This window comes from Microtus pennsylvanicus, chromosome 1, assembly GCF_037038515.1.
Source record: "Microtus pennsylvanicus isolate mMicPen1 chromosome 1, mMicPen1.hap1, whole genome shotgun sequence".
NCBI lineage: Eukaryota > Metazoa > Chordata > Mammalia > Rodentia > Cricetidae > Microtus > Microtus pennsylvanicus.
In genome coordinates, this window is record NC_134579.1 from 103,055,991 (window position 1) to 103,170,170 (window position 114,180).

Consider the following 114,180-nt stretch of genomic DNA (forward strand, 5'->3'; position numbering starts at 1 on the left):
CACATTCCTTTAACACTATCACTTGGGAAGCAGAGACAGGCGACCTCTGTGAGTTCAAGGCCAGCCTAGACTACAGAGCAAGTTCCAGGACAGCCAAGGCTGTTTGTTACACAGTGAAACGATGTCTCAGAGAGAGAGCGAGAGCGAAAGAGAGAGAGAGAGAGAGAGAGAGAGAGAGAGGAAAGACATGGCCACTGAGCTCTGACTCTTACGAAGGTGCAAACACACACACACACACACACACACACACACACACATACACACACGCAGCACAAATCTCTGAGTTTGAGGCCAACTGGGTCTACAGAGTGAGTTCCAGGACAGCCAGGATAAAACAGAAACCCTGTCTCAATAGGAAAAAGGAAAAACAAAAGAAAGAAAATAGCGCCTGGTGGTGGTGGCGCACACCTTTAATCCCAGCACTCGGGAGGCAGAGGCAGGCGGATCTTTATGAGTTCAAGGCCAGCCTGGTTTACAAGAACTAGTTCCAGGACAGGCTCCAAAAACCACAGAGAAACCCTGTCTCGAAAAACAAAAACAACAACAACAAAAAAAGAACTAGTTCCAGGACAGCCAAAGCTACACAGAGCAGAAAGAAAAAGAAATAAACAGGGCAGCATGCCGGAGAAAGGAAAACAGGGGACAAACCCCATCAGTTCCAAAGCGTGAAACACTCCCACTTGGTAAAAATCATCCACAGCTTGCTTCGTTGTATTCAATGGGGCAACAAATGCTGCTTTCCAGTAGTCGTGTTAGGAACTGACTTTTTAACTTAGAAATGACCTGGGAAATCCAGGCGGTGGGGGCGCAGGTTGTTAATCCTAGCACTTGGGAGGCAGAAGTAGCTGGACCTGAGTTCGAGGCCAGCCTGGTCTGTAGAGTGAGTTCCAGGACTCTGCCTCCCAAGTGTGTAATGGAAGGCGTGCTCCACCAATGTCCAGCCAGTTTTTCTTTCTACATTCATTTATGTATCAGCCGAAAATCATTATTCAACAGCGCGTGTATTTTTGCGTGTGCACTTGCATGCCTTTGTGGCTGTGCATGTCACATGCGTGTAGAGGCCAGAACTGGATCCCTCTTCCCACCATGTGGGCTCCAGGTGCTGGACCTAAGGTCACCAGGCTTGGCAGCAAGCGCCTTTACCCACTGAGCCGTGTCTCCCGCTCCTGTGTCTATTCTCTCCAGATTGATACTCGACTCAGCTTACACTGGGAGGAAACCAATCAACAAATGGCCAGCCTTACCCGACTGTGACAGAGAACAGGACACAGAGTGGGCGGTCCTGACACAAGAGAAGGGCTTCCGCCTGGGAGGCCAGGGCTGGGAGGATTAAGCACCTCAGGCCCCCCCATATCCCTCCCCTCTTCTGTCTAGCTAAGGTCGTAGCCTTAATTCTCTAAGCAATTTTGTTTTGTAACAAGGTCTTCTAGAGCCTGGAATGACCTTAAACTTCTGATCCTCCTGAATCCATCTCCTGAGTGCTGGGATGACAGACTTGTACAAGCAAGCCTAGCTCTGTTTCTTTGTGTGTGTGTGTGTGTGTGTGTGTGTGTGTGTGTGTGTGTGTGTGTACGAGCGTGCACAAGCACTCGGCAAAGTGAAGGTCAAAGGAGTCAATTGCAAGAGTCAGTTTTTTCCTACGGTGGGCTCTAAGGCTCAAACTCATATTCTCAGGCTTTTACGGCAAGCACCTTCGCTGGATGAACCCTCTCACCTGCTTGGGATTGCTGTTTGAGATCAGATCACACTGTGTGTAGCCCAGGCTAGTCTGGAACTCCCTGTGTAGCCCAGGCTAGTCTGGAACTCACTGTGTAGCCCAGGCTAGTCTGGAACTCACTGTGTAGCCCAGGCTAGTCTGGAACTCACTGTGTAGCCCAGGCTAGTCTGGAACTCACTGTGTAGCCCAGGCTAGGACTGGCCTTAAACACACGCAATCCTCTTGCTTCAAACTCGGCTGTTAGGTTTCATTAAGATTCTGTAGTAGCCAGGTGGTGGCACACCTTTAATCCCAGCATTTGCGAGACGGGGTGGGGAGTGGGGGTGGATGACCTCTGTGAGATCAAGGTCAGTCTGGTCTCAAAAAACCATAAAGGGAAAAGATCCCATGATAAATTTACATTTTTTTGAAATTATGTTCATGGGACTGGAGAGATGGCTCAGAGGTTAAGAGCATTGCCTGCTCTTCCAAAGGTCCTGAGTTCAATTCCCAGCAACCACACGGTGGCTCACAACCATCTGTAATGAGGTCTGGTGCCCTCTTCTGGCCTGCAGGCATACACATAGACAGAATATTGTATACATAATAAATAAATAAATATTTTTTTAAAAATTATGTTCATTTACGGAGAGAGGTCCACATTCACTGGTGTGGAGGCCAGAGGGCAACCTGTCGGAGTCACTCTTTTTCCACCATATGGGGTGTGGGGCTTGAACTCGGGTCCTCGGCCTTGACCGCGAGCACTTTCACCAGACGAACCATCTCACTGGCCCCACGGCAGCACTTTAACCACCCTCTGCGGGATGATTCGGCATTGAAAGTGTTTGCTGGTGCCCTGCAGTTTGCTAGGTCTTTCTTTAATTGAATATAATTATGACTCTCTCCACCCCCTACCCCAAGATTCATGCCCCTCTGACTGAACTCAGCGAAGTCACTCCTCAAATACGTGACTGTTTCCTCCCATGTCCCTTTGGGGTCTCTTCCCTAAAATGCTGCCTAAATACGATTACATTCAGGGTAGTTGGTGTTTTACTTCATTGTTATTGCTCTTGTTGTTCTTTTGTTTTCCGGACAGGGTTTCTCTGGCTGTCCTGGAATTCACTCTATTATCCAGGCTAGCCTCGAACTCAAAGATCTGCCTGCCTCTGCCTACTGAGTGCTGGGATGAAAGGTATGTGCTGTGACTCCCAGGCCACTTAACTGCTCTTACAGAGGACCTAGGTTTAGTCTAGCACCTGCACGACCGCTCACAGCCATCTGTAACTCTAGTTCCAGGTGCTCTGATGGCCTCTTCCGTCCCCTGAGGACACCAGGCATGCGTGTGGTACACAGACATACATGCAGGCAAACATTCTTATACATTTTGAAAAAAATAAAAATAAACCCAAAAAGTCAGGCGAGGGCCTTGCTGCCAAGTCTGACTGGAATCACATTCCTGGGACTTAAATGGTGGAAAGAGAGAACCAACTCCTAAAAATCATCCTCTGATATACACACACAAACACACACACACACATACACACATCCCTGTGAGTTTGAGGCCAACCTGGCCTACAAGAGCTAGTTCCAGGACAGGCTCCAAAGCTACAAAGAAACACTGTCTCGAAAAACCACACACACACACACACACACACACACACACACAAAGAAAGACATAGACACATACACTCAGACACACAGTCACACACTCTCACACACACACACACTCACACAACATAATTTTTTAAATAATTTACTTATTTCATTTCGTGTACATTGGTGTTTTTCCTGCATGTATGTCTATGTAAGGGTATTCAGTCCCCTGGAACTGGAGCTACAGACAGTTGTGAGTGCTGGGACTTGAACCTGGTTCCTCTGGAAGAGCAGCCAGGGCTCTGTTGCTGAGCCATCTCTCCAACCCCCCACAGTGAAATTTCTTAAAATCAAAATAAACAAAAGACTCTCTGTTTGAACTGGTGTGTACCCACAGAGAGGTTTCTCACAACACAACGCCAAGCTGAAACCGGACACGAAACCAGACATAAAAGAACACAGCGGGGAGCTGGGTGGGTCTTAGCAGCGTGCCTGCCGAGCACACACAGACTTGAGGTTCATCCCCAGCACTGCACAGCAAAACAAAGAAAGCCCAGCATTTTGGAGATCAAAACCTTGGCGCAGGTGTGGGAGGAGGCCCCAGGGCTCAGTGCTGGGGCCTGGGAAAACTCACAAAGAAGATTCTGGTTCTGCCAGTTTACCTAAGAGGGGTTTGTCTCAGCCCGCCTCTGTAATGCTATCCTCGCCTCCCATGCCAAGTTGGCAAAGGGTCAAAAAAGGTTAGTTAGATCTGGAAGGAACCAGAGAGCAGGTGCCCTTGGGAACAGCAATAGAAGTCAGCAAAAGGAACTATACATCGCACCTTCCATGTTGGAGACCACTCTGATTTTCGCCTCCTCCTCCTCCTCTTCCTCCTCTTCCTCCTCCTCCTCCTCCTCTTCCTCTTCCTCCTCCTCCTCCTTGTCCTCCTCCTCCTCTGGAACACACAGATATTCTCCTGCCACTGCCTCTGGAGTGCTGGGATTAAAGGTGTGCACCATCAGATTAGACCACCCCCCCACCTTTTTTTGAAGATAGGATCTCATGTAGCCCAGGCTGGTCTTAAACTCAAACTTGCTATGTAGCCAGAGAAGACCTTAAATTTCTGATCCTCCTACCTCTACTTCCTGAGTCCTGGCATTGTTGGCTTGCATCACCCACATCTGGTTTTTGCAGTGCTGGGATTTGAACTCAGTACTTCCTCCATGGCAGGTAAATACTCTACCTACATGCCCAGACCCCATTGTGTTCTTGTTCTAGACATTTGAAAATGGTTTTTACTCAAAAGCTAACTAATCAAGGAATGTCTGTCTAAAATAAAACAAACTAACAAACAAACAAAAATAGAGATACCTGTTGGGCAGCAGTGGTGGATGCCTTTCATCCCAACACTCGGGAGGCAGAGGCAGACAGATCTCTGAGTTCGAGGTCAGCCTGGTTTATAGAGTTCCTGGACAACTAGGACTGTTTCACAGAGAAACTCTGTCTTGAAAGATGAAACAAAACAAAACAGCAACAACAACAAACCCAAAACAGGGACATCTAGGGACAGTGAGCTGGCTCAATAGGTTAAGGTGCTTGCTGCCAAGCTTGAAGATCTCAGTTCAATCCCTGGGACTCACACAGTGGAAGGAAAGAACTAACCCTTCCAAGGTGTCCTCTGACTTCCACACATAAGCTGGGGCATGTGTATGGCCTCACATGTTAAATAAATATGTGTAGTAATAAAACACACACACAGGGCTGGAGAGATGGCTCAGAGGTTAAGAGCATTGCCTGCTCTTCCGGAGGTCCTGAGTTCAATTCCCAGCAACCACATGGTGGCTCACAACCATCTGTAATGGGGTCTGGTGCCCTCTTCTGGCCTGCAGGCATATAGACAGAATATTGTATACATAATAAATAAATATTTTTAAAAAATTAAAAAAAAAATAAATAAAACACACACACATATATATGCGTGCATGAGTGCGCGCGCACACACACACACTGGGCACCTCACCATCTCACTTTAAAACTAAAGTCACAGAGATGAGTGAGTAAAGTGGCTTTCTGTCTGTTTTGTTTTCTTCTTTCTGAGACAAGGTTTTCCACGTAGCTCAGGCTGGCCTCCAGCTTGCACCAGTCTTTCCCTTTCTGGCATTGGTGCACCTCCATACCTGACTACTACTGACTCTCAGTTCTTGCAGCATCTGTGTCCAAAACCCCCAAAGGCACCCCATGTTCCTATTACATGGTCTTGTGTCCCAGGAACAGCAAAACCTCACTAAGATCTCATCCGGTGATGAAATCACCCCCAAGAAGAAGTAGTCGCTGCGTGGGAACAGGCTTGTCCCCTTGAGCCATAGAGACGTCTTCAAAAACCTTGCAGAATGAGAGCTGAGACAACAATCATGAAGATCTCACCTGGCCCATGACTGCCTAATCACACATGGCTCTCGCCCCATTCTTCCTCCTTTTAAATCTAAAGCTTATCTCAGTAGGCCAAAGATGGATCTGGGGGCCGCTGGCCCCTTTGCCTATACTTTCCAATATGGAATCTCTTTTCTCTGATTTTCACAAATTTTCCCTTTCTTCCTCCTCCTCTTTCCTTTTCCTCTGTGTTTTTTCCTTTATCTGTGTGTGTGTGTGGTGTGTGTGTGCGCGCGCACAAGTATCACCGTGCTTAAGTGGTGCTCAGAGGACAACACACAGGACTTGGTTCTCTCCTTTTACCCTGTGGGTCCCAGGGATTGAACACAAGCTGTCTGTCCTGATGGCAAGCTCCTTTGCTCACTGGGCCAACCTGATGGTTCTTGTTTTGATTTTTGAGACAGGGTTTCCTGTAGCCCAGGTTAGCCTAGAACTTGTGGCTAAGGCTTACCCTTGAATTTTTTTAAAAGGTTTATTTAATGTACATTGGGGTTTTGGCTGCATGTATGTCTGTGTGAGGGTGTCTGATCCCCTGGAACTGGAGTTACAGATAGTTGTGAACTGCCATATGGGTGCTGGGAATTGAACCTGGGTCCTTTGGAAGAACAGCAAATGCTCCCAGCTGCTGAGTTATCTCTCTAGCTCTGACCCTTGAATCTTTTTAAATATAATTTATTTAATTTCATTTTATGTGCGTTGGTGTAAGGGTGTCAGATTCCCTGGAACTGAGTTACAGATTAGTGTGAGCTGCCGTGTGGGTGCTGGGAATTGAGCCCAGGTCCTGTGGAAGGGCTCTAACCACTGAGCCATCTCTCCCACCCAACTCTTGGATTTTTAATCATCCTGCTACTACCTCCATGAGTGCTGGGACTACAGGTATGAGCTGCCTCTCTCCATTTATGTGTTGCTGAGACTGGAACCCAAGATATTGTATGAGCTAGGCAAGTACTTCGACATTTTGTTTTCTTTCGGTGGATTCTTATGTAGCCCAGGCTGGTCTTGAACACACCTGATCAGTCTGTCTTCAGCTCCTAAGCACTGGGATTACAGATGTGTGACTTACTTGTCTCTGTAATAAGCGTATTGGGACAAGTAGTCAAGCCTAATATATCAGAAATGGGACTTCAGTCCTAAAACTCCAGCTGCATTCTGTCTTTCTGTCTGTCTGTCTCTTTTTCAGATAGGGTTTTGGTTTTTGTTTTCAAAACAGAGTTTCTCTGTAGTTTTGGGGACTGTCCTGGAACTAGCTCTTGTAGACCAGGCTAGACTCGAACTCACAGAGATCCACCTGCCTCTGCCTCCTGAGTGCTGGGATTAAAGGCGTGTGCCACCATTGCCTAGCTGAGAAAGGGTTTCTCTATATAGCCCTGGATGTCCTAGAACTCACTATGTATACCAGGCTAGCCTCTGACTTGGAGATCTGCCTGCCTCTGCCTCTCCAGTGCTGGGATCGAAGGTGTGCACCACCACTGCCCAGTTCCAGGTACGTTCTTATGCTTTGTAAACTTAACTCTTGGGTAGAGGTCATGGCTAGCTGCCCAGCTGGTGGCAGAGCCAGTGTGGGGACAACTGTTAGTCAGCAACCTGGGCTTCCTGGACTGCTCAGGGACACCTGCAACTGGGATCTGACCTGACACTACTTTATGGACTATCCCTGATTTTTATATCATTTTTATGATTTGACAACAGGAATCTAGGTGGGACACCTCAGGCTGGTCACTCTTTCGGCTTTTCTGTTCTTTCCTTGCTATGCGATTGAACTGGATAATTTGACTCAATAAGCCAGGGCTGGAGTTGTAGCTCAGCTGGTAGAACACTGAGCAAGCATGCATGAAGCCCTGGGTTCAGGTACCAGCATTGCATAAACCTGCTGTGGTGGTACATGCCTGCAACGCTAACACCAAGAGGTGTAGAGGCAGGAGGATGGGAAATTCAAAGTCAGGGTTACTTAGCAAGATTGAGGACAGACTAGGCTATGCGAGACACTGTAATGGATTGCTAATTGTCAGTTTGATGGAATCTGGAGTCACCTGGGAAAGACTAGAGTCACCTAGAAAATGTGTCTCCGGGCATCATCTTGATTTAATATAATCATCCTGATTATATTAAAGGGTCTCACTGTGTAGCCCTGTCTGAGCTTGGAACTCTCATATGGAGCTCTCCTGCCTGTGCTTCTGGACTTCTGGGATGAATTCATGCACCCACAAGGGAAGAGCCATTTTCCCTGTGGGCGGGACCAGGGCAGCAGACCCTGGGCTGTAGAAGAGAAGCAAGACTACTGGGTAGCAACATCAGTCTCTCTTTGTTTCCTGCTTACAGATGTGCTGTATTAACGCTTCAAGATTCTCATATCTTCACTTCCGCACCATGCATGTCTGTTTTTTTTTTTAATTTTATTTAACTTTATTTTATGTGCATTGGTGTGAAGGTGTCAGGTCACCGGGAACTAGATCTTCAGACAGTTGTGACCTGCCGTGTGGGTGCTGGGAATTGAACCTTTGGAAGAGCAGTCAGTGCTCTTAACCACTGAGCCATCTCTCTAGCCCCTTTTTAATTTTTTTAAATTTATTCTGTATACAATATTCTATCTGCATGTATGCCTACAGGCCAGAAGGCACCAGATCTCATTACAGATGGTTGTGAGCCACGATGTGGTTGCTGGGAATTGAACTCAGGACCTTTGGAAGAGCAGGCAGTGCTCTTAACCGCTGAGCCATTTTTCCAGCCCCCACTATGCATATCTGTATGAGTGTCGGATCCCCAAGAACTGGAGTTACAGACATCTGTGAGCTGCCTTGTGGATGCTGGGAATTGAACCTGGGTCCTCTGGAAGAGCAGCCGTTGCTCTAAACCACTGTGCCATCTCTCCAGCTCAACAGTGTTTTTCTTCTTCTTTTAAGATTTGCTTGTAAAAAAAAAAAAAAAAGATTTGCTTGTAGGCCGGGCAGTGGTGGCGCACGCCTTTAATCCCAGCACTTGGGAGGCAGAGGCAGGCGGATCTCTGTGAGTTCAAGACCAGCCTGGTCTACAGAGCTAGTTCCAGGACAGGCTCCAAAGCCACAGAGAAACCCTGTCTCGAAAAAAAACAAAACAAAAAAAAATTTGCTTGTTTTATTTTATGTGCATACGTGTTTTGTCTCCAAGTGTACACCACATGCATGCCTCATGCCTTGCCTGCAGATCCAGAGGAGGGCACCAGACCCCCTGGAACTGGAGTTACAGATGTTTGTGAGCTCTATGTGGGTGCTGGAAACCAACTCCAGTCCTCTGGAAGAGCAGCAAGTGCTCTTAACAGTCCTGAGTTTGCCAGTTTTAAACAGTCAGACACAGCTGGGTGCATGTGGTGACCCACACCTTTAATCCCAGCACTTGAGGGGCAGAAGCAGGTGGATCTCTGAGTTTGAGACTAGCCTGGTCTACAGAGTGAGTTCCAGGACAGTTAGGGCTTCATAGAGAAACCCTATCTTGAAAAACAAAAACCAGCATTTGGGAGTCAGAAACATGGAGCTGATCTACTGGGAGCTCATCAAGGCCAGCTTGACTGTGACTGAAAAAGCATGGGTTAAAACTGGACTCTCTGAACATGGCGAACAATGAGGGCTGATGAGAAGCCAAGGACAATGGCACGGGGTTTTGATCCTATGCAATGTGCTGGCTTTGTGGGAGCCTAGCCAGTTTGGATGTTCACCTTCCTAGATATGGACAGAGGGGGGAGGACCTAGGACTTACCACAGGGCAGAGAACCCTGACTGCTCTTTGGACTGAAGAGGGAGGGGGAGAAGAGTGGGAGGAGGGGGAGAAGGGTGGGAGGAGGGGGAGGGAAATGGGAGGCTGGGAGGAGGTGGAAACTTGTTTTTTTTTTCTTCCTTTTCTCAATAAAATAAATAAATAAATAAAATAAGAAAAGAAACATGCAGATTTCTACAAGTTTGAGGTTAGCCTGGTCTACATAGCAAGTTCCATATGAGCCAGGGCTATCTAGCGAGACGGCGCTGGTGGTTTTTTGTCAACTTTCCACAGACAAATCTGAGAAGAAAGAATCCCAGTTAAGGAATTGCCTTCTGCGGGTTCCCTAGAGACAAGTTTGTGTGGAGCATTTTCTTGATTCATGACTGACGTGGGAGTGTCCAGTTCCTGTGGGTAGTGCCATCTCTAAGCGTGTGGTTATAGGTGATATAAGAAAACAGCCTGAGGGGGCTGGAGAGATGGCTCAGTGGTTAAGACTGTTCTTCCAGAGGATCTGAGTTCAATTCCTAGCACCCACATGGCGGCTAACAACTGTCTGTAACTCCAAGATCAGACAAACATGCCAGCAAAAAATAAGAAAGAAAGCAGCCTGAACCAGGCGGTGGTGGTGGTGCACAACTTTAATTCCAACACTTGGGAGCCAGAGGCTGGCAGATCTCTGTGAGTTCAAGAACAGCCTGGTCTATAGAGCAAGTTCCAGGACAGTCAGGGCTGTTACACAGAGAAACCCTGTCTCGAAACACCACCCACCCCCAAAAAAGGAGAAAAGCAAGCCATGAGGAGCAAACCAGCAAGCAGGTTTCCTCGATGGACTCAGCTTCAGTTCCTGCCTCCAGGTTCTCACTATGAGCTATGAGTTCCTGCCCTGGCCTTTTCTTTCCATGGTGACCTGTGATCAGAATGCGGAAGTCAAATCAACACTTTCCTCCCCAAATCGCTTTTGATAATGATCTTTATCATAGCAGTAGAAAACATCCTAAGACAAAGACATTTTTTGGAGGGGGGAGGCAGCTTAGTTGGCCTGTCTGAGTGGGTGATGTAATACTGCCTAGAAATGGAGGCTGGAATGACAGGCATCTTGACCAGCGTGTCTGCCACAAACTTCTTGGCTGGTCCCGAAGGGCCATTGTGATCCAGGCCAGAGTCATTCCCCAGCCTGACCTGCACCTGGTCCTGCAGGAGGACGAATTCGTGGCAACTTTATGAGTCACAGCTCTGAGGCAGCGCCAGCCGCCACTTGCTGTTTCCTCTGTGAGTTGTACACTATGGCACTTCTTATAACCACGCTCTGCTCTGCACATGCATGCACGTGTGTGGCACAAGCATGTGTTTCCACATGCATTTGATTATGTGAATGCACGTGGTAGTCAGAGGCTGGCAACAGGTGTCTTTCTCAATTGCAATCACAAAACAAAAACCAAACAAAAAAAATCCCCAAATGAACTAAAACGTACCTTTACTACCTCCCTGGGCACTGTATACTTTTCTTCATTCCGTCCTCCTTTTTGATGGTGAGTACATATGTGTACAGTGTAAGTGTGCAGCGTGTGAGGTATCTGTGCTCATGTGAGTAAGGAGGCCACAGAGTACGTGGGGTTTCATGCTCACCATTCTCTACCAGGTTTACTGAGACAGGACATCTCACTGAACCAGGATCTAGGCTGACAGTTGGCAAGCCCCAGTGGTCCTTGTTCTTCATTCCTGACCCACAGAGCTGATACTAAAGGTATTCACAGGGCCACACCCAGCTTTTCGTTTGAGACAGGGTTTCTCTAGGTATCTTTGGCTGTCCTGGAACTCTCTTGGTACACCAGCCTGACCGACCTCGAACTCACCTGCTTCTGCCTCCTGAGTGCTGGGCTGTGGTGGCGCATGCCTTTAATCCCAGCACTTGGGAGGCAGAGACAGACAGATCTCTGTGAGTTCAAGACCAGCCTGGTCTACAAGAGCTAGTTCCAGGACAGGCTCCAAAACCACAGAGAAACCCTGTCTCAAAAAAAAAAAAAAAAAAAAAAAGAGCTAGTTCCAGGACAGGCTCCAAAACCACAGAGAAACCCTGTGTCAAAAAACCAAAATAAATAAAAGAAAAGAAAAGAAAAGCATGCACCACTACTGATCAGCACACCCAACATTTTACAAGAGTTCTGGGAATTAGAACTCAGGTCTTCTTGCTTGCACAGCGAGAGCTCTTATCTTGACCTTCTCCCCAGTCCCTCCTCCCACTTCTTCTCTTAGTCAGGACCTTCCAATGCAGCCCAGCCAGTCTCAGATTTTATCCTGCCTTAGCTTCCTAAGGGCTTCGGTTACAGGCCTGTGTCACCACAGCTGGCTTATCCGTGAAATATGAGTACAGCTCATCTGAAAGGGGGCCAGCTACAGGTGAAAGAAGGGAGCATGACTGCTAAATGAATTAATTGAACCAGCTTTAAGACAGGGCCACATATCCCAGGCTGGCCTCGAACTGGTTATGCAGCCACCAATGATCTTGAATTTCTCATCCTCCTGCCTCTACTTCCTGAGTGTGGGGAATAAAGGCAAACATCTCCATGCCCTGTTGGTGTGGTGCTAGGGGTGGGACCCCGGGTCCTTATTCATGCCAACCAAGACTCTACCAACTGAGCTAAATTCCCAGCCCTGCCACCTGGAGCTTTTGAGACAGTGTCTCTCTGTGTAACAGCGCAGGCTGACCTGGAACTTGGAGAGTTGCCTGCATCTGCCTCTTCAGTACTTGGATTAAAGACATATGCCACCATTACCTGTCTCTTGGCAGATTTTTATGTAGCCCAGGCTGGACTTGAACACCTGATTACCCTGCATCCAGCTCCTGAGCACCAGGATTATAGATGTGTGATTACTTGTCTCTAAATAGGCATATTGGGACAGGTGGCCAAAAGTCCGTCAGAGATGGAGCTTTAGTCCTAAAACTCTGGCTGCATTCTGTCTGTCTGTCTGTCTGTCTGTCTGTTTCAAGACAGAGTAGTAAGGGGAAGATTCCTGTCCTGCCAGCAGCTCCCAAATAACCACACTGAGCCTTGTAGAAATTATAAATACTCGGTCAATAGCTCAGGCTTATTACTAGCTAACTCTTACCCTTAAGTCAATCCATATTTCTATCTATATTTTGCCCTGTGACTTGGTACCTTTATTAGCATGGCACATCCATCTCTTGCTCCCTCTGTGTCTGGCTGGCACCTACTGACTCTGCCCTTCTCCTTCCCATCATCCTTAGTTTGGTCACCCCACCTATACTTCCTGCCTGGCTACTGGTCAATCAGTGTTTTATCAAACCAATTTGAGTGATGAATCTTTTCACTGTACAAGAAGATTATTTCACAACATTTCCCCCACTTTGTCTAATTAAAAAGGAAGGTTTTAACCATACACACACACACACACACACACTATACATAATAAATAAATAAATCTTTTTTGCTTTGTTTTGTTTTTTGAGACAGTGTTTCTCTGTCCTAGAACTGCTCTTGTACACCAGACTGGCCTCAAACTCACAGAGATCCACCTGCCTCTGCCTCCTGAGTGCTGGGTTTAAAGGCATGTGCCACCATCACCCAGCTTACAAATAAATCTTTTGAAAAAAAAAGAGCCTCAGAGTTTTACCACTAATGCTGGGTCAGGAAGTTGTCTCTTAAAGGATTCACGTCTCTGCTCACTGCCAACAAACAGAGCCTACTAGAAAAAAAGCAGTTACCAAGAAGCCAAGTCTGACTCTGTTTCGTGTGTTTAGAATCCTCTTGTAAGTTTTGCTAGGTTTTATGGGTAAATTTGTGACCCGCATTGGGTGCCATATGTAAACAGATTTTTTTTTTCCGCCTACCCTTTCCAAATACCTGGTGGCCACTTCACAAAATATTGACTCAGTGGCTAAATATTACTTATAAATACTCAACTGATAGCTCAGGTGTATTACTAACTAACGCTTACACTTAAATTAATCCATATTTCTATCTATACTTTGCCATGTGGCTTGTTACCTTTATTAGCATGGCACATTCATCTACTGGTCTCTCTGCATCTGGCTGGTGCCTCCTGACTCCGCCCTTCTCCTTCCCATCATCCTTAGTTTGGTTACCCCACCTATACTTCCTGCGTGGCCAGTGGCCAATCACTGTTTCATTAACCGAATTCGAGTGACAAATCTTTACAGTGCACAGGTGGATTATTCCATAGCAGGTGAGACTGTTGATCTCAGTGGTTCTCAACCTTCCCATTGCCGAGAACTTTTAATACAGTTCTTCATGTTGTGGTGACCCCAACCATAAAATTATTTCATTGTTACTTCATAACTGTAATCTTGTTACTGTTATGAATCATATGGAAATATCTGGCATGGAATGCAGGGGGTGGAGACCCACAGGTTTAGAACCATTGGCATTAGTTGGTAAACATACTTGTCACATAACTTCCTAAAGACCTGAGTTCAATACCTCAAACACAAGTTATAAAAAGAGGCGTGTGTGATAATATCTGTCTGTAATCCCTGTGCACTCCTCTGGCAAGATGGGAGGCAGAGGCAAGAATGATCCGGAAGCTCTCGGGGAGCCTAGAGTAGAAAGCACTGCAAAAACAAGAGAGTTGTTACCTCAACAAGGTGGGAGGGGAGAACTGATTCCAGAAAACTGACCTCTGACCTCTACACATTCACCATGGCATGCCTGAACCCCCCCCCCACATTAATAATAAAAAGAGGTTGCTGGGTGGTGGTGGTGCACACATTTAATCCCAGCACTTGGGAAGTGGAGACAGGCAAATCTCTCTGAGTATGAGGCCAGGCTGGTCTACAGGGCAAGTTCCAGGACAGCTAGGGCTACACAGAGAAACCCTGTCTCAAAAATCCAAAATAATAATAATAATAGTAATAATAGAAAATAAAAAAAATTGAAAAGGGACCTCAGCAAAAGACTCAACAAGACTGGCAAGTTTAATTTTAGCACAAAGACCCACATGGTGGGAGGAGAGAAACAATTTAGGCAAGATGTCCTCTGACATCCACATACAGGCAGTGCATAGACACACACACACACACAATAAACAAATGTAAAAAGTGTACTCTAAGATGTGGGGGCTGAGCTGGGCGGTGGTGGTGCATGTTTTTAATCCCAGCGCTTGGGAGAGACAGACAGGCAGATGGCTGTGATTTCAAGGCCAGCGTGGTCTACAAGAGCAGTTCCAGGACAGTGAGGACTGTTAAACAGAGAAACCCTGTCTCAAAAACCTGAAGAAAAAAAAAAAAAGATGTGGGGGCTGGAGAGATGGCTCAGTAGTTAAGAGCTCTTGCTGCTCTATTGTCTTAGTCAAGATTTCTATTGCTGTGAAGAGACACCATGACCACAGCAACTCTTAGAAAGAAAACATTTCATTGGCGTGACTCACTTACAGTTTCAGAGGTTTAGTCCGTTATCCTCAGGACTGGCAACATGGTGGCGTTCAGACATGGTGCTCGGGCTGAGAGTGTTACATCTTGCAGGCAACAGGAGGTCGACTGACAGTTACACTGTGTGAAGCTTGAGAAAAGAGACCTCAAAGCCCACCCCCATAGTGACACACTTCCTCCAACAAATCCACACTTCCTTATAATGCCACTCCCTTTGGTGGCCATTTTCTTTCCAACGCCACATCTATTACTGCGTACTGGTTCTGTTCCCAGTACTAGCATCAGAGGACTCACGCTTGTAAGTCCAGCTCCCAGGGGACCTGGTGCACCTCTTCTGGACTCCATGGGCACCTGCACATACGCATATACATAACAAATAAATCATTTTTCTTTCTTTCTTTTTTTTTTTGTTTTTGGAGACAGGATTTCTCCAAAAATCCTGTAACGGTTTGGTAACGGTCCTAGCTGTCTTTGAACTCACAGAGACTTCCCTGTCTCTTCCTCCCAAGTGTTGAGACTAAAGCCTCCACCACCTGGCAGTTTTTGCTTTTTTTTTTTTTTTCCGAGACAAGGTTTCTCTGTAGCTTTGATGCCTGTCCTGGAACTAGCTCTTGTAGACCAGGCTGGCCTCGAACTCACAGAGATTCTCCTGCCTCTGCCTCCTGAGTGCTGGGATTAAAGGCGTGCGCCACCACCGCCCAGCAACCTCTTTTTATTATTAATGTGGGGGGGGGTGCAGGCATGCCATGGTGAATGTGTAGAGGTCAGAGGTCAGTTTTCTGGAATCAGTTCTCCCCTCCCACCTTGTTGCCCGGCGACAGGATGTCTTCTTATCTCTAGTTTCCACCCCTAAAGGGGTCAGATTACAAGCGTACCACCACGCCAGGCTAAAACTCATAAACTGGTGCATTTACCAAATAGCTTTAGGTATCTGGGTTAGGGCAAGCAGGAAGTCACCTCTAGACTCAATGCTGTCATCTTGTGATCTTACTTAGCCTTAGGGTTGGTGGAGTCTAAAAGTATGTTAAGCTTTGAGATACACTCTGGACTTTGTCTATTAGAATTTAGGCCAGATAGGAAAGTTCAGGTGACTGACCCAAGATAAAGGGCCTAGATGCAGTCCAAGATAATGTTGGCTGTAGACCAATAACATTCCACTTCAACCACACTGTACAGTGGTCCCTGGATCTCTGGATGGCTGCATCTCGCTTAGAGATTCAGTTCACGCTGCCCAGGAGGACTACACAGAGAAACCCTGTCTCAGGAAAATACTTGAATAAAAAGAAAAGAGAAAAGAAACTTTGAAAAATGTTATTTCAGGTGTATGGGTGCTTCGCCTGCATGTCTGTGCACTGCGTGGAAGACTGGAGTTCAAGGAGAGCAGAAGTAGGTGTCAGATTGCCTGGAACCAGAGTTAGAGGGTTGTTAGTTGTCATGTGGATGTTGGGAATCAACCAAGTCTTCTAGACTGCTGAGCTATCTCTCCAGCCCTGGAGACAAATGACTTTTTTTTTTTTTCATTTTTGAGTCAGGGTTTCTCTGTAGCTTTGGATCCTGTCCTAGAACTAGCTCTGTAGACCAGGCTGACCTCAAACTCACAGAGATCTGCCTGCCTCTACCTCCCTGGTGCTGAGGTTAAAGGCATGCACCACCAATGCCTGGTTGACAAATTACTCTTTAAGTATAGCTCTCAAGATTCTTTTTTTAAAAAATATTTATTTATCATGTACACAATATTCTGTCTGTGTGTATGTCTGCAGGTCAGAAGAGGGCACCAGACCTCATTACAGATGGCTGTGAACCACCATGTGGTTGCTGGGAATTGAACTCAGGACCTTTGGAAGAGCAGGCAATGCTCTTAACTACTGAGCCATCTCTCTAGCCCCTCTCAAGATTAAGTAGTAAGAGAGAAAAACAAAACAAAACAAACAAAAAAACCCCACGAATGTGAGCTCTACCTTATTTATAATAATTAGTAATGTAGCTCTGATCTAAATTGGACTTCCGGTTCTCGATGTGTCTTTGTATAAATGGCTGAACTTTGCTCATTGCAGGGCACTTGAGTACTTAGGGTGCTAAAGCTCCTTTAGCCTTGGCAGGAGAGATGGCTCAGTTAACAATGTGCTTTCTCTCCAACTATGAGGACCTGAGTTTAATTCACAGAACCTATGTTAAAAAAAACAACAACCCGGGTGGGATAACATTTACTTGTAATCCCAGTGATGGGGAGACAGAGCCAGACAGACCCCTGGGCTCAATAGCCAGCCAGCCACACCTGGTTAGTGAGTTCCAGACTAATGAGAGCCTCTGTCTCAAAAAACCAAGATGAGGGGATGGAGAGATGCTTCAGTGGTGAGGAGCACTGGCTGCTCTTCCAGAGGTCCTGAGTTCAATTCCCAGCACCCACATGGTGGCTCACACCCATCTGTAATGAAATCTGGTGCCCTCTTCTGGTGTGTAGGCACACATGCAGAGGAACACTATACATAATAAATAAATAAATCTAAAAAAAAAAAACAACCAACAAACCAAGACGAGCCAGGTGTGTTGGTTCATGTCTTTTTTGTCTGTTTCTTTGTGTAGCTCTTGGCTACTGTCCTGGAGCTCCATATATAGGCTAGGCTGGCCTTAACCTCTGAGATCTGCCTGCCTCTGCCTCCAAGTGCTGGGATTAAAGATGTGGTGGTGGCACACTTGGGAGGCAGAAGCAGTCAGATCTTTGTGAGTTTACAGCTAGTCTGGACTACATAGTGAGTTCCAGGACAGCCAGAACTGTATAGTAAGATCCTGTATCAATAACAAACAAACAAAAAAGGATGTCACTTAAGAACAACACTTGAGTCTGACTATTGTCAGGAAATCTGAAGCCCACTTTTGACTTCCTAGGGCACCAGGAACAAATGTAATACACATACATGCAAGCAAAACACTCATATACATAAAAGAAATAAATCTAGGGGTTTGAGAGATGGTGTTTAGAACATTGGCTGTTCTTCCAGAGGACCCAAGTTCAATTCTCGGTACCCACATGGCAGTTCACAACTGTCTGTAACTCCAGTTCCAGGGGATCCGACACTCTTACACAGACATACTTGGAGGCAAACACATCAGGCAATGCTCATTTAAAAAAAAAAAGAAATTTAAATTTTTAAATGCTTATTTTGTTTCTAATTGTGTGTATGGTTTGTGTGTCTGCGGGTGGGTATGTATATGCAGAGTTTTCCATCAGGACTGCCAGCCAGCTCCCAAATAACCACATAAAGACTTACTATTAATTATAATTGCTTAGCGCTGATAGCTCAGGCTTATTACTAACTAGCTCTTACAACTTAATTAACTCATATTTCTTATCTATGTTCTACTCTATGTGATACCCTTTTTCAGCACAGCATGTTCATCTTGCTTTTCTGTGCATCTCCTTGTTGGGGAATATATGTTAAGGTGAGTTACTTTTGCTTATGTTGTGTTTGTTTAACTCTGTGAAGCTATGTTGCTTTGCCTGTCTAAAACACCTGATGGTCTAATAAAGAGCTGAATAACCAATAGTGAGGCAGGGGAGAGAAATAGGTGGGGCTGGCAGGCAGAGAGGATAAAGATGTGGAGAACTCTGGGACTGGAAAAGGAAGGAGGAGAACTTTAGGGGCCAGCCATCCAGTCACCCAGATACGCAGCCAGACACAGAATGAGATTGACAGATAAAGATAAAAGATAAGATAAAAGCTCTGAGGCCAAAGACAGATGGAATAATATAAGTTAAAAAAAGCTGGCAAACCAGACAGTGTGTGGTAACTCATGGATGGGGAAGTCACGGACCTATTGCTATTGTGCTACCTAGGTGGAAACAGCATCCAAGTGACTTCTAAATACTTACTGCATACCCTGTTGCACCTCTGAGCCCTCATCAGAGGAGCTTCTTTTATAGTTGGCCTTGGCTTATACAGAGACTACAACTAGTCAAAGTGCTGAGAAGAGGTGACCTGGGGACTCAGTACTAAATGTGATCTCTCCATCACCCCCTTCATTTGGGAACACGATGGGAGAAAGCTGGAAAGAATGCAAGGCAGAGGTTGGGGAGGAGTGTTGTGAAGCACTGTCTCCGGGACACGGCATGGCTGAAGAACCTGCAAACTCTCTGCAGCTGGACTACCTGCATAAGAACTGCACACCTGGCAACACGCCATCATGGAAGAGGGAGGGCTGATGAGGCCTCACGAGGTATTGGTGGCCAAGGGAAGGGGAGTTGCTTCCTTCAGTGGTGTGGCCAGAGATAAGCTGCCATGCTTCAGTAAATAACCTCCTGCCTATGCCCAGGGTCGCACATATCACATGCAAGAAAGTAGGAGGGGGTGCGTTGGAAGAAGGGTCTTAAGAGGAGAGGGGATGAAATGGGATAATAGGGGGTAAAAAAGACTAAAATTTGTTCTGTAAGTGTATGAACTGTAAAGGAATAAAACTAAAACAAACAACCAAAGAAATAAAGCAGTATAAATGGGAAAAAAAAAAGCTGGCAAGAAACAAGTCAAGCTAAGGCCGGGCATTCATAACTAAGAATGAGCCTCCATGTATGATTTATTTGGGAGCTGGGCAGCGGGTCCTCCCAAGATCAAAAGACTAAAGAGTAATAGAGCAAACCAATCAGCAACATTTCCTGGTGACTCCATCCCCTTCTACCCCACACTCTCTTTAGGTCTGCAAATTCCATCTAAGCTTTTCCTGCCTATCTATTGGCCAGTCAACTCTTTACTAACCAATGAGAGTAATCCGTATTCACATTGCTCGAACAGACTGTTCCACTGCAGGTATGTAGGTACACATGTGAGCGCTGGTGCCCAAGAAAGCCAGAAAAGGGCGTTGGATCCCCGGCAGCTGGAGTTACAGACTGTTGTAAGGAGCCTTGTGAGGGTGCTTGGGAAACCTCCAATCTTCTGGAGGGGATGTATGTGATCTTAACTGTTGAGGGAGCTTTTGAGGTCTCTACTTTTTATTATTTGTTTGTTTGTTTATTTATTTTTGTTTTTTTCGAGACAAGGTTTCTCTGTGGTTTTGGTTCCTGTCCTGGAACTAGCTCTTGTAGACCAGGCTGGTCTTGAACTCACAGAGATCTGCCTGCCTCTGCCTCCTGAGTGCTGGGATTAAAGGCGTGCGCCACCACCGCCCGGCTAGGCTCCTTATTTTTATACTTCATTTGTGTGTATGCGTGTGTGAGAGGAAGATAGAAACAGAGAAAGATGGAGTATCGTGTGTGGATCAGAGAACAACTTCTTACTCCCTCCTTCTACTATATGGGTCACATGGTTCAAAGCCAAGTCGTCAGGCTTGATGCAAGTGGCTTTATCCACAGAACCATCTTATCTCACCAGTCCTTTTCAGGTTTTTAAAGTTAACTTACAATGGGTGTGTCTCTGATGCTCTCCTGCAGTCCTGGAAGGTGGAGGAACAGGAGTCTAAGGAGATGAAGGCTAGCCTAGGCTTCGTGGGTCCCTATCTTCTATCTTTAGAAAAAGATATTTTTTATGTGAATTGGTGTTTTGCCTACATGTAGGAGGTTGGTATGGTGTGACCTTGCTCGATCCCCTGGAACTGAAGTTAAAGGACCTGCCATGTGGATGCTGAGAATCAAACCTGGGTCCTCCGGAAAAGCAGCCAGTGCTCTTAACCTCTGAGCCATCTCTCCAGCCCTTGTGTGGCCCTATCTTAAAACCAAAAACTTCTACTCTGTGCAGAGTAGCTTGAGGACCTCTTCAGGGCTTGTAACCATCCTGGATGTGATTCATCTGTACTCCAGGGCTTCCAGCCTGGGAGTGACGCCTGCCCTCTGGCTATACAGTAATTGTTTCCCTTATCAGATCTAGGCTTGAAGTCTAGCGTTGTCTTTTTCAGTGGTTGCATTCAAGGAACGCTTATTTTCCTAGAAAATGATCTCAAATTCAAGTGTACAGATACTGTATCTTCTTGTTCTTTTGGCTCAGATGAAGGGCAGTAAGAGTACTGATTCTGGCTTTTTTTGCATATGCATGTGTGTTGTAGGTATGTGTGTGTGTGTGTTTCACATGTGTGTTTATGCATCTGCACATGGAGGTCAGAGGTAACACCAAGAGTCTAAGCTTGCTCACCACCCTATTTACTGAGACAGGCTCTCCCAATTGAACCCAGAGCTTGCCAGTGTGGCAAGTCAGCCAGCTTGCTCAGGGACTCCTGCTACAGAGATCCACCTGCCTCGGTCTGACTCCTGAGTGTTGGGATTAAAGGTGTGAGCCACCACCCAGTTTAAAGCCTTTTCTTTAAGTGAAAAACTTCGAGTTAATTGGAAAGGCATGATGGGTACACAGATGTAATCTTATATACTCTGGAGATTTAGGCAAGGAGGCTGGAATGTTTAAAGCCTTCCTGAGTTACAGAGTTGAGTTTGAGAACAGCCTGGGCAATTCAGCGAGACCCTGCCTCAAAAGAACATTTAAATAAAGGGCTGAGGAGAGGTGGTGTGTTGCTTTGCCGAGAGAGAATGCCAGAGGCCCTGGGTTCAATCTCTATCTCTAAAGCTAGAAAAGAAAGAAAGAGAGAGAGAGAGAGAGAGAGAGAGAGAGAGAGAGAGAGAGAGAGAGAAAGATTCTAAGATCTACAATAAGGAGTCATTTCTCTATTAAACTGTGAAGGAAAATGATGTCTTTGGTATGCAAAGATTACAGTCAGGATATTTGTATAATCCTGGCGGTGGTAGTGCACGCCTTTGACCCCAGTACTCAGAAAGCAGAGGCAGGTGGATCTCTGCGAGTTGGAGGCCAGCCTGGTCTACAGAGTGAGTTCTAGGACAGCCAGGGTTATACAGAGAAACCCTGTCTTGAAAACAAACTAAAACAAAACAAACAAACAAAAAAGTATTTGTATAGTGAAGGTGAAAAGGGTTTCAACTTTGGGGATTGAAGACATAAATGGAAACCTCGTTTAGACTGTAGGCAATTGTGACTTGTCATCTATGGCGACTTCTGACCTGGCACTGGGGTGCACACCTGTAAACCAACAAAGAAGGGTTGAAAGTTCAAGATCAACCTGGGCTACAGGGTGAGACCCATTTCAAAGCCAAAACAAAACAGTGACATCCAACAAGTCCTCTCCTGAAAGGACTGAACATAGGCAAGAGAGGAAAACCATTTATAGCGCTAAGAGATAGTTACACAGGAACCAGTTTGGACTGGAAAATACAAGCTGCTGGAGAGGCACAGCCTGCCCATGAAGGAGCCTGAGTACATTTCCAGCCTGGAAAAGCCTGGCTGAAGACCAAGGTCGCCATCCAAAGCCAGTCTTTCCCTGTCACGAAGGTGGGCAGAAGGGTGTGCGCTGCTTTAGTATCTTTAAGTGATGTTCATATAGATGTGATGAAAGTATATTGTTACAAATGGTCTATCATTATTAGTACTCTTATTTTTAATACAAGTCTCATGTATCCCTGACTGGTTTCTGACTCTGTATAGCAGAGGATGGTGTTGAACTTCCCATACCCTGCCTCCATCTACCAAGGGGAGGGATTACAGGTATGTCCCACCATGTCGGGTTCATGAAGTGCTGAGCATAGGGGTTTGTGCGTGCCAGGCAAGCAATCTACCACTGAGCTACATCCTGGCCCTACGTCTTCAATTTTAGTGTCGCTTACTTTTAATCTTATGTGCCTATTTATTTATTTATTTATTTTTGGTTTTTCGAGACAGGGTTTCTCTGTGGCTTTGGAGCCTGTCCTGGAACTAGCTCTGTAGACCAGGCTGGTCTCGAACTCACAGAGATCCGCCTGCCTCTGCCTCCCGAGTGCTGGGATTAAAAGCGTGCGCCACCATCGCCCGGCTACAACTTTGTTTTTTAAATGTACCCGTGCATCTCAGCTCTCAGAAGGTTATGTTGGTGACATCATGCCAGCCTGGTATGCACACTGAGCCCTGTATTTTTATTTATTTATTTATTTATTTATTTATTTATTTATTTATTTATTTATTTATTATGTATACAATATTCTGTCTGTGTGTATGTCTGCAGGCCAGTGATGTGGTTGCTGGGAATTGAACTCAGGACCTTTGGAAGAGCAGGCAGTGCTCTTAACCACTGAGCCACCTTCCATCCCAAGCAAACAACTTTGTAATGTTTCCTGTCTTTGTGTTTTGAGACAGAATCTTAAAACATGCAGCCCTGGCAGATCTCAATTCCCCACTTGGACCAGTCTGACCTCTAACTTTTGTCCATCCTCCTGCCTCGACTTCCAGAGTGCTGGAGTTTCAAGTGTGCATCATCACACTCTGCAGAACTTTTGTCCTAAGCATGTATAGGAAAAAAAAAATCATTGTATGTAAATTGGGCTGTTTTAATTTCAGGCATGGATCTCAGAACACAGCCCCTGCTGCAAAGGAGCAGGACTCCTGTTTCGGGATTTTGGGATTTGGTTAAATATTCCAAAGATCAGTGAAATCCAAGTGCAAAGAGAAAGTTGGTTTTCTTTTGACAACTTAATGAATAGCTCTGGACAGACTCGACAAAGTTGAGTCAGGCACAATCGGATTAGGCAAGGAAACGAAGGGTGTAAATATTGTTAGGGGGAAATCGTAAAAAACGTAGGCGGCTTCTGTAATCAGATTGCTTCCCAGGGATCCTTAAAGACTCCGTGGAGTGCAAGGAAATCCAACATGGAGATTCTAGATGAGGCTTTGTGGGTGCGGTTTCATGCAAGAAAGTCCACCAGGGAACGCCAATCCTTGAACCCTAATTCAAAGGCAGGGTTTTGGAACTACATCAAAAGACTGGCTTGCACGGAAAGTTTTCCAGCAAGCGACAAAGAGGCTGGGAGGCTGGAAAAAGCCTTGTGGCCGCCACCTACCGAGAAGCAGCGGGTGGGGGAGGGCGCCCGAATATTCGACTGGCGAAAGGGGTGGGCAGGAAAAAAACAAAAGGAAAAAACAAACAGACGAACAAATACCACAAACTGACTAAATCTAGTGCTCTGTATTAACATCCACGTTCTTCAGACACGGACTTTTTAAACTTTTGAGTTTAACTTCCATGAACAGTTAGTTGTTACTCTCGAAAGTCATTGATCTTATTAAATAGTCGAGAAGTAAAACTAAATATAATGGACGGAGGAGGGGCTTTAAGTTAAACCTCTTTGTAGTTGTGGGGACAATCGGAATCTTTCCAGTCTTTCTAACCGTAGAGGTGTGCAAGTATTCGAGAGAGGAGAAATGGAAATCACGAGTTCCCCACCCCCTCCCATCCGTTGCCTGTCCCAAGTTAGGGCAAGTCCGTTCTGGTTGCTTCTAAGGCCAGCTCTGAAAACATTGAGCTCTTTGTGTACCGGAGCTGGGGGACTTCCCTTTGCAAAACAGGCGACAGGCCAGCCCCGGGGCTCCCCTGGTCTTTGCAATGTCCCCAACTTTGCAATTTGCAAGAGAATGTAGGTTGCAAAGAGTTATTTAAGTGGAAGTTGTGGCCTGCAGCAGAAGCAAGGTGGGGAGGGCACCGCAATCTAGGTCTCCGTTTCTTTCCACCCCACTCCCCTCCCCCATCCGGACGGCCGCGCAGGCCCCAGGTGCAGCCATGTTCTTGCTCCCACCACCCGCGCTCCTCCATTGACAGTCCTAGCCGGAGAGGGCCGGGCGCCGCGGCGCTTCGGCTTGGCCTAAAGGGGGGCGGTGGGGAGAGAATCTGGGTTCATCGCGCAAGGCTGTCTGGGAATTATAGTTCGGGGCACCCAGCAGTCGTGTAGGCGAGCGCCCATTTAGAACTACAACTCCCGGTGGGCGGTGCTACTTGTGCGCACGCGCAGCGGCACCTTCGAGGAACAAAAAAAAAAAAAAAAAAGCAAAAAAAAAAGGGGGAAAAAAAGGAGGAGGAGGAGGGTGAGAGAGAAGCTCGGAGAGCAGAGAAAAGGGGGCACCGGCGCCCCCCCGCTTTCCTGCACGCGCTCGCCGCCCGCCTGCCGCGGTCACCCCCGGGCTTCGTCCCTCTCTGTTTCCCCCCCGCGCGAGGCGATCCGAGCGAGGAGCGAGGCCCCGCCGGGGGCTGCCATGCGGCGGTGACAGGAGCACGGCCGAGACGCACGGGCCCCCCTCGCCCTCTCACCTCCACCCCGTTCGCCAGCTCGCCTCAGCCGAGGCCCCTCCGGCCTACACCCGCTTGCTGTCCGCATCCCCCCCCTCCCCGACCCTCCCGGGCTGCACTTCGGGTGAGTCCCTGTCGCCTCAGAATGTCCCCTTCCCTCGTGTCCCCTCCGCCGTCCTCTCCAGCCTCGGGGTGCTATGGCGAACAGGGGCGTCTTTATTCGACACTCTGCCCCCGTCGGGTTCCTGTGCACCGACTCGGGCGTGAGAGTTGGGGTAGCTTGGCGCGTTGTGAGTGACGATGGGACAACTACGGGGTGAGGAGACGGACGCACTGTGACCCCCCCACCCCAGAGTCCACTCTACTTGGGGGCCTTAGCAGCGGACGCGACGCGGCTTTTTGGGGGGATGGGGCGGCTGAGGAGGGGGGAAACGACAGTTGCACGCGCGCACCCGTGGCGCGTGGGGGAGGGCTCGCGGCGATCTTTTTATTTATTTTATTTTTTTTCTTGCGCGTGCGTATATTATAGACAGAAGCGTGCGTGGTGGTCGGGGGAGAAGGGGGGGTGGTGTTTGGGAGGGATGGTCTCGCGCGAGCAGACCCCCCGCGCGTGAACGAGCGAGCGAACCCCGCGGGGCCGCGCAGCCCTCTCCTTCGCTCTGATTGGCTGAGTCGGCTTTCCGGGGGCGCGCGCCCGTGCGCAGTGCCAAGGCCCCTCCTGAGCCCCGTGGGGTCGCGCTCGGGTTCGGTGTATGTGTGTGCATGTGTGTGTGTTTCTGGGGCTCGCTGCTCGTAGGGCAGCAGGCCGCGCGCGATTGGCCGGCGGGCACGGTGGGGGCGGGGCGTCGGTGCCCTGGTAACTGCGGCGGGGGCCCTGGCAGGGGGGCGGGAGCGCTCAGGCTCTTTAGCCAGCGCCCGCCCTGGCCGGCCGGCGCTCCGCCCTTCTCCCAGGTGGAGCCCAGCCGTGGGCTTTGTCCGAAGCTGTTGGCTTGCGGGACCCGCGGGGCCAGGACTTTTTTTGGGGGGTGGGAGGGGTGGGGAAGGAGGAGGAGATGGAAATAAACACAATGACCGGAAGGAAGACTTTAGCCTTGAGGCTATGGAAATAATCGGTCTGGTTTGGGCAAGCACCCAGACGTCCGGGTTGAGAAGAGGGATGGGAAAAAAAAAGTTTACTCTTGTACCTCCATTTTTTTTTTTAAATCAAATTTTTTGCCTTTTTGCGGGGCGGGGTGTGTGTGTGCGGGAAACTTCAGTATGTAGCCCTGGCTGGTCTGGAACTCCTTTGTAGAACAGGTTGGTCTGGAACTCACAGAGATCCGCCTGCTTCGGCCTCGTAGATGCTGGGATTAAAGACCAGTGCAACCACGTCTTGCTCATGTTTTGCTTATTTATTTATATTTAATTTTTAAGCAAGGTATTTTGTAGCTAACGCTAGCGTGGACTTGCTATATAGCCGGAGCTTGCCTTGAGCTTCTTCACCTTGTAAGTGCTAGGATCGCGGGTCTTGTTCCCAATTCTGCCCCGCTTTGTGCGCCTCGGCTGCTGAGAATGCAGGTCTGAGAAGGTGCTGGTGGGGCGCCCGCTGTGTTTGGGAACAGGAGGTGAGGTGCGAGGCCATGTTGGCTCAGGCTGCCTGTTTGTCTCCGGGTGTTTCCAGGGCAAAGGGGAAGCTGGTTTGCAAATAAGGGGATGGAGGTACGGTACCCACAAGTACTTGATTTCGGATGTGGAATGGCTGATACTTTCTACAGCAGGTTTTTTTTTTTCCTTTTTAAGTCTGCTGCCTCCGGCTCCTTTGTTGCGGAGTCCCTTGATCTTCACGCCCTGAAGGCACGGAAACTTTTCTCACTCGTCTGTAGTCATTTCTGTAAGGTCTTTTATGTTATGGGGTCACGAGTTTTCTTTTTTACCTTGTAAAAATATGGACCACATTCTCTTTTTTTTCCTTGGGTCCTCCTTTGGCAGGGGCATGCTAATACCCGTATTTACCATTGCGGGGGGGGGGGGGGGCGGGGGATGAAGTCTAGCAGCTTTTTAGGCAAGCGAGGATTCTAGGCTGGCATTCTCCATTCAGTCATACTGCCACCCTTGTTTTACTTTTTCAAATATTTTGCTAAGTTGCCCAGGTTGGCTTTGAATTCCCTCTGTAGCCCAGGTTATCTTTAAAGTTGGTAATTCTCCTGCCTCAGTTGCTTGAATAGCTGGGATGATGGACGTTGGGGAGGGCTTAGGTTCCGCCTTCATCCCTTTGCTCTTTTTATTTATTTATATAGTTATTTTTACATTCCAGCCGCAGTTTCCCCTTCCACCTCTTCTCCAGCCCCTCCCTCTGTCTGTTCCCACCCCCCAACCCATCCACCACTCCCTTTCTGTTCAGGAAAGGTCAGGTTTCTCAGCAATATCAACAAAACATAGTATATCAAAGTTGTAGAAGACTAAGTACGTCCCCATGTACGGGGCAAGGCAGCCAGTCTGAGGAGTGGCAAACTCTGGTCAAGTCTTTTGCCACTCTCCATGTCCTGCCAGGTGCCAAGTGCGTAGTGTCGTAGCAGCTGCACGTGAGTGTGTTTTCAGTGGCGGGTGTGCTCCTTGGCCCCTTCATGAAATTCTGGTTGTAGATGAGGCCAACTATAGAGAAGTCAGGTACTTTCTCTTTGTAAGTGGGGCACATGACTTTTCATCTGGGAGCCAGGGGTTCTCTAGCCCTCTGCTTTTGTAATGATGTCATTCCAGAGGCTGTGGTGCTGCTGGTCTGGGTTGGGGCCTTGACCGTGTCTAATTGTGTCTGTAAGTTGCAGTCCTCCTGTCTCAGCATTCTTAAATTACAGGCATGTGCCACTAAGACTTGTTTAAACACAGGGTCCACTGGAAATAAATGGAACTGTTTATTCCGGATTGCCTGGAAGACTGGTTGAGAGGGTTTTTTTAAACATTGGGGTTTTTTATGTAATTTTATTTATTTTTTTGGGCATTGGTTTTTGCCTGTATGTATGTCTGTGTGAGGGTGTCAGATCTTGGAGTTACAGTCAGTTGTGAGCTGCATTTGGGTGCTGGAAATTGAACCCAGGTCCTCTAAGGAGTAGTCAGTGCTCTGAACCGCTGAGCCATCTCTCCAGCCCTGGTTGAGAATGTTAAAAAAAGTAAATTGTAATTACAGAACTCACCTCCAGCGTGAAATGTGGATGTGGGTTCAAGTGCCGAGTTAAATTTGAAGCTCAGCTGCACTGACAGTTATTCCCGTCTCGTTTATTATTTCAGTCATGGAGTAGTTCCCCCCTCCCCTTCACAGTGCTGGAGAACAGACCCAGGCAGTCTCCTCCAGGTGTGCTGGGAGAAGCACCCCACAGTCCCCACCTGGTGGAAGGATGGGTTGTAGGCCAGAGCGTGGCGCTTGACTGCTGTCTTTAGGATCTGTTGCTCCCCAGTCTTCTCTGCCCACGGAACTCTACCAGTGCAGCTCTCCCGATGTTTCCTTTGTTCCTGCAGCCCTTGCCTGTTTCTGCACTGCCTGTCTGCTCGTCACCACTTTGGCCAGAGAGAAAATGAGAATATTTGGCCCAGCTAGAGATCATTGGAGGGCTTGGAGGCTTTTCTTGGTTGTGACGTGATTAAAAACAGTATAGGCTGGGTATGGCGGCTCACCCCTTCAATCTCAGCACACCTCTCAGGGCCAGCCTGGTTTACATATCGGGTTCCAGGGGTGAGACCTGTCTCAACCAAACCAAACCAAACCAAAAAAAAAAAAAAAGGTTGGGTATGGTTTTCTGAGCAACTGAGCAGGAAGGCTGAGAGTTTTATTATACTGTCTTCCTTCAACTACGTAGGACTCTACATACCTCTGCCTATGCATTGCAGATGGACACACACATATATGCACGCATACATAAATACCCCCAAGCAGACGGAAAACATACGTAGTGCTAGGTCTATCCCAGGACCTTCATTACCAGTAAGCTGCGTCTGTTATTTGGGTCTTTTAAAGCATTGATTTACTCAAACTTTGTATCTTTGAGAGCCAACGCTTTATGTTTTTGGTAGTACTAAGGATTGAATGAGGGCTTCTGCTCATTCCAGGAGCTCTTCTGCTAGCCACACCCCAGTCCCCAGCACTGGTGGCTGTAGTAGGCCACTGGAGCTCTTCACACAGCCATTTGAGACACTGTCTCACTGTGTAGCCTTGGCTGACCTGGAACTCAGTAGAGATGCAGTGAGATGAATGCGCCTGGTCTTGGTCTTCGACTTTATGTCCCTTGTCTAGGCCTTGGACATGCTGAGCTACTTCCTGGCCCTGGTCTTAGATTCTATAACTCTTAAAGTTACATTATCTCACTTATGCATCTTGACTAAGGATGGCAACATCCGTCATATGATCACAGAAGAAAAGGGGCAGAAAAACCAAGAATATAAAACTCATTAACTTCATGTCCGTCCCCCCAGGGTTTTGTGTAGCCCTGGCTAACCTGGAACTAGTTCTGTAGACCAAGCTGACCTCGAACTCAGATATCTACCTGCCTCTGCCTCCCAAGTGCTAGGACTAAAGACGTGCGCCACCATGCCCAACTATTTGAATGTTTTCTTTGGAAAGAATTTGCATGGATCTGAGCAAATCTCTTAATAGCATAGAAGTACCATGTAAGAAGTGTTGGCTTGCTGGGCGGTGGTGGCGCACACCTTTAATCCCAGCATTCGAGAGGCAGAGACAGATGGATCTCTGTGAGTTTGAGGTCAGCCTGGTCTACAGAGCGAGTTCCAGGACTGGCTCCATAGCTACTGAGAAATCCTATTTCAACACCCCCCCCCCAAAAAAAAGTGTTGGCGCCTTCATGAGGAAGAAGCTCCAGCCTGCATTTTCTGAGTGGTGGTCTGGGTCCTCACACATGCTGCGCCAGTGCAGAGGCTCCCGCGTTGAGTGTCAACCCTAACTTCTAGCCCCAAATTTGCCAGTGCAGTCTTTCGTTACTTCCACCTTTTTTTCTCTTCTCACTTGACAGTTTATTTGTAGACTACTTATAACAAATACATAAAATTAGGTTGGATTCAACCACACATTGAACAAATCACATGCACAGAAAAGGGGGGTTGGCCCAGTTGTTAAGGTGCTCGCCAGGCGAGCATACGGCCTGGGGTTGCTCATCGGCACCCACATAGGAAAGCCAGCTACAGCAGCATCCCGGGGCTGACCCACTCTCACTGAGGCCGTGACTTCTAGGTCCAGTGAAGGATTGTCTCAGACCCAGGTGGCACTCTTGAGCAAGATCTCTGCCTTCTACACCCATCCATCCATCCATTCATCCATCCATCCATCCATCCATCCATCCATCCATCCATCCATCCATCCATCCCAGACGCAGAAGGACACAGTGACTCGGGTAGTGACTCTTCGAGTACGGCTTAACTTTAGCCTCCACATTTACTGGATATAGGATTTGGCAGAGTGCATTCACAGCAAAGAAATGTTTGTGCTGGCTAAGTATACATCTAAACATTCAAAGCCAGTGTTTACAAAATACCAGTATGGGGCTCTACCAGAGAACATGTTTCTGTTCCCAGCACCCATGTTGGGCAGCTCACGGCCTGTAACTCTAGCCCTGGGGTGTCGGATACCTTCTTCATACACCTGAATCACATACATACATACATACATACACACACACACATAGGCATACATTTGCTCATAAATACCCCCCGCTTCCTGAGACAGGGTTGGCTGTCCTGGAACTCTGTTCCTCATACGGAGATCTGCCCCACAAATGCTGCAATTAAAGGCATGTGCCACCACTGCCCAGCATAAAAAAAATATTAAAAACGAGAAATTAAGCTCTGTGCTTTAAGAAATGTTAAGCATAAAAACTAAAGTATATTTAAAAAGCAAGAGAAATGGAAGTAAACATAGCACTGTGCACACTAGTCCCGGAAAGCCAAGATGACTACTAACGCACAACGTAAGACTTTGGAAAGAGCTGTGTTTAGGCATAGCGGAGGCACAGCATGATAACAGATCAGTTCAGGAGGAGGACCACAGCTCTTTGGAATAGTGCCCAGTGACAAAGCTCCCAACTACATGGGTGCTGGGATCCAAACTCTGGTCCCCAGAAGAGCAGAAAGTCTTAGGTGCCAGTCATCTCTCCATCCCCTGCATTGTCTTTTTATTTTTTATTTTTTTGTGGTGCTGGGGATTGAACTTAGGGCTGTGTGCTAGGCAGGGACTCTACCACTGAGCCTCATGTCTAGATCTTGGGCAAAACAAGTCCCTGGTTTATAAATTTTTAAAGATAGGCATTTGGAATTAGGTGAGCAAATCATTGTGCAAGTCAAAGCACTGATTGATTCTGATGGCGCCCCATTTATCTGCTTCATGAGAAAATAGGTTATTTTATTTAGTGCAGCGGTACTTACAGCAGTGGCTGAGGGCTGAGCCACTTTTAATTTACTGGGTTCAGGTTTGGAGTCCGTTTATAGGTACGCAGATAAAAACCATAGAAGATGTGCTTTAGGTTTGCTTAGCTTCCTTTAGTATGGCTTAACTTAGTGGGCGTTTTGTAAAGTACTTAGTCACAATCCAGGGTAAGAGTGCAAGCATTGGCTGTTGCGTTTTCTAGGCTACAAAAAATTTACCTGGATGCAGTTCTTCAAATGCAGGTGATCTGATGTGTAGAGTAAGGTCAGAGGACACGTTGTTTGTGTGTTGGCAGAGCAGGCTCCTGTTGTTCAGAATGCTGGACTCTGGGGTTGAGGAGATGGTGGTAAAGTTCTTGGTATGTGAGCATGAGGGCCTGAGCTGGATCCTGGAACCCACGATAAAAAGATGTGCAGGCTGCGTGTGTTTATAATCCAAGTGCTGGGAAGTAGAGCAGGTGGGTTCCTGGGGCTCCCTGGCCAGCCAGCCTAATGGGTAAGCTCCAGGCTCACGGGAGATTCAGTCTCAAAAAGCAAATTGGGCTCCGTAAGGGCAATACAGGAAACTGACCACTGGCTCCACACCTGTGCTTGTGTGTGTGCGTGTAAGGGTGAGTTGGGGTGGGTGTTGATTTTCTTTTCTTTCTCCTGAAATAGCCCAGACCCCAGTCAAACTTTTTTTTTTTTTTTTTGGTTTTTTCGAGACAGGGTTTCTCTGTGGTTTTGGAGCCTGTCCTGGAACTAGCTCTTGTAGACCAGGCTGGTCTCTAACTCACAGAGATCCGCCTGCCTCTGCCTCCCGAGTGCTGGGATTAAAGGCGTGCGCCACCATTGCCCCGGCTCCCAGTCAAACTTGTTATAGCTGAGGATGGCCTTGAACTCCTGATAGTCTGGCCTTACCTCCCAAGTGCTGGGTTTACAGATGTACGCTACTACACCTGCTGTGGGCATCTTCTCGAGTGTTTCCCTGATTCTTCTGGATAGATAGGATTTCCCTTTTGGATCCTGTTTGCCTCATTAGTGGACTTGGGTTTAATGGCTCTCATCTCACCTTGGCTTTAAAGCAGAGCTACTTAAATTTTCTACTCTTCATAACCTTTTTCCCTGAGAATCTTTATGTGACCCATGTATAGATTTTAGGTAGGTATACAAATTAAACTTTTACTGATAACAAATCATAAATATATTTTAAATAATTTTTGTTCATAAAACTTTACTTTTTATTAAAGAGGGGACCTGCTGGGTGTAGTGGTGCATGCCTTTAATCTAATCCCAGCACTGCTGGGACTGAGACAGACAGATCTCTGTGAGTTTGAGGCCAACTTGGTCTACATGGTGACTCCCAGGCCAGCCCTGGCTGTCAAGTGGGTCTTAGTTCCCCTGTCACACTCACCCCATTAAAGAAAGGGAGTGGGGTGGTGTGGGTTCTGGGTTTAAGCAGCCTAGTCCAGCCCAGAGTTGCAGTGCCTCTAGTGCTGGCTTGGGCACCTTGCATTTCCCAGCAGTTCTTGAGTGGTTTATTTTTAAAAGATAGGTTCTTATCGTAGTCTGAGCTAGAAGTCACTTTGTAGCTGTTCTCAGACTCCCTGCCACCTCCTGCTTTAGCACCCCCAAGTTACCACAGTGCCTTCCCAATTCTGGCTTTGGAGTTCTGTGCCCCTTCTATTTACCTGTCTGTCTGTCTATCTATTTTTTTTTAAAGACTTGATCTTGTGCAGTTCAATGGATGGAACTTCATGCATAGTTAGGGAATTTCTGGTCCCTTACCCCTCAAAGAATTGGTATTACAGGCTTGTACTAACTACCTCAGTTTATGGGGTTGGGAGGGATCGAACCCAGGGCCTCCCTTACACTAGCTAAGCTTCCTGTTGACTGACCCACATCTCCAATCTTTGACCTTCTGAAGACTATAAGAGTCATTTTTCAGGATCTGTGTCAACTTGGATTTGTCCATTTCTTCCTTGTGACTTGACCCAGGCGAAGTGTTTAGGGCTGGATGTCATAGTGAGTTTTCTTTGAGCTCTGTTGGGAGAAGTCCTCTTGTCTGAAGTCAGTATTGTCTTACTTGGTTGAGGTGGAGGCTCTTCTGTTATACTTGGTGAAGAGACAGTATTTGGGGACCAAAAAAATTGAGTTTTTTTTTCTTTTTAATTAAGCCATTCTGTTTTTTTATTAGAGGCTGAAAAATTTTGAGGAGAACGGAAGAGATGAGTGCATGGATTTAAATATTATTATAGTGTTGTCTTAAGTCCTGAAAACCTTTTTCTGAAATAAATGGTGTAGATAATGGAATTAGAAACTGGTTTAAGATGGCAATAAGTTTACAGTGTACAGGGTCTGAAAGGTCATGGGAAACTGAAGGTGGCTGGTCAGCTGGGTGATCTGGATTCCTCTCTCCAGAGTTCTGGGCTGGCCTGTAGCCTGGTGGCAGAGCACCTGCCTTTCATGTGGGCATTCAGGTGTGATTCCTAGCATTGCAAAGCAAAACGGAAGCAGGCAGCTTCTGCGTGTCCAGGCCTGTAGTTTAACTCCTATGTTTTTCCTTTCTAGGGCGCTGGGGATGGAACCTAGGGCTTTGTCACTGACCTAAGTGCTATGTCATTGAGCCACACCATATCCCTGCCGCTGTTGTTAGTTATAGGGAAAAGCGGTGTGGCTGAACTTGCTAGGATATCACCAGACCTAACTATTAATCTTTGTGTTTAGGTATCGTTTTAGAACAAAGTGACATTTTAGAAGATGGATTTTAACTTTTGAGTACTAACCATTTTGAATTTTATAAAAATTAGAAGTTTCGGGGCTGAAGAAATGACTCAGCGGTAAGGAGCACTGGCTCCTTTTCCAGAGGACCTGGGATCCCAGCTTCCACATAGCAGCTCAGAACTGTCTGCAACTCCTGCTTCAGGGGATCTGACACCAAGAAAAAAAAAATAAGTTTCTTGAGACTGAAGATCCCATTTTTCTTTCTAATTAAGTGGTAGTTCAAATTATTCAAGAGGTTTTTTTGTCTCTTTTAGCCTTTTAATTTTGTTGTAAGTTTTAATGACTTAAATGAGTTTATTTTATATGTGTGTGTATGTATGTGTATATATATATATATATATATATATATTTGAGACAAGGTATGTAGACCAGACTAGCCTCAGAATCATAACAACCTGCCAGCCTCTGTCTCCTGAGTGCTGGGATTAGAGACATGCACCACCACCCTGCTCTCAGTGCTCCTGCTATTAACCCTTGAGCCTCCTCTCCACTCCCTATCTGTTTCTGTTAGAATGGTGATAACATGTGAAAGTCTTCAAAAGCTCTCTTCCTTTGGTTCATTATAAAAATTCTCTTTCCCTTTTTGGTGCTACTGATATTAACACCAAGGATCAATAAAAGCAAAAATATAGTCAGAAAAAAATAACATGGAATTAATTACTGGCTTGTTTTGAGGTGCACCAGATCAGAACTCTGAGGACACAGACGAACCTGATCCCTGATACTGATCTCCAACAGGAAAGAGAAGCAGCGCTGAGAGAATGGTTGGTGTCTGTTTTCAGAGCTGAGGGAAGGCACCTCATCTGTTAGACAGTCGCCATCTGGGGCTGTGAGACAGCAGCAGCTCCAAGAAGCCATAGCAGGGACGTGAAGAGGGAGTAAAGCAATCGATAATGCAAAGCCCAACCAAGGTCGGAGAGTAAGTGGTAAAGAAGGTTGGGGCACTGCGGCATGTGGCCTCATTACTTCTCTCCTGGCCTTGTGGAGTTTGGGTCTGCTGGGTGGGAAAAGCCAGGAACAAGCAGTGGGTAGTTTCTAGGATGCTTGGCCTGCAGTAGCAGGATGTGGCCTCCAATAGGCTGGACGGGGATCCTCCCTGTCTGTGTCCAGTGCTTGCTTAGCTGCCCTGGTCTCCAATCCTGGGCCCCCCACTTGGGTACACATAACTTTGTGTGCTTTGACAATGGCCCCAAAGCTCAAGAGTACTACTGGCTGCTTGGATGTGCTAGAGGAGCTTCAAGGGGCCTCTGCTAAGTGAGCAGGTGAAAGTCCTGGCTAGTCAGACCAGATCGTGAATCTGACAATTTAGTTGGTGAAGAAGGGGAGGGAAATCAACACCATGTGTGTGGCTCTCCAGAACGCTAATGTCATGGCCACAGTGTGAGACAGGTGCCTGGTGCAGATGGAGAAGGCACTGAGCCTGAGTGTGGAAAACTCACCCTGGATGTGGGTGCACAGCTGTGGTAGAAGGCCAGGTGCCTATCACCCCACTCAGGGCTGGCTGCACAGATTCTGCAGCTAGTTGGGACTACAGAACCCAAACGCCACTGCAGAGGTGGTGGCAGCAGCCCAGGCATTGGCTGTGTTTTGTGTTCAGTAGTGAAAATTGGCCAAAGAGCGGGGTGCCAGCCACCTCAGGTCAGTCTTCATTTCCATACCAGTGGCCTGAGGGTGAGTTAATAGAGAGATCCCATTTGGCTGTCAGTCTCACTGTGCCTCGTTCACAATGAAACTTTGCCCTAGGTTTGTGTGAACAGGAACAAACCAGGATCTGCAGGGTTTTGCCCTGTCCCCGATGGCGATGATGAAGAAGGAGGATGTCTTCTGTGTACCTGGCCTGCTTTTCCATCCCTTTCCCATGATGCTCCTGCTGGTCTTGCTTTGTGAGTGAGAACTGTCTGGTTTGCAGCACGCTGGTGCTGACTAAGCCCGTTCCTGGTAATCCTTGTTTTGTGGCTAGCCACTCAAATTGGCCCAGCCTGGGCTCTGGACTAACAAACACCTTGTTTTTGCCTTGGGGTCACAGTAGAAGTATTGGCAAGTTTGTTACATGAGGCTCTTGCTTGTATGGGAATGGTGAAGACAGACAATATGTTTTGTGTTCTTGAACCTAGCTGTACGTGGAATCCATGGAACTTTGAGATACTAACTAAATTAAGTAATAAAACTGCTTTTACACTTAAGTTGGCTTGAGTTGGGAATTTGTAACCTCACTATCTAAGATCTGCCTAATAATTCATACTGTTATCTAGCAATAAAAGTATTTACAGCAGGGCTGGAGAGTTGGCTCAGTGCCTAAGAACACTTGTTTTTCTAGAAGACCTAGGTTTGATTCCCAGCACCTATGTTTTGGCTAACAACTGAAACTCCAGTTCTAGGGGATCTGATGTCTTCCTCTGACTCCATGGGCATGTGGTACACATACATACATGCAAAACACTCATACACATAATAAAAATCTAAGCTTTTTTAAAAAGCCTAAGAAATTGTTCCCATAGAGTGGCCTCTGGAGAGACGTGAAGAGAGGCAGAGCTTGGTGGTGCATTTCCCACCCCACTCTCCCGCACAGGACATTCGAGGGAAGTCAGAGGCCCTGGATTAGAAACACAACTGCCTACCATGCTCTTATTTGGAAAGTGCTTTGGGGTAAGAAGTTCAGAAATCAGCACATGCATTGAGCTCGTTGTTTAGACAGGACACCCCTTCAGGTGAGATGCAAGTAGGTAAGGGCGATGGAGGATCCTTGTTTGTGGGTGCTCCAGACTTCAGCTGTGGTGATTCCAGGAGGAAACAGCTTCACTCTGACTTCAAATTATAGATAGCATTAAAAAATCCAAGGTAATCAGCACATAAAGATAAAAATTAGATTAAACAAGTACATAAATACAGGAAATATGAGCAAGAACCACTAGAAATAACAGACCAAAAACGGAGATCTTTTAGTTACCAGAAACTTGTGACTGTCCTTTTAGGTTTGAACAAATAGAACATGTTTTTAGGGGTAGGAGACCATAACTGACAAAGGAATTGTGAATGGAGGGTGAGCTAGAATAAACGTAGTTCAGCTAGAGAGAAAAGATGAACCGTGGCAGGATGGTCAGAGACCTCGGGTAAAGTGATGGCTAACATTCGGTGAAGTTGAGCCTTTTGTGTGTGGGGGGTGGGTGGGCAGGGTCTCACCGTGGCCTGGGCTGATCTCTGCTTCCTGTGTGTGTGGTTTGAGGTGTGAGCCACGGTGCCCGGTGCCCGGCTGGAGCTGGGTCTTTATGGGAGATGGAGCGTGGCAGGGTCTGAAGAGGTGGCAGCCGGGTTTCCTCCAACCAGACACTAGCCCGTACTTAAGCCCTGCAAGTAATAATGGGAGAAAATGTGCCCTGCACACATGGTGACACTGCGGAGAGCAAAGACAGCACCGCAGAAACATGCAGGGCTTAGACGCCTGGGGACCATCTTCGGAGGACACTGCAGATGACTTCTGGGGGCGGCAGTGGAAGACAAAATACGACGACTCCCAAAGAGGTGAAATGGCTGCAGTGTGCAGAACGGAAGTAACTACTAGGCCGAGTAAAATGCCCTCAAGAAGAAAGAAGTTTTAGCAAACAAAACCAGTTTGTCAGTGGAAGGAAATTCTGCAGGATTGATGTCAGGCAGGGGGGATATTTGAGACGCAAGAATAAGCGTAAGTAAATATGTCACTGCTTTAAGCAGATATCAAATCACTTCAAAAGTAATGCTGAATTTAAAAAAATCAGAATTATGGGCTAGAGAGATGGCTCAGTGGTTAAGAGTACTGGTAGCTGTTCTGAAGACCCAGATTTGATTTCCAGCACTACATGGGAGATCACACCCAACTATAACCATAGTTCCAGGGGATGTGACCTTTCTTCTGATTACCACAGGTACAGATACATACACAGAGAAACCGTGCGCGCACACATTCTCTCTCTAAAAAAATAGAATCTTTAAAATATGTTGAAATAGAAAAGTCAAAGTGCTTTTACTAAGATGTTGGGAACTCCATGGCAGTTTGTTAGACTGCTGTGCCCGTAGGTAGAATGTGGACACCCACTAACCCCTGAGATGAGGTCACCACTCTGCGTAGCTCCGCGCTCCATCCCCAGCCCTTTAGGCTTTGGTGGTTTGTCACTTTCCTCTGACACATGACTTGAAGCTTTATTTGTGGTCTCTTCTCAGACAGCCTGTCCGTTTCCATCTTTTTCTGTGGGTGTTCTGTGTCACTAACCTGTGGAGAACATTGTTGCTGAGATGAGAGACTCCGCTTACTGGCTGAGTGTCTTTGTTTTTCAACCTTTGTCTAACTCCTGCTGCTGCAGCTACCCCCACAGTGCCTCCAGGGGCTGTGAGGATGGAAGCGAATGTGTTCTATACAGCTAGGTCTCTTAGCCTTCCAGCAGGACTTTGTGTGGTGATGAGAACGCTGTATCTAGGTGCAGATAGCTCTTCTGTGCTTGAGCTGTGGCTAGTGGTCCCGAGGAACGGAACTTTTAATTTGCTTTCATCTTAGCTTAAATAGAAGTAACTGCAGGTGGTGCTGGCTCCCACACTGGAGGGACACTCTGGGTTGGCTCTCTGCCTGGGATGGTGCTTGTCTTCTCCCCACACCCTCCTCTGCAGTGTGGGAGATGCACACACCCTGAGGAGCCAGACCCTCCTGTGACCCCTCCAGGAAGTGGAGGTCTGATATCTGATGTTCTGTCTCTGCCGTCTCTCTTGAGTTCATTTCCCCCTTTCTGATGGCCCTGGGATGGAACCCAGGGACTCACACTGAAAGGATTGATGAAGGCTCAGCCAGCCCCTTTGTTTATAGAAGACACACTTGGTACCATCCCGGACTCAGGACACAGTCACCAGGTGAGGGCCTCTGTAAATGGCCGGCATATGAAGACTGCTCAGGAAATTGCCTCTTGGGCCAGCAAAGATCAGGTCAGTGAGGTAATAGAGCCCCTGACAAAAGTCTTCCCTGTCCTCAAGCCCAGCTGGACTCCTGCCTGAGTCAGCTCCACAGCACCTTCCCTTCCAGGGTTCTGTTGTCCCCCCCACCTCCCCAGTAGTTCCAGTAATGAAGTTAGCAGCAGGGGTGGGTGGCACTGTGGGCTCTGATGGGGGCCGCGTTTGTCTTCTATTACACGAAAAGTATATACAGTCCTTTATTTGAGAATTTCATGCTTGCTTGCCTCACATGTAACATGTTTTGCTCATGTTTCCCTTTTTTAATTGAGACGGTGTGAAGCCTGGCTGGCCTGGATCTTACTCCCAGGGATCCGCCTGCCTTTGCTTCCTGAGCTCTGGCATTAAAGGTTCCCCGGTTTCTTAAAGCACATCAAGGTGACTTTAGGGCAGGTTTATGGCAAGTGAGTCCTGAAGCCAGCAGTAGATAAAACGTCATCCTAGTTAGTTTCTTGTTCTGATTCCAGTCGGGACCACGTGGCTTTGACAGAGCCCTGCGTGTGTAAGATGAGAACATCTCATTTATTCATTGATTGATTGATTGCTGGGAAGTGAGCTTTAGAAGAAAGAATATGAGCTTTCAGAAATAATGACGTATATTTTAAGTGAATATCTGCAATTATGGAAAAACGATTATTTATCCTGCCTCTGTCTAGCCCATATTTACACAGGTTTATCTGGAGAAAAGAGTTCAGTGCAGGCTTTCCCGTGTGCTCTTTGCTGGCTTGTGGCTCCATCTCCTGCCCCAGTCGCCATGGGGGCCTTGGTTTTACAGACGGGGTTGCTTGTGTGTGTTTGCAAATGTGAGGTGGGGCTGGAGGTGCAATTTTCAGTACAAAGCCTTTCTCCTGAGTGGGTAGAAGTGAGTGCTTGGTGGTACCCAAGGTCAAGGCAGGCACAGTCAGACCCCAGTCTTTGCTAGTAGGAATCAGTCTTCCTCTAGGAGCAAGGGAGGATTCTTCTGCGCATCCTGCAAAGTGGTGCTGTAGGCCTTGTGCAGGGGCTTCTCAGCTGCAGCACAGCCACATGCATAGGGCGGCTTTAGAATGATGTAATATTTCAGTCATCCTTCTTTGAGCTCACCTTATGATAAAAATTGTTGCTTAAAATAGAACCTATGTAAGTTGAAAGGGGTAATGTTAATAGGCATGCGATTTGCATACTATTTATAGAAAATCAATTTTAGAGTATTTGGTTTAAATTTTACCTCAGATTGTCTTTTGTCCCCGCCACGTGCTAATGGAGTGTCTGTGGTATCTTTGTTGTTGCTTCTGAATTGACTTTGTCAAAGTAGCGTCATAAAAGTTCCACCTTGGCTGTTCTCCAAGTGTTGGCTCCCTGGCATTAACTGTTGACATTGTGTGGGACCAGACTTCACAATGGCGCCTGAGTTAAGTTTACTCTTTTCAGTGTCTCCCCTCTGTCCCCACTTGCCTCCATTCTATTTCTTTCTCACGATTTGACTCTTCTAGGCCCCCTGAGGGACTAGAATTGTAGTGCTTGTTGTTCCTGCCTGACTTACTTCACTTGCGGTACTCTCTCAAGGTTCCTCTGTGCTGAGCAAGAATAATGTCTTAGTTACTTTCCTTCTGCTGTGGAAAGCACCAAGACAACTTCCTTGTGAAGTCTCTCTCAAAGCCTACTCCTAATGACACCTCCTCCAACAAGGCTACACCTTCTAATCCTTCTCAAACAGTTCCAGCAATTATGGACCAAGCATTCAAATAGATGAGCTTATGGGGGTCATTCTCATCCAAACTACTATACGTCAGAATTTTCTTTCTTTTGTTTTTGAGACAGGGTCATTAGCCCAGGCAGGCCCTAATTTACCATGTCCATAATTTACTATGACATTGAACTCCCGATCCTCCTGCTCCTGCCTCTTAGTGGTGAGACAACTGTGCACGGCACTGGGGGTGGAGCCCAAGCAAGGACTTGAGCATCTGAGCTGCACCTCTGGTCCCATCGCCTTTTTTTTTTTTTAAAGATTTTATTTATTATGTTGTTGCTGGGAATCGAACTCAGGACCTCTGGAAGAGCAGCCAGCACTCTTAACCTCTGAGCCATCTCTCCAGCCCCAAGATTTTATTTATTATGTACACAGTGTTCTGCCTCCATGTATGCCTGCAGGCCAGAAGAGGGCACCAGATCTCACTGTAGATGGTTGTGAGCCACCATGTAGTTGCTGGGAATTGAACTCAGGACCTCTGGAAGAGCAGTCAGCATTCTTAACCTCTGAGCCATCTCTCCAGCCCTCTGTCACCTTCTTTTAAAGACCAGTGCTCTGTGCGCGTAACTCACATCCCACCAGTTCACACACAGCTAGCTTTGGAGCATTGCCACTGTTAGACTGTTAGGATGTGCCAGGTGGTGGCACACACCTTTAATTCCAGCACTCTGAAGGCAGAGGCAGGTGGATCTCAGTGAGTTCAAGGCCAGCCTGGTCTACAAAGAGCGTTCTTGGAAAAAACAAAAAATGATGTAAGCCTACAATTCTAGGTGTGGAATGGCTGAATTGCATAAATCTCTTTGGTTTTGTTGTTGTTGTTTGTTTGTTTTTTGGTCTTTCGAGATGGTTTCTGTATGTCCCCTTCTTGGCCTTCTTGGAACTTGTCCTGTAGACCCGGCTGGCCTCAAACTCATAGGCCAGCAATTTCAAGGGTTCTAATCCTTTTGACATCTATTTTATGTTTGTTTTTTTGAGACATGGTTTTTCTAGATCATACTGGCATTGAAGGCGCACACCACTACCGCCTGGCTGACCGAGCCTATTTGCTGACACTGTAGACCAAGAGTGTGTCTGAGAGCTGTAGGCGCTACCCGGTACCCGGCAGCCTCAGTACTGCCACCTGCTCCTCCTCACACGGGGAGAGTCGGTTGCTTTCCTCTGAATTGGATCATGAAGTGTGCCTGCTCTCCCTGCCTGGGGAGCATGTCATGCCGGCATCATGTGGGTTCGGTTGGAGTGTGATCTAAGATAATTTTGTGGAAATGACATGTTATGGAAAGTTAAATGTATCCTACCTTAAAGGAGAAGAGTTTGGGCAAACATGAAGCTGTCAGTGACACAGGCTGTAACAGATCCCTGGGGATGTCTTCCCACGTTCACTTTCTTATGTGCTTCTTGCGCAGGAATCATGGCCCAAGTAGCGATGTCCACACTGCCTGCTGAAGATGAGGAGTCCTCGGAGAGCAGAATGGTGGTGACGTTCCTCATGTCTGCCCTGGAGTCCATGGTGAGACGCCAGTGTTCTGCTCAGAGTGGAAGAGGGGTGGGCTTCTAGAGATGCTTGTGCTTCTATGAAACTAACTAATTAGTTAATTATTGCGGTCCTGGGGTTTAAACCTAGGTCCTTGTCTATGCTAGGCCAGCACTCTTCTGTACCCCTAGGCCTCTTTAGGCCAGCTGACCTTGCAATTTTTGATCATTTTGTCCCAGTTTCTAGGATTGTAGAAGGCAAGCACTTTAGCAGCTGAGCCACATCCTCCCGCTCCAAGATTTGAGCTTTCAAGTCATTTTATTGATGTTTTAGAACCTTGTTGAGCTGGAGCTCAAACTAGGCATGGCTCCAGCCTTGTGCCCTGCACATCCCTGCCCTCAGGTTCTTAAAAATCCTTAATCTTATTGGAGTAGCTTTAAGAAAGCCAATCAGAATCTGAGTGGAACCCTAGTGTTTTGGAAACTGAGGCAGGAGGATCTTGTGTTCTGGCATAGTTTGGGCTATATAAAGAGTCCTGTTTCAGTGAAGCAGAAGAAAAAAAAAAACCCTTGAGAGTGGAATTGCATTGTTGCCATTATGAGTGGCTTGAGAGCTCCTCTCAGGATGGTGACACTAATTCTCCAGCTCCTACTCACCTAGCATCACCTCACTGTCCTTCCAGATGTAGTGGGACTGACCCTCTGGACTCTGCCTCCCTCAGGCCTCCAAAGTGCAGGTCTACAAATGTAAGCTAGTTTCTTGAGGAACTGGACTTAAACACTCAAATATTTTCTGCTCTCATTCATATTCTTTGTTTGTTTGCTTGTTTGGTTTTGAGATAGGATTTCTCTGTATAACAGTTCCTCGTGGTCCTGGAACTTGCTTTGTGTACCATGCTGGCCTCCAATTCACAATATTTAAGATGGTTTAAGTGTTAGAGTTTTAGATTTATCTAGAAAGAAATGGTGCTTTTAAATAGCTACATGTAATATAACTCTGGCTGTTTCTGTTGCAGTGTAAAGAGCTGGCCAAGTCCAAGGCTGAGGTAGCCTGCATCGCCGTGTATGAGACGGATGTGTTTGTTGTTGGAACTGAAAGAGGACGCGCTTTTGTCAATACCAGAAAAGATTTCCAAAAAGATTTTGTAAAATACTGTAAGTGGAATTGTTTTTTTGTTTTGTTTTTTTCGAGACACCGTTTCTCAGTAGCTATGGAGCCATTCCTGGAACTTGCTCTTGTAGATCAGGCTGGCCTCTGATCCACAGGGCAAGTTCCGCCTTTAATTCTGAGTGCTGGGATTAAAGGCATGCACCACCACTGCCTGGCAAGTGGAGTTTTTTATCTTGCGTTTGTAAATTTTAAATATAATTATTTATAGATAAGACATTTCAAACTTTCTAAGAGTGAGTTATGCCAGAAAAAGACAGAAGACCCTCTGATGTGTTTATAGGCGTGGTTCAAGACTAGTCCCTGACAAGTCATGTAGAAGGCATGGTCTGCGGGTTTGCTAAGTGCATTTGCTGTAAGAGTGGGCAAAGCTGAACAACTCTGAAAGACAAAAGGCCAAGCTGCAGAGATCGAGGCTCGGGGAAGCCTACAGCTCTGGGCCTATTAAGGGACAGACACTGGCTTGGGTTTTTTTATAGGGCTTCTTGGTCTCTCCTTCCCCATCCTGGTCCTGTTTAGGCAGTAGCCTCCAAGCCTTCCCCCCACCTTTCTCTGCAGTCGTCTTCTGGGTACAAGGACCCAGCATCTCAGGACCTGCCTACCTATGTTCCTCTAACCTCCCTCGTTTCTCAGAGTGATGGCCTCTAGCTGCCTCATGGTGACGTCTGGGATGCAGGGCCAGAAGAAAGAACACTCATAACTTGGTGGCTCTTGGGAAGGTTCAGGTGTGGCAACATTGTGGTGGGCAGTGTCTTAATCTCCATCTTCAGGACCAACTGTAGGAGCAGAGGGAGTAGAGAAGAGAATGTAGTACATTGTAGCCCAGCTAGGACAGTTGTTCCTAGTGAAGTCCTGTATCCTACTAGCAACCATCCAGGCTGGTCTTGAGATGGGTACAGGATCTGCTTTCAGGTACTTTGGTAACTGAGGTGGCTAGCATCACAGTGTGAGGCCTTTTCCCTATAGCTTCTGCAGAAGGAACAATAGTGGTCCATCTCTTTGGGCTGCAGGTGGGCTCTGCAGTGTTGAAGTGAACTAAGCTCGTGATGTCCTATTATCTGAGTAGCATTCTTCTCAAGAAGAAAGTCATTAGAGAGAAATAGTTGCCTAAATAACATCTCAATGGATTTAATCCTAATGCCCAGGGAATGTGATTCCTTAAACCATTAAAGAAACATGCCAGTGGGTGGTCGTGGCACATGCCTTTAATTCTGGAGAGCTACACAGAGAAACCCTGTCTTGAAAAAAGAAACAAAACAAAACATGCTAATTAGTCTATTCCTTGGCTATACTTTTCTGCTTGGGTGAAAAAGACCACATAAGTAGCCAATATTAATCACATTTATATATTTTTATTGTCAAGGTCACCTGAGGATCTGGTCTGCAGGATCAAATTGGGCTTGAGAGGAACTTCTGCCTATTAGCAGTTATCCCATCTGTGTGAGGAGAGTCAAAGGCCTCGCTTGACCATGGCTTGCCTTGGGCAATCTGTATTGACCTTCCTCTTTGTAGACTGGACACTGGTTACAGCTTTCCAGGTAGGGTCTCCTGACCTCTCTGAGCAAGAGAGCAGGCGACTCTACACAAACACCAGGCCTGCCTCTGCCTCCCAGTGCTGGGATTAAAGGCGTGCATTACTCTGCCCAGCTGTAACTACCCTCAATTATAGGGTATTTTGAGAGATGCCCTAGACCTGGGATCTCTTTGACTTTGGAAAGCAAGAGGAAAAATGTCTCCCTTTGGTCCTTCTGACCACCTTAGTATAGTCTCTAAATATGGCTGTTGAAAACCCAGAAGGAATCACACCAGTCTGGTCCTTTTAACTCTTGTGAAATATTTAGATAAAGCTTGGGCACAAATGAAACAAGTAAGTTTGGTTCTGTAAGCCAGTCCTTGTAATTATTACCAAGAGTAGACCAATACTCTGCTGGGGTTTAGCAGCAAGCAGAGGTTTGACATCAACGTTTTGACCTTTTCTTTACCTTTTATAACTTGTTCAGACTCTTGTAATTTGCTTAAGTTTCCCAGCTTTCTTTTCTGGAACAGCATCCATCCGTCTGTGAGACAAATAACTTAACCAGTGAGCAGTCAGGTCTGGCTGTGACAGTCTTTTTAGGTTGCTACAGCGGACGTCATGGCAGTTGTTTGGCTTGGAAGATAGTGCTATGTAGCACCACCTTAATAAAACACATTGAACTCAGACTTCCTAAATGGTAAATCAGTAGTTCCTGTGCACATGCGTACCGTCAAACTATGTTCCCAGGTAAACCATACAGAAAGGCAAGGCAGTCTTTATATGGTATAAAGAGTGATCTGCCATAACTGTGCTTTAGGTCTCAATGACCCAAATACACAAAAGGTGTTTGTTCCTCTGTAAAACTGAACCAAATGCTTTACACTGTGAGTCCGAGGACAGCTGGCTAAACCCAAAGCCCCTGTTTGACCTCTTTCTGGCCAGCGTAGATTTTTCCAGACGAGTCTTCTCACCTGTTAAGTCTTTCATTGGGATGGGTGTTGATAAGCTTCCCTTTCAGCATCTGTTATAGGGTCATGAGTGAGTTGTACTGTCTTAGTTACTGGGTTTTTATTTTTTTCTTCAGTGATGAAACACCCTGACCAAGGCAGCTTATACATTTAATTGGGGGTTTGTAGAGTTTCAGAGGGTTAGTCCATGATCAACATGGCTGGATGTGTGGCTGCATGCATGCTGCAGGCAGGCATTGGAGCAGCAGCTGAGAGTGCATATTTTATCTGCAAGCTGCAGGCAGTGCGGGAGGAGGTGTGGGGGAGACATACTGACTGACTGACTGAGACTGGGCCCTAGTCTGCCGTGGGATTTTGCAACTTCAAAGCCCACTCCTAATGACACACCTCTAATGTCCTAATGTGACCACACCTCCTAATCCTTCCTAGATAGTTCCACAATTGGGAACTAAGCTTTCAATCATATGGCCCTAGGAGGGCCATTCTTATTCATGCTACCACAGGTAGTAAACACCTGTGATCAAAAGGAGGAGCCAGCTAATAGAAGTGTCTGCCTTTATGTATGTCTAACCTGAGCCCTGACTAGGCTTGGGGTGACCAACTGCTGGGAAGCCTGTCACACCCTGTCTTATCTGTGCTAATAAGAAGACTGTGGATGTGGTGTGTCCAAACTGCAGGGGGAACACCCCAGGGGATATTGGGTCCTTGCCTGCTGACAAGAGCTCTGTGGGTCTAATTCTCCCTGTAAGAGGCAGCTGAGGGGCAACCTTCTAAGAATCTTGGAACCAATTTGCCCCCTTTGTAGTGAGGTAGAGAGGAAAGAAACCAAAGTCTTGAGTATGGGTTGCCTGTTCCCTCCCTGTATCCCTCGTCCATTTGGATAGGCATGGCCAGTCTGTCAGTAGGGAGCAGCCGGTCCCACAGAGAGGCCAGACTTAGTAGGATTACCACACCCATCTGTGCAGGTCTCCTGACAGCTCCCAGTTCCATCTTTAGTCTTTCTTGGGGGTCATACTGTCCTTTGGCCATGGAGACTTAGGCTGAGGTCTCCTTTAGCTCCACTTTCCAAGATGTTTTTGATGCCACCAGTGCTCAGAACACTTGATGAATGCACATAAGCTGTGACAGGCGTTTGCAGCCCCATTTACTGGGGTTATAGGTGTGTACCACCATGCCTGGCGAGCCACAGATTCTCTCTCCAGTTTCCCTCTGAAACTTCACAGACCAGGACTGTAGCCCATTTTCAGCCATGGCTCACAGGCGGGTTGGTCCTCCAACACAGGCTTGTCTCTGGTTCCTGTCACATTCCTGTCTGATCTCCAGATGGGCAGGCGGAAGGCCTTTGAGGTGACAGCTCCTGGTAGTGCGAGTTTCACACCTGTGACATGGCTTTAGTCTAGTCATCTAATTTAATTCCAGCACTCCAGAAGCAGAGGCAGGCAGATCTCTGTTAGTTCCAGATGAGCCTGGTCTATAGAGTTCCAGGACAGGCTCCATAGCTACTGGGAAACCCTGTCTTGAAAAACAAACAAAACAAAACAAAAAAAAACCTACAAAAAATAAGGTCCTGGGTTCTCTCTTTTCCCACTGCCCATTTAGATACTGTATCATACAGGAGCGCTGAAGACTGAACCCAGAGCTCCGTGCATGATTGGCACCGAGAGCTATGTTCCCAGCCCTCTGTTTTCTTGCGCTACGGTCTCGTGTAGTGTCACGGCTGACTGCCAAATCTTTTTTTCTTTTAAAGATGAATTTGCTTTTATGTGTATGCGTTTTCTTGTCTGTCTTCGTGTCCATGTACCACTTACATGCTGCACCCACACAGCCCAGGAGAAGTTACTGGATTCCCTGGAACAGGTGTTTCCCAGGGTTTTGAGCTACCATATGGATGCTGGGAATTTATCCTGTCTTCCTGCCTCAGCCTCTCCACTTGCTGGGATTGCAGGTGGAAAGCACCTCGCCCAGCTAAGTTTGTATTTTATTATCATTATCTATCTATTTATTTTTGACTTTTCAAGACAGGGTTTCTCTTGTGTAACAGAGCCCTGGCTGCCCTGAAACTGACTTTGTAGACCAGGCTGACCTCGAAATCCCAGAGATCCGCCTGCCTCTGCATCACGAAGTGCTGGGACTAAAGGCGTGCATTCCCATGCCCAGCTTTAAGTTTTTGTTTTTAAAATTTCCCCTCATTTCTTTTTCCACTTAAATTTTCATAACAAATTAGAATATAGAGCCTGGGCATGGTGGGCCATGCCTGTAAACCCAGCACTTAGAGGACGGCTGAGATTTTGGGACCGTTGGCGGCTCCATAGGCTACGATGAGGCAGAACTAGGTGGTTTTGTGATATCTTAGCTCAAAATGGAGGCCGGGAGGCAGAAGGGAAGGAAGAAAAAGGCATAATAAAAATACTCTTACTAAAGGCCAAGTAGTAAGGAGATGGCTGTGCTGGCTAATTTGTGTCAACTTGATCCTGACCAGTTAGTTGCCCAGGAAGAGGGAACCTCAATTGAGTAACTGCCCCCAGCAGATTGCCCTGTGGCCATGTCTGTCTGTAGGGGCATTTTCTTGATTGATGACTAATATGGGAGGCTCAGACCACTGCAGGCGGTGCCGCCCTGAGCAGGTGATCCAGGCCGAAAAGCAAGTGAGCGCTGTCCCTCCCATGGCCTCCGCTGTGGCTTCCGTTGATGACGCTGTCATCAGCTGGCTGTAAGCTGATGAATTCTTCCCTTCCATGATGGTGTCTATTCCAGCAACAGAGACACAAACCGGGACTGTGGATATGAGCCTTTGCCCCCCTGATTATTTTACAGGCGTTGAAGAAGAAGAAAAGGCTGCAGAGATGCATAAGATGAAAGCTACAGGCCAGGCGAATCGGATGAGTGTGGATGCTGTCGAAATTGAAACACTCAGAAAAACGGTGGAGGATTATTTCTGTTTTTGTTATGGTAAAGCCCTACACTCTACAATTTGAGAAAAATACATTATATAATGGTATTATCGTCTTTTGAAAACATTGTTCCTGTGTACGTACAGTGTGCGTTTGTGGGTGTGAGTGCTTTTGTGGGTCGGTCAGGACAATGTGGTGGAGTTGGTTCACCTTGCACTTTATGTGGGCTGGAAGATCAAACTCGGGTTTGTGCAATAGTTTGTGTCTCTTCTACTAGGCAGCTAAAAGCAAGTCAAGCTAAGTCTGGGCATTTATAAGTAAGAATAGGCCTCTGTTTATTTGGGAGCTGGGAGGCAGGCTCCCAAAGAGTTCAAAACAAAAGAAACAAAAGAAAACAACAGTTGCAGTGTGGGTGCTAGGAATCAAACTCAGATCCTCTGGAAGAGCAGTGTTTTTAGCCACTGAGCCCTCTCTCCTGCATAGCTCTGGCTGGCCTCAAACTCAGATCCGCCTCTGCTTCCTGAGAGGATTAAAGGCGTGCGCCACCACTGCCCAGTTCTATCTTACTTTTTGAGACAGGTCTTACTAAAGCTGGAGCTCACTGATTGCATGCACTGGGTAGCTAGTGAATCCCGCAATTCCTTTTTTCAACACTGGGATTACAGGGAGCCTACCCTGCCCTACTTTTTCTGCGGGTGCAGGAGATCCACATTTGGGTCCTCATGGTTAAATGGCCATCACTTTACATACCGAGTTATCTTCCCAGCCGCAGTGATTCAGTTTTTAACTGTGACCCTGGACATGCTGATTCTGTGTTTTTCTCCCCCAGGAAAAGCTTTAGGCAAGTCCACAGTGGTCCCTGTGCCCTACGAGAAGATGCTGCGTGACCAGTCGGCTGTGGTGGTGCAGGGGCTCCCTGAGGGCATTGCCTTCAAGCACCCTGAACATTACGACCTTGCAACTTTGAAGTGGATTCTGGAGAACAAGGCAGGGATCTCATTCATCATTAAGAGGTGAGATGCTTTCTCCTGTGTTGCCCACATGTTTGTTCATACGTGTTGACTGTTTAATCCAGATGCTGTTTGTGTTGCTGCTTATGCATGGTTTTGTATTTTGTTTTCATGCAGACCTTTCCTGGAGCCGAAGAAACTCCTTGGTGAGTACATTCTTTTGTTTACACGGTAGCCTGCTGGATTTTTGATTTTGAGTCTGTGATGTAAGATATTTTTGAGTCAGGGTTAGTAAACAACCTGTGGCGGCTCATGAGGTGAATCCATGGAGTCACGTGGTGTTTCATGTGTCCATTTACTGGGTCTGTCTTCTTCACCAATCCTAGGAGTGATTTGGTTGACCTGGTGTCACTGGAGAGGCAGAGTAGTAGAACACAGGAGTGTGTTCACCTCTGAATGTAGTATGATACCTTTGAGTGTTGCTCATGTATTAGGAGATGTCAGTGACTATCAAGTGGCCACCACCAAAATATACCATCCATATACAAGCGCATCCAGAGGAGTGGAGGGTGACTGTAGCAGGGCTTCCTCTAGGGGAATCTGGCCATTCCGCTTAATTAGGACAGTAAACAAGACAGTAGTTCCTTCAACAGGGCTAGTCGACATGCCACGTTTTGTTGTATGTGTATGTATGTTTAAAGTTTTATTTTTATGTATGTGTGTGTTTGTTCATGAAGGCCAAAAGAGGGCATCATATTAGTTCCAGGCAGTTGTGAGCCGCCTGTTGTGGCTGCTGGGCCCTGAACTCAGGTCCTTTGCAAGAACAGCATGCACTCTTAACCCCTGGAGTGAGTCTCTGGCCCCTACTTGACACCTCTTAAAGGTGACACTCAGTCCACAGGAGACCTTTCTACCATATAAAGATGACAGAGAAAAGACATGGATGAGTGTGGATGAGTGTGCCCGAGAGTGCACACGTGCTCACGCACATACACACACACACACATGCACACACACACGCATACACACACAGCTATTTTTCCTATTTTCTAATAAAAGATCAGAGATAGCCGGTTTGGCCTTGGACACGTTGTGAAGCCCAGGCTGGCCTCAGATGCCTGATCTTCCTGCTAGGCACGTGTAATCATGTCTGACTTACACATATTTTCTGTAAAACTACAACAAAAAAATTAATTTGGTCAGTTTTATTAAGGTGTAATTGACATTAAATTCACCTGTTTTAAGTGTAGAATATATGATTTTTTTAATAAATGTACAATCTATAACCATTTGAGGACCCAGCTGTGGCACAGTCTTGGCTCAAGTGTGTGAGACTGAGTTCAATGTCCAGCACTGGGAAATCAGCAACAATTGTTTCTTGTTTGGTCATTTTGAGCCAGAGTGGCCTCGCAGTCACAGACTTCCAACCTTCCTCTGGTGCCAGGAATATAGGTGACACCACCTTGATGAACTCACTGTGCGTTCTCTGTGTCACTCATTAGTGGCTGTTCTCTTCTTCATGAATATAGATTCATTATTATATTTACTCTTAGATGACTTCTTCAGGGTTACTTAATGTGAGTGTGTGTGTGCAAATGTGTGTGGAAAAAAAGAGATCGAAATCAGATGTTTTTATAGAGACAAGGTCTCATTAGCTTGAAACTGGTCAAAAAGTCCAGGATGACTTGCCAGTGAGCCCCAGGGATTCATCTCCTCAATGCTGGGGTTATGGCTGTGTTCTGCTGTGCTGGCCTTATATATGAGGGTTCTAAGGAGCAAACTCAGGTCCTTGTGCTTTAAGTGCTTTATGCCAAAGACCAGGGGGCCCTTTTGTCCCTTTGAAAAAGAAGCATCTCTCTCTCTCTCTCTCTCTCTCTCTCTCTCTCTCTCTCTCTCTCTCTCTCTCTCTCTCTCTTTCCCTTTCCCTCTCCCTCCCTCCCTCCCTCCCTCCCTCCCTCCCTCCCTCTCTCTCTCTCTCTCTCTCTCTCCCTTTCTCCCCCTCTCTCCCTCTCTCCCTCTCTCCCCCTCTCTCCCCCCTCTCCTCCCCTCCCCCCCTCTCTGTTTCTCACAGGGTTTCTCTGTGTAGCCCTGACTGTCCTGGAACTCACTCTGTAGACCAGGCTGCCCTCAAACTCCCAGAGATCCAACTGTCTCTGCCTCCCGACTGCTGGGATTAAAGGTACACGTGTGTGTGCCACCACCGCCAGGTTATCAGTGTACGTTGTTTTTTGTTTTTTTAATAATTCTTATTTGTATTTTATGTACATTGGTTCTCTGCGCACATGTATATCTGTGAAGGTGGCAGATCCCCTGCAACAGTTATAGATAGTTGTGAGCCGCCATGTGGGTGCTGGGACTTGAACCCAGGTCCTCTGGAAGAGCAGCCAGCATTCCAAACCGCTGAGCCATCTCTCCAGTTCCCAGTGTGCATCCTCAATGAAAGTCCTTAGTAGACAGGTAGCTGACAAGAATTTTTTCCAGTCCTGTGAATTGTCTTTGTTCTTGTTTGATAGATTTTTTTAAAATTTGATTTTTTATTAGTTTATGTGTATGAATGCCTGCATGCTTATCTCCACATCACCTGGTGTCTGGTGCCCAAGGAGGCCAGAAGAAGGCATCGGGTTCCCTGGGATTAGAGTTACCTTGGTTGTGAGTCAGTCCCCTTGTAGGTGCTGGGAATTGAACTCACCAGGGCTTTTAACCACTGAGCCATCTCTTCAGTCCATTTGCTTGGTAGTTCAGTTTTTTTGTTGTTTGTTTGTTTGTTTTTCGAGGCAGGGTTTTCTGTGTAGCCCTGGCTGTCCTGAACTCCCTCTGTAGACCAGGCTGGCCTCGAACTCAGAGATCTGCCTGCCTCTCCTCCCCTTTTAAAGGCATGCACCACCACTTTTACTTTCTGTGTGTTGGCAGCACATATTATGCATGTGTTTGTACAGATGCCAGAATTAGTTGATGCTGGATTAGTCCACCATCATTCTCAACCTTGCATTTGAGACAGAGTCTCTCACTGACCCTGGTGCTCGCCAGCTGGCCAGTGAACTCCGGGCCTTGCCCTGCTTTAGCTCCAGCTTTTATGAGGGTACAGGGAATCCAAACTCAGGTCTTCCATGCTTGTGTTCCAGATCCTTAAGCTATTGAACTGTCTCTCCAGTGCCTAGTTTTACATAAGAAAAAAATTTTTTAAATTTATTTCTTGGTAGGGAGGGCACGTGTGCTCCAGCACAAGGTGGGCATCCTACAGGAGTTAGTTCTGTCTGTCGTATGACTCCTAGGGGCAAACTTGGGCTGTCAGGCCTGGCAGCAAGTGTTGCCACCTCTCTCACAGGGCCTAGTCTTAACATTTCTAGGAAATGGTTTCCCGTCTTTTGTGACTTGTGCTCTGGATGGCTTTCTTCTCTGGCAAGCTGTCGTGTGGGGGCTGGGAGGTGGTGATGCAGTCCACAGTGCTTGCTCAGCACTCGTGCTGCGATGCAGCAAAGGAAAACATCAGCAAACCTTGGGGCCCGGACGTTTGCCCTGCAAGGGTCCTTCTCCCAGTGTTCGGTTTTTAGCTCCTCGATTCTGGTCTGTAGGGTTTCATGCCCAGTGGTGCTAGGAGTGGAAGCCAGGGCGTCAGCACCAGTCACATGCTCCACTGAGCGACGCCTCCCAGATCTACAGTCTATTTTGGGTTTGTATATTACAGAATGTAAAGGCATAAATTTGTCTTTGCATCTGGGTCTCCACTAGAAGCAGTCAATGAAGAGTGCATTCTCTTTCTCTCTGCGTTGTCTTGGTAACTTTGCTGGAAGTCAGCTGACCCTGACTCTATTTCTGTTTTCTTCACAGCAGATGTGCGAGTGGAGAGAGTGTCCCTCTCCTTCCTGTCACAGTGTGGCTTTTGTTCTTTACTCTTTTGGTCTGGTTAGGGTTAGCACTGAATAATAGTGGCCTTTAGTAGATGTCACCTCCACGTTGTTCTCCATGTTAGGCGGACATTCCTCTTTGACCATTATGGGTGAAGGCATCAATGTGTGAGGTCCTTTTTCAGATTGAGGAAGAAGCAGAGTTGTGGCACAGGTCTGTTATCCCAGCGCTCAGGTAGCTGAGGCAGGAGGATGGAAAGTTTGAGGTCAGCACTGACTACATAAAGGAAAATTCAGAGTATTTGTTATGTTTAAAGTTTAGATTGTGGCCACCGAAGTGGCACAGACAGTCTGCAGGACAGCTTGGCAAGTAAAAGACACACGCTGCCAGGCCTGAGACCCGCACCAGTACGCTGCCAGGCCTGAGACCCGAGCTGTGTCCCTGGGACCCGCATCAATACGCTGCCAGGCCTGAGACCCGAGCTGTGTCCCTGGGACCCGCACCAGTACGCTGCCAGGCCTGAGACCCGAGCCTCATCCCTGGGACCCGCACCAGTACGCTGCCAGGCCTGAGACCCGAGCTGTGTCCCTGGGACCCGCACCAGTACGCTGCCAGGCCTGAGACCCGAGCCTCATCCCTGGGACCCGCATCAATACGCTGCCAGGCCTGAGACCTGAGCTGCGCCCCCGGGACCCTCATCAATAGCTGTGTGTGTTAGGATTGCGTGTGTAATGCCAGAGCCTTTGCCGTGAAACGAAAGGCAGAGGCAGGAAACTCCAGAAGCTTGTGAGCCCAGTGGTCCTGAGTACACAGAGCATCAGAAAAAAAAAAAAATAGGAGAGAGACCCTGCCTCAGGAAGGTGTCCTCTGACCTCCCATTGTGCACTTGGAGAGGCACTCATTCATACAGGAGAGGCCAGGGGTTGGCATTTATTGTGGGTGACTTGAGCTTGTGTTTGTGTTCATTGTGGTGTGGCTGTGCCAGCTAAGACGCATCCGCTACTCTGGGCTTTTGTTATGAGTGATCGTTTTTGTGATCATTCTTTTACTTAAAATAATGGAAGTAGTCAGTTAAATTACTGAGTTAATTAAATTTTAGTCCTTGCAATCAACCCCAAGATCTTGAGCATGTTAAGCACATGGTGTGTCAGTGATTTACATATCCAGTCCCTTTTTTTATTTTCTATGTGTGTTGTGTATATGTGTGTTTTTGTGTAGGGTGCATCTAGGTGTATGTACATGTGGAGGACACAGGTCAACAATCAAGTGTTGACCTCTATTGTGCTACACTTTATTAAAAAAATAATTGAATTTGTTTATTTTGGGTCTGGGTTTTTACCTATTTGTTTATTTATCTGGAAGCTTATTTAGGGACACTCTTGTTCTATACAGTTAAGATCCTACTGTTGCAACCTCCTGGGCAACCAGGAACTAGATCTGTAGACCAAGCTGGATTTGAACTCATAGAGATCTGCCTGCCTCTGCCTCTGGAGTGCGAGGACTAAAGTCATATGCTATCATGCCTGGCTAAAATAAGTTTATTTTTACAAATAAACAAAGTGTATAACTTATTCTCAGCTATGGGGGGAGGTTACCAGTTGTTTCTTTGTTTTTTTCTGACAGACTTTTACTATAGCATCTGATGACCTTAGCTTATGGTCCTTCTGCCTCAGTCTCCTTAGTGTTGTGGTTACAGAAGTGCCACCATGCCCACCTAGGGATCTCACTGAATTAAAATCCAGTTCTTTTGGAGTTGGGTATATGTTATTGTTAGGGCAGTGAGGCAGGGAGGTTCTTTCTTGCTGTAGCCTGCTGAGTCCATTGCCAGCTTCAGCAACTTTGTGGAATAGGTACCAAAATAAGGTAAAACCAGGTCACAAGAGATTGTGGATAAAGGCTTTTGCAGACAAGTTGGATGGTCTGAGCTCTGTCCTCGGGACTCTCACAGTGAAAGGTCAGAATGAGCTCTTGCACATTGTCCTCTGACCTCCACACTGAGGTGCATGCATGCCACCTGCCCCCCAATACTCACACACATCAGTAAATACATTCTTAAAAGCCAAAGGAGGGCTCCAAAACCACAGAGAAACCCTGTCTCGAAAAACCAAAAAAAAAAAAAAAAGAAAAAAAAAAGCCAAAGGAGGGCTGGGCATCACTCAGGAGGCAGAGGCAGGTGAGTTTAAAGCCAGCCTGGTAAACAGAGTAATTTCCAGACTAGCCAGAATCGCATAGTGAGATCCTGTCTCAAAAACAAAACAAGCTAAAATATGAAAAGAGAGCTGGAGACCAGAGTTCAGGGTGGAGTTCTTTTGGTCCTCATAGGCAGAGCACTTGAGAGGGGACATAGATTCAGTCCACAGTGAAGCTAAAACAAAATAAAGGAAAAAAAAAAGAAAGAAAAAAACCCCAACAAAATAAAGGGCCTCTTACTTCCCGACTTGAGGAGTATAATTGACATGCAGTGAACACATTGTGATCAGTGTGGACCCATGTGTGCCATGTGATCCGTCAGCCCCATTCCTCATGGTTCCTGCCTGCTGTACCCTCAAGCTCTTATTGAGTCTTTTCCTGTCCCTGTAGGCTTACTGGAATTTCCAGATTTGCTTGCGTGTACATAGGTATGTCACGTGCATGCCTGGTGCCCAGAGGTTAGAACAGAGTGTCAGTTCCTTTGGAACTGGAGTTTTGGATGTTGTGAGCCATCATATGGATGCTGGGAACCAAGCCCAGGTCCTACAAGAGCAGCAACTGTTCTTGCCCATTGAGCCATCTCTCCAGCCCCAACATTTCCAGATTTTCACATGAGTAGAATGTTAACATGTGTATTCTTTTGTTTGACTTATCTTGAAATTACCTGTGCTTTGTATAATAATAGTTGGTTCTCATTTTACTTTGGTATTGTGTGCAAGTCCTCCTGCGACCCCACCACACACACTTTAAAACTGTTGGAGACAGGGCCTCTCTATGTAGCCCTGGCTGGCCTGGGATTCACAGGGATCTGCCTGCCTCTTCCTCTTAAGTGTTAGGATTACAGGCACGCTCTGTCACTCCCAGCCTCTGCTTGTTAAGACTTGCTTCCTGGGTGGCCTGGATCTTTTGATATAGACCAGGCTGTTGCCAAACTCAGAGCAGACCTCCTATTTTTACCTCCCATGTGCTCTCCACGGGCAGTTCCCTTGTCCATGTTGTGTCATGTTATGTGTAGATATAACATGTGTTTACTTATTCCTAAAGTAAGAAAATTTGGATTATATAGATACTTGGCTCCCTTAGGAAGGGCTGTGTAAGGTTGATTGAAGGTCTAACCCCACCAGTCTCTCTCCTCAGTTCTGGTGATGCAAGCCAGGGGCTTATACAGGCTAGGTAAAGGGTCCCCTGCTGAGCCACGAGACCAGCGTGTTTTGCAAAGGTGGGACAGGGCTTTGCTGTGTAGTCAAGACTGGATTTGAACTTTAGTTCCTCTCAGCATCTCTACTGCTTCATTTCCCTGTGTGCCTCCTAGCCTGGCAAGACAATTCTGTTTTGGGCAGGGAGGGTTTCAAGATGGGGTTTCTCTGTGTAGCCCTGACCGTCCTGGAACTCACCCTGTATAACTAGGTTGGCCTCGAACTCACAGAGATCCACCTGGCTCTGCCTCCCGAGAGCTAGGATTGGAGGCTCGTGCCCCACAGCTGACAGTTCTTTGAATTCAGCTTTCAAAGAGTGATACAAGTTGGACCACTGATCATTGTGCTGTGAACACTTCTGTCAAAGCTCACCAAAGCCCCACACTTGTGTGTGTGAAGTGAAAAGTGGTTGAAGGCCTTTAGAGGCTGTCTGTTTGCACGTTTCTCCTCCAGATCCTCTCAACCCCACTTCGAATCTCCCACAAGCCAGGTCCATAGTAGCTTGGGCCTGTAATCTCAGCGTTGTGTAAGGTGAGAGATTGTTGAGAGTTGAAGGTCAGCCTGGGTTACAGAACCCTATCTAAGATACAAAACCAGCAACAACAAAAGGACTTGGACGTGGGCTGCAGTGTGGTGGTGCACACCTTTAATCCCAGCAGTTGGGAGGCAGAGGCAGCCAGATCTCTCTTGAGTTCGAGGCCAGCCTGGTCAACAAATCAGATTTCCAGGATCGCCAGAGCTATTACACAGAGGAAACCCTGTCTCACAAACAAAATCAAAACAAATAGTTGGGGGGATTGTTTGGGAATATTAAAATATTAACCCTGCTTAAAATGTTGTTAAACCTGAATGTAATTTGCTTTTGTTTGTAGGTGGCCGAATGATGGCATCAGATACTGAGAGGACCATCCTGTCGCCTGGTGGAAGGTAAACCATCCCTCGCTGGCACTGTTGTGCCACGTGCCCCGGAGTTACCAAAATAGCAGATGGACACGTGCCCCACATCCGGACTGCACTGTATAGCTGAACACTTGGTTATAAAAATGCAAATTTTGTTTTTGAGAAACAGCCTTACTTTCTAATAGCCCAGGGTAGTCTCATTGGAATAATCCTGCCTCAGCCCCCTGAGTGCTGCCATTACGGGTGTGTGACATCAGGATTGTAGGTTTGACTCGGTAGCTGTGCACAGTGGTGCTTCTTCCGTGAGGCTGGCCATCCGGGAAGCTGTTGACGACTGTGTGAGTGGCCGTCCCTCACAGTTGCATCCTGTGATCTGAATGTGTTCCTCCTTTCAGCTGTGGCCCCATCAAAGTGAAAACTGAGCCCACAGAAGACTCTGGTATGTACTAGTGCTCTTCGGATCTATTACACAAAGAAGGTGCTTTCCTTAGTTGAGGAGGTGATATTTTCAGAGTCGCTAGTTATTGTGTCTCTTAGGAGCCTCCTGCCTCTGCCTTGCCAGTGCTACTATTACAGGCATGTGTTACTCTACCCAGTTTTATTGCAGAGGGGATCCATAAGATTTTATTTGTAATTAATACTTAATTTTGTGCATGTGCTTGTATGACTATGGTATATTTGTATGCATGGTGGGAGCGGGAGGTCATGTGCCTGTGCATGCTTCAAGACCAGGAGAGGGCATCCCCTGTCTTCTGCTCTAACTAGTCCTTTGAGGCAGGGTCTCGACCTGGGTCAGGTCTCTTAGCTCAATCCTATTGTCCTTGCCTCCCTCAGCTGAGGTTCCGGGCTTTGGCTAGTTTGGCCCACTTGTTAAGTGAGTTCTGAGCTATCTGAGTTCTGGTGCTCAGGACTGTAGAAAGCACCCAGATCCAGTGAGCTGTCCCCCAGCTCCCTGCTGTGCTCTGGGGTGACTTGTCATTTCCTCACGGGAGGGGATGCTGAGCCTTTCTTCATGTAGTCATCACCCATCCCTGTGCCTTCCCTGATTAACATGTCTCTGTAAATTCTCTGCCTCTTTACCGTGTGCGTGTGCATGTGTGTGTATGTGAGAGAGAAAGTGGGGGGTAATGTGAGAGACAGACAGTGCCGTGAGCGGGGGAGAGAATGGATCCAGACACGTGTGCCATGGCGTGCCTGTTGAGATCAGACAACAGCCTCAAGCGTTGGTCTGAGGCATTTGCTGCACAAAGGCCAGGCTCTCTGTGAGTTTCCATGGCTCTCTGCCTTCCATCTCATGTGAGAGACACGCACCACCATGTCCAGCTTTACGTGGGTTCTGGGATGCCAACTCTGTCTTCCGCTGTGTGCTTCTCTCATTGAGTCTCTTCCCCAGATCCTGTTGCTCCAATCCTGTGGGTATTGTTTTTTTTTTTTTTTATTTCCTAGTTGTCAAGTTCTGAGTATTTTTTGGATATAAGTCAGGAATATGGTCTTGCAAATGTTTCTTATATCCTGTGTTCCGTCTTTCTATATCCTTTTATGGTGTCTTTGAAACTCAAAAAATAATAAATTGTGGTTATTATGCTTTTAAGGTTGTAGTTTTTTTTAATATTTATTTATTTATTATGTATACAATATTCTGTCTGTGTGTATGCCTTTAGACCAGAAGAGGGCACCAGACCCCATTACAGATGGTTGTGAGCCACCATGTGGTTGCTGGGAATTGAACTCAAGATCTTTGGAAGAGCAGCTCTTAACCTCTGAGCCATCTCTCCAGCCCAGGTTGTAGTTTTTTTTTTTTAAGATTAATTTTCCTTATTTTTTTTTTCTTTGCTTCTTTTGAGATAGGGTCTCTCTTTGTAACCCTGGTTGTCCTGGATCTTATTATGTAGATCAGGATGGCCTTGAACTCACAGAGAACTGCCTGCCTCTCCCCCTCCATGTTCTGGGATTAAAGATGTGCGCCACCATGTCTGATTTAATTTGTTTAAACTTTTTTATTTTTGAGGTTATAATGACATCATTTCTTCCCCTCTCCTCCCTCTAAACCCTCCCATATACCCTGCCTTTCTGTCGAACTCAGGTCATATTGTTATTTTGTTATTACACACACACACACACACACTCACACTCCTAAATCTAACCTGCTCAGAGTGTGTCATGTCACTTCTGTGTGGATGTTAGCAGAGAAGACTGTTTCTTCCTGATCTCAGCATTCCTTAGTTGCCTGTAGTTCTTTGTATAGGGTTGAGGTCTCATGGCTTCTCAATTTTTTTTCAAAGTTAGCAAATTCAGAGTAGTGGATTTTTCTGTGGCATTCTTTTTTTTTTTAATGAAATAATTTTTAAAGCTGAGATTGTGCCGTATACCTTTAATCCCAGGATTCAGGAGGCAGAGCAGGCAGATCTGTGAGTTCTAGGCCAGCCTGGTCTATACAGTGAGTTCCAGGATAGCCTGATCTACAGAGCAAGTTTTAGGACAGCCAGCTCTGTACAGAGAAACCCATCTCTAAAGATGTGTGTGTGTGTATCTCTATATATAATATTTATTTATTTATTTATATATTTATTGTTTTAAAATTTGTATGGGAGCTGGAGAGATGGCTTAGCAATTGAAGAACACTGGCTGCCATTCCGACAGGAACTTTCTTCAGAGTCAAGGAAAAAGAAGCAGCCTCAGAAGGACGGCTTCCTAATGGCAATAAGAGCCAATAAAAGCATAGGCAGTGGAAAAAGGAAAAAAAAAAAAAGAACACTGGCTGCTTTTTCAGAGAACCCAGCTTCTATTCCCAACACCCACATGGCAGCTCAACTGTAACTCCAGTTCCAAGGCATCTAATACCTTCCCCTCACAGACACACATGCAGGCAAAACACCAGTGCACACACAATTGTAGTCTATTTGTGTCTCTGTAGATGTGAGTGCAGTGTTAAGAGCTGCCAAATCTAGGTGACCTTTGGAAGAGTGGTGCACGCTCCTAACCTCTGAGCTATCTCTCCATCTCTGTCATTGTGGAATTCTTTATGATTTTTTTATTTGTTTGTTTGTTTATTTATTTGAGACAGGGTTTCTCTGTTGCTTTGGAGCCTGCTCTGGAACTCACTCTCTAGATCAGACTGGCCTTGAACTCCGAGATCTGCCTGCCTCTGTCTCCTGAGTCCTGGGATTAAAGGCATGTGCTACCACAGCCCGGCTCATTATAGTTTTTTTTTTTTTTATCCCCTCCTCCATTTCTGTTTTAGTGTTATTTTATTTAGTGATAGTATGTCTCTGTGGCTTGGGCTGTTGTTAACTCCCCCTTGGCTTCCCCGCTGCTGGTGCTAAAGGTACGCCTCTCTGAACCAGACACAAGGTTTACTTTTATTTTCATTTTACCTAGAAAATATTTGTTCAACCTAAAGTCAACAAAGCTTTGCAGTGAGGTTTCTGCTTAGGGTTTCTAGCGTTAGCTCTTAGGGTTGGTTAGGGTTGGTCTGTGAGGTGGTGAGATGGTTGTTAGGCATGTTGGGAGGTAAGAGCATAACTCACTCAGCTTGTGTGGATGTTGGAGACTTTTTCTACTGCGGGACTTGAGTCTCTGTCAGGGGCAGCGGAGTTTGACCTCACTCTCCCGTCCCCATCCGAGAGCAGTCAGGCAGCCATGCCCACTGGTACTCGGTGTTCTAACATTTCCTTTGTTCTGACGGGGCAAGACGAGGTGGCCATGCTTCTTCCCTCCCGCTCACCTTTTCCCTTGGAGCTCATTGAGTTTTCCTGTGCAGTTTGTTCAGATCGGTCAGTCGGTTGGGTCTGTCTGTCCATCAGTTGCCGAAACCTTGACGTGATTGGGTTGCAGGTGATTTCCTTTGACACCTACCTAATAAGCCTTTGCCCTTTCAGAGTCTTTAACGGGTAAGGATTTTACCGTGCAGTGCCCTGGAACTGTGACCTACTGGAGGCTGTCACTTGTTTTGTAGGCATTTCTCTGGAAATGGCCGCTGTGACAGTGAAGGAAGAGTCAGAAGACCCAGATTACTATCAGTATAACATTCAAGGTAACAACTGTTTAACGCAGCCTTTCTTCCCGACACTTGCTGGTGCCTTTCACTCTCTGAGTAAATGGCCATCTCTGCCGCAGTGCCTGTCCTGAGCTCCCATGGCAGCATTGCAGTCAGGGGAATGGAGAGTTCTAGTCCGCAGCCGAGGCGTCTTCTCTTGTGTAGTCAGTCTGGTTCGTCTCAGCGGTTCCAGCGTGGCTTGGTAGCACGTGCTTACCTTCTCAGCACTCAGGAGGCCATGGCCAGCCAGAGCTACCCAGCGAGACCTTGCCTCAAACCACTGAGCTGTGTTAGTGACTTCGTCAGTGTGAACAGTCTTGAGTTTTCACAGAGTTCTCGTGTGCACTTGCCTGGTAACCTTGATTTTTCTTTAATGTGATAAGCCTTATTGGATGTGGAGTGTTTTACAAATGCCCGGAATAATATTTCATGACGGTTAAGTGTGCAAATATCTGTGTACACGTACTGCTGAGTGCCAGTGACAGTCATTTAAAAAAAAAAGCTGGGGGTAGGGTGCCTGCATGCATGGAGGTGAAGGGGCAGCTAGTACTGGTTCTTTCCTTCCATTGCGTGGCTCCGGGGATTGAACTTGGATCATTAGGCTTGGTGGCGTGTGACTTTGCCCCTTTAATCTGTCTTGTTGGCCCCACATTTATGTTATCTGTAGTTAGTTTGGGACAGTTTACTGATTGTGGTATAGGACTAAAAGCTGAGACTAATCATAAGGGTCATTTTTATGGTTTTCAAGTTAAAATGTTGCCGAGTAGCTAGACTTGGTGTCGTGCTCATGTGTAGACTGACCTTTGAAGTGAAATACCCCCACCTTTACAATCTTCTTCACTGACATCATTTCCATCGCCTGCTGTGAGTGTAAGTCCCCCACGCCCCTCCCTCCACGCACACGGACCCTCAAGACCCACACCTGGAAGGTGACATTTTATTTGATAGTTTTTGAAACGGTCTCTATTATATAGCTCTGGCTGTCCGGGTACTCATTAAGTAGACCAGGCTGGCCTCAGACTCGTAAAGATCCTCCTGCGTCTGCCTCCTGAGTGCTGGAATTAAAGGCGTGCGCTATTACTCCTGGCCTTAATTATTTTTTATTAGTGTGCATTCATTGTGCAGAGTCATGGGTTGCTTGATGGATGGAGTCAGGGTCTCACGTGTCTCAGGCTGTCCTCGGGTCCTCACGTCACTGAGGATGGTTTTGAACGTGTGATGATCCTCTTGCCTCCCCTCCTGTTTGCCTGTTTGTTGTCCTCCTTGAACTGATTGTTTCTTTAGTGCAGTTGAAGAAGTTAAGCTACAAGTTTGCCAGTTTCTAGGCCAGTAGAGCAGTGGCTTGTGGGTATTTTCCCTTTTTCTTTCTGCCCTTTTCCCTCTCTCTTCCTCTCTTCCACACTCCCCTTTTTGTGCTGGAGATTGAACTCAGGGCCTTGAGCTGCTGGGCGAGTAAGTGTTCTGCCCCACAGCCGCCCCACAGGCCTACAGTATCTCTCCTTTGTAACATGTCACTTGCTTGTCCTGTGTGTTGGTGTCTTTGTGAAATTCTGTCTGTGCTATTGCAGACTGTTCAAACACAGTGGTTCTCAGCCTGTGGGTTGTGACCCCTTTGGGGATAACCAACCCTTTCTCAGGGGTCACCTAAGACCATCGGAAAACATATATTTACATTACGATTCATAACAGTAGCAAACTGATACTATGAAATAGCAATGAAAATAAATGTAACGGTTGGGGTCACCACAATACGAGGAACTATATTAACAGGTGGAAGCATTAGGAATGTCGAGAACCATTGCTCTGGGTGGTTCTGGTTTGTATTTAGATAGTGCTTTGTGTTCCTGTTTTCTTTTACTGTGGTTCTCCCATGAGTCCAGGTTCTCAAACTCAGGATTCGCCATACTCCTCCCGTGAATGCTGGTCTTAGAGACTGGTTGGTTGGTGTTTATTTGATTTGTGTTAAGAAGTAGCCATTGAAAGTAGTGCTTTGCTTCTTCAGATTGATTGATTCTGAGAAGCTTGTTTAGGGTCTCTGGGCTTTAGCTCAGTGGGTAGTGTTCACCTCGTGTGCCAGAAGCCCTGGCTTCCGTCCCCAGCACTGAGCGGACTGGCTGTGCTGGAGCTCGCTCGCATCCCCAGTACTCTAGAGGTGGAGGCAGCAAGGTCAGAAGTCAGAGGTCAGCCTGAGCTCCATGTAACTGTCACATACGATGAAAACGTACCTGTACTGGAAAATGTGTTGCCTAGATCTGTGGCTTTGTGGTGGCCGGTAGCTGTGCTATGTGAAGTAACTGTCATTATGGCATCTTCATGTGTGTGTGTGTGTTACATTTGGACCACAACCCTGCGTCTCTGTTTTGCTTCTTTACCCTTTGTGTACCCAAGTCCTGTTCTTCTCTCCCAAGTAATCCTCCTGTTTTCATGTATTTTCAAAATATGTTTACTAATGGAAAAACTGTGTTAACTTAATGAAAAGTATGCCGGTCCAGAAGGTGCATCGATCCCGCCTGGGGTTTGTTGTGTGTGCCTCTGCGGTGGGTGATGCTTACTAATGATGTGTGTTCTTCAGAAAGCCTGGGAGAGGTTAACAGTTTGCTAAGGAATCCCTGTAATGGAAGAAGCCAGCACTAGGCAGGCATGTGCAGTCAACATCAGCCTTTACTGTAGCGAGCACTAGTGTTTGAAACACTGAGCCTCCATCTCAGACCTGCGTTCCCATCCCATCCCTGTCAGTCATCGTCGGTCATCCTCAGTTTAACCGTGTACACATACCTGAACACACTTTCCCCATCAACTATCAAGACCATCGACTAACATCACTTTTTTTTGCCTGTTTTTATTTCTAAAAAGGCCATCATCCCATACACCTCACCCAGATTTGCTCTAATATGACCAATATGCTTTGAAATTCCTTTTGAAGCTTATCTTTGTATCCCAAAGCAGGCCCTTCTGAAACTGGTGATGTTGATGAAAAGCTCCCCCTTTCGAAGGCTTTGCAAGGTATCGCCTTTCACTTCTGCTCTCCCACATCCTGTTCGTATTTGCTGTTTCTTTATATTGGACAGACTGTTTTGATAATTATAACTATATTACTTTTCCGAATGGAAAAGGAAAAAAATGTATTGGCCTTTTTTTTTTTTTTAACATAAATGAACTTCACAAGCAAAATTTTTCAAAACCAATTTTCCCTTTTGTGAATCTAGTAATGAATCTCGAAATGGGTACATGACACACTTTCCTATTGAAGGTAAAGTACGCTTTCTACCTTTATCAGCATAGTCAGCAGTCAGGCTGTTACTGTTGGGTTAGCCGTCTGAGTAGTGCTAAGGCCTGGTGATGCTTAGCTTGGGAAGGATTGCAGGCTATCACTTGTAAACCCTGAGCTTTTAAATGACTTTTTGGGTCGCTTTTGTGCTGTGTTCCCAGACTTGGTCATAGTCTCTTAGTGACGGCTTTTCCTTTATCCCTTCTGGCTTTGATTTCATGAGATTTATTTTCTTTAGCTTTACTGTATAATGTAAATATAATGGTCTCTCTCATTTTCGTAGATTTTAGTAGAGCAGAGAGGACACACAGGGCCATAGTGTGCATGCGCAGCCTCGCTAACCCGCCCTCGCGCTCTCGTTCCTGTGGAACGGCTGGCCTCTTCTCCCTTCTCTCATGTTCCAGTTTCACATCTGTTTCTTATGACTTTACACAGTCAAAGAATTTACAGCTCCGTAAATGCAAAAGTTAAAGTGAAAAGGGGTGATAAGAACGTGTGTAGCGGAAGCGTAGTGTGCCTGTGGCTCACAGGTGGGCTTCTGAATAGAGTCTGCCCCTAGCTGTGAGTTCCGGTGAGTTCCCACTGCAGAGCCCATGGAGTGATCCCGAGGCAGTCGGAGCATGGTGGCACAGAGCACTGTAGCACAGAGGCCCTCACCTAAGGTGGGCATTGCCAGAGCTCTGAGACGCTCCAGGTCAAGTGTACCGGTGATGGCCTTGGCCTAACGCTGGAGTGCGCTGGGCACAGCTGTCAGGAGACCTGCCGCCTTCCCCTCCACGGCTCCTGTGCTGGCCGGCGTCTGTTTTCCTTTATGCACGATGGTGTTTCTCCTCTTTTCCTGTCCCCAGCTTAGACACTTAGAGATTGAGGATGCACTTGGGTGCAGCTGTGCACTGGATCCTATGGGCCGTTTGGTGTCCTGGCTGGTGGCTCGTGCTGTGCCTGGTCCTCTTGCTGTAGTAGGATGACCTGCTCTCCTGGCTGCCTGACCCAACAGGCGGCTGGATGTATGCCCCATGTCCAGAAGCAGGCAGGTTATTTCCTGAACTAAAATGCTTTTGAAACTAAAAATAGTCTCTAAAATTTTAACTTGACTGTTTAAGTACAACTTTGATTAAATTATGGGATATAGTGTCCGTAGCTTCTATCATAGTAGAAAGGAAAAGAAGGAACATTCCACACACAATAAGCCTTGACTTCATTTGTTTTGTTTTGTTTTGTTTTTTGACACCTTGTTAAGTCTCTAGGAAAGACAGACTTTCTTCTGATTTGGTGTTTTTGTTTGTGAGTTGTTGCCCGACGAGCATGGTACCTGGGCTGTAAGGCTCCTCAGACCCCAGCATCCCGGCACTGTAGCATGTGAGACAGCACTAATACCAAACCCTGAGCCTGCAGAGTTTCTTCTGGGGGTTTGCACTTTCGAGTTTTCAGCTTCCAAATAGCAGTTAAATATTTTTCTAAGTTAGAAAACATTGTTTGAATTTATTACTGAGTTAAATCTTTTTGTATGCTTATTTATACTAAATTGTATGGTCACCTAGTTTTTCTTCTTTTACTGCTAGTTTTTTTTACTGGTTTAGTATATATTGTTCATTTTCTTTTTAGGGAGCCATCATTCTTCAGAAGGCAACGAAGGAACAGAAGTGGAAGTGCCAGCAGAAGGTTAGGAAAGAAGGGACCTTGCATTTTACCGTATCTGTTGCACGTCCTTTGGAGATGAGATGATGGCGCTCGTGCCTTCATGGCCAGCACTGTCATTTTTAGAGAGGAGGCATGCGGTGGCTTGCACTGTGCTAATAGGCACTGGGCCTGGCAGTCATGGTTAGTGATGCCCTTGGCGATACCAAATAAGTAGGTTTTAGCTTTCTCCTGCCTTGTTGAAAGGACATTGAGGAGAGAAAACTCCCATGTTTTATTTCATTAAATTAATTAATTTATTATTTTTCAAAATTTTAGAACTAAAATAGTTCCTAGTTGTATTCTACTTAATTTTAAAACATAGCTTATCATCCCCAGTTTGTTCATAGGGCAACAGATAAAGTTTGTGGCTGAGAAGTTTTCTGTCTTCTCACCAGTAACACCCACAGCTACCCCGGGGATGGCTGCCACTCAGCCACTGAGTTCTCCCAGGGACACGGTTGAGGAATATGAAGGGCCAACTGCCCAGCTTGCAGGGAGCCTCCTGCTGAGTGCTTGGAGTGTGGTTCATGGAGGGCTTAGCCCTCCAACGGCCTCGTCTCTTGTTTCCAATTCAGTCTTCCTCCATTAACTGCTGTTTGTAGAACACAGGGGTAATTTATCCTGAACCTGGTTATTCCTTGTGTTTGTTGTCACGTTTTAAGAAATCACGGATTTTATCTTTTATCGGCTAGTGAAGGGGTGATCCTAGCAAAGACATGGGCTGATGTACGCACACACTCAGTGGCAGAAGTAGGCTTTCTATAGGAATACATTTCTCTCAGATAGTTCATGTCTAGCCGGGTGTGGTAGCGTGCACCTGTTATCCCAGCATTTGGGAGGCTGAAGCAGGAGGATCACCCATGAGTTTGAGGCCAGCCTGGGCTACATGGTGAGTTCCAGGCCAGTCTGGGCTACATAGTGGGACCCTATCTTAAAATAGAAAAACAGAAACAGAAATACTTGTGCTAACTTTACTGTTCTTCACCTGTGACTGTGTGGTAAGCACCCTGTTGGGCTTGCAGGGGTGATGATCTGTCCTCCGTGGCAGGTCTTACGTTGGGATGGGTGGTCCTGCTAACAACAGGCCTTTGCACAGGACCTGCATGGTTCCTCCAGCACCTAGACTGCTTCACCGCTTCCCGAGTCTGTCAACACATACTAGGTCTCCGGAGACTCGTTTCTAAGGGAACTCCTGTTGATGTGTTAACAGCTGAGCGCGCTTGGGTTCTGCCCTTTATTCCTGTGCTAACAGCAGACATCATTGGCAAATCAGTTAACCTCTCAGGCTGCGCAGGATGAAAGACAGCTAATGAAAGCTCCCTGCGCTTCCAGCACTAACATTTCCTGTGCACCTACGCTCTGTGTGGTAACCCCGATCCCAGCCAGTCTCGCATGCCCTCGTACCAGCGGGAGCTCTCTTGATATGAAGGTCTCCTTTGCAAAAAGTTGGTTGTGTTTTGATTTAATAGTATAAACCACTTGTAGGCTTCCTGGAGGAGAGAGGCCTTAGTGTCTGCTGTAGGAAGCATGTTTTTAGCTGGCCTCTTCCGGCTATAGCAAGGAAACAGTTGTGAGCTTGCTGTAACCACATTCCTCCGAGAGCATGGGGCTCTTGGTCCACTGATGCAGGTAACTTGGTATTATCTTAACATTTTCCAGCGGTTTTCAACATTTTGTTTTCTTTTATCCCTAGTTATAATCAAGGGTCAAATACTTTTAATGAACATGAAATGAATTTAAACGCCAGTTGCATTTTATTGTAGGCTTCTTTGGGAGCACCAGACAGTAAGTGTTGGAACACACGGAACATGCTGAATAATGAATGTCATTTTAGAATTTTATATTTTTTTCAAGATTCTACTCACCATGTCCCTTCAGAAACAAGTGAGGACCCTGAAGTTGAGGTGACCATTGAAGGTTAGTTATTCCAGCCTTGATCCAAGAGTTCCCTTCTGGTCATGAGCATCTGTGTCACGGTCACACTGAGTTTGCATCTCATCCATTCTGAAAGAAGCTGGGGACAGAGCAGCCCACGCCCCAGCGGGACTCCCCAGTTGCTCTGCGAGTACTGGGTGACAGATCTAAGCTGTGCAAATGAGGCTTGGCCCGGAGGTAGAGCAAACTGTGCTTCCTGTCAGTAGTAATTGAGGAGGGTGAGGGGAAGACATCCGAACCTAGACCACACGCAGAAGCAGATTCTAGGACCTTTTGGGTTACGGTAGAAGAAATTTAAGAACAGCTGGAGGTCCTAGTATCTCAATCAGTAGAAGGGAGGAGAAAGCTGCCCAAGCTGGCCTCAAAATGTTTCAGCTCCTGCCTCAGTTTCCCAAGTAGCTAAGACTATAGGCATATGCCATCATATTGGGTGAGTCAGTCAATTTGAAAGCAAGTCTCTCCCCCAATACCACTTATTTGTCTTTTGAAAATGTTTGGAAGCAATGGTTGCAAATAAGATTTAAAATAATTTCCATTATCTAAGTTACCTTAATGCTTACTAACTTATATTTTTGGTTTTGAGGCAGGCTCTCACTGTGTATTGTATTCCTGGTTGGCCTGGAACCTGCTTACTGTGTAGACCAGGCAACCTTGTATTCAGAGAGATCTGTCTGCCTCTGCTTCCTGAGTGCTGAGGTTAAAGGCATGCGCCTTCAATATTTTTTAAAACATTTTTTTTTCTAGAGTAGGGTCTCACTATGAGGCCTTGCTGTCCTGGAATGACTTTTTGACCAGGCTGGCCTTGAACTCTTAGAGATCTGCCTGCTTGTTCCCCAGCGCTGGGATTAATGGCGTGTACTGCCATCCAGGCTTCCCTTCCCTTTAGTCCCCTTGTCTCCCAGGACTCCTCTGTGAGTGCCCTCAGTGTCGTGCCTTTTCGTACAGCACTGGACGCGAGGTGCTAAAATTCTCCCCGACCTACCCGTTCGTCAGGGGGCAGTGGCAGGACATTGCTAACAAATCTTTTATATACACGTGTGTGTGTGGATATGTTTTTGCAAATTTATAGAGGTGCATTATGATGCAGGCTTTTATCGCCTAGCTCGTGCCCCCCACCTCCCCAGCACCACACAGTTAGCAGTTCTTTTTTTTTCTAACCACAGCATAACCTTTCTTGGTTTGGGAGCTTGGGTGTGCTCTGTCTCCCTCTCTCTGTCTCTCCGTGGCCTGTCCTATTGTGTCTCCATTGTATTGAAGATGTACGCTAGTTTGATGGCTTTCACGTGGTAGAAGAAATCTTTTCATACTTCATGTTTCAATTTCAGTAGATTAATGCATAGATTTGTCTTCCTCATTCACATAATTTTATTAACTGAAAGCTTCTTTGAATTCTTTGTGGTCAATTAAAGAGTTGAAATTTTGTCACCATTAGTTAAAAACCTATTAGGGACCAGTGAGGTGGCCCAGCTGGTAAAGGCTCTTGTCACCAAGCCTGGTGACCTCCGTTCAATCCCCAGGACCCACCTCCTGCACCTCTCCCCGAGCACATACAATAAATGAAGAAATAAGTAAATTATACATTAAAAAAAATTATTGTTTATTATTGTGTGTTGGTGTTTTGCCTGCATTTATGTCTGAGGGAGTCAGATCACTTTGAGCTGGAGTTACAGTTACTGCCATGTGGGTGCTGAGAATTGAACCCGGGTCCTCTGGAAGAGCAGCCAGTGCTCTTAACTGCTGAGCCATCATTCCAGCCCCAAACTATAAATTTTTAATTTAAAAAAAATCCCTAATTAATTCCTAGAAAATTTTGAGCATGTAAATGAGACAATCAACTTTGTTCCTTATATAGAACTAAGAAAAGTAGGTGCTTTTGGACTAGATGGGAGAACCAAGCTGGATATTGGGGTTTTGTTTGTTTGTTTTGAGATGTTTGTCGCCCTGGATGACCTAAAAATTCATATGTAGACCAGAAGACCAGCTGGCTTCAAACCCACATAGATCCAATGGCCTCTGCCTCCTGAGTGCTGGGATTAAAGGTGTGTGCCACCACACCTGGCGTGAAGTTGGTATAGTGATTGTATTGATTATTTACAAAGTGAATTCGGTCTTATAACACCAAAATCACATAAGCAAACTAACAGAAAGAATGGGTAAAGAAAGGTCCCTACTGTGTATTATGTTTAATGATGTGAAAAATCTCTGCCTATCATTAATGAAACCACTTTCAAAGAAGAAGCACGGGGCTCCAGAGAGGTCTCAGCAGTGAAGATCCTTACTGCTCCTGCAGACAACTTGCATGTAGCTGACAATCTTCCAGAACTTCAGGTCCAGGGCTCCAGTGTCCTCTTCTGGACTCCAAGGGCACCAGGCATGCATATGGTGCACATACATTTGTGTGGGCCAACACTCATACACATAAAATAATAATAAGTCTTTTTTAAAAAGTAAAGGAAACGCGTGACTGGAGAAGAAACGTGATTTCCTTTAGGGATGTGTTCTATTCTGAAGAAAGGGTTAAGAAAAATAAAAACCCCTGTTGCCTGTGGGCAGCTGTTATCCCCAATTGTATCATTCTACGTTTTCCAAGGAGTTTATAGAAAAAAAAAAAATAAGGAAAAGAAATACTTGTTGGGCAGTGGTAGCGCACATCCTTAATCCCAGTAGGCGGATCTGAGTTCTAGGTCAGCCTGGTCTACAGAGCGAGTTTCAGTACAGCCAGGGCAACACAGAGAAACCCGATCTGGAAAAAACCAAAAACAACTACAGAAACATGGTCATATTTTATAGTGTTTTAGCTTGACACTTCCCGTGTCTGCGCTCTTGTTTCTGGGCTCTTGTTGTGATTCCTGTGCGGCTAGAGGCAGCCGTTAGCAGGTCCCAGCGGACAGAAGTGAGCTGTGTTTGGGAAGCTTTGGAGCAGTCTGACTGTATAGGCCTCCGTCTCAACCATGCTCTTTCCTTTGGCATAGGCAGAGATGATGTAGGGTGTGTATGCACACTCAGGACACTGAGGGAGGAAGATTGCGTGGGGAGGGCAGAGCTTCGTATGCTGTAGCTTGCTTTTGTGAGAGTTCTCGTCAGCTAATCAAGAGCCTTTTTTGGAACATAGCTGTCCTTAGGGTGCTGCTCCCAGACCCGAGTCCTCTCCCCACACTGGTGTGCTGCAGCCCAACTTCTGACCCTGACTTGATTTCCCTTTGCTTGAAGTTGCTCTAAAGTGAGTTTGTTGTCTGATTCATGTTGTGTTTTCATGGATGAACAATCTTGAACTTCTTTTTTCTGTTACTGTTTTTTTTAAGGCCATACAAATATTTCTGCATGTCTTTGGTCCATCTGGCCGCTCTCTGCGCCGCCACAAGCATCGCTGCAGGGCTGAGTGAGCGACACACTCTGACAGCTGTTACTCTGCTTCAGTAGAGCAGCCATTTTCCTTCCCACAGTGTCTGTATCTCTCAGCATGAGTGGGGTCTTCACCACTAGCCCAGCTGAGCAGCCAGTTGCCCTTAACATATGAGAGCTGTGTGAGTTTGGACAGTGTCATTTAGAGCTGTGGTGTCATTGGTAAGCTTAGGGTTGTCCTGTTCCAGAGATGGCCTTTTTGTGTGTGAAATTAATGCTCAGGGGATTGGCTGCTGCCTATAATCAAAGCCTGCAATAGGATGTCTCATGTAGCCATTCCGCAAGTATAAGAGCCTTCCATGCCTGGGTGCCGCTGTCCAGAACAGCTCACACCTTCACCTCGAGGCTGCAGGGCACCGTGTGAAGGAAGCAGTGGTATCGGAAGGAGGTGCTGGCTCGGCAGGGCGGGTGGAAGCCCTTGGGGCTGCTGTTGAGTCTGTAGGCACTTGACCTAATTATATGAAACACTCTCCTCGACCTTTTTATCTTCATATTCAACTAGGATTATCTTCTTAAATCATGTATCAGTAGATCTTGAGTTCTGAAATGGGTTTGACTGACTTAAGTGAGGTGGTTTTGTTTTGAGGTTACTCTCTATGTAACCCTGGCTTCCTGGAACTCACTATATAACCTGTCTTGAACTCCTGATCTGTTCTGTGCTGGGATTACAAGGATGTGTCATGACACCTGGTTTTCATGCCTGTTTTTGGAAGACTGGTCTCAACCTTGACAACTTCTGTCTCTCAGATGCTGAGATTCCAGGCTTGTGGTACCACACCTGGCTTCAACCTCATTGACTTTTTGTTTTGTTGTTTTTTATTTTTCAAGACAGGGTCTCACTGTGTAGCCTTGGCTGTCCTAGAACTCAACTGTAGACCAGGCTGGGCTTGAATTCACCAAGATCTACCTACCTCTGCCTCCCAAGTGCTGGGATTAAAGGCTGACATTTTTTTCTTTTAAGTCTGTTTGAAAATAACAATTATATCTTAAATTATCTTAATATTTTGTTATTTGAATGGTTGTTTGTGATAGCTGTTGTCCTTAAGTAGTATTTATTTTTATTCTATACTTATTGATTGATTGATTTTTGTGATAGGGTTACTTGTATTCCAGGCTAGCCTTGAACTTGATGCTTAGCTGAGGATGACCTTGAATTTCTGATCTTCCTTTTTATACTTTTCTTTTTTCCTTTCTGAGACAGGGTCTCATTGTGTAGAACAGGCTAGCCTTGAATTCACAGAGATCTACCTGCCTCTGCCTCTGCCTCCTGAGTGCTGGGATTAAAGGTGTGCATCACCACGCTTGACAAGCCTGCACTGTCTTTAAATACAGATTCTGTGAGCTACATTAGCTCATGGTGTTGGAGCTGACAGCATAGGTCCTGACCGTGGGCCCGAAGATGATAGTGCTGTTTTTCCTTGGGCCAGGTGTCAGGTGCACTTGAGAGATGGATTTTACTTGGGGGTCCCCTCCGTGCCACTGAAATAAGCATGTGTGCTGACCTGTGTGTACACCGTACTCCCATCCTGCTGGGTATTTATACATAGGTGTGGAGGGAGTCACCGTCTCTGTTCATTTCCTTCTGGAAACTGCTATTGAGACTATTTACAGAGCCAGGATGCTGGTGCTTTAGGAAGCTGAGGCAGGAGGATCCTGTCTCAAGTAACAGCAACAACAGAAGGCTGGTGTGTGCTTTAGTGGGCGAACCCAGTGCCATGGACTGCCTTGAAAGACACCCCTCTCCCTCACCCCCCCACTCCCCCACCCGCACCACACACACACCTTGTTTCAGGCCGATGGAATCGTTTGTGGGCTTCCATTCAGGGTTCATCTTTTTTCTAATAACACACTTGTATTCTTAGTCGTGAAAATAGCTGCCTCCATTAAAACCTGTTTTTTCGGAACACTTAAATCGATCACAACTGTGGTCGTGGAGGCTTTTAGAGAAGAGAGTAGTGGTTGGAGGGATGAGCAGCTGGCTGCAGGCGGGGCAGCTGTGGTCATTGGACAGCTCCCGAGCACCCAGAGCTGTCCTCCCCACTACACTGTCACTTCAGCTGATTCCCGCAGTAATGAGGGTTTTCTTTCTCAAGATGACGATTACACCCCGCCCACCAAGAGGCCAAAGAGCAGTGAGCCGCCCCCGCCTCCACCGGTCCCAGAGCCCGCCAATGCTGGCAAGCGCAAAGTGAGGGAGTTCAACTTCGGTAAGTGTCTGCAGGGAAGAGGGTAAGAGGGGTGCAGTGGCAGCTATGATGTAGGAGGTGGTGGAGCTGTGTGAAGCCTGTAAGCAAGCGGTGTAGATGGCATTGGGTCGGCCACTGGGCGCCCCATTATCCTTCAAAGCACTGAGCCCTTCGTTTACGAACTTAGTGCTCAGTTTTGCTCTGTTTCCCATCTACTTCTCATTGTCCCTCCAGTTACAGTGGGTTTCTAAGGGACCATTCAAATATTAGGGGGGAATTAGTTTTGTGGCCCATACTTTGAAGACCACTTAACTCTTGAAAATGTCTTTGTTTTGTTCCTGTTGGGGTAGACCCCAGGGCCAGTGTTCTGCCAGTGCTGAACCCCACCCAGCCTTGATGAAGGCATCCGAATCCTCCACTTTGTTCTTGTTGCAGCTGCTGGCTCTAACTGGATTTTGCGTGTATGTGAGTTTGTTGAGTGTTTTCAGCATCGTATGGAAGTGGCAGCTGCCTCCCTGTAAAGCCGAGCTTCTCCACAGCTGCTGTGCTTCAGTGCCCCAGAGGACCCGTGTAGGCCTCTCCCTTTGCCGCTGTTTTGCAGTGCTTAATTGGGCTGATCTTTTCTGATCGCCTAACATTAAGAAGTTTAAAAACTACAAAGGCAGTCTGTAGACTGTTCTAAAAATAAGTTTCAGATGTCCCTCAGTCTCCAACTGCTCCTAGGAAGCACAGGAAAAGGAAAGACCCTTGGAAGTCAGGGAATAGCCAGACTGAGACGGGCTGTCAGGCAGGTTGTCTCTGCCACGAGCACCCAGTGCCAAGCTGCCCCCGGTACTGAAAGTAGCTTCCTCTCATTTTCAGAGAAATGGAATGCGCGCATCACTGACCTGCGGAAGCAGGTTGAGGAGCTGTTTGAGAGAAAATACGGTATGTCTGCAGAGTCGCCCACTCAACCCATTGCTCAGGTCGGCCAGGAACTGTGCCCTCCTCACACATCTGTCTCTTCTAAAGACATATTAGCAACCTAAGTGTCCAGATCAGATTACCAGACCACACCACACACACACACACACAGTCGCTTCATGCTATAATTTTTTTTTTTTTTGAGGCAGAGTCTTACTATGTAGCCCTGATTGTCAGAATTTGCTATGAAGACCAGCGTGGCATCCAATTCACAGAGATCCACCTACCTCTACCTCTAGAGTGGTAGATTAAAGGCATGTGCCCCCATGCCTGGCTCAGATACATATTCACAGATTTACATTTGTTGATCTTGGCTCTTGAAAACTTTTTTCCCCCAAGACAGGGCTTCTTTGTGTAGCTCTGGCCTGGCTCTCCTAAAACATGTTCTGTAGACCAGACTGGCCTTGAAGGCAGAGATCCCCCTGCCTCTACTTCCTGAGTGCTGGGATTAAAAGCATGTACCACCACTGCCCAGAAACTTATTTTTTTAAAGATTTATTTATTTTTATACTTTTTTTGGTGTTTTGGGTGCATGTATGTTCCATCCCCCCATGTGCCTCGTGCGGAGATGGTTGGGAGCTGTGCATACTGGGAGCTGAACCTCTCTGCCAGAGCAGCGGCTGCTCCTAACCACTGGACCATGTCTTCAGCCCCCAACATGTATTTCTTAACTATGACTGAGGACTGTAATGAAGCCCTAGAGCTACAAAATCATTTATTTGTTAAGCATGGTATATTTTCCTTTTGGTGTCCTTCATGTTCCTCCCACCTTGTGTTTAGGCCTTAGTTTGTGGGTGTTTTTTGCTGTTTTTGTTTTTTGAGACAGTTTTTGGAACCTGTCCTGGATCTCTGTAGACCAGGCTGGTGTCGAACTCACAGAGATCCATCTGCCTCTGCCTCCCAAGCACTGAGATTAAAGGAGTGCACCACCACCGTTCAGTTTAGTTTGTGCTTTTAATTCACCCATTTCAAAGCAGGAAACATGGACACAGTCCATGTAGAAGCAGTGAGGTACAGCAGACAGGTCACGGCTAGGCCAGGATGCCATGTCTTCATGCTCCTGCCCTCCTCTTCAGAGTAGGCATGAGAACTGCAGGTGTGCCCTGAAGATCTGGTAAGATAGCCCAGTCCTTGCAGGATGCCGGCTGGTGGATGGTTCATGCTTGCTCTTTGTGTTTCCATGTTCCCACTAGCACCGTTCTGAGCTAGAGTAGCTTAGTATGTGCTCCCCAGCTGTGTAAATTAAGGAATTGTTGAGAATGTAATCTTTTGGATTGTTTTGTTTGGTTGAGACAAGTTCTCACCATGTAGAGCAGGCAGGCGTAGAAGTCACCGAGATCCCTTTGCTCCTGAGTTGTGGAATCACAATGCCCACTAAGATTTTTTTCTAGATAAGAAAATAAATGTGTGCCAACTGCTATGAAATTATCACAACAATCTTTATGTTTTATGAATTGGAAGCAAGTTGGCTGGTAATTGGCTGAGAAGGAGGAATTCTCGCTGTGTTCAGTAGACTTGGAAATAGGGCTAGGGGATTAGTGAGTTCATGCTGTGTCCAGCTCAACCACTGACAGGGATGATATACCTGAAACTTTAATGCAAATGCCAGTGTTTATTGGGTGCACATGTACACAGCCCCCCAGCCGACAGTGTATTTGGTGTCCAGCCACAGGCTGTGGGCACTTGTATAACTGTTGCATCATTTCACCCCCGGGTACATAAATGGTTGTTATCATAAATTATGCAGATCAGAAATGTCTTCCATCCTGTTTCTTAAGAGAAAATCTTTTAGAGGTTTAGTCATAAATAATGAATGTTTATGTTCTAAAATCTCGGCAGTTCCATTTAAAACATACACACTAACCACTGTGGTTTTGGCTTAAATGAATTGTGAAGACAAAGCATCATTGCGTATTCGGTTGTCGTTCTGCCTGGGGTCTGCTCAGAGCCTTGTCTTGTAATGATGGTCCCTTTCTCTTTTCATCCTAAAGCTCAAGCTATAAAAGCCAAAGGTCCGGTGACGATCCCATACCCTCTTTTCCAGTCCCATGTTGAAGATCTTTATGTAGAAGGGCTTCCCGAAGGGATTCCTTTTAGAAGGCCATCGACATACGGCATTCCTCGCCTTGAGAGGATATTGCTGGCCAAGGAGAGGATCCGCTTTGTGATTAAGAAGTAAGACACACGTGCTTGTATGGGGCTCTTATCTGTTTCAGTTGATGCATTTTTTTTAACACTGGCAAATACTCATTAATCACAGGCTGTATTTTAAAGCTCGAATGATTGTGTGTCTCTCTATGTTCCACTCTTCCCTTTTCCTGTGTTTGTATGTGTGATCTGTGTGCATTTGTGTGTGCTTACGTGTCTGTGGGCCTTGAGGTTAACATGGTGGATCGATCGTCCACTTTATTGAGACAAGTCTCTCTCAGTCAACCCCAGGGTTCCCGATTCAGCTCGTCTGTCTAGCCTGTTTCACTCCAGGGATTGTCTCTGCTCTCTCGGGACATTTGTTGAGTGCTGAGGATCTGAGCTCTGGTCCTCTAGCTTCTGGGGAAAGTGCTTTACTGAGCTGTCTGCCCAGCAGCCTGTCTTCCCCCTTGTAATATGTGCGTCCAAGCGTTCTCAGGTCAGACTGGGCTTGGCTCTGAGTCATGAGCTCCTGCCCCCCCCCCCCCCCCCCCGTAGGCCTGCAGTCAGGCAGTCAGATCACCTTTTCTCACTGTTTTCAGTGAGGAAGAGTAGCCAGAGCGTCTGTGTGTTGCCTTTAAGTCTGGAAAAGCGAATGCATACATTTGAGCACAAGAGTGAAAATTAAAATAAGCAAAGCTGGAAGGAAGAGTGAACAGGAAAAGGAGGCAGTAGTGAGGATGGCTTCCTTCGCTGTCTGCTGAGCAAGCGGGGCCATCAGAGGTGCTGCTAGCACACTGCTCCTAAAATGTCAGCCACCTATACAATGCTGGGTATCATTTGCCCTTTTTGTTTCTACATATACTTTTCTATATCTGTGCCTGCTTGTGCGTGCATGGGCACGTGAGGTCAGAGAACATTAGGAGTTCGTTTTCATGATCACCCTCAGGATGTCACGCTTGGCAGTGCGAGCTTACGTCATCTTGCTGACCCCACTTCCGTATCTCTTGGCTAAGGTTATGGAGTAAAGTTTAAAGATCTAGGAGGGCATTTTTAAAGTGACAGAAGCAATGGAGGAAACCTCCTCCTATATCCTTGAAACATTTTGCACACTTTGAAGGCGAAGCTGGAATGTGGACTAGGAAACGCAGTACAGTACAGTAGCAGACATGCATTTAAAATGAGAGAGCTGGAAGACTGCCGGTCTAAGAAGGTCCGAAAGTGCCAGGACATGGAAAGAAAGTCATGTTTCTGTAGCATGGGCCTTTAGTTTCACCATTCCGGGGGCAGAGGCAAGAGGAGCTCTATGGGTTTGAAGCCTTTCTGTCTTCATAGTGAGTTCCAGGACAGCAAGGACTACATAGATAGACCTTGTTTCAAAAAACTTGAGAAAAATGAAATAGTAAAAGTTTAAGATGGAACAAAGTCTTTGCTTTCTACAGTACTGGGCGGTGTATGAGAGAGAGGTCACAGTTCAGGTCAGGGTCACTTCCTACAGAACTGGGCAGGGTGAAAGAGAGGTCACAGTTCAGGGTCAGGGTCACTTCCTACAGAACTGGGCAGGGTGAAAGAGAGGTCACAGTTCAGGGTCAGGGTCACTTCCTACAGAACTGGGCAGGGTGAGAGAGGTCACAGTTCAGGGTCAGGGTCACTTCCTACAGAACTGGGCAGGGTGAGAGAGGCCACAGTTCACAGGGGTCCATGGCCTGCGTCTGCAGGAAGTTCCCTGCTCTGCCTGTCCACCGGAGCATCAGCAGGTGCTCTGCCCGCAGCCCACCATCGCACAGCTGTGTCCAGTGACCCTGACCTAGCTCCCCTCGCTTCCGGACGCCTCGGGTTGTCCCCAGGTCCTTGCTCCCCACCTCCGCAGTGGCTCACACAGGAGGGCTGTGCGAATTAGGGTTTAGGGGTTTTATGGGTTGTTTGATTGTTCAGAAAAATACAGCATGTCTCTCGCCCTGCATATACAAATGTTAAATATGTGCAGAACTTAAAAAAAAGTTTATAGATGTGTGGGAGAACATATTTTTTAATATAATATAAAGTTATAGGACTCAATTACTGTAAACATTTTAAACTATCCATAGCAAGGTACCTCTTTTACTGTGAGCGCAGAGGCCCCACGAAGCATCTCCTGAGAAAGTTCGCACTTACTGCGCTGTAGAGCCCTGTGAAGTTAGGTCCAGCTGTGTGAGTGCAATCAGTCCCCACAGCTGGGTGCTGTGCGGCTGCTCTGTTTGCCTCCTTCCTGGATCCGGCCTAACAAGTTCTCACCATTGGTTCTTTCCTTTTAGACACGAGCTTCTGAACTCTACACGGGAAGACTTACAGCTGGATAAGCCAGCGTCCGGAGGTGGGTATCAAGCCTCCAGGTAGTCCCAGCAGTGTGCATGGGACTGTGAGCACTCAGGGTGTGGTGGCCTCGTCTGGAGGTTGCGGTAAAGAAACAGGCCTTTGGCTTGCACCCTAGCGTTGTTACAGAGCATGCACCCAGAACTCAAGTGCCCCATTGAAGAGCAACACTTGTTCTGTTTACTTATAACCACAGATAGTTGGGTAGATTGGGCCTGATGCTATAGTTCTAAACGTCTCTGTTGCTGTGAGAAACACTGACCAACAGCAACTTGGCCAGGAGAGGGTTATTTGGGAAGCCAGGGTAGGAGCTCAAAGCAGGCAGCTAGAGGAAGGAACTGGAGCAGAGCCCATAAAGGAATGCTGCTTACTGTATTGCTTCTCTTGGCTTGCTCAGCTACCCCTTATCCAGCCTAGGCCCACTCTTCCAGGGATATAGCACCATGCGCAGTGGGCTGGACTCCCACATCAATCAGCAGTCAAGAGAATGCCCCACAAAGCCCCATGGGCCAGTCTGGTGGAAATATTCTTCAATTAAGATTCCCTCATCTGGGGCTGGAGAGATGGCTCAGAGGTTAAGAGCACTGGCTGCTCTTCCAGAGGTCCTGAGTTCAATTCCCAGCAACCACATGGTGGCTCACAACCATCTGTAATGAGATCTGGTGCCCTCTTCTGGCCTTTGGCATACACACAGATAGACTGTTGTATACATAATAAATAAATATTTAAAAAAAAAAGGTTCCCTCATCCGCCGGTGGTGATGGGGCATGCCTTTAATCCCAGCACTCAGGAGGCAGAGACTGACAGATCTCTCTGTGAGTTCAAGGCCAGCCTGGTCTACAGAGTGAGTTCCAGGATAGCCATATTGTTACACAGAGGAACCCTGTCCCGAAGAATAAAAACAAAAAATAAAAAGATTCCCTCTTTCACCTGGTGGGGGGGGCTTTAATCCTAGCACGGGAGGCAGAGGCAGGAGAATCTCTGTGAGTTTGAGGCCAGCCTGGTCTACAGAGTGAGTCTAAGATATCCAGGACTATACAGGGAAACCCAAACAAAAGATTCCCTCTTCCCTCTTTCTGGGTATGTCTAGTTTTACGTCAGGTCAACAAAAGCTATGATACACAGACAGACAGACTGCATTTCTGGGCAGACCTGCACAGATGTATTCTCCCTGGTGGCTTATGCTTTTAATCCCAGTACTTGGGATTAGAACAGGCTGGCCTACTTGATGAGTTGCAGGTCAGCTGGGGCTACTGAAATATTGTCTCAGAAATAAATTTGCTAAAAAGTGTATTATAAAGTCTATATTTGTCAGTTGGTTAATGTGTCATCAATCCTGTCTAATTTAGGACATAGATTATCTTTTTAGAACATGGAGCCATAGATACTGTCATGTGATTTTGAAGGAAAGAGGTCATACTTTGTCTTGTATTCCTTTGAATGGAGTGGGAGTTGCCCCATGACGATTAATAAGAATTTCCCAAAGTTTTAGAGATAACTTCTGTCAAAGACAGGGAGAAAAATAACTTAGGGTGTTCTCACAACATTGAACAACCTGAGTAAGTCAAGCTGTTAAACTGAGAGACTTTGCTCTTTTCCCTCCCAGTGAAGGAAGAGTGGTATGCACGGATTACCAAACTGAGGAAGATGGTAGACCAGCTTTTCTGCAAGAAATTTGGTAAGTATATTTTTTCCCACACCAAACATTACAGAGTAACTTTTAAGAAATTATACATGTGAATTTGTGTGACCTGGGGGGGGGGCGGTACCTGCAGAAGCCAGCAGAGGGCGTCAGATCTCCTAGAGCTGGAGTTAAGGGCAGTTGTGAGCCATCTAATATGAATGTGGGTCCTCCGGAGGAGCAGCAAGCACTCTGAACTGCTGAGCCCTCTCTCCGGCCCCTGACGGTTTTTGTTTCTTTTATTTTATTGTAGGAATGAAGTGAGATGATTTGAACTTAACCTTGTGTTTTTTCTGTTGCTTTTAGTAAAATTTAAATATAAGAAACTATATATCAGACAGCCGGGCAGTGGTAGTGCACACACCTTTAAATCCAGCACTCAGGAAGCAGAGGCAGGTGGATATCTTGAGTTCGAAGCCAGCCTAATCTACAGAGTGAGTTCTAGGACCGCAAGGGCTACATACACAGAGAACCCTGACTCAAAAAACCAGCCCCCACCTCCAAATAAAACACTATATAGGTGACGATAGAATAAACCTTCATTTTTCTTTTTGGGCTGGGATGGATTTGGTCTTCCACATCCTAAACAAATGCTTTGTCTCATTTTGGCAAATCCTTTATTGTGAGCCATACCTTGGCCCTGAGTGATTGCTTCATACAGTCTCATTTACGCAGTGTGCCTATTTGACTGGTTCATTTTTCTTTTGGATCCCTTGTCATTGTGTTGATATGAAATGAGAAGGACATTAGGTCCAGGGTGTGCATCTGTCCACTGGCCTCCTAAAGAGTCACCATGATTGTGTTTTATGTTATCTTGGTGTGTGCTATTGATTTACTATAATTTTTGTTGTATTGAGACAAAGTCTCACTGTGCAGGTGATATATAGACCAGGCTGACCACAAACTCACAGAGGTCTATCACATTTGCCTCAGAGTGCTGAGATCAGAGGCACACTCGACCATGTGGGTTCGTGGTCTTGGGAATGGAACCCAGAGCTTTGTGCAGGTAGGAGGAGGGCCCACTTGTTCTTCCCAGCTGCCCAGCTAGCTTAGCCCCGAAATAACTACACAGAAACTGTATTAATTAAATCACTGCTTGGCCCATTAGCTCTAGCTTCTTATTGGCTATCTCTTACATCTTAATTTAACCCATCTCCATTAATCTGTGCTTCACCACACAGTATTGGCCTACCAGCAAAGTTCCAGCACATCTATCTCTGGCGGCGGTGGCTCCATGGTGTCTCTCTGACTCCATCCTTCTTCCTCCCAGAATTCAGTTCCGTATTCCCCGCCTACATAAGTTCTTCCCTATCAACAAGCCAAGGCAGTTTCTTTATTCATTAACCAAGAAAAGCAACACAGAGACAAAAGGACCTCCCCCCACCATGCGCGTTCTAGGCCGGCACTCTCACACCCTCAGAGCTCCTGTTTTGGGTGATGGTTTTGTTTTGTTTTTTATTGTCATTTTGAGACAGCATGCAGCCTTTGCTGGCCGGAATTTGCTCTGTATCCCAGGCTGGTCTTAAACTAAAAGTGTGAGCCACCATATTTTACTTTTGTCTTACACATTTGGACATATGTGTTTGATTTGTTAACATTGAAGTGCCTTAAAGAAAGAAAGGAATCTTAGAAGCCAGGCGGTGGTGGTACACGCCTTTAATCCCAGCACTCGGGAGGCAGAGGCAGGCGGATCTCTGAGTTCGAGGCCAGCCTGGTCTACAAGAGCTAGTTCCAGGACAGGAACCAAAAGCTACAGAGAAACCCTGTCTCGAAAATCAAAAAAAAAAAAAAAAAAAAGGCATCTTAGGTATGAGTGTCAGGGTGTCAGTCTACATGTGTGTCTGTTCACCGCTGGAAAGTCTGGTGTCCGAGGAGGCCTGAATCCCCTGGACTGGAGTTGCAGGTGGTTGTGAGCTGTCATGTGGGTGCTGGGAACCTCATCCAGGCTCTCTGCAAAGGCAGCTGGTGCTTATACCCACTCAGCTACCTCCCCAACCCCAGAACATCTTCTGTTGCTCACTGTTCCCTGCATCAGGAACAAATCAAGTTTCTGTTTGGAAAGGAAATTTATCGAGTTTTATTTTGAGCTTAAGCCCATTAAACCTCTCAGGGTCCAGAAAGATTCACTATGGCAGGCGAAAACTTGGCTAATTGGATCTGAGGGTAAAATGAAAGAAATCAGCTCATGTATTTACCACTACATGTTCTTTATTCCTTGGAACAAAGAAGCAGCAAGAAGCATAAGGCATGATCTTCCCACAGCGTTCAGTTTATATAGGTACACAGACAAGTTAGCAATCCCATAGGCAGTAACAATAGTATCAAGCATGCATTTTCACAGTCACAAGAACCTGTGGATCTGGCAAGGAGACATCTTATGTCTCAGAGGGGGCGTGACTGGGAAATAACCTACAGGCTGATTTGCATTAGCGTCTGGCTGGTTGAGTTAAAAGGAATCTCTTCTGGGAACCCTGCTTTTGAATCCAGCAGGGTGCCCAGGTGAGAACTTTTCTCTCTGAAGTTAGTTTTAGTGACTCAGGCCTTTTTCCCCGGCTAACAGTTAATTTCCTGGTCTAGGATCCTGTGTTAGTTGAAACCAAGGTGGAGGGTAAACACAACACTAGTAAGTATTTTAGAGCAGACCAGTGGCTTACAGCTTCCTGAGTCTGCTGTTAGAGCAGACAGACTGCCTCCAGTGTGAGGCTCCTTTCTTATCAGTGAAGTGTTAACAAAGAAAGTTTGTGGGGGACTAGTTTTATGTAGATTTTGGCTGTGAGAACAAAGGCTTGACTGAGTGAATCCTTTTCATTCCAAGGCTAATGGTGTGGGGGGAGGTATCGAGTTACCCTACAGGAAAAGTCGGTTTATACACTGCTGGGATACTATAGAAGGGGAAATGCCATGATCTCACAAGATTTCTATCCAAGGGACAGGTGTCCCCGTAGCTCTGCAAAAACGGGTGGCTCCAAGTGGATGTGTACGTACACACGTCCCGCGGATTAGTCCACTAGATCTGTCAGCTGTACATTCACTGTGTAACACTTGTGGGCTCACCGCAGAAATTTTCTTTTCCACTACTCTCGGGTAGTGACTGGGTGGTAAATACCATCTACTGACAAATCAGAGGTCGAAGCTTCTCAAACATGTCAGTTTCCCTGGCTGTACACTGTAGCATGAATTCTAGTTGGTCTTAATAATAAAAACCCAGAGTCACATATAAGAGTTATTGCTGAAGATGAGAGAAACAGAGTGGCCAGCCACCAGAGAGTTCTTTTACCTCTCCCAATGCTCAGACCGACAGGGCGATCCTTTCCTCATACCGCACTGCCGTCCTGGCTCCTCCAGCCTTATAGTCCTCTCTTCTACCCAGCCATATCACTGCTGTCTCCTCCTCCCTAGTTCTAGGATTAAAGACATGGGATCCCATCCCAAGTATGTGAGCTCTGTTTCTCTTTTAAAGATTCAGTCTAGTGTAGCCCAGGGTGGCCTTGAACTAACAGAGATTCTCTCTTCCTCTGTCTCCCAAATCCTGGGATTAAAGATGTGTGCCACCACTGCCTGGCCTGCACTCTGATCTTCAGGCAAGCTTTATTTGTTATAACATAAACAAAATAGCATTACACTCTGCAATGACTCAGGCCTTAGTAATACCTTCCTTCCCATCTGGGTGTAAATTCCTTCGTGTCCAGCCAGTGCCTTCCTAGACATTTAGCAGCCAAGATCAAGTAATGGCTGTTGTTTATTGTTATGCATGCCACCATTATGTCATGGTGGTTTGTATGTGGGAGAGACATGTGGTTCTGAGTGTCTTGCGCCCTGAAGTATCACTGGTGTTGGCTGTTGTGGGCTTTCCCTAAGAAGTGGCGAAGGAAAGAAGGAAGAGGAAGGGAAAGGAGAAGTGGCCGGTGGGAGATGGCTGGGCTTTGCCAAGCACAGCTGAGGAAACAGACTCAGGCTGGGATGTGGCTCTTTTTAAGGTGCTTGCTTGGTGTGCCTGAGGCCATGGCTTTGAGCCCCAATATTATAATTTTAGAAAACTTTATTTTGTAATTTATTTATTTTTATTTTGTGTGTGTGTGTGTGTGTGTGGTTTGCCTACATGTATGTCTTTGTGAAGGTGTCAGATCTCCTGACACTGGATTACAGGAAGTTATGAGCTGCCATGTGGGTGCTGGAAATTGAACCCAGGTCTTCTGGAAGAGCAACCACTGCTCTCTATTGCTTAGCCATCTCTCCAGCTCCCAATTTTAAAAAAATTTTAAATTTTTAAAGAGAGAAAGTAGATATTAAGAGGGTTGACGATGTGGTTCAGTTGGTGGAATGCTTGCTTAGTGTACCTGAAACCCAGAATTTTATTCCCAGCTATCACCATCCAAAAAGGAACTTTACTGGCTTTGTGGGTGGCATTTTCGGTGGATCTGGATAGGTGGCTGTTGGGAACTGCTGAGAAATTGGCAGCCTCTGGTGTCCTTCCTAAGGTTTCTGTGGCCGTAGGAAACACGACCTCCCTGAAACCCCTTAGGAGTGTGCTCCGCCCTCACCAGTGTCCACTGCTTGTGACTGGTGCCGGCGCGTTCTGTTCACTCCCATGGACTGTGCAGACCACTCGGGAGGGGAGGGGACCCAGCCCATCTTGAAAGCACTGGTTCCTGTCCATGAGTGTGGCTCATTGCAGACTAAGCGAGGTGGGGACTGTCACGATAGGGAGAGCTCACAGACTTGACTTTTGCCCTTTTCTTTCTGTTTTTTTTCTTCTATTGAGACAAAGTCTCACTATGTAGCCTAGGCTGGCCTCAGACTGAGCAATCCCTCTGCCTCTGTGAATGCTGAGATTAAAGGCTTTTGCCGCTACAGCCAGCTTCCACCTTTTGTCTCTCAACTGCTGTCAACTCAAGCATGATTTTATTTCATAAAAAGCCTGTTAAAATTAGGTTTAAATTTTTTCTTATCTAGCAGATAAGACAGGAATGGATCCAAGCTGTCACGGGGTTCTGATCCTCTTGGGCACATTCCCTTTACTGCTGCCGTGGTGATGACCTCACCTGTGATTTTTCTAACACAAGAGCCCTTCTGCTCTGATGTTGCTAATACGAAGGAAGGATTGAGGCAGACTGGGTTGGGGGATAGCTCAGTTGTTACAGTTCTTGCCGCAGAGCTGTGAGGCCCAATGTTTGAGCTCTCGAACCCACTGTCAAGCAAGGTGGACGCGGTGGTGTGTGCCCTTGTGGTCTCCGCGGTGAGGAGGTGCAGACAGGAGGGTACCTGGAGCGTCCTGGCAGCCAGCCTGCATGGAAAGTTTCAGGCTTATCAGTAAGAGAGCAAGCCTCTCTCAGTCGGCAGCCTGAGGAACTACACTGTGTTGACCTCTGTTCTGCACATGTGCACAAAAACTGTGTGGGTGAAGTTTCAGACTAGAGATTAATAGATGGATTTAAAACCCTCCTCCCCCCCCTCTCTCTGTCTGTCTCTCTCTCTGTGTCTCTGTCTCTGTCTCTCTCTCTCTCTCTGTCTCTCTCTCTCTCTCTCTCTCTCTCTCTCTCTCTCTCTCTCTCTCTCTCTCTCTCTGTGGCACTCCATATTCCCCAGCCCAGCCTCCTGAGTGCTAGGATTACAGGCTCACACCCATGGCTGGCTTGTTTTGTGTTTTAGTTGTGGTATTTGAAGCTGGGCACTTGGGGTATTGGCTGTGTGTGACTTCAGCCTGAGTTTCCTGCCTTGCTCTCATCTTCTGCAGCTGAGGCCTTGGGGAGCACGGAAGCCAAGGCTGTACCATACCAAAAATTTGAGGCCCATCCCAATGACCTCTATGTGGAAGGACTTCCAGAAAACATTCCTTTCCGAAGCCCCTCATGGTATGGAATCCCAAGACTGGAAAAAATCATCCAAGTGGGCAATCGAATTAAATTTGTTATCAAAAGGTAAGAAAAAAACTTTCCCCTGCCATTTGAAGATGGATCTTTTCTCCTGAGTGGTCCTTCCTGTGTACACCATAAATGCAGTGTTTCATTTACATGAGCTGATTAAACAGATGTTTCTCTAGTACAGTACTGAGGTGTGTGCCAAATGGGGCCCAAGAGCAGCTGCCTCGTGAGCCTGACCCTTGTGTCAGGACAGTGACGTGAGAGCATCTAGAATGCAGGGAGGGCACACTTCTAGCCTGTCCCTGGGCTATGTGGCCTGGAAGGGATCTTCCAGAGCAGTGATGTCAGTGGAGGCAGGAAGGGGTCAGGTGTGGCTGCACTCCTGGTGTGAGGAGCGGGATGCCACCACAGATGGCTGAGTGGAGGAAGGCGGCACGCAATAGTGTGTGTTTAAAGGTCCTGAGCAGAGTCCACTGTGGTCCTTTGTCCTGGCTGTCATGGGTACAGTGGCTGCGTTCTCAAGGGGGTGAGGTGTGTTAAGGAGCAGGCACAGAAGGCCGGCCTCAATCCCAGGGACGTTTCCCGGGGCTTCTTCTGCCTTGTCATTTGGCAATGTGCTTTGGTGTTTGTCAGGATTGAATGGGGACATGGGACAGCAGTGTCTCAGGTGTCCAGCTCCAGTAGGACAAGAGGTGGCAGGTTGAGTTGGTTTGGAAAAGAAAGTGACTGGCACCTTTATTTCTACAGAGACCCATAATCCTATAGTTTTATGGAATTTGCTTTTTTCATAATAGTCACCAAAATGGTTTGTTTTCCTGCACAAGAGGGCAGAATGGCCCATGCTAAAAATGAACTGACAGTATGTAGCTGAGTGGGAGTCTTGACACTGCTCCAGAATACTCTGACCACTAATGTCGCTAACACTTTGACAGGCCAGAACTCCTGACTCACAGTACAACTGAAGTGACTCAGCCACGGACGAACACACCAGGTATAGTTGCCCAGAACCCACCCACCTGTCTGCCCGTCAACCCGTCCTTCCTTCTTTTCTTCTTTCCTTCCTTTTATCATTTATTTTTGGTTTGTTGAGACAGGGTTTCTCTGTGTAGCCTTGGCTGTTTTGAAACTCACTCTGTAGACCAGGCTGGCCTCACAGAGATCCACCTGTCTCTACCTCCTGAGTGCTGGGATTAAAGGCGTGCGCTACCACCGCCTGGCTTCTTCTTTTTATTTAAATAATTTTTTTTGTTTTGTTTTGTTTTGTTTTTTGAGACAGGGTTTCTCTGTGGTTTTGGAGCCTGTCCCGGAACTAGCTCTTGTAGACCAGGCTGGTCTCAAACTCCCAGAGATCCGCCTGCCTCTGCCTCCCAAGTGCTGGGATTAAAGGCATGCGCTACCACCGCCCGGCCTTATTTAAATAATTTTATTTTTGAAAAAAATGTTTCCATATTGGTGGGAACTAAGCCCAGTGCCTCATGTGTTTAGCAAGAGCTGTACTACTGAATGATGTCCCTAACACTCTTCTTCCTTTTCCCTGTAAGTTGTTCAGAGTATCCTAGAACTCACTTTGTAGCGTAGGGTGGCATTGAACCTGATTCTGAGGTAGCAAGAGCCAAACCATGCCTGAAAAGTTCTCCAACACTCCACCCCTCCCTTGAGCCCTTACATTTCCACACCTGTCTTCTCTGATACTCCCTGTACGCAGTGATATAGGTGTCCACTTGTCTCCAGAGCCTTGGGCCATCGTACCGTGCCAACACTGCACCCTGGCAGCTGGACCACAGTAATCACTTTAGATGTTTCTTATGCTGGGCAGGGGTGGCAAATGCCTTTAATCCCAGCACGCAGGCGGCAGAGGCAGGCGGATCTCTGTGAATTCAAGGCCACACTGGTCTATATAGCAGTCCAGGACAGCCAGGGCTACACAGAGAAACCCTGTCTCGAAAAAGAAAGACAAACAAAACAGTTCCTTAGCTGATGTTTTGATGTTTATAAGCTATTGCAGGACTTTCTTTCTTACCTGTTGGAGACATGTTTACCTCCCCCAGGAATTTCACAGCCGCATCTGTCCCCTGCATCATGTGTGACAGATTAGCCTGTTAGCCGTGCTCACGTGTGTTAGATGCTTTGCTTTTTGCTTGAGAGAGGGACTCCTTCCTCACTCGCCTGAGTGCTCATGTGCTTGTCTGGATGTAAGACCCTCAGAGGTGGGCACTATGTGGTGGGACCTCCCGGCACCTTCTGTGCCAGCCGACAACAGCCCCGTCCCACCTGGAAGAGTCTTCCACAGCGGCAGTCTCCTCTGCCCTTAAGTCAGTGGGATTTGTCTCATACCGTAAGCAGCATTATTGGTGACGTTTGGTTTTGCTTCTCTCCAGTCAAGGAAGATTGGAATGTCAGAATCACCAAGCTTCGCAAGCAGGTGGAAGAGATCTTTAATTTGAAGTTTGGTAAGTGAGATACAGTGGTTACATCTTAAGTTACAGACAGTGGCCGGTTCCAAATGAATTCTAGAAGTTCAGAACGTAATGAATGGAGGTCCCAGAAAGTGGGCCTTAATTTACTTCTGTTGCTCAGCTCACCCCTTAAATCAGAGAGTTATTTCATGTCTCTCTGCTTCTGTCTTCTCCTGTGTCACAGTTGGCAGGGCGCTTTAGAGCCATTGTGCTTCTCACCTGGAGAACACATGACCTTCATCATTTGCTTCAGCTTAGAGTAGCTGCCAGGTTCCTCGGGCTCAGTGCGGGTTTCAGTGGCTTGTCCAGTCAGTCATGGAGAAGGAAGCATGACAGAAAATGCCAGCACGGTCTGCTACACTGCACTGTAACATCTGCTCTGTGCTTCTGGAGGCCTCAGCTTGGGCCTGGCCTCTGTAGGTCGGCTTTCCTGGAAGATTCGGGCCTACAGGACAGCACAGATACATCATCAACCCCATGTTGTGTTCAGTGGCCTTTGCTCACTTCTGTCTTGAACACGGAGACCTTTTGGATTCGTAACCTGGCTGTTATTGAACATTTTTTATTTTGGATTTTTTTTTTTGTTTTTGTTTTTTTTGTTGTTTTTTCAAGACAGGGTTTCTCTGGTTTTGGAGCCTGTCCTGGAACTAGCTCTACTCACAGAGATCCGCCTGCCTCTGCCTCCCAAGTGCTGGGATTAAAGGCGTGCGCCACCACCGCACAGCATAACCTGGCTGTTATTTGCATTGAAAATGTTTAAATGTCTGTTGGCTGGGCTGCACAGGGAAACCTTGTATGTGTGTGTCCCCAAAGAAAGGCGCTGTCTGTCAGCTGGGGAGAAGACTGGATTGTGACGAGCATTGCTGCTGTTCCAGAGCGTCTGGTTTAGGGTGCCAGCACCCCACAGGGCAGCCCACAGCCTGCTCCACTTCCAGTTCCAGGGGACCTGACTCCTGGCCTCCTTGGGTACCAGGCGTGTTTGTGATGCACAAACAGACACATAAAGTAGAATTTATTTTTTGAGAAAATAGTTGTTTTTAAAGTGCTGTTTGTTTTCATGGGTACGGTAGTTCATGCTATAGTCCTGGCTCTTAAGAAGCTGAGGCAGGAGGATAAATATTAGTTTGAGACCAGCCTACACTATATACCAAAAACCTGTGCTAAAAAAACTAAACAAAAATGCTGATTTTAAAAGGTATAAGTGGTCCAGACAGTGTTAGTGCGCCTAGTACTTGGGAGGCAGAAACAGACGGATCTCTGTGAGTTTGAGGCCTGCCTAGTCTACAGAGTGACTTCCAGGACAGCCAGGGTTGCACAGGGAAACTATATCTGGAAAAGCAACAACAACAAAAAAGGTAGAGTTGAATTCATTTTTAAAATTCTTGATATTTTAAATTTTATGTATATGGGTGTTTTGTCTACTGTATGCATGTGTAACTAATGCCTGTGGAATTAAGAAGAAGAAGAAGAAGGCATCGGATGCCTGGAACTGGAGTCATGCATGGTTTGAGCCACTGTGTGGGTGCTGGGGACTGAATCCTAGGTCCTCTACAAGAGCAGAAAGTGTTCTTAATTGCCTAGCTGTCTTTCCAGCACTGACATTTCATTATTGTTGTTGTTGTTGTTATTATTATTATCTTCATCGTCATATTAAGTTACTTCTTAATATTGAGTGTCTGTGGGTTGGATTGCCAGGAAGTTAGCATAGATACAAACCACACTCCTGACTTGGCTTCTCTTTGTCTTTCAGCTCAAGCTCTTGGCCTCACAGAGGCAGTGAAGGTGCCCTATCCTGTATTCGAATCAAATCCAGAGTTTCTGTATGTGGAAGGGCTGCCTGAGGGGATCCCCTTCCGAAGCCCCACCTGGTTTGGGATTCCACGCCTGGAGAGGATTGTCCGTGGGAGCAATAAGATCAAGTTTGTCGTTAAAAAGTAAGCTGCCTTTGCCTCTACAGCCATTTGCCATGATGCTAGCCTTGCTGTGCCTCAGTGAGTCCTTTGTTCTTGGCTAGACCTCCTGGGGTCAGGGGGGAGGCTTCTGCTGCCCTGCAGGTTCAGAACACAGAGCTTTGCTAAACTTGGGATCAAACCCAGGGCCTGAACAATTTGGCAAGCGCTCTGCTGCCAAGGCCCTAGCTTCTCATTGGGGGATTCAAGGAGAGTGTTCTCTTACTGAACTGTACCCAGTCCTCAGGATAGATTTCCAGTCAGTCACCATTCTCCTGTACTTCCGTCAACTAAAGCCCAGGCAACATGCTTGCTCTGCTTTCCCCAGTTCATCGTGACGGAGTTATTTACTTTCCTGCAGAGATTCAGTGGATGACAGAAGTGATCTGGCGTTCATTTGCTATTTTAAAGGAGTTACAGAAGCTGGAGAGGTGGCTGTCTTAGTCACTGTTCTATGTGGCACAGACACTGTGGGTTTAGTTGAGGGTTTGCTTGCAGTCTCAGTCCATTACCGTCATGGTGGGGAGCATGAGGGTAGGCACAGAAGGCGTGACGTGACATGACGCTTGAGAGGTCGCTGAGAACCGCATCCTCATCCACAAGCAGTGGGCCTAGTGTGGGCTTTTAAAGCTCACCCCAATAACACCCTTCTTCCAGCAAAGGCCACTGCTTGGTGACTAAGCCTTCATATACATGGGCCTCTGGGGGCCATTCTTACTCAAACCACCACATTCCACTCTCTGGCCCCTGAAGGGTTACAGCCATGTCATAATGCAAAATACAATTAGTCCAACTACTGAAAGTCCTCATAGGCTTTCCTAGTCCCAACACTATTTGAAATGCCAAGGAGTCTTCTGAGACTCATGGCAGTCTCTTAACCGTAACCTCTTGTAAAATAAAAAAGCAGATCACATACTTCCAACATAAAATGGCACAGTATACACATGGATGGCTGTTCCAAAAAGGAGCATAACGAAAACCAACTGGGCAAGCTCCCAACTCTGCATCTCCATGTCTGGAAGGTCGTCTTTAGATCTCCACTTACTTTCAGCTTTGTTGTCTGCAACACGCTGGTCCCGCTCCCTGTTAGCAGTTTCCCTTGGCAAGTATCACATGACTCTGGCATCTCCAGCATCTTGAGATCTCCAGAGCAATCCTGGCCTCCTCTCTGGCCCTCCATGCACGGACACCCCTGACACATGCCTGACCTCAGCAGCTTTCCTGTAGTAATAGGAGCGGCGGGGCTGTGTCCCCAGCACCCGGCTGCCCACATGGCTAGCTTAAGCTTATGCCCCGAAATAATTACACGGACACTGTATTCTTTTAAACACTGCTTGGCCCTTTAGCTCTAGCCCTTACTGGCTAATTCTGATATCCCGATCAACCCATCTCTAATAATCTGTGAGCACCGGTCTTACCGGGAAGATTCTAGCCTACGTCCATCCTGGATTGGAGCTTCATCGCGTGTGTCTGCCCGGGAACGGGGCATGGCGTCTCTTCTGAGGCATCTGCTCCCAAGAGGAGAGCTGTCGAGTCTGAGCTCACTTCCTCTTCCTCCCAGCATTCTGTTCTGTTTTCTCCACCCACCTGTGTTCTAACCTATGAGGGCCAGCCAAGCAGTTTCTTTATTTTTTTAACCAATGACCTTCCTCCATCACTTTCCCTAGCCATGGAGGGAGATTCCAAAACCTCTTTCTTGTACTCTTGGCTCTAAAGCCAGAACCACGTGACTGAAGCTGCCAGGTTCTGCTTGATGGGGCTGGGCTTGCCCGCTCCTCCAATTACGTTTTTATCATCAGCTTCTGGTTATGGCCTTCGCTGCTTAAGCCTTTCTTTAATTCCTTTTCACCAGTTGGGAGCTTAGCCGCTGGAGTCGTGCCCCAAGACACCGCTCCCTTTCTTCCCTTCAGCACCAGGCTTTTCTTTAAACTTCTCATCTCCTTGAGCCCTGGGCTTTGCTCCATTACATTTCCTGGTACCCCCTTTCTCCTCAAGCTGTACGTTCTGTGGTTCTCGTTGTCCAGCTGGCTCCTTTTCATTAGGGATCTGCATAGAGGGATTGCTAATAAGACACAACCAGTACTAGGATGCTGGAAATCTCTGCTGAGAATTTGTTCAAAACTCTCCAAGGACAGGACAAGAAGCAGCCATATTCTTCCCCCAGACATCCCAAGAACAATCTCTAGGACACTTACCCTCCGAAACCTCTTGAGCTGAGCCCTCACAGTTCACCTTGCTCTCAGTACTGTCTTCCACACTACTAGTGTGACCCGTTAAGCCTTCAGTGGCTTTTCCAGTCTAGAGTTCAGCAAGCGTGGTCAGGCTTCTCACGTCGGTACCCACAGTTTCTGTCTTAGACACCGTGACAACAGCAGTTTTTATAATAGGAGACGTGTGGTTGGGGGCTGGCTTACAGTTGCAGAGGCTTATTCTGTTATCATTGGCAATGGTTGAGAGAGACTGGCCCTGGTATGGGTTTTGAAACCTCAGTGCCCACCCTTCAATGGCATACTTTCACTAACATGATCACACCTACTCCAACAAGTTGTTCTCAAATAGGGCCACTCCTTGGTGATGAAACATTCAAATATATGAGCCTATGGGAGCTGTTCTTTTTCAAACCACCACAGATGGCTCCAGTTAATAGCACTGACTGCCCGAGAACCCACATGGCAGCTCATAACCATCTTATCTCCAGTCCTGGGGATCCAACACCCTCTTCTGACCTCCAAAGGCACTAGACCTGCATGCACAGAAAACACCAATCTATGTGTTTTTATTTTCTAGAAATAGTTCTGGCGTTTGTGCTGTGTGAGTGACGCACTGTGTTCTTTGTAGGCCTGAGCTAGTTGTGTCCTACCTGCCTCCTGGGATGGCCAGCAAGATCAACACGAAAGGTGAGAGCAGCCCCTGGGGCGTCAGCACGTGGCCTTTCTCGCTGCCGCGCCTTTGTCACCTGTTTTCTCGCCTGAGTCACAGTTCGTTGTCACCGTGGGCTTTGGTTTATTTCTTTGCTTTAAGCTGTTTTACTTTGTGAAATTTTTTTAAGATTTATTTATTTATTAAGCATACAATGTACTGCTGGCAAGGAAGGCACCAGGTCTCATTACAGATGGTTGTGAGCCACCATCCGGTTGCTGGGGATTGAACTCGGGACCTCTGGAAGAGCAGCCAGTGCTGCTGAGCCATCTCTCCAGCCCCGTGGATCTCTTTTTCTTTCTTCTGCTTCCTTGCCCTCTCGCTGGAAGTTGATATTTGCATCCTCCTCCATTCGCGTGTCCGCAGCTTCCTGGCACTCGTGGAGGATTACACTCCCGTTTAGTTCTTCAGGTTTCTTTGAAAAGAACATACTGTGTGACTTTAATACTCTGCTTTTATAGAGCACCTCTGTATTTTTTTGTGCAGCTTGCAAAGGTAATATTGCCCTTTGCCTTACAGCACTGCAGTCCCCAAAGCGACCACGAAGCCCTGGGAGCAACTCCAAGGTCCCTGAGATTGAGGTCACTGTGGAAGGTGAGTTGTTCTACTTTTTCTCCTCACTCTTTGCCCTACAGTTTTATGGACTCAGGAACTTCTGTGCAGTTGGAGTTTCACGTCTAAAAAACACCTGATGCTAAATTTATGAATATTGTGTTTTTTTAATGCATGACTGTGTGTGTGTGTGTGTGTCTGTGTGTTTGCATTGTTATAGGACATCTCGGGTGTCGCCTTCAGGAACACTGTCCTTGTGCTTTGAGATAGGTCCCCTTTTTTGTTCTAGACCTAGCTGGGTAGGCTAGACTGGCTGCCCTCGGGTCCTCAGGCATAGTGGTAATGCACTTTAGTGACGCTGACGCCTCCCTTGCTTAACTTACATTGTTTGTAAACTGTGGGTCCTGTGGAGACCTACTTGAGACCCCTCGAGTTGTTTTTCCGTAATGATAAAGTAAGGCAGACCTACCACACTGAGATGTTTCTCATCTTTTTTCCTCTTTGTTTTCCCTATGTTTGATGAAGTGTGTTTATAGGTGGTTTGACTAGCAGTGTGCTTGCTCACAGCAGGTCTGTGTCTTTACGTGTCTTCTTCCAGCCTCTATTGTGCAGGGCTGTCACCTTTGGAAGTCCATTGTCTAAGATGCCTGGCATAGTAACAGTCCTGACCCCGACACTGCTGGGCACATTGTTTCCATTGACACAGAAGGAAACAGTCGCCTGGGGGGCACCTGGTCCTTGGGTCCCCACTTAGTCGTCTTGCGTACTTGCACAGAGTCCATTTTCAAAGAACAGGTGGTTGGTAAATAACAGACCCTGTGTGCCAGCTGTGTGCCAGCTTACCACCCTGATGTGCGGTGACCACAGGGAAGATGGACTTCCTTGCTGGTTTGGTGACTTGTCCCCAGGACTCTGTCCCTTCCTCGTGACCACTCGTAAAGTGCACGATGTTCCTTTTAGTAAAGACTTCCCCCAGAAGCCATGCCAAGCTGTGCTGAGGTGACCCTTCTGTGTGCCCTAAGCCTCTGAGTAGTTATTTAGAAGCAGCTGCAGGACAGGGCGGGACAGAGAAACTACCCCTCTACATGGCCGAGCCCATCAGCGGTAATACTGCATCAGCACGAGTTTTCATTGTCAGGTTCCGGTCCACAAAGGAGATGACACTGCTTTTGGTCTAGTTGCCAGAAATCTCTGTTGAGGCAGAGACACAGGCGGTCCTTTCTTGGCAGGCAGGCAGGCAGGCGTGGGAGCAGAGTGCTGAGCGTGCAGAGCCGTGGCCTGCAGTGTTTTGTTCCCATTTGTGCTGGATCTCAGGAGCCTTTTGACATGTTGCCAGAATCCTAGCATGGATGTGTGTGTGCTGTATTTTCTGTTGCACGCTAGCCAGCAGTGAGCACCCGGTGACTGGTTTGCCTTTGAGTTTTCTCTAGGCCCCAACAACAACAGCCCTCAGACCTCCACCGTTCGAACTCCAACCCAGACCAACGGTTCAAATGTCCCATTCAAGCCTCGAGGGAGAGAGTTTTCCTTTGGTAAATACATCTTTTGTTTTTCCTATTTCAGCATTTCAAATAAAAGATTTAGTGTGCACGTCAGCAGGACAGTGTTTTTCTTGGATGCACCAGTGTGTGTTAGATATTAACATGCAGGAAGAAGTAGGCTGCCTCCCTATGGGACACAGGCAAGTGTGTGCCCCAGGGGTGCCTGAGGATTGTAAGTTGGGTTACTGCATGGAAGCCAGAGCTGGCACGTCGTAGACACTGTGACAGGCCAGGAGAAGTCCTTTGTTCTTCATTTTGGCGTGGTTCAGAGTGTTGGTAACCCAATCTAACCGTTTACTTTAGTTGTATGAGGATTGGCGGAGCAGGCAAGACCGCGTGTTTACAAACCTTTGTGTTTCTCACATAGAGACTTAGATCTTGTATGCATACATGATGTATGGAGTAAAGCTGTCTGCGGAACACAGATGCACTAGTGCACAAGGGAGTGAAGAGCGCATGTGCTCTATAACATGTCCTCTGTCACACAGTGACACAGTGAATGAAGGAACAGCCCGCTGTGTGCTCGCCTGTGCTTTGTAAAGCTGCACAATAAAGAGATGAGGTGAACCAGGGTGCCGGTGCTCCTCTAGTCCCAGCACACGGAGGGCAGGTGAAACAGGGTGCCAGCATGAGTGACACCCTAACTCAAAAAATGAAACTCAGTCAGTGAAAGGATAAGGCATAAATCTCCGTCCTCCCTCGGGAAACCCTGCTCACTGGGGCTGCTGCTCTCCCCTCGCAGAGGCCTGGAACGCCAAGATCACTGACCTGAAGCAGAAGGTGGAAAACTTGTTCAATGAAAAATGCGGTAGGTTTGTTCGGGAAACCCTGATATGAAGTAGTTCTCTAGTAGAACTGGTGTGAATTTGACGTTTAAATGCCTTTGGACCAGCCTCCCATTTTACTGAGTATCAAGAATTCCAAAAGCATTTTCCAAAATAAAATGAATGTGATTTTTCAAATAAATAAGGGTCTGTAGTTGCTGCCGAATGCTGCAAACTGCTTGTCTAAGTCGCTGTACGGAATGAGTATTACAGTTACAGTCGTGTGTTGCAGGGGAAGCCCTTGGCCTTAAACAGGCTGTGAAAGTGCCGTTCGCGCTGTTCGAGTCCTTCCCGGAAGACTTCTATGTAGAAGGCCTACCCGAGGGGGTGCCTTTCCGAAGACCCTCCACATTTGGCATTCCAAGGCTGGAGAAGATACTCCGGAACAAGGCCAAGATAAAGTTCATCATTAAAAAGTGAGGACCTGGGGGCTGGAGAGATGGCTCAGAGGATAAGAGCACTGGCTGCTCTTCCAAAGGTCCTGAGTTCAATTCCCAGCAACCACATGGTGGCTCACAACCATCTGTACTGAGATCTGGCACCCTCCTCTGGCATGTGGGCATACATGGAGGCAGAATGTTGTATACATAATAAATAAATCTTTAAAAAAAAAAGTGAGGACCTGAGGTGGAGAAGACGCCCGGGGGCTGGCCTCACAGTGTGCTATCCTGGATTGAAACTGCTCTCCAAGAGACTAAGTCATTATAGGGATGGAGAGACAAGCCAGTGGTTAAAAGTGCTTGCTGCACAGCTTTGGGGACCTGAATCTAGGTGCCAGCTCCCTCATAGCAAGCAAGGAGGAGCACGTGACCTTAGTGCTGGGGGTTGGGCAGAGGCAGAAGGATCTTTGGGGCTGCTGCCTGGGGTGGGAATGTGAGCTACAGGTTGTAGAGAGATCCTGTCTGAAAGAGTAATAGAGGTCACCTGGGCCCTCCTGGTCTCTGCTCACACAGACTGTGCACCAGCACACGTGTGTACATACAACACAGGCCCTTTTATTTGTGTGGGTGTGGCTTGCCCACTTGCTCTTGGAGCATATACCTAGGCTACAGGCATGGGTGTTTCTTACTTCTGCTCTTGGGTCGCATACTGATCCTCAGAACATGCTCTCCCCTTGGGAAGAAGATGGAAGCCACACTGGCATGTCCAGCGAGAGTCCCGCAGCAGTAGAGGCTGGTATAGTTGACCCTTCTTGGGCCCAGGTTGCTTCCAAGTGCCGCGTGTGGTTGGCAGAGCTGCCGGCTACACGCTGCATCATCTTCCCTGGGTGTCTTGTTCCGGGTTAGCCAGCCTATTCCTTTTTTCTCTTGCTTGTAGACCTGAGATGTTCGAGACGGCCATCAAAGAGAGCACCTCTTCCAAAAGCCCTCCGAGTGAGTGTCGTTTGAGAGCAGTGTGACTTTGGGCAGTCGTTAGTTTCTAGAGCAGTGAACACTGCACATTGTTGCTCTGCAGAAAGTCTGCCATCTTTAGTGCCTTCCTGGAATAAAACCAGCATGCAAGTACCAGCCCTTCTGGGCCAGGCTGTGGCCAGCTCATGACTGACTATGGGCATGTAACTTTGGGTTATTAAAGAAAAATCTGACTACATGTGTTTTGTCTAACCCCTAATCTTTAGTTTTCACTTTCAGGGAAGATAAACTCATCACCCAACGTTAATACTACTGCATCAGGTGTGGAAGACCTTAACATCATTCAGGTGACAATTCCAGGTACGATTTCTGCCTGCCTCATGGACTCTGTCAGACTCCAGAACCTGTTTCCGGGCTGGTTCCTATTCCCAGTGGCAGCTCATGTAGTGCAGCTTCTCTCTGTCAGCCTGGCTGCACAGCACCGGACCTAAATTCAGTCCTGCTCACGACTCCGTGTCTCTACAGTTTTCAGAAAGTCTCTCTGGAGGCTGGGGAGACGGACGGCTCAGTGGGTAAGAGCACTGGCTGCTCCCGAGGGCTCTAGTTTGACTTCCAGCACCTGCACGGTGGCTCACAGCCAGTTATAACTACACTCCCATAGACCTGACACACTTTACTGGCCGACGTGGGCATTGGACAAACACTTGGTGCGCAGGCATATATACAGGCAAAACTCCTATACATATAAAGAAATCTTTTAAAAAATAAAATATTTTTTAGACAGGCAGTACTGGCACACACCTAAATATTTAATCTCTGAGTTCAAGGACAGCTAGAGCTACACAGAGAAATCCTGTCCTGAAAAAACAAAATAAGTAAATAAGATTTCTTTAATGAACAATCTGTGCGAGCCAGCAGGGTTGTTGACTCAACAGGAATGGAGTTGTCTCCTCTTAAGCTGGTGTTAGAACTCTTATGTTTTCCTTTTGTAATTTTATTTTATGCTTATTTCGTTTTGCCTTGGTGATGTCATCATGTGGGAACCCCCCACCCTTTTTCCTTTTTTTTTTTTTTCTTTTGTAATTTATGACAGAATCTCATTATATAGTTCTGTCTGGCCTAGAACTCACAGAGCCTCTGCTTCCTGAATGCTGGGGTTAAAGGTGTGCATTACCACGCCTGGCTTAAAAACCCTTGCTAGAAAACGTAAGTCGGATGCCAGTGTACTCATGGCTTTCCCCTTGTCCTTCAGATGACGACAATGAACGACTGTCCAAAGTTGAAAAGGCCAGGCAGCTTCGTGAGCAGGTCAATGACCTCTTCAGTCGGAAGTTTGGTAAGTTTGTAACAATTGAGGAAGCAATGTTTCCATGAAAGCCTGTGAATAGATTCCCTTCATGTAGTTGTTCAGCAAGTGTTCTGTTCAGGAGTTCTGTGCTGAGAAACCTTAGATGTTAGGTGCCGTGCTTGATGGGTTGCTGCTGGACTTTGTGTGTGATTGCTTTGAAGAGGACTGTGCTGTTTGTCTCGCTGCAGGTGAAGCTATTGGGATGGGCTTCCCTGTGAAGGTTCCCTACAGGAAAATCACCATCAACCCCGGCTGCGTGGTGGTGGACGGCATGCCCCCCGGGGTGTCCTTCAAGGCCCCCAGTTACCTGGAGATCAGCTCCATGAGGAGGATCCTGGACTCTGCTGAGTTTATCAAGTTCACTGTCATTAGGTGAGCACGCCCTGCTTAGTCAGAACGTCTGGAGGCCACCAGGCTGACCTTCCTCAGAGTGCTGTTGTGTGCATTTGGAAGATGAGATGACAGACATGCGTTCAGTTACCGCGGGCTTTCTCTGCCGGAGCTGCCTTCCACTGTCTCGTCAGCGCTGGAACCAGCGTTCTGCTGCACCACACACGCTCAGCTCCTATTGGCTCTTGGTGACTGGTCTGTAGCTCACTGTCACTCAGGCGGCCTCAGACCCTCAGATTCTCTGCCTGAAAGTCCCAGGAGTACAGGTGTGGGCCACCATGCCTGGCTCTGCCAGCTTTTTGGGATAGGACCCTGCAATGCAGCCTGGGCTGAATTTGGCCTTTTCTTATTTATAGCTATACATCACTGTGTCTTCCATTAGACTAACTTTATTCTACAGTGTTTTGTTTTGTGACAGAATCTCAGTGTATGTCCCTGACTTGGAACTTTTTGTGTAGACCAGGCTGACCTCAAACTCAGAGGTCCGCCTGCCTCTGCCTCCCAAGGGCTGGGACTAAAGTTGTGTGCCACCTTGCTCAACAGTTCTCCATTTCCTAAGGTGAGAAGTTGGCAGCCATGGCCTGTTTGTCCTTTCAGATGGGCTTACATCCAGCTGTCGCCATTTTCTGACTGCTTTCTCGTGATGCGTAATGAAACCCCAGAGTATCACAGCCTAGAAAACCTAAGCTGTCTGTCAGTTACCACAGGGAAAGCTGGTGTCGCAGAGCGTGTGGTTCTGACGGTAGACCTGCCATTCACTCGACGCTCTAGCTACTCGGACAGAGGGGTTTTTCTCTTTCCACTGTAGTGGAATATTCGGGGGCTGTTGTGGGTGGGACAGCATCTCCCCATGTACCTCCGGCTGACTTAGAACCCGCTGTGTAGACCAGGATGGCCGTCAACACTCAGATCTGCTTGTTTCTGCCTCCTGTGTGCTGGGAAGAAAGGCCTGTGCCACCATGCCTGTCCTAGTGCAGCATTTGCTAGTAGTGACCTGTGTACTGTCCACGTGTGCTCTAGATAACTAGTCAGACCACACATAGAACATAGCCAACAGTGTAACTAGCGTACATAACTGATGTGTACATTGTATGTGATACATACCAATACAGCTGAGTCATTGTTAGCAGATGGAATAGTGTGTCTCTTTCATAGGGTTATAAAGTAGGGCATAAGTGGCATGAATTAACAAAGTAAGCAAATGTTCTTATGAAATAAGCATACAATTTGTTTTTCTCTTTAGACCATTTCCAGGACTTGTGATTAATAACCGTGAGTATTTCTTGAATTTTTGTTTTGTTTGTTTGGTTTCTCGGGATCTGAGAGTCTGGAGGGTGGGTGCAGTGCAACCCGCAAAATAATGCATTGTATCAGCTATCCCTTAGGACGCCCCTCCATGGGAAATTGGTCGGGTTGCTTGACTCCCCTCATCCTCACGTAGTCAGAACATGGTAACTCGGGGGAGGTGGGTGGAGAGCATGTTTAAAGGGCTCATTGTGAGCAGGCCTTGGCCAGCTCCTGCTGGGCTAACACAGCTCATTTAGCAGTCACAGTGCTAAAGTTCAGCAGGGCCACAGGCCCCAAAAGTGCTGGGCATGGAGGGGGAAACCCTGCGATTCGAGGGCTGGGGAGGCAGAAGCAGGGGGATCAGCCAGAGTTCAACACTGTCTCTGGCTATAGAGAGTTCAAGACCAGCCTGGGCCACATGAGACCCTGTCTCCAAACAGAAAGGGAGGAAGGACCTGTGATGGCCCAGCTAGCAGGACCCACATAAGGTGGAGAGAGAGAACCACCTTCGTAGACTCATCCTCCAGCTTTCATGTTGTGGCGTACATGCTCACACAAACTTCATACACACACAATTTTAAAAGTCCATGATAATTTTTTGTTCTTGAGTGTCCCTTGCAAATTTCAGTTCATCTGTCTTTTTTTTAAGACAGGACTCATGTCACCCTGGCTGACCTGGAGCTCAGCATATGGAACAGGCTGGCCTCGAACCCAAAGAGATACCTGCCTCTGCCTCCTGAGTCCCACATTAAGGGTGTATGCCACCACAGCCACCTCTCCTGTCTTCCAGAGACCGTTTCGCACCCCTGTTCATAGGTTCTCATGATGACGCTCGGCTTTGTTCTTGTCCTCGTACAGGACCCTGTGATTCAGGCGACTCCTGTGAAATGTGTGATTTTGGTGGCATCTACGAGGACTATTAGTGTTCCTTTTTCTGTCCTTTTCCTTTTTCGTGTGTGTGGGGTCCTGAGGTGGTCAGGAGACAACTTGTGGCAGTCACTTCTCCCCTGCCATCTATGGGTCTAGGGGTTGAACTCGGGTTGTCAGGTTTGCAGGCGGCATTTTCTCCTGCAGAGCCGTCCTGCCCGCTCTGCTCCGCTTGTGCAAGGCGCCGATAGGAATAGTCAGGGATGGTTCACATGTCAGGAAGTCGTCTGAACTGTGCCATTCCATTGCAGAGCTGGTTGATCAGAGTGAACCTGAAGGCCCTGGGATGCAAGGTAAGAGGAGCACACCACCAGTCCTGGTGCTCACTGTCCCTGCTCACAGTCACAGTGCACACCTATGCACGCTCAAAGACACACTCGGGTTCTTCCTCTCCAGTAAACTTACGGAAACTTGAGCTGTGGCTCCTACGTGGTAACTGGGCCACAAGCGATATAAACCCCTGATCCCAGGTCATTCGTGATGTCACAGTGCTCGGGATCAGTGGTCTAAAGTGAAACATCAAAGCAAAGAGGCTACTCGGTGAAGTGGGTGCGCATGCATGTGGAGGCTGGGACTGGAGAGACAGCTCAGTGGTTAGGAACACTGGGTTCAATCCCCAGCACCCACATAGCAGATTACAACTTTCTTAACTCCAGCTCCAGGGCCCCTGAAGGCACCAGACGTGCGCACGACAGGCACACATGCAGACAAAATAACCAAATAATTACAGCAAAAAGTCGACAGGCTGTTTCCATCACTGGGGTTTTCTCCTCCTTCCTTTTTTTCTTCCTCTCCTTCTAGGCTCTTTAAATAGTTTAAAGCAAGCTTTGAAAATTGCCCAAATGAGACTTGATGTGTTTCTCTTTAGAGTCCGCTGAGGCGAGCCAGTTGGAAGCTCCAGCAACAGAAGGTAAGAGCTGTGCTGCTCCCTGTAGAGATCTAGAGTGACCTTGGGACCTCAGGACAGCATGGCTGTGGTGTGTTGGTTTTTAATGTCTGTGGGTGTTTAGCTTGCTTACATTTTTGGGGACCATACGCATGCAGTACCTAAGGAAGCCAGAAGCGGGCATCTGACACCCCACACCATAATTAGATGTTAATGAACCTTCCTGAGGCTGCTGAGAATCAAACTCAGGTCCCCAAGTGCTCTTTACTGCCGAACCTTCTGTCTAGTCCCAAGTTATTCTGCATGTTCTGTGGAGACTACAGGCAGGCTCCCTCTTTTTTTCCCATGTGGCTCTGGCTAAATTCTAGATCCCTATAGCCTAGTCAGGGCATGACCAGAAGTACACACAAAGCAATATGGAATCTGTTCCTGGCAGATCAGGTGGTGAGCTGCCTGTGGCTCGGCAGATGAACACTTGGTAAGCTTGTGCCAGGCCCTGGGTTCCTTACAGATTAAACCAGAGGATGGCGGGCAGGTCTCGGTGGGCCAGTGTGGCTCCCGGTACAGACAGGCAGGTCTCAGCAGGCCATTGTGGCTCCTGGTACATGCAGCCAGGTCTCGGCGGGCCGGTGTGGCTCCTGGTACAGGCAGGCAACTTTGCTTCAGTAGTGCAGCTCCTGTTGCCCTTCTCCCTTAGAAATTAAAGACACGGATGGGAGCTCACAGATCAAGCAGGAGCCAGACCCCACGTGGTAGACTGCGTCTCCAGGGTAAGATCATCTCCCCACTGCCCTTGGTCCACACGTACCTGCAGAAGCAGCCATCGCTTCTGCGAAGGCTACCCTCAGGGAACACATGCCCGCTGGGGGCTGCAGGCCGCCGTTTTTCTCACTCAAATGTAGAAGCACGGGCGTGAGGGCACAGGCATAGGCAGGTGTAGCTCTCCCGGGTTCCAGGCAGCCAGGGTACGTGGTGTGGCTGTGTCTTGGGATAGAGGGCTGGGCGGTAATGTAGCTGTACTCCTCCTTAGGAGAAGCAGGTTTTGAAACTGGATGCCAAGTTTCCTCAGTGACAAGCCCAGCCCCATTGTCACTGACCCAGCCACTAATGGGGGTTATCTGTAACCCACAAGTAAGGAGGCTGCATTCTGTCACCCAGCCCCTGCCTGCCTTCTGCCATGTTTCCCAGCTTAGGCTAGCAGATCACGAGCCATCTTTCATACCTGCGTTTGTGTGGTTCTTTTATCAGCGCCTGCAGGGTGTGTGGCAAGAGGTTTGTCTTGCTGCTGCCTTCCAGCTCACCCATTGCCTGCCTGTTTTTCTCTCCAGCTCAGCTTCCGGCGTGAGTGGTGGAGAAGAGCTTTCGGACGCGCCCTGCCAGCTCTGTAATATACTGTATAACAGAAATACCTTCTATACAAACCTTCTTTTCTACTTCTAGATAGAAATGTCTACTTTCTCAGCAGTCCTGTGAATCGAACTGCGCAGCGTGATGAGGTGCGCGTGCCTGGCTGGCTTGGGAATGCACTAGAAGGATTTTGCAGCGGTGCTGGAGAGAGATAGGGAATGGCAGGGACAACTTCTAGATTTTTTTTTTATATATATATATAAATGCGTTGGGCAGAGCCTTGGGCTGCGGTGCATATTCCAGTCAGTGGAGATGTTCCTCCTGGGCATCTTGGCTTCCGCAGCGAAGAAAACCCCTGTGCTAGGCAGTGCTTTAGTTTTTCTATTGAAAATCATTTCCGTGACCTTGCACTTGGCTCCCCTTCTGGCCTGAGGGAGGGCTGCTGTCTCTCCGTCTGACTAGGGCCTTCGCCTGAGCTCCATCATGGTTCCTCTGTTTTGACGTAATTAAAAGCCAGGCTGGCCAGTGAGCAGCCAGTGTCTCCGCATAGAGGATGCTCTCAGAGCCTCTTGCACCCTTACTTTGCGGCAAGTAAATATCTGGGTGTACCCTGAAGAGGCCCGAGGTTAGGTGTGCTTGCTGTAGCAGCTGGATGACTCGGCCTCCCCACCTGGGACCCACAGTGGCCTGGGGGTGCTGTGGGGCGCAGCTCTGAGCCAAGTCAGGCTGGGCTGTGGGGAGAGACGGGCTAGCTCTCTGCACCTCGGAGTTCCCACCCTAAGGCCTGAAAGCGGAGGCTCTCAGACGACACAGCTGTATAAAGTACCAGCTCTCAGAAGGTAGAGGATGCGAAGGCACAGTTGGCAGTAGCGCCACCACGGTGTTCACAATGGGAAATTATATCACACGGTAGCAGAGATAGGCATTTTTATGTGTTCCTTATATTTTACCTCAAATTGTAGATATAGGGTAATAAATAAAATCCATCCATGCCTTTCACATGCAAATTCATTCTTTCTAAATTGTCTTCATGCTTGTCTAGTGGGGGTGTGGGCTGGTGGCGGTAGGAGATGGGAGGACTGGCTGGGGTGTTCCTCTCCGTCCCTCTCGGATTGAACGTTCCTGGTGTTTTTGAAGAAGTCCCTCTTAGTCCCAGAGCTGTGTCCAGCCCCTACACCCTTGCACCTTACCTGTGTTGAAGAAAGAACTCTGAGGGAAAGCTACGCCATGGGGGATCTTCTGAGTCCTGCAGTTAGAAGCCATCTGCTGCCCAGAGCAGGGGAATAAGCAGAAGATGGTGTCCACTCAGGTGCAGCCACCCAAGAGCGTGAGAGGATGACGGTCATACTGACCCCTGCTCCCAGTGGTACCTTAGTGCTCCTTTGTATGCCTCCTCCCCTGGTTGGGTGACTGCAGCAGTATTAGCTCAGTTGTCATGGTAACACGGTGCCCAGGAGCACCAGCCAGGATCCTTCAGACCCTCTTTGGCCTTTAGTGGGCACAGTGGAGCAGCGAGGAAACAGCGGGAGCAGACTGATGTTGTTTTCAGGGGCACACTCCTTTGGCACCCACCCTCTTTCCATCAGACCCCTCCTCTCAGCCTCTGCCACCTCACCAAGGCTGAGGTCATGCCCTCATCCAGTGGGCCTTTGGAGACATTACCCATGTCATAGCACACAACAGAACTGTCCCTGGACCGGCGTGGCTCGTTTACAAGTAGGTGGCATAACAGCTTCCGATTCTAGGGATCCTGGCTGATGAGCACCATAGTGATCAGGGGCGTGGAGACGGCTGTGGTCTCCAGTTCTAGTGGCTGGGGATGTGCTCGTGTAGATGTGTGAAGCCCAAGTTCTGTTCCAGCACCACACACACCAAGTGTGAGGGCGGGGCCACAGAGCCAGGTCTTTCTCTGCTCCATAGTAAGTTCAAGGTCAGTCTGTGCTAGATTCATTTAAATAAAAGGTTTAGTGGTATATAGAGCCCAGGAGGGTTGACCCTCCGGTTGTCCAGCTGCCCTGCTGTCTGGCCGTGTGATCTGACACCTAGTGGGTGGCCCCTCACCTGCCCCACCTACATGTGGTTCCTGTGGTCTGGTTTTGAGGAAGACCAGTGCTGAAAGCTGCGCTGACACAATGCCGATGTGTAAGGTGTTTCCTGCCCCAGAGGGAACAGAAACGAGCCTCGTGTTTATTAGCTTTGCCTTGTGCACCGAGTCCGGTCAGCTCCCCTAGGGATCCAGCGAGGAGACCAGAGGCCCACCTCTGGAAGCGTCAGTGTCTCCAGCTGGGAGATCTGCTACTGTGTACTGCCCCAATTGTTGTGATTAATTTCTCCATTCAAAGGACTTGAGAGAGGCCGGTGGCTACAGCCAAGCATGGTAGAACAGGCTCGTGATCCCCACACTATGTGCCTCCAAAAACAAAAACTCAGCAGGTGTTCAAAATGTCAAGTTGAAAGCCAGGTATGATGGTTCCTGCCTGTCGGGAGGCTGTGGCAGAAGAATCAGGAGTACAAGATCATCTTGGTCTGCATGGTGAGTTCAAGGCCAGTCAGCTGCAGGAGATCCTGTCTCAAAGCCAGTAAGAAGATGCCCTGAGCTGAACCTAGGGGGAGACGCCTGTGATTCCAGCCCTCTGGGAGGTAGGGCCCACATTCAGGGCTGTGGGATGGTAGAATCTCGCTCCTTGGTGACTGCTGATGCCTCCCACGGAGTAGTGGCTTTTGTCCTTTGGAGACAGTCTGGGCCTCTGTGTGCCGTGTGAGATGGCATGCCCCATTCCTGACCTACATTCTGAGGGGAAAGCAGTTGTGTAGCCCCCTCTGCTGTGGGGCTCTCCCCCTGCAGGTGACTGCCCTGGAGCTCTTGCCTGGGTTGAGCATGCACCTGGAGACAGAGCTGGGGAGCAGGCTTAGATCTGGGGCACAGAGCCTCGGCCAACACAACTTGCTCTACCTACCTGGCCATAGCTTCTGTTTGTTTACTAATGTATATGGGTGTTGTGCCTATGTTGATGTCTACACTGTGTGTCTGGTGCTCACCAAGGCCAGAAGAGGGCATTTCATCTTGTGTAGCAAGAGTATTCTGGAAATTGAACCCAGTCCTTCTGGGAGAACAGTCAGTGCTCCTTAACCATGGAGCTGTCTCTCTAACCCTTTTCACCTACTTTTTTACCTGACTTCTACCCTGAGATAGGGGTTCCAGGCGAGCTAACACACCTAAGATTCAGGGCTAGGTAGCTAGGGCATGCCTTTAATCCCAGCACTCTGAGAGGCAGAGGCAGGTTCAAGGCCAGCCTGATCTACAGAGTGAGCATTCCGTGACAGCTAGGGCTTTGCACATAGAGAAACTCTGTCTTAATCCTCCTTCCCCCCCCCCCCCCCCCCCAATAACACACTCAGGGCTGTCTGTCTGAATTCAAAGCCGTGGGTTCTGTCCCTACATAAACCAGGCATGGTGAGACCTTGCCTTTCAAAATGTGACCATCCTGGAGCATGTGACTAGCACTTCGGGTGACCATAGGGGAAAAGAACAGATCTTGTCACATGGGGGGACAAGGGAGCAGGGTGTCCCAATACACTCCCTTTTCCATATAGTTGGGGGTGGCAGGTGCTCAGCTGGAGCGCCTGCCCAGCGTGTAAACTCCCATAAACCAGGCAGTTCCAGCACTCAGTATATTGCAGGGGAATAGCTCAGGCTAGCCTGGGCTATGTGAAATCCCATCACAAAACCGTCTATTACATTCTATGTATTGTTCAGGAAAATGGTGTTTGGGGAGTCTTGCCTGGCTTGTCCCAGGGTACACAGTACAGGTAGAGCCTATTGGTAAATCCATATGCTGTCAGGAGGCAGGGACAAGAGGATCTCTGAGTTTGAGGCCAGCCTGGTCTACAAAGGGAGATCCAGGACAGCCAGGGCTACACAGAAACCCTATCTCAATTATAACCACCCTGAGCACTGACTTTGCCACTTGCCCCAGTTCCGGTCAACTGACGTGGCTCACTAGTGGCCAGCATTTGCCAGGCCTCACTCTTGACCTTATTCGCAACTCACACCATCCATGAAGTCAAGCTGGCTGTTTAATAGATAAGGAAACTGGCACAGGAAGCTGGGAGTAACATTGCCAAGGGGCATTCCAGAAGTGGAGTCTGCGCTCCAAGGAGTCCTGTGCGTCGAGCTGCAGGGCACAGTGCCCACAGCCCAGGGCTGTTGGAACCCTTGGAGGGGTCTGGGGAGAAGGGAGTCTCCAGCATCAGAGCTGAGGGGTGTCCTGCGCCGGACTCTCTGCAGCTGCCGGACAGTCTGCTGTGACCTCACACTCCTCCCGCGTGTTGCTGAGAAAGGAGTCTCCCAGTAGGTAAAGGGCTAGAAAGCTGCCTCGGTGAGCCTGTGCATACCCTCACGGCCTTATCCACAGAGCCCGAAACCCTGTCGACTTTTCCCAGGGGCCTGGGAAAACGGGAGGTTCACTGGTCACTTAAGAAGCAGCAGGAAGCTGGGTGCTGGTGACACACACCTTTTATCCCAGCACTTGGGAGACAGAGGCAGGTGGATCTCTTGAGTTGGAGGTCAGCCAGTTCTACAGAGTGAGTTTCAGGACATGTAGGGCTGCAGAGAGACAGAGGAGGAGGAGGGGGGGGGGAGGAGGAGGAGGAGGAGGAGGGGTTTAGGCTAAACATGCTGAGAACTAATGGTGAAGGCGGGTTTGTTTCCATCTGGGGAAGCCCCACGTTCCTTCTGATGGACGGTCCATGAGGTCACCTCCCTGTCCTCCTCCCCGACAGCAAGCAACTTGTCAGATCTCTGCCTAGATTGGGGATTTCCTGGTTAAGGAAATGGCCAGCCTGGCCTCTGGTCTAGTGGGAGGCCAAGTGGCTGAGGGCAGCGGAGCCTGACGGGAGACGGGCCGAAGTGCTTTGCCCGCTGACTCCCTGGGATCATGTGCCCAGTCATTCATTTGTTGAGTCCTTCATTTCTACCACTCCAAGGCCAGTGATTAAAGGATGTGGGTCTGAGGGACTGGAGAGATTCAGGCTCAGATTCAGCACTTAAGAGAGCTTGCTGTTTCCCAGAGAGCCTGAGTTCAGTTCCCAGCACCCACCTGTAATTCGAGGTCCAGGGAACCTTACGCCCTTTTCTGGCCTCCATGGGTACTAGAACACTGGTGCCATACATTCATGTAAATGTACACATCAGTAAAAACAAATCCTTAGCCGGGTGTGTGTGTGTGGCCACTCCTTTAATCCCAGCACTTTAATCCCAGGGCAGAGGCAGGCAGATCTCTGAGTTCAAGGCTAGCCTGGTCTACAGAGCGAGTTCCAGGACAGTCAGGGCTGCTATTACACAGAGAAAGCCTGTCTCGAAAAATAAGTAAGTGTTAAATTATATTTCTTAAAATCTTAACTATGCCTCAGTTCCTTCATCTGTGAAATGGGGAAAGTAATAGTCTCTTCCACTCAGAAGACTTGTCATGAGATGTGATCCTAAGTATAAAACACATTCAAGTACCACACTTGTAATATCAACCCTTGGGAGGCTAGCCTGGGCTTCAGAAACCTTGTCTCAAATCTGAGGCTGTGGCTTTGTTAGAGTATGTCTGTCACCCATGAAGCCCTGGGGTTTCCATCTCCAGCCCATCTAAACTGGGCATGGTGTCTACACTTCCAGTGCTCAAGAGGTGGAGGCAGGAGGATCTGGAGTCCAAGGATAGCCTTAGCTCAGTAGAGCGAGAGGCCAGCTGGAGCTCCATGAAACCATCTCTAGAGAAAATACAGGAGGGCCATAGAACCTCTGAAGCTAATCCTCACTGCCAACTCGACAGGATTTACAGTCACTGTGGGAGTGTACCACCTACCGTTTCAAAAAACTGACTCAGCCTGAATGTGTACAACACCATCATCCTATGGGCTGGGGGCTCAGAAAGGATAAAAAGGAGAAGGTGAGCAGACAGTACCAACATGCATCTCTCTCTGCTTCCTGAGGATGCCACGTGACCGCCTGCCTCACGCTCCTGTCCTCACACTTCCCCCACCATGATGGACTGTACTCAAGACAAAACAAAACAACCCTGCCTTCAGTGGTCCTACCACAGCCATGAGAAAAGCAGCCAGTACAACTCGCAGCGCGAGGATGGCCGGTCTAATGCCACCGTGGTGGCTCAGTGACTGTCTGGCATAGTTACTGCTTTAGAATGGAGATGGCTCAGGGGTTGAGAGCATTGGCTGCTTTCGTGGAGGACCTGGGTTTGGTTCTGGGAACCCACATGGCTGCTCAGAACGTTTTACAACTCAGGAGATCTGACGCATGCGCACAGTGTACAAACATGCCTGAAATCCAACATTCACACGCTAAAGTCTTTAACGTAGTCGTGGCTTTATGATACAAATGAGTACAGTGTGCGCTTTCCTGTCTCACGACAAGGTTAAGAATCGTCCCCGCTAAAGTGGCTTTTCTCCATGACTTCCTTTGCTTATTCTCTGTGTTTGGGGGGAGGCCGGAAGTTTTGTTTGGTTTTTTGTTTGTTGTTGTTTTTAGGATTTTTTTTTGTTTTATTTTAACACTGTCTCTGTCCCTGTCTCTTCCTCCTTCCCTCCCTCCCTCTCTCTCTCTCTGCCTGTGGAAGTCAGAAAAACGTGTCTATCCCTGTGTAGATATGTACAAGACATACACTGAACCACTGAGCCATGTCAGGAGGGAGTTTGGAACCTGGGACCTGGTACTTGTTAGGCACATGCATGCTTTTCAGTTGAACTACACTCCTCATCCTCAATTAAAAAGGGGGAGGGCGGGAGATGGCTCAGTGGGTAAAGGCAGTAATCTCTAGGTCCCACATGTCGGAAGGAGAGAACCAGCTCCTGTAAGTTGTCCTCTGACCGCCACACATGTGTCCTGGTGCACATGGCACCACCATCACCATCACCCCTGCCAAATAAATAACGTAGTTTTAAAAACAAAATCCTGAGAGGGTGGCACTTAATCCCAGTACTCAGGAGGAAGGACGAGGCAGATGGATCTGGAGTTCAAGTTGGAGGCCAGCCTGGGCTACATGGTACCATCTTTAAAGACCAAAAGGTGAAATAAGTAGTTCACATATATTAAAATAAATCCCTTGTTACGATAAAGAATAAAGAACAATTGGCCCTGCTTATGGAGGTTATTACAAGCGCAAACATTCTAAAAACAATAATACACAATACAATAATACACACGGCCTCTGTTTCTCATGCAAGGAACCCTGAGAGAACAGGGGAGGTCTCAGGAGGGCAGTGGGAGGGTGGCTGTGTGTAACCTCGAGCCACTGGACAGGCCCACTGTCTGCAGTTATGCAATCACCTACTAGACAAGAAGGAAGTGCTAGGGACAGGGACGTGATGGTTAGCTCGCCACCACGAGTCCCCCTTGGAACTTTCCACCGCCCGCTGCCTGCCAGGCCCAGGTGCACAGTAGGTCTGGTGTTTTTGCTGGACTTTCCGGGCCTTGCAGTTTGAGACAGAGATCAGCAGGGCCCGGATTTCAGTGGCCAAAGGGAAGACCATGTGAGGAGAAGCAGCCAGTTTACGAGCCACGTGAAATCTACCACTTATCCTCAGCGCCTTCCTGTAGTAAGACTCACCATCCACGCTGGACATACCAACTCGGGTCCCTCACTCATCTGGAGCCTGAGACAGCAAAGTTCAGAGTTCGAGGCTAGCCTGGGTAGCTTAGTCTCCAAATGACAAGAAGGGCTGATGATTTAACTCTGCGGTAGAACCCTTTGCCTCAGAATCCTCCAGATAGGCTCAGAGGCAGTGTCCCTGTGATCCAGGAGTCCCCAGACTGCATTACAACCTGGCCCCACCCACCTTCTCTGAGATCCAACCAGAGCCATGGCAAGGAGGCCTGGCACTGCCAGCTGGGCTGCAGACAGAGGCCACCTGTGACCCTGGTGACCCTGCAGCCTCTGAACCACCCATATGGAGTAGGAGAGGCCAACCCCTGCCGCTCTGAAAGCAGGGTCTCACTAAGTCTCTCTAGCTGGCCTGGAAACCATAGATCCTGCCCCTGCCCCACTGGGGAGACAACCCTGTGCACTCTGCCCAGCTGTTTCCCTCTTTGTCTACACACAGAGTCTCTCCCTAACGAGAGCCACCACCTTTGGGCCAGTGTCCAGGATCCAGGCTTCCGCCTCCCAGGAAGCCTCTTTGTCTAGTCAGCTCAGGGCGAGGTTCCGAAGCAGGGGTCTGCTGACTGCTGATGGCTGCTTTATCTCTCTCCTCTCTGGTGTCTCCTCCTCCAGTGCTGGGATTAAAGACACTTGCTACCAGGCCTGGCTCCCATCCCTCTTCATCTCGAGTCCCCTTCCAAACAGCTGCCTAAGGAGGAGTCACATCCTGAGGGACAGTTATGTGGTCAGGTGGTGGCGTTTTGCTCATGTGGGCATTTGTGTGGGTGTCTCCGTGTGTGTGTGTGTGTGTGTGTGTGTGCAAACATCATCCCTTAGGAGTCACCTTTGTTATCGAGACAGGGTCTCTTAGAGACTTAAAACTCACCTGGAAGACTAGACTGACTGGCCAGTGAGTCCCAGAGTTCCTTCCTGACTCTGCCTTCCCAGTGCTGGGATTCAAAGCCCACACCAGGATGGGTGGGGGGCTCCGTGGTTAAGAGTATTTACTTCTCTTGCAGAGGATCTGAGAACCCATGTCCGGGGCCTCACAACCAACTGTAACTCCATCTCCAGAGGATCCAATGCCTCTGACCGCCACAGAAACCTATCCTCACGGAACACACGCATGTGTGCATACACACACATATACACAATTAAAACTAATAAAAACAAAACTTTGAAGGCATGCACTACCATAACCGGCTTCTCTATAATTTGTAAGCTCAGGGGATAGAGCTCAGATCCCCTCTGGGTAGTGGTGATGTACCAGCCAGAGGCAGGAGGATCCCTGGCCTTTAGAGCAAATTCCAGAGAAACTTTGTCTCGAAAAAACAAAACAAAACACATACTTGGAGGGGGGGATGACTTAGGTCCTCAGGCTTGTATGCCAAGGACTTTGCCAGCTG

At 47.5% G+C, this 114,180-nt stretch overlaps 1 protein-coding gene across 10 annotated transcripts; it reads left to right on the top strand.

The window, feature by feature from the left end:
• Positions 1–24,682: 24,682 nt before the first annotated feature.
• On the top strand, positions 24,683–106,133 carry Gtf2i (general transcription factor IIi). 10 transcript variants are annotated; one of them, XM_075977480.1, is made up of 35 exons: positions 24,684–25,035; positions 42,174–42,277; positions 43,257–43,395; positions 48,707–48,841; positions 49,613–49,796; positions 49,911–49,939; positions 57,838–57,892; positions 58,261–58,304; positions 61,821–61,898; positions 64,845–64,904; positions 66,775–66,831; positions 68,704–68,766; positions 74,280–74,393; positions 75,234–75,299; positions 77,327–77,510; positions 79,757–79,815; positions 81,421–81,492; positions 87,230–87,413; positions 88,289–88,347; positions 89,735–89,806; positions 91,563–91,746; positions 94,600–94,658; positions 95,200–95,274; positions 96,663–96,764; positions 97,516–97,581; positions 97,830–98,013; positions 98,915–98,970; positions 99,229–99,309; positions 100,202–100,285; positions 100,486–100,669; positions 101,931–101,959; positions 103,153–103,194; positions 103,770–103,811; positions 104,485–104,557; positions 105,116–106,133. In XM_075977480.1, the coding sequence occupies exons 2-34, from the start codon at positions 42,179–42,181 to the stop codon at positions 104,541–104,543; spliced, it is 3,000 nt and encodes a 999-aa protein (XP_075833595.1). In that variant the 5' UTR covers positions 24,684–25,035; positions 42,174–42,178; the 3' UTR covers positions 104,544–104,557; positions 105,116–106,133. The 10 variants fall into 10 exon arrangements, with proteins under 10 accessions (XP_075833670.1, XP_075833595.1, XP_075833613.1 ...); XM_075977498.1 differs by lacking the exon at positions 68,704–68,766; XM_075977488.1 differs by lacking the exon at positions 64,845–64,904.
• The last annotated feature ends 8,047 nt before the right edge of the window (positions 106,134–114,180 follow it).

Bases quoted from the DNA above. Each gene is read 5' to 3' on its own strand.
- Gtf2i (XM_075977480.1), top strand. From the start codon at position 42,179: ATGGCCCAAGTAGCGATGTCCACACTGCCTGCTGAAGATGAGGAGTCC. The intron at 66,832-68,703 runs GTTAGGAAAGAA...ATTTTTTTCAAG, and splicing joins AGTGGAAGTGCCAGCAGAAG to ATTCTACTCACCATGTCCCT. The intron at 96,765-97,515 runs GTAAATACATCT...CTCCCCTCGCAG, and splicing joins AGGGAGAGAGTTTTCCTTTG to AGGCCTGGAACGCCAAGATC.